This window comes from Hirundo rustica, chromosome 3, assembly GCF_015227805.2.
Source record: "Hirundo rustica isolate bHirRus1 chromosome 3, bHirRus1.pri.v3, whole genome shotgun sequence".
NCBI classification, from domain to species: domain Eukaryota; kingdom Metazoa; phylum Chordata; class Aves; order Passeriformes; family Hirundinidae; genus Hirundo; species Hirundo rustica.
Genome location: NC_053452.1, coordinates 17,061,268 through 17,205,446, shown reverse-complemented (window position 1 = coordinate 17,205,446; position 144,179 = coordinate 17,061,268). Strand labels below are relative to the sequence as shown.

Genomic DNA, 144,179 nt, shown 5'->3' with positions numbered 1-144,179 from the left:
AGGGAAGTGGTGGGGTCACCATCCCTGCAAGTATTTAAAAGGCAGGTGCAGTGGTGAGAATGGCATTGCAAGGGAAATGGAGCATATGCTGATGTGATGTGAGATTGTTTGGAGGGTTTTTTTGGGGTTTTTTTTGACAGGCCAATGAACAGGATTATCAAGGTGGGAAAATTCTGCTGCTTCTTGGTTGATCACTATGGGAAATGAATAGTCCATGTTTCTGATCACCTGTGCTTGGTGAAGTTATGGTGGCAGAACAAGCTCTTCCTCACCTTTTGTAGCTAAACAGAGAAAAGTCACTTTGGTTACTGACAGGCCAGGAAGAACAAGTCTGATCTTAGTTTATGCCCTGCCCTGGCTTGCTGCTGTGGTAGGGGACAGGGAGAAGGCACCTACCTCAATACTGGCCTTGGCTTTCCACACTGGAAAAGGGTCAGCCTGGCCCAAAGCAGCATCCAAGTAAACACTGAACAATGCAAGTAAGGATGTTGGGATTTTTTCCCTCAACAGCATGCACTGTCCTGTTTCTAGATCCTTGGTAATCTCCATGTCCAGTGCTTGATTTCCCTTTACCCTAAATATACTCAAGGCCTGGCTGGAATCCTTTGCTGGGGTGGGGGAGCATGATTCTATTTATTGGACTACTTTTCCATAATTGCATTTGCCTGTGGTTAGCCCTCTAATCTGCCTTTTCCCAGACCTCATGCAATCGTGCTGGAATCCATTTATGGCTGCATGTGCAGGGAGGGCCCTGAGGAGGCAGCTGGACACGTGTGTGTGTATGTGTGTGTGTGTGTCCATGCACGTGTCCAGGGGTGAAAGAACATGGCATGGCATGTCCTGGGCAGTAGTTGCCTCCAGCCCGCATTGGGCTGAGCTTTGCTTCCACATGACAGTGACTCCCATCCCAAGTAATTTTGTGGAGCTGCTGTGTGCCACAGTCATCTGTTCTTCAGAAAAAGGCTGAGCAAAGGGCTTTCTCCACTGTTCAGACTGACCTCACAGGGTGAGGTAGACCAACAGGAGAAGAGGCAAGGCCTGGTGATGGTTGTGACCTGGGTTGTTCTGTTCTGCTCCATCACAGCAGAGCCACTGTCACACTGACAGGACCCACCTCCAGGAGTTTGCTGCTCCAGGAAAAGATAGAGCCATTTGGCTTCATCACTTTCAGCAGGAAGATTTTGCAGCTGTGAAGCCCAGCTGTGGCTTGGGAATCTCTGCCTCTTGCCCTGCCCTCATGTGTGACAGCCTCCTGCCTCTGCCCCACATGCAGGGCCCAGGGATGCTCAGCTGTGTGAGCTGAGTGGCTGCTCCAGGCTGGTGGGCATCCCACTCCCAGATTAGCAGTGCTTCAGGCAGGGAAGTCAGCCCAGAAAAGTTCCTCAGGGGGTTCTTTTTTCCTGGGAGGTCTCTCATCTGTTCCTGGACTAACCCCAAAGACTTCTTGCACAAGAGCACACGGCCCTTGACCGTGCAGTTTTCCTTGGATTGTGATGATGTTGAGCGAAGATCAGTGCAGTGTCCCCTGCTCTGTGCCTCCCACAGGGACTGTTTCTTCCACCCTGAAGGGATCTGCTGCTGATCTCCCTCTCTATCTGCTGCCCCATCAGTCCAAGAGCAAACACACCAGAAAGCTTGATGTGAACTTGCTCGCAAGAACAATAACCTGCAGGGATGGGGCTTTGGCTGCTGGTACACTGTGTTTGGCTTCAGAGATATTTTTGTGGGATTTTGTTTTGTTTTGTTTTTTCCTGGAAAACCAGAGGAACTAGATGACATGGGAGAAGGGATCTCAGCATAAATTTTGTTAGAAGTATTACAGTAAGCAGCCCTCCAGCACTTGAGCTGGATCATGAATTTTGTTTAGGGGAAAAAAAAAACAAAGCACAGAAAAATATCAGTCAGTGAAGAAGGTCTAACAACCTGAAACACGCCGGAGTGTTTTTGAGCAGCATAATGAAAATCCTCCAAAGAGCAAGGCAGTGGAAGAGCCACAGTTATAGATGCTCTGAGACCCAGTTAGCTTAACTCATTTATTGATCTTCCCTGGAAATGAAGCACTACAGCAGAGAGGTTAAGGGAAACAGATAATAAACAGGAGAGACTTTGAACACATGAAAGCTGGGATGACAGTTTTAGGGAAGACATCTCAATGGAAGCACAGTGCCCAGCTCCCCAGGGTTTTAGCCAACAGGCATTGGTAACCAAACACTGAACCCTCTTTTCTGGCACTGAATCAGGAGGTCAAAGTCCAGCTCCTTGTCTCTGCAGGAAGGGGCGCATCAGCATCTGTGAAAGTGGGAGGGAGGAACTGCATGTGAGTGCCAGACAGTGAGGGCTGGACTTCAGTTCTTGGGAGTGTGGGTCCTCTACAAGGCACACCACACCCTCACATTAACTCTGGTCTATGCTGGACCAGACTACTTTCCTATCTAGCACCTGTTTCCAAATCCAAACTGTAAAATTCTAAAGGAAGTTTCTCACTGTGCTCTGCTGAGGTACCAGACTGTGCCAGTCCCAGGTCAGAGGTGTCTCCACTGCCCAGGGGAAGAAGGCAGGGAGAGACCCTAGCCTGGAGAATTCCCTGCTGCTGCTTGTCCTCTGCCTCTGGGCCCCCAAGGATTGCAGAGGGAAGCAGTGGCATCTCTTTGCTCCAGAAGAAGTCACACTGAGCTAACAGTGGCAGGAAAATGTGCTGCACCTCTTTTTGAATTGCACAGCTGCAGCTTTGCATTTTTGAAGGTTTAGCACCTAGGGAATAAGAAATGTCAATATTACCATATAGCTTTCCTTGGGTGATACAAAATCCTCCAGCTGTCAGGTTAATTTAAAACTAAAAAGGAAATCAAGTTTAATCACAATTTTGTGATAATTTTTGCCTCTCACAGGAAAAGTTTCCCCGGCTATGCTAAAAAGACGTTAAATGTTTCAAGGACATTGATTTGTTAGAGAAAATCTTGCATTCCTTGAGCTGAACATCCCCCTGAGCAAGGGAAGAGGGCATATCCCAGGATCAGGAACAAGGATCTGCTTGAAATAAATGTATTTCAAGTTTCTGTTTTAGATCAAGAAACTGCTCATGGCTTTCTGGTGGCCTTCAGACAAGCTGATGAGCACCTTTGGGAAATGCACCTTCTGAAATCACCTGGAAGCTGTCCTAGCTCCTACAGGCAGTCACCCAGCCTAGAGCAGCACCTGCCCTGAGGTGCTGGAAGCCCTCCAGAGGCACCATCACCCATCATTCCCACCATGACTTCTCCTTTGCAGCTGGTCTGGAACCCTTGGGAACCAGCTCCAGGAAAGGGCTTTCCATTCCCCATTCCAGTTTGAAGGGGAAGGAAGGTAGAAGAGCAGGGAGATTTGGAACAGGGAGATTGAAATGGAGGAGGGGGAGAAGATGCTTGCCAGGGGAAGAGCCAGAAGAAATTCCAAGGAGGTGTGAGATTTAGAGGGCCAAAGGGCCTGACCACCATTAGCAAGAGGAATCCAGCACACCACTGCTCAGGAGGGTGAGTCTGCAGGGTGGAGGGCAAGGGAATGGAAAGGACTGGAGAGGACATTGATTTTCTTAGAGGAAAAAGTGAGCAAGAATGACCTCAATGGAAAAATATTTTCTCTCTCTCTCCCTTTCTGTCTCACGGACAAATATAGCCCTACACGTTATGCAAAGGCAGTGTTCAAGCATGCTTGGAATGAGCAACTTGGGAGGCAAATTGCTACCACTTGTCCTCACTCTTGCTTTTCGGCTTTTATTTCTTTTTCTTGCTTTGTCTTCTCCCCTCCAGTGTGGTGCAGCCTTGACAGCTGCCACAAAGCCACCTCAGAGCAAGCCCCTGACTCAAGAGGACAGAGGGGTGTCCATGGGACAGCAGCCAGCAACCACAGTGACAACCACCACTGGTGTTCACAAAATGACCTGAGAGGAAAAATGGATTGAACCAGGGCTGTATGGGTTAAAGAAGGGAGAAATGGTCGGGTTGAATTAATGGATAGTCTTTCCAACAGTAATGAAATGCTGGATGGCGAGCAGGTCTTTCCAACAGTAAGGAATGCCTGGAGATCTTGCCAACACCCATCCCAGGCCATCCTCAGGAGCCAGTACAGCAATACCTGTCCAGAAAGCCACAGGCACGGGCAGTCATTCCCCATGACAGACTCACTGCTCAGCAGCAGCCCAGACCATTTCCTTAAGGTCCCTATTTCTGCATAATTTCTTTCTCTTTCACTGTGAACATTACAGAATGTTTCTGCTGGGAGTCAAAATGCTGCCAAGTGCCTTTAGCTGTTTCCATCACCTCCTGTTTTCCCAGCCCCAGCTGTGTTTTACCTGGAGGCTGCAGCTCCCATGGACCTACTGTGCTTCAATGGCTTCAGCAGTGCTTGTCCTTGGTTTGCTCCTCGACAGGAGCCAGCTCCGAGGGGCTGGAGGGGCCCTGTGACCCACTCTGCCCCACAGCTGGTGCCAGCCCCAGCTCACACCAACATTCCATGGGGAGAGCAGCACAGGAAACACCTGGGGCCTCCTCTGAACAAGGCTCCCATCCTGTGGTTACCCCTGCTTGTGTTTCACTTGTAGGGCTGAAAATCTCAGCCTTCTGGTGAAACACAGGATTGCTCAGCAAAAAAAAACCCAAATGCAGAGGTGAGTGGCTGCACACCCATGGCTGCTCCAGGGCAAGGAGAAGGAAGATCCAGGCTTGGGTGCAAAGCAGAAATCCTGCTTTACATTATCAGCAATAACTGAAACCTGCCCTATCCTTCTCTTCTAGGACAGATAGAAACAGCTCCTGAGCCTTGAATCCAGCTCTGCAGCCAGACCTTAGGCCGAGCAGATTAGGACAACATTTTTGCTACCCTCCCCTGCCCTGAAAGGCCCAGGACAGAGATGCCTTTTGCAGCCCAGGGTCTCCCAAGACAGGGAGGCAGGGCTGGGAAGATCCAGAAACAAGTTGCCAAGAAGCCCTACAAGAAAACTGGAGAGGGATTTTTTTACAAGGCTGTGTAGCCACAGGACAAGGAGGAATGCCTTTCAGCTGGAAGAGGGTAGGTTTAGGTTAGATATTAGGAAGAAATTCTTCACTCTGAGGAAGGTGAAGCACTGCAACAGGCTACCCACAGAAGCTGTGGATGCCCCATCCCTGGAGTTGTTCGAGCAGCAATACCAGTATCAATAATAAACAGCAATAGCAATGGCAGTGTGTCCCTTCCAAGTGCCAGAATAATCCCCATGTTGTATTTATGAGAAAAAAAAAAAAAAAATTCAAATGTCTTCTACAACCCCAAACTGTGAGATAGCTGGAAAGAGGCCCAGCCACTGTTGTGAAGGAGTCAGACAACATCTGCCGGGCTGTCTCTAGGATGTGCTGCCCTTCCCAAGAGGGAAATAGGAAGAAGTTCATCCAAGGAGCTGTAGTCACCCCCATGGGCAATGCTGTGTCCAGCACAGATGATGGGGGCTGGTGGCTTGTCAGTGCAGGGGTAAGAACAGCCTCTGCCTGCCATTATCCCAGGTCGCGTTCCCTCTTTTCTTGAACAAGCTTGATGACGAGAGGATGGAAGAAGTCTCCTCCACAAAGCTAGTTGTGTCTGATTTCCAGGAAATCAATCAAATGGGACAAAACTAAAGCAAACAGATCAATCTGCAAACAGAGAGACTTTTCTCAGGCTTTCATAAACAAAAAATAAAAGGAACCATTTTTTCCCTCCCTCAAAAAACCCCCTGCAAATGTCATCTGCCAGCACTGTTATTTCCACTCCCGGGAGGGAGGCAGACTGGTGCTGATCCCAGATTTTCTGTGAATGGGCTGGGAAGCAAAGCAATTAGGCAGAAGATAATAAACCATTCACCCAAACACAACAGCCAGCAGAAGGGGGGCTGTGAACAAGTCAAGTTTTCTCACCTCCTCTCGGTTTCCAGCGGTTTTTGTGATACATCCCCCAGGGCAGGTTTTATGCCTGGTAAGAAGCCTGAGGATGAGGTGGTATTTGCCCACCTAAGGAGTCCTTTGTGTTTGCAGAATATTAAAAATACTAAAATTCTCCAAGACTCATACAGAGTTTTTGTGCTTGTAGCCTGCAAGGACTGGCCCTATACTGGTGGCCGGCATCAAACCTGTTTGCAAACCAGTTCATGTTTCCAGCCCTCGCTGGGGCAATGCCTGCGCTACCTCGGCACTGTTAAGACAGAGGACAAGCTCTTCCCCCTGATGGTAAAACCGGCCTTCATCCCTGCTCTCACCACAGGTGTTCCCCAAACACTGTGGTTGTAGCAGGCCCATGGTGGGAGGCAGCGGAGAAGTCAAGGGGGACTGGCAGGACCCAAACCCTTCCTGGCGGCCTCAGGCTGGAGACCTGCTGGTGGCCAAGGCTGCATGGAAGCAAGGAAGACGGCAGGGGTAGACCTCCCACTGCCAGATGGATGCAGGTTTGGCCAGAGAGGTGCCATTCAGGCACCTCAAAGGGGTTCATAAGCATCGGTACAACTTCCCAGGGGATAACAGATCTATCATGTCCTCTACCACATTGCATCCAGGTGTTTGAGATATTTAATGAAAATGCTTCTTTTCTCACAGAAATGCCACCTCTTTAGCAACAAAAAAAGTCAGTTTTCAGCCAGAAATGTTGCAGTGGGGAGAAAATGCTCCCAATGTGAATAATCCAAGTATCCTGACCTGATCCATACAACCTCAGGCCTGGGGCAGCTGTGTGAGTGAAGCTGGAGGTACTGCTCCAGGTGTATCCCTTCAAAGAAATTACTTGACCAATGGGACAGGACAGGATGGGAAAGAAATAATAAATACAGTGTGCCCAATATCCAAAAGGAAAGGAGAACAAATTTTTTTTTAAAAGTGGGAAAGAGACTCTCCATCTATGAGTTTTTTGAAAGAGAGGTGATGAGTAAGGGACAAGAGGAGGAAGAACTGTGCTATCAAGGTCTATGACACTGAAGAGGCTTTCTAAAAGCCTGCCACAGCCTCTCCTAGGCACATGTCTTAAAAGACAACAGTAATTTTGTTTAGTTTGGCACTTCCACAGCACCTGACAAGCAGGCATCTAGAAAGGTTCTTCTGATTTTTGCTCCTGAAACACAGGCTTCACAGCAGGAAATCTCTGTCTGATGATAATCCCTGAAAAATATAAAAAACCCCCAGATTCCAGAAGGGGCTGCTTCAAGGTAAGGTTAACTCTTTGACCACTGGGGCTGCCTGTCTGGCCTCAGCCCCTGGGAGCTCACATCCGAGTGACCTGGGGAAAAGCACCTCCAATTTAGTATGCTCATTTTTCAGTTTCTGTACAATTTACTGGCAAATAAATAGTCTTTGCTGAAGCTTTTTTGTTTTTGTTTTTTTTTTTTCCCTTCTGTGAGCAAACAGTATAAAACATGGTTTTGAGTGAAAAGCCTGAAGCCAAACAGTGACTGATTCCTTTTTATTACCATTGATCATGTGGAAGAGCTGTTTGGAGACTGCCGTCTCTAAAAACACCCTGCATGTTTGAGAAGTGATCTACACAGCCATTCCATCTGTCTTTGGGATGATTAAAGCCTTCTGCTCAATCTCCTTACAGATTTCTTCGTCTGCATCTCCTGAGCCTGATGATGAGAAACCTGGGAAACAAATCTCTTCTGGCTGTTTTGAAACACTTCACTGCAGAACTGGCAGTGCCATATTGATGAACCCTGACAGCAATATTTTTAAATTTTTATTTATTATGTTATTTACTTATTTATTTATCATGATTGGTCCTTCTTAGATTTTGGAATAATTGGGACATGCAAGGATTTCCTAGCAGAGCCAGGGGACGTTTTCCCTTTATACTCCACCTCTCCCAAACCATTGAGGGCATTGTTTACTCATGAATGATGGCATGGATGGCATAATTTGCCGAGTGCCCACTCTTCTTATCCCGTAGAGAACAAGGAGATACAAGCACGAGTCCATAAGCAGGAAATCCTTATCTCCATCCTTCTCTCAGCAAGGGTGAGTGGCTGACTGAGGTGGTCCTGGCCTCCCCCAGGACTGCCCTCTCCCTCTCTGTTACCCTGGTAATGCAGATTCTGGCCCATTAAAGGCTTGCTGCCCCTTCCCTCTTCCAGGCTGGCTCTCAATGCTTCTCTCCTTGGGCTATATGGAGCATCACCAGAAGCAGTTCATCATTTGCATTGATCTATGTAGGACAAACAAAGGGCTAAGCAGGCAGAAATGGATGGTCCAGTAGACCTGGAAGGACTTGCTGAACGATGTCAATTCCCCAGCTGTAATTCAGGTTCCCCTACTTTGTACTGTTGCTCTTTATTCCCAAATGAGATTCCAGCTGATGCTCATCACAGGGATCCACATGACTGAGAACCCACCATAACCTTAGAGGAGATGCCAGAGGCAAAGCTCCCCATTTCAGCCAGGGATTCTTTCTCACCCTCACCAGGAAAATGGAGGAGTCTGAGGAGATCTGCTTTTCCTACAAGGCCTGTTCTGCCTAATTTGCAGATGTGCTGACTGGAGTAGGGCCCTTGGACACTCCTCTCCAAGCAGATTTCCCTGGTTGCTTTGTGCTGTGGCTCACAGGAACTGCCTCTCCGTGATCTGCAGCAGAGCAGAGCAGAGCTGTCCAAAAGTCCAAGCACTTTGTGCTAATTGAATTAACACCTTCCACTGAGGCCGCTGGCTATCAAAGTGCTAATTTGCTTCCCGAGGCTGAGGACCAGATTTTCCAAAGTGAGGAGAAGACTGATGCAACATGAGCTTCTAATGAGCTACCTCTTGCATCTTACCTGGGTCCTCACTGTCACTGAACTAAGACTCATTTAGCAGACGCCTCTGGCACCTGTAGATCCTGATCTGGCCATCAGCAGAGACTGAAGCCACACCCATTGCTGTAAAGATATTTTTCTGCTCCATATAAAGAAACACACCCTTAAGCCAGAAGGATGTTGCAGGCTTTTTGCCATTTCACGTTGTGTGCAGAGATTTAGTGTGACTGTGAACAAAGATTTCGTCTTGCTGTACCGCAGATGACCCATGAAACAGCTGATGGGTCAGTCAGCTCTGCAGGTACCTGGTCTGCACAAAAATCAGGCCTACAGCTTTCCCTTACAGCTCTGATGCGCTGTCATGCTGTGAAAAAATCAGACTTGTTTACAGCTGCTTCATGCCCCAAAATGCTGTACCTTTGACAAGATTAATGCAAAAATCAAGAGGGATGACTTGAGACAAAATCACTTAAAGGCACCTTTGTGTCTCCTCAAGTCTGTATCACACAAAGCAGTTACAGTAAGTACAAGATTAAGTACTATCAAGCCTCTAAAAACAATCTGTGCACATTAGTGCCCCCAAGCAAGACAGCGCTCGGGATGAGGGCTCTCAGAAGAGATAATCTCGATCCCTTCCCCTCTGTGCACACACAAAACAACATCCTCATCCTTCTGATGTCATGGCACGTCCAACCCATGAAAAATCTCAGCTAAAGCCGCCACAAATCTCTCAGACACATCGGAGGAGCGCAGCCAGCAGAGGAAGCCAGCGCACAGCTTACATCAGCCTGCATCAGGTTGCTACGCGACCAGGAAATCTGCACGTGTTGCCATGACGATGTCACTTCATCATCATTCAGGGCACAGTTCCGAGGAGCGCAGCCAGTCCTCCCTGCGCCCATTCTGGGACAGAAAACTGTGGGATCAAGCGGGAGCTCGGCGGCGCGGTGGGCGGGGGTGCTGCTCTCAGAGCCCCTCGCTCGGGCAAGGCGCGCAGGGCTGCCGGGAGAGGTCTTTAACCTTTTCCTCTTAATACTTCGTGGTTCAGCATTTTCCTCTGGCGTTTCTCAGATGATGCCGTGTCTGATATCTGTGACAGCCACGCACAGCATACAGATGGGGCAACCCACTCTGGGGGAGGTGGCAGCATCCCTCTACTCTCACCACTGCCAGGGAATGGCAGCAGCCAGGGGAAGCTTGTAAGGGAGGGTGAATACCTAAATGCCTCACCTGGGAAGGGAGAGAGGTGCTGGTGTATCACTGACAGCACATGCTGCTTCCCAGGCTCTCACAGCAATCGTATGACTACTACTGTGCATGATGCTCATGGTGAATAGCACCAAAAATAATATGGTGACAATGTTAAAGACAACGGGAATGCCACAGGATGCCTCACTTACCCAGGAAGGATGAGCAAGCAGGAGCTCCTGTAGGTAACCTCAGCTTGGTGTCACTGTCTAGATTTGGCTTGGGTTCTTTAGGGGCATTTCCAACCCAAACCATTCTATGATTCTACGATCCTGCGGTGTTGAGCTCCTCAGAAATGGGAAGAGAAGAAAAGGCTTTGAGGAGAAGAAAAGGAAAGCAGGCCCATTGTTAATCAGGCCTCAATATCGAGCCCACAGGTCAGCAAAAACCAACACCAACAACCACACTGCAGCAAGAGGAAAGGGACAGTGCTGAACACAGTCTGTGCCCCACTATGGAAAATAAGCACTGTGGCCATCAGTGACCTTTAATGGCACTGTGGCCATCAGTCACTGCCCCGCTCCACACTCACCAGGAACCACTGCTCCTTTGCAAAAACCAACATCAGCTGCCAGTGCCTCAAGCACTGTAGATTATGGAAAGGTTTTAGAGAGGAAAATCTTGCCAGGCAGGTGCAGTAGTCAGTTCTGGCCCCAAAAACACTGGAGGGATCACAACTGTTTTTTGACCACCAGGCAGATGAAATTACAGATGACTTCAAGCTGTCAGGTGAGTTATTCAGAGGTGACATGGGACCAGCTCTGACAGATAAAACATAACAAAAGAGAGGGAGAAGTCCTAGATAAAGACAGCTGGAAAGGAGGATCTGAAACAAGTCACTGATGAGTTGTTCAAGAAAAAGATTGCAGCCCAGTGTGGTGGAAGAAGGGGCAGCTGGTGTTGAACACTGCGAGAAGTGCTCCCTGAACCCTGGGGTACAAGGGAGAAGGTCAGCCCTGAGGAAGCTGGGCTGATGATTTCTCTCTGCAATGTTGATCACCTCACTAGGGCTGGTGGACTGATTTCAAGACTGACTTCTCTGGTTCAAGCAACAAGAAGACCTTTTTCTTTCCTCTTCTCAGACAAGACACAGATGACTCCAATGTAAACTTCGCCAGATTAAAAACCAGAAAGTGGACATGTAGGAGCTTCCTGTGAATTCAGGTGTGAAGGCTGCCTGGATGTCTCCAGAAGCCCTGCCAGCCTCCTGCCCGCCTGCCTGCTCTGGCTGCCTGTGCCCGAGACCAACTCATCAAAGTCAACAGGCATAAATACAGAAGATTTTCAGCCAGGTTTGGACAAAGCCAGGCACATTCCCTTCTCTGAATACCAAGTATCTGCTGCAGGGTTCAAGAGTTGAAGTGCTGAGAGCAGAAACAAAATACTGCTTCACACAGTCTGAATCCCAGTCCTGCTCATTGCTACTCTTATCCCACAGCAAAGTGTCCTGGCAATGAAATATCAAATCCAGCCCTTGCTCTGTCAATATGGGTTTTGCTTGGGTGCCCAGAAAAATGCTTGTTGTTTTCCTTTCCTTTTTTAAAAATTTAAGTTTGCCATGCCAGACTATGTAGTAAACATATCCATAGGAACAATATCAAGAAAATGGAAAAATTCAGATTATTTGCCAGTCTGTCCATGCTTGGAGCAGCATCCAGGGTTTGGGTTTGAAAATAACCTTTACATTTCATTTAATAACTGCTATCAAAATCGTATCTGAACCCTTATCAAAATCTTATCTGAACCCTAATGTAATTATTTTTTCTCCTTCCCATTTTCCACATCCATCTGAGGGAGGAATGAAAAAATATTGTCATTATGTGTCTTTCATGTCTCTGTACAACTCTTTGTAATTTAGCTGGTATTTGACTCAGCCATTTGAAAGAGCAGATTGTACGACCACACATTCAGGCAGCTCCTTTCTCAGTGAAGGGAAGGAAAATTGCTGGCACCACACAAAAACACATTTTGCTTTCCATGTATGTTTTCACCTTTGTGCTCTGCGGCTTTTCAAAATGACTGGACTCACCCAACAAACGCAAATCTATTTTCTTTCCATTTTCTCCTTCTTCTTCTCTCTCTCTTTTTTTTTTTTTTTTTTTTTTCCCCAAAGGGAGGTTGTGTTTGTATTTCCTTCGGATGCCCCCTGGGACTGTTTGTGAGGGGAGGCAAGAGTTTGTGCCTCATCTCTCCCCGAAATGTCGAGCTCTACCTTTGATCCTCTTGACAGAGTCACAGTTGTGGTGACACAGGTCACAGGCAGGTGACAATGTCCTTTTCCATAGGGAAAGGTAATGCTCTTCCTTCTTTGCAGTTCCTGTAAGGAAAGACATGGGGGAAAGTCCCTTTTGTTTCAAGCCTAACAGTTAGTTCAGAATTACCTTATAACAACACAGGCTTTGCCCAGGGGGATCTTGAGAGAGACTTTTTCTCATTTCTTGTTTCACAGTCACAACAGGAATGGAAAAAATAGTCAATGGACCTATGGGAAGGATTGTTTTATTCCCACACCGGGCCAGGTAGAAGCTGGTCAGAGCAAAGGTTTGCACAGCCCATTACCGGAAAAGGGGCTCTTGGGAGAAAAATAAAATTAGGGCAAAACCACAAGGGTTCTTACAAACCCTACAATCTCCAACAGGCTGGTGTTCAGGAGCTTGGCACTAGAGACATTTTCTGGGCCTCCAAAGGGTCTTCTTCTGGCAGTGTGCCTGCTTTTCCCTTGGACCCTGCTTTTTTTCTCACCACAGCTTCAAAGGCCCAGCTCATTGTTGCTGTGGCTCCACAACCACAAGCGATGCACAGAGCAGACCTCCTGGTGGAGGGACATGGGGAGAGCCCTGCCACACGTGACTGCTGCCACTGCCCCCTCCCCATCTCCTGCCAGCCCCCATCCTCACAGAACTCCTTCCTGGCCCCAAGGCAGCGCCAGAGCGAAGTGGTATCTTTCTGTTTCTTTGTCATTCAGGTCCCAAGTGCTCAAGCAGGCAATGAAATGGTGACTGTGGGATGACGGGCAAGGGCATGGAGAGGGAGCCACAGAAATGGCTTTCAACAGCTGGCAGGGAATAAAAATAGCTCTGCTGGTGCATGTCTATAAAAAGGTTTATATGCTGCACTTTGAAGGAGAAAATTGACTCGGTTACAGCCAAGTGGCTCAGCACCTTCAGATGGGTCTGGACACTTCTGACTCTCAAGGAAGTTGTTTTGATGCCTTTTGTCGAGCTCCTTTAGCAGAGCCATGCAGTCCATGTGCCCAGGCACCTGCTCTTCACACCACTGCCTTCTCTGTGCCCACTGGAACTGTGGGATGCAGGAATAACTGCATCCAGTCTTCAATCTTCCCTTGGTCCTACTAATGCTTTTGAGCCCATGGTCCCTTCTGTCATAGAATCTTCTCTGTCTCTGACAGCAGGAGTCTTTTGCATCTGCTGGGCTGGATTTCTGACTGCAGGTGCCCCTGGCAGCCAGCAAAGAGCGCTCCTACCAACCAGTGCTGGGTTTTGGCTCCATGTCCCCATTGGAGATCCTCCTCCTCACCTCCTTCCCACACTGTGGCCCAAGGAGTGCTATCTCCAACTCCTCAGAGGTTTGGGAGAAATGAGGGTCACGGCTCTTTGGGATTGTGCCCATGCTCCTAGCTGGGACCAGTGCACTATTTTTCTGTGGAAACTCTCACCTGGGCGAGGACCCTGGCATCAGCTGTGCTGCAGGGCTGTGAATTCCATGGTGCTTTTCCACAGTCTTGAATCATTTGCTTCTCTGATGAGCTATGGGGACATCAGCAAGTGCCACCTTTCTCCAGTGAGCCCACACACACCTATGGCAGCCCTGAGAGGGCACTGCTGTTGCTGGATTTGGACATCTGTGAAACAGGGGAAAAAAAAAAAAATCACAATTTGTCATATTGGACTTGGGATGGGGGTTCAGCTTCCAAGGACTTTGATTAGAGCTACATGGGTTAATTGCTGCCGAGAATTTAGCCAGGTGTTCAAGTCTCACATGAAAGCCCAGAGTTTAAAGCGATTTTTTGCTTTGAAATATCCTGTGTGTTGGCTGCTCCTGCTGCAGTAAATGAGTTGTTTTGTGACAGTCACATATGCTTTAGATGCACGGGCCTTTCTGGCACGCCCGTAATCCCTGTGGGGAACCCACATGCTGATGTTGCCCTGCATGGGCACAGCCTATCAAGCTGCTCACAGGGCACAGTGGTGATGGAGAATGAAGTTTTCATCTTCATTTCGGAGCAGCAGCCCCAGCCCCAGCCAAGCAGATGTAGCCAAGTGACGCTGACATTTAAAGCAACTCCCGAGATTACATTACGGAGATTATATTTAATATGGATGGCCAAATCTTTCAAACAGAATCAATGTTCTTTTACTTAATAATACCCATGCCACATCTTAATGAAGGCTCCTCCAGCCCAAGGCCCCATTTTTCTGCCGTCATTTGGTTGCGTGACATCGCTGACTGCATCAGATGGTACATAATGCTATTTTCATCCCTTTCTATTGGATTTTATGCGTTCCCATCCTTGATTTGTCAATTGCCGGATCAATTAATCAAGGGACTCTTAGGGGAGAAACATTTTTATTACTGAGAAGGAAGGGGAATTCATTTATATTCTGCATCTTCCTGCAGCATCCAACATCTATTATTAACTCTCCCCACCGGGCACGGAGAGGAGGACAAAGGGTCTACAGACAGATCTGTGGCCATCTGAGTTATTTGCAGAAACAAAAACCATGCTGGGCTGATCCTTGGTCTGCCCCTTGGTCTTCACACTGGGAGAGGCACCCAGGCATCACCTCTGAGCCAGGGAAGCCTGAGGGTCCTGCAGCAGGTCCAAACAGGCTGTGCTGGAGCCTGAGCTGGAGTTACAACATCTGCGCCTAAGAAGAGAGAGACACTTGTCCTCCCAATAAATTCAATTTAATTAGTTTATGCCTGAAGATATTTAGTCAAGACAGGAGCTGTACTAAAACTTTGTGCAATTACAGAGCCCAGCACCAGCCTTCGTGAAAGCTGGGGGGAAAACCCAGTTCATTTATGTGTCAGCTGGTGCCTGTCTCCAGGTGAAGTGAATGCCAACAGGGACTCCTGCGCATCCTTGTCAGGCTGTGAATTTGCTGCAGGCCCAGCTCTAGCCTGTTCCTGGCCCTAAACAACCACCAATGACCACATTTTCTCCTGTCACCTCTGTCAGGTGTGATTCCTGATTTCCCATCACTGGGTTCATCGGAATGTTTCACATCCAGTGGGGATGAAAGGGACTTCCTCTTTGCATGATCTCTCCCAAAATGCAACGTGGCCTGAGAGACACTGTAGCAAAGCTGGTGGCTAGAGAAACCAGCTGGGAGCTCGTCCCAACCAAAACACAAGCTTCACTCATCGGGTCCAAACACTTCTGAAAGTCTGGGCATTTAAGGAGGGATCAGGCTGAAGTTTGCCCTGGACAGAGAGCTGCATCCGTATCCCTGCGTGATTCATCCCTCCCTGCAAATCTTCTCTATCTGGGGGTCGGCTCGGCACCCAAATTTCCCAATGGACACCTACTTCTCACACTCAGCTGACCAATGGCTGGCAGTCCTCCTCCTCTGGCAACATCCTCCCTCAGGGTCTGTGCTACGGAGATTAAAAATAAATTAAGAAAAGGGATTATTTAAATTGTGTCTCAGAAAAGGAATATGGAATTGCGCAGGCCATAATCCAGTTTGACACTTTTCCATCCCAGTAACCCCCTGTGAAGAACCATTATTATTGTTTGTCTGTATAAATTCTAGTGGGGCTGGGATAAACTCAGTCCTTGCAGCTATCTGCCCCCACGTTGCAGTGGAAAGGCACAAGCTCACCATTCATTTGGGCTGCTGACAGCCCTCCTCTCCACCCCACAGGGAGCAGACCCCCATATTGTACAGCCACTGGGAGCTGGGACCAGCTGTGGGCACACCAAGCATCCGGATTTCCCTTGCTTTTGGGGCCTGTCAGATTCACTTGAAGATCAGTGGTTATTTAATGAGGACATGTGGAGCTGCTGGGACTGCAGGCAAATGATAAAGGTAGGGGTTTTGTGTCCCGGGGTTTAAAAATAAAAAGCAATTTCGGCAGCCACTGCATTAAAAGGCCTTGTGAGCCTATCCAGGAGATTTGGGGCCAGGGGAGGAGGAGCTGCTGTGGCAGCTGAGTTATCAGCAGAGAGGACTGATAGGAGCAGAAAAATGTACTCAAACATCTCTGCCAGGACCAACTCTTCCAAATAAATTACCTTGCTCAGGAAATATGCAGTGGGCAGACCAGCCCCACGACTATGTTTGAATCAGTCCTTTTCCTTGTTTGCTGTGGGACAGAGCCTGATCCCAGAGAGACCAGGGGTGCTGGCCAGCGCATCCCTGTGGTGGTGGGCTGGGTCTCTGAGCCTCAGCCAGTGACATTGCTGGGAACAGAGAGGAGGTGGCACTCACGTGCTTGACCAAGCGAGAGCCCAGAAGGACTGATCCGGTGGCATGGGTGGACTTTGCAGTGATCACAGAGAACCCACAGAGAAGAAATAAGAGTGTGATGGGGAAACATCCTCCTGTGGTTCAGTTTATGCTAAACGCACCAAAGTTCTACACCGAAGGTACGGCTGAGACTATGCAACAACACTGTTGTGTTGTGAATGCCTCACCAGTGCCCTGGGCCCACAGCAGAGGTGTGACCACTGGTGTTCACCTCCTGGTCCTTCTCCAGGGGCCTGTGCTCGTCATCAGGGCTGCCAGCATCTCCAGGCGTGGGGAACAGGATCAGCTTGTGCCTGACTGCAGAGCTCCACACGGAGCACTGACACAGCGACCGCACCTGCCTGCATTCCTGCGGTCCTGAACTCCTCTCTCTGACCTCTTCCTTACTGCCCCCAAGGCACTGCTGCTCCTCTGAGCTCAGAGGATCCTCCTCTCGAGGCTTGGTTTATCCCAGCTGGAGCAGTTGGGAAGCTGTACTGCTCTTGTAGGTAACCTTCACCCTGACTTCCATGGGGAAGAGCTGTTCTTCAGAATCTCACAAAAATACCAACAAGAAGGCGCTTTCTGACCAAGCTTTTCCAAACCATACCAAAACATGGAGGCTCCAGGTGGATCAGAGGGAGCCCCTGGGAGTGCAGCACTTGAATCCAGTACCATGGCTCTGCAAACCCCACTGAGAGGACATCAGCCCTGGCTGCAATGGGTCACTAAGTCAGCAGCTTTGATAAATCTAATCATATAAATGATACAGAGGGATAAATCCACCCCTCTAGAGTTTTAATGTCTGCCAGCTGGTAGGCAGGGCTCAGAGCTTGTCTGAATCACGAGAAGCCAAGGACCAAAACAATACTGGGGATGTGGCAGGAATGCACAGCCACTGGGGCCATGGCCAGCCTCAGGAGACAGGCTGAGTATCCAGGCTCTGCTCTCTGCCCTGGGCAGGCAGGTCCACTGACCTGTCTACAAGAAGGCAGAATTTTGTCCAGGGCACAGTATTCAGGATCTTAAAAAGGTAAATGACAGCAGGGACACTGCACAAACACAGCATGGGGTAAGGGCCACTGTTTGCCTACACTGCCCTGAGTAAACCAAGACACTGGGCTGAGCTCCCCGGCACCACAGGCAAACAAATTCACCTACAATAGCAGCAGAAACCCAGAAAACAAAGGCTATCTGTTATTTCTTTCCACCCTCTCCAGTTTCCTAAAAATAACTCTCTCTAACCATCTCTATCCATGCAAAGCAGCAGAAACACCCCTCCAGCTGCTGGCTCACCTCAGCGTCTCCAGTCTGACGTGGGGTGACTGTGGGTCACTGCTGATGTGCTGCAGCTTCCCCACTGCGATGACAGCTGGGGCACTGCGGGGTGGCACAGCTGCTCCTGAAGGCTGGGCACCGAGCAGGATGGAGGAGAGCCTGCCCCGAGTTTCCCCAGCACTGAGGAGCAGGCACAAAGCTCATGTCTGACCAACACCCATAGCAGGGCTCAGCGCAGGGAGCACAACCCAGCCTCCATGTCTGGAACCAGCCGAGGACTACCCTGACCCTGATGGAAATCAAGCATTTTTAGTGGTTCTATGCCCTAAAAAGGAGGATGGATCCCACGAGTGTTGAGGTTTCAGGCTCAGAGGGAAAATGATGCAAAAAGGAGGCCGACTTTACAATACAGTGGTTATGGCATGGGTCTGGGGTCTCCCTCCTCCTTTAGGCACAGCTCAACATCCAACACCACAGCCAGAGCTTGAAAGGCGTTTAGCACAGAGTGGATTTGGCCTTTTCTGAGGCAAGGACCATCTGAGCACAGCATCACTATGCCAGTCAGAGCTGGAAAGGCACCGGGGCCTCCTGACCTTGGCTCCCCGAGCCACCCCACGATGTCCTTCTGCAGCCGAGTCGTATTTTTAGGTCCTTCTGCCTGCTGATTCATTAGTGGAGCTAATGCTCTCCAAACTGCTAGGCTTCTGACCCTCGAGGTGTGTACGCCACGCTCTCCTGATAAATATAGACCACTTCAATTACATAACCTGTCTAATAAGCAGCACCCGTCCTCCCTGCGGGCAGGCGGGGACCGGGAAGAGAAATGCCTCTGCCAAGGGTGTGAATGGATGCCTCGATCTTCATTTTATTTCCATTGTCTTCTGTTTTCAATGACTTCCTGCTGCATCATCTTAATGAGTGACTCAGTGAGGATTGATGGCTCTGGAAGTACTCCAGGTTCAGGGCGACCTCTCCGCTCTGCCCATCATTGCTGGTGTGTGGGGCAAGGCCCCCCTTCCTAATTCCCCCCTCTGCTCGGGGAGACGTGGTAGAGTGGGAGGATTAGGATTTGGAGACACTGAGCTAAAAGTTGGCTTCATTTTCTAATTGGATGTGTCAGAGCATTTGGCAGACGAGGGGTAACCAGAGGACTTTATACCGATGGGTGCAATGGTCTGTCACTGGAAAAGGCACCCAGCTTAGCTAACAGAGCACAAAAGCACCTACCTGTGCTGTGTCAGGCTTGAAAAGTCCATGTGCTTGGCAATAAAGATGTCTTGTATCACGGAGTGAGACGTCAGTGGTGTTGGGCTGTGATCTTACAAGATGAACGTCTGATAACTTCAGGACTTAGATGTGACTGCAATGGCTGAGTGGCCAAATGCAGAGTAATCATTAAAAAGAGCATTCAAAGTACAGTGTGAAACACATTATTAATAGACTTGACAAATGCATGCACAAGTGGCATGATTTCTTTTTGTGCCATGGATTTTAAATCCCAGACTCTAGTTCCTTGTGGCACTTGCAGCGGGATCCCCACAGAGAGGACCCAGGTAAAGCAGGTCTGCCCCCACAGCGGGAGGTTTCTTCCCTCGAGGATGCAAGCCTTGTGTCATTTAGAGAGAGAAGGAGCTGTTCCCATCAGCTGCACCCATGGTTTGGCATCACTCAGGCTGGCTGCAAGCAGCGTCGTGACGGCAGAGGGCTGTCAAGACAGCTTGAGTGATATTTATGACAAGGACCACTCTACCTATATTTGTTGTTCCTGCTGTGCCAGCACCCAGCATGTCCTGTAATAACTTTAACAGCTTTTATGCAATGGCTAGGAATGATGAAGCTAATTCCAGATAAGGTGTTTAACCTCCCTGGTTTTATTCCTCTCTTTATCTGATCTCTTCCAGTTTCCCTCACTGTTGGATTCAAGCTGAAGCAGGGCAGAAGGCTCATCCCAAAGTGGTGGGACCTGCTCTGACCTTCACACAAGCAAATAGTTCTGCTTTTGCACCTAGACTGTGCCTCTCCTGACACGCTGTGGCTTCCACTGTGCGCCACCTGAGATGTGTCCAGTCCTGCTGAACCACCTGGGAAGCAGGAGGTGTGTGACACATGCCACTGGGCAGTGGCAGAGCCAACAGTAGAGCACAAGGTCTTTGCCCTAAGGTCCACAGTCCCCCTGTGGGGCCACAGATCTGGGGCCTGTCCTAGCCTGCAGCAAAGGACACTAAGCCCCGTCACTCCTTGCCTACATGCCCTCCTCTACCTCCCATCCTTAAATGATGCAGAAAGTCTGCTAAGGACTTTCCTGCTGGAAGGACTCAGCAGGAAGCAGCTAATGCAACCTCTCTTGTTCATCCACGGGACTGATGTCCAATGGGTAATAAAACCACAGGCTCCTTTCTCATTAATCCCTAATTATGCTCTCTCTCACTCACAAAGCATTTTTTGTCCTTGGCAGTGGAAAGCTGAGAGCCTGCCTTTAACCTTCACATGTTGTGAGGAGGCAGACCTGAACACCTTGCTGTGATTTTGCATAAAACATCTCCTTGGCCTCAGGGGCTCCCAGAAAAGAATCTCCTTTTCCCCAGTGCAGGCAGAAAGTGAAACCTCTAGAGGAGCACAGCATCTGTAGAGGGAGGCTGGAGATGTCCACTGGGTGTGACACTTGACCACGGAATGACCACAGGATCAGGCTTGCCCTTGTCCTGCTGCAAGAGCCCTGTGATGGACCACAGAGGCCTGAGCCAGCTGCCCTGCCCCTGGTCACTCATCCCAGTGTGGGAGTAGAGAAGGAGACCACACTATTCTGAGAGCTTCAACACCTTAATTTAAAGCCAGGCCGGGCCTGAAGGCTGAGGCATCCCACGTTCTGAGACCACGCAACATCCTTCACATGGTGCAGGAGCCGAAGCTGTGGGAGAGCAGAGTTCACAGCTGAACATCAGCCCCACTCCCAGTGGTGTTAAAGCCCCACCAATCAGTAGGATGAACTCCTGGGGGGTGGGTGTGCTGAGCACAGGGCAGGGACAGGCCCAGGCAGACAGCTGGGTTATCTGTGCCCGCCCTCACTGCTGCTGGCAATGCGGCGTTTGCTGCCATTATCCTGCTGCGTCCTGCGCTGTCCCTCCCACGATGGGGGCACTTACTCCCAGCCAAGGCCTCGGGGGCCAGGAATGGTACCTGTCCCAGATGGACATGCAGCATCAAACCCTCAGGTGAGTATTAGAGCCTGATGACTCTGGCTTGCAGTAAGGGTGCTCTGTCCCTACCCTTGGCCCACATCACTCACAGCATCTCTGGTAAGAGCACCAAGGCCACCTGAGGGCTGTTGGTCAGCAGGCCCTTTCCCAAGTGCTCCTCTCTGGCTTCCCAGCTGCTGGCTGAAGCTCTGGGATCCTGTGGGATGATGCTCCATGTCCCTTTGACCTTGTGTTGGCCATGAGGAGCTCACATTCTTTGCGCAGATGAACCAGCTGGCAGGTGCCCACACCTGAGCCCGGTGTGGGTGAGGAACTGGATCCGGTGCCGCTCCTTGTGTGTCTCCCCAGGGACAGACAAGTGCAAGGAGCCTGCAATGTCAAGCAGTCCTCAACTGCTTTGTGAACTTGGCCAGCACAGCCTGATCCACATAGCACAGTGGCTCCAGGATGATTGTTCTCCTGCTTCAAGCAACAGAGGGTGTCCCAAACCTTCTCATCCCTTGCTCCTGGGAGGGAGAGAGAAGGAAGACATAGAGCAATAAAGGAATCATAAAAAATCTGTTTGCTGCCAAAAGAGGTTGTTTAGAGCATTTCCTTTAAATGCTGGTTCCTCTGCAGGGATTGGTGTTAAGGCATGTGAGAAGCAGCACAAGTTCAGATCCTGATCTGCCCATGTTCAGGACTGTGCATGTTTGTCTGGTCCTCAAGTGCCAGAAGGTTTCCCTGCTGTGACCTTGAGACTGACCCACTGACTGATGATTTGTGCCCATCACAAAGCACCAAGGAAAGCCCTGGGAAAGTGGGGACCTGTGCTTAGGTAGCTATAAAAAGGGCACTTGAGTGAAGTGAGTTCAGAGCTGAGTTTCAGAGAGCTCTTTGAACAGCACTGGCAGGGGGTGCAAAGCTGTAGGAAGCCAACCTCAGGACCTACCAGCAGGGAGAACTCCACTTGAGTAATTTCAGTGGATAATCGGGAAGGGAAACTAACTGTGCCAGTGGGGAGGGGGATGATGAGGCAGCTCCTTGCCAGGAGGGTGGGGAAGCACCTGGCTACCAGGCAAATCATGGATTGCATAAAGCAGCACTGTTACAACTAATTTTGCAAGCTTACCTGGAAAGGTGGGAATCTTAATGACAGTGAGGGATTATTCTATCCTTAAAGAACTCAGGGTCTTGCCCAGCTGCCAGGAAAAGAAGCAGAAAGAGACATTTGCGTGTCTTTAACTACAGGATATCAAGTGAGAAATGTGAGCACAGAGAGGAGACAGCACCCTGAGTAGCTACAGGGACACACTGTTGTGTTGGCAATGCCAGCACAGGTGGGAAGCCCGTCAGCTAAGAACAGAGAGAGGCTCCTCCTGAGGCATTCCAGTGATCCTCCAGGGAACCACCCCACGGAGGATATTCTTTCTCTCCTCATTTTCTCAAAAGGCTTCTAAGTAAAGAAGCATTTTAACACAGACCTTTTCCTTCAGCCTCTAAGAGAGGATGACATGCTCCCAACAGCTGCACCCAGCACTGGCAGGAGCCAACACCTTCCCTAGCACCTCTATCCTGTTATCCCTAACATTTCCCTCCCCTTTGGGTTCAGCGTTAATCTGCATCCATTCCCCTGGCTCACTGCACATCCAGCAGTTCAAAGAACAGAGCGAGCCTTGAAGGAAGGGGAAGAAGTAGTGCAGGGGGGCAGAGGGCAAGATCCAGCAGCGATGTTCGTGCCAGGTTATGGCTCCACAGAAAGCACTGCCTCCTGCTCCTCCCACAGCATCTCCTCATGCTCTCACATCCTGCAGCAGCTTATCCTCTTCTATCTCTCCTGGGGATGCAGAAGCAATGCTGAGGCCTGAGCCCCTTGAGCTCTTCTCTGGTAAGGCTGAGGGTGCTTCTCTGCTCCCTGAAGCTGTGGGTGAAGGGGCCCTCGCCTCCTCCCCCAGACAAGCAAGATGGAGAGAGAGATGTAGGGAAGAGGCTGCCGACCACAAAAACCATTACACCGGCACATCTGCCTCTCTCATGCAGCCCAGCAAGAAGCATCTCATGCAGCAAATACTCTCTCCTATTCTATGGAAGGCAGCAATGCCCACCTGAGAAACAGTCCTCCCAGATGAAGACCTCCAGAAAAGGGGATGACAAACCATCCGGAGGCCCTACTGTAATAGAACAAACATCTACTCAAAATCTCAGGGCCCGATATCCACTCCTATAAAACTGCTTGCCCAGGAAGGACGGAGCAAACTCTCTCCCCCTCACATGCCTCAGCCTAAACCCTCTAGGGTGAGAGTCACCCAACCACGTTATAAGCACAGACATGCTCCCTGCTCCCAGGAGCATTTTCTGGTTGAGATTGCTTGCAGTGTGATTTCAAAGTTCTTATTTCCTCAGGAAATAAGACCACTTTTTCCCCATTGTATTGAATTGCAAAAGAGGAGTTTGGGGCAGCTGGAGGGTAAAAGCTTTGGCCTCCATTACTAAGGTCCTCTGTAAGGACAGGTAAGACAGAGAAATACATTTTTTCATTGCATATTTGTGAGGAAACCAAGAGGAAGATACAATCACTTTTAGAGAGTGACAAGCCATTCATTTTGACTCTGGGGAAAGGATTTGAATGCGCTGAGCATACACAGACATGGCCAATATAATTTCCAGCTGCAGAAACAGCTGCCAGGCTCTCTGTTTCTTCTTTCTGCCACAGGATACCTGCTGGAAACGTGGATATTTCCCTAGGGCCAGCACAGCAAGACTATTCTCACTGGGTAATGAGGAGCTGAGAAACACAGCCCTTTTGCCTCCACTCTGGATCATCCCTCAAGCAATGGAGAGAGAAATCAAGGGGCCTGCGATCTGAATTTACATTAAAGAAAGGTTCTGTAAGAATGTGAACCTTGACATGGATCGTTTCTTGTGTCAGTAATTACATGGGAGGTAACAGAATTCAGCTAAAGCAGACTTACCCACCTATCACTACCTAAGACAGGTTATTCTTCAGCAATCCTGGTTAAGCAGCACAGCAAGGCTAAAGCTGAGCTGTAGTTCTTGCACACTCAAAGGTTTCTGTGCCTCCTTACATGAAGAAGCTGGAAGGGAGAGTAGAGCCAGACACCCCTTTCCAGCCTCCCATGTAGAGATGTGGGGTTCTCCTCCCTCAACAGCCACAATCCATGAGTCAAGCATGGAAATAGATACCAGCCTGCTCGAGTCAGCCAGCAATACAATCGAAGACAAGGTTTGCTCCTTTCAGGTGCAGTAAAAAAAACACCAGCAAAATTAAACACATGCAATGCTTCAGGTCTTTATTGTTGCTGTAGAGTAACTGGTACATGGTTAAAACATTCTAATAATATCATCAGTGAAATCTGAAAACTAAGGCTTTCTGTAGGGTTGTAGTGTCCTGGTGTTTCCTTTCACACAGTGCACATATAAAATCAAGTTATAAAAACATCGATCTTTTTTAAACAACACTGATTGATGCAATGCACAAAACTAGGAACTACATTTCTTCTGATCAAGACAACACCTTACAGACCAGCTATGGGCCTTGCAGCTTTGAAGTCAAGAGAAAAATGTCTTGGTCTGACATCCTGCTACCCAGATGATGACACACACAGATTGCAGGATTTCAACCTTCTGTTCTGAGCAGAGGGAAAGAAACCCCCTGATGCCGATGAGGGAACATATGAGCAAAGGGGAGCAGCATCTGTAAAGCACAGCCTTGATCCCAAACAATGTATGCGAGACCCAGCAAGACCTGTAGGCTCTGCAGACAGAGCTGCTGGGACTACAAGAGAAGGTGAACTGGGACAAGCCTGCTCCTGAGTGAGACGAGTCCCAATGCCAATCCATGTACCATGGAAGTAGGCTGTGTGATTCTTGGAGTACTAGCACCTTTATCCCAACAACACTGAAAAAATTTCAAAGTGATTTATCCAGCACAGAATCACAGAATGATTTAGGTGAGAAAAGATCACTGAGTCTAACTGTAAACCCTGCACTGCCAAGTCCACAACGTCCCTAAATGCCATCTTAGTGATCTTTGAAAAGGGAGACAGGGTAGGAACGCAGTAGTCTCCAAGAAATCTGTATATCAGAACCTTTTGATTAAAAAGCTACATTTTCACCAAAGAGGGAAAAAAAAGCATTCACAGAAAAATCTTCCCCCAGTTCCTTAATCACTTTTTAAACATAGAAGCTTCTCTATCCACAAAAATTTTAGTTTTCATTCAATGTTTTTCCCATCTTGCATTTCCAATTGACGTTGGAAAACGATGCACATAATCTAAACATTTACATCAGACACAAAGCCAACACCCTTCCCCGTGAGAGGAGGATTCTTTACTTACCACTCTGCACCATGGAGCTGGGCATTACAAACATGACACTGCCTACTGACAAGCAGATTATCCTTTCTCTTTGATCAAAACACATGAGAGAGGAAGAGGAATTACAGATTTTGCAGGATGTTTTTATCACAATACAGTAGGTTACATGTTTGGCTCCAGCTGGAAGAAAATCCCTTGTAAGGGTCAACGATGGATTGCATTGACTTCATTTTCAGAGCCCAACTATAATTACACAGAGACATAAATCCTGTACTGTGCCATGACCAAGACTCACACTGGTGTTCCTGGTACATCTGATGACACCACAAAGTTCTCTGAGTGACTGAGAAAAGCGCAGCTGGTATTTTATGCCACCAACACATGGAACCTGTCCTCTGAAGTCATTGCTGAAGATGATGTTAAGGCTATTGGAGTAGGCTAGCTATGGTTACTCCTGGTATGAAAGCACAGCCGTGGCTTAGGACAGCCTGGAAGAAGCCTTTTCGGCCTCCTCTGCATTAACCACAAATAAGGTTTTTAGGTTTTCCCTTGCAGTGGGTTACCTGAATGTGCAGGGTATAAGCTGAAGAAAAACCAGGCTATGGAGACCTAAGCTGCAACCATGCTGTGATATCACAGAATCGCTTTAAAAACAGACCTCAGGGTGCAGAAATTACTTCCTTCCACTCATGACAATGCAACACCGGTTGTCAGGTACACAAATACAAACATGAAAAAATCATTAAGAAACATAACCCTAAATATAAACCTACTTTTATTTATTTTTAAGAAAAAAGGGATTAAAAAATTTGGAGTAAACCAGATGGCTTCAAGTACTTTCCGCATAATAAACAATTACTTATCATAAGCATAGATTAAAAAAGACTTGTCACCTTGCAAGGGACAGGTGAATAGAGGCTGGTGATTCGTTCAAAAAATGGTCTTTGAAACAAACACATAGACAACATGCTTAGTGTTGTGATTTAGAAGCACACAGGTTGTGTCCACCATGACGACCCAACACTTGAGATAACGCAGCACAGTACGAGAAACATTTTGCACTCTGGACTTTCACGGCAACGCCACTCAACAAATGAAGCCAGGCCATCTGGGTCCAGCTCAAACAAGCCCTCATGCAATAAAAAAAAATATTTCGTAAGTCAGGAAGGTTTTGCAGCAATACAATTATTACGTTGTCTAAAATTTTGGAAGTTGCAAAATAATTTAACCTGAAGACCTGAAGTGTCTCCAAAGTGCTGTTTTTGTCTTTTTCTACGTAAGCATGAACATTACTTTTATTAGATATGAAAAGGGATACACTTGAAAGTGCCTTGTCTGAGTTTAAGCCTTCAGGTTTTATGAATGTCATGAAAATAAGGGAAAGTACTGAAAGTTGTGAAGGAGGTTGATGTAATGATGTCATCAGGCCAACAAAGCCGGTATGCAAAGGGAAGATGCAGCTCTTCCCTGTGCTAAGTCTAAAACCCAAACCCACCTCTTGTTCCACCAAGAAGAGAACCTCTGCATTTCAACAGGTCTGTCTGACATGCATGGAACAAGCAGTCTTCCTGCTCATGTACATGGACATGTGAAATGCCAAAGGAAGCAATGTGAAAACCAAAATTAATACTTAAAAAAACTAAGGGAAAAAAAAAAGATATCTTGCCTACTCTGAAAACTAAATAAAATGTTTTTGACCAAAGAATGTCAACAAAGATACAAGGAAGCCTTTTTGAAAAACATTTTCCAGTTACTCAGAGACAAACAGCTATTTTTGGCTCTGTGAGAAAAAAATACCAATAAACCAATAAAAAACCCAGCTCCCCTATCCTGCAGCTCTGTATACTACAGTAGGAACAAGTCTCCCACAGCTAACAGGGAGACTAGAACAGTATGAAACAGTGGGAGATAAAAACTTAGCTGCACAGGCCTATTAAATAATCAGCAAACACTTAAATGGAGGCAGAGTGAGCACTGTACTACTTTCTGTACTATGAGACAAGACTGCAAGGCTTAAAAATCCTCCTGAGTGACCAAGCTAGAATAGCTGAATAGTTGGTAGGTTCAGTAGTGTTTGGAAAAGCTTATGCAAATATATCACTTCAAAATAAGTTTGAGTACTTGAAATAAAAAAAAAAAAAAGAAACAGAACAACTTCTCCTTCAACTTTCACCTACCATCAAAACTTACCAGTTTTCCAAATTTGGTGCTTACTTCACACCAACGTGACTCTAAAGAAATCATACATCTGCCTCTCTGCTGAACTGTTTGGGTTTCTACATGAAACTTCAGTGCATGTCACATGTATTAATGTCCTTATGATTGTTCAAACATCCAGCAATTTGTTTCTTAATGACAGCAGAATGCAGTTGCTAGCTGCTTGTGAGAGCAACGTCGAAATTACATTCAGAGATTAAAAACTACCATTTTCACGTGTAGCAATAACTAACATTTTTCTTCTCTTCACAGAATCATGTGCAAATGTCTAACAATGGCGATAGTAAAAGACAATTCTCATGCAAAAATTGTTCCCTGTGCATAAAATTTGCAGGGCTTCTCAAAACCACCCTTCCTCTACCCTGTAACTAATTGATTTTTACTTTCGTGTCACGAAACTTCTGTTGCTTTTTAAAATACTGATGGCAAGCGAGTTCAATGAGTTCCAGCCCACCAAATATCTTTTGCTGCACAACGAAAAAGACGACCATGGCCGCAAAGTACCACTGTGCAAAGCTGTACAGGTAGAGCAGCGCGAGCATTCCCAGCGGGAACACCGTCCAGTAGAGGAGCGAGGCGCACTTCACCGCCAGGACCCTGAGCTCGGATTTACAGGGCGGGACAACGCTTTGCCCTGCTGCACTGAAGCATTTTCCACCTTCATAGAAGCGTCGCAGTCTCTCCTCTTTCTCTTCCCAGCGCTGCCGGCACCAAAGCTGCAGCTCCTCCTTAGAAGTGGGCACTGTCTCTATGGGGTACCTCTGGACATGGAAGTGAATCTCCTTCGGGAAGTTTCCTTTCAAAAGGTGCTTCTCTGTCTGAGGAATGTTTTGGGGGTATGCCACAGTTATGTCATGGATGGCATCGAGATTGTTACCTAGAAGAAAGGTTTGGGGGAAAAAAGATCAGTACAGATCATGCAACAGCCAGAATATTAATCTGCTTCAAAAAATGATTGAAAACTGTCAAAATTATGGCAGAAATCCCAGAGATACATTAACTATGCAGACTGTGTTTCATCTGCTAGAATATCTAAAGACTGAAAGGTCAAACTTTTCCCCATCATTGCCTGTTCCGAGTCCGAACAAAAAGCTTTGGGAACAAGATTATACACAGCACAAACTAATGCAGAATTACAATAGTAAGAGAATTAAGTCAAATGTAAAGGAGAGAAGAGGCACATCTGGTCTTGGATAACGAACTCTGTATGTGAGAGTCTGATGTTCAGCTGTTTGGGTAAAGGGAGCATAGTTAACCATTCAAACAGCAATTTCAGATTAGAAATTCAAGGGGCTGCTGATGAAAACCCCCTACTCCTCATTAGCATGCCAAATGGAGCCAACAGTTTTGAAAGGATATCAGTACTGCCAAAGCAGGGCTGGCTAGAGCATCTTTGTACTAAGTGTTTTTACAGTTTGCACTTTCTAAATACCATCTTTATCCCCCAGCCTCTGAACAGACATTCTTTTTAGATTTCATAAAATAAATTCTGCTAGTGTAAAACTGATCTAAAAATAGGCATGTGGTGCACTGGACGTTGCATAACTGTTAAGTTCTGCCAGCAGTGATTTATGTTGCTGTTTTTATTTGGCTGGCTGGCTCAGGGCAAAATAGAATTGGAGACTAAAAGCTGTCTCCAGTTGCAGCAATTGAAGACTTTTGTTCTCACAGAAGATGCCACTTCTTGCAAAGATGATCAAAACCTACTCTTTAGCCCCACTCTTCATTTTCATTTCCTTTTCCTCCCTGGCATTTCAGTTTTCCTTTACAGCCCTAAAAATGACAGGGCCAGAATAGAAAGTTACTTTAAAAGGCCATGCTCAAAATGATATATCTAAAGTTCAACTCCAAATATCACAAGAGGGGAGAAAAACCCTATTTGGCTTTTCAGAGTATTTTATAATTGTGCTGTCTTGAAACAATCTCTCTCAGACAGTTTTGTGGCAGGTTTCTTGGGGTTTTAAAGAGATTTATATGGCTCCTTGGACATCTATCAGAGCAAAACTCAATATTCCATCTTTTATCTAGCTCTGGGATCACCTCTGAACTGAGCAGAGAATCCCTGTGTTCTGTACAGGTAAAACCTTCCAGATCTCTTTCCAAGAGAGGCCAAAATTGATCACACCCTAGAAAGTTAGCCTTACAAACAGAAATAATTGCCAGCCTGTTGCACCTTAGCATGGAACATTTTAGTTTTGAGAACAGCTTGCATTTTAACTCCCCTATTTCATATATTTCTGCCATCAGATTTACAGTCATCCTGCAGGACAGAAATCCCTTAGTTCCTGGCCTTACCAGGGGAAGGGCTGCTACATAAATCTCCAAGAGATTTCCAGCTCTTCCAATCTCCTGCCTCCTGATCTTCCATAGCTCCCCAGGTCTAGGAACATAAAACCTACACACTTTACTCCAAAAGGGAGGCTAGAAAAGCCCAGCTTTCCTGATAACCTTGCATCAAAAAATACTTTTATGAAAAGAGATTTTGGCCAGATGAAGTTTCTTGCACATCTTACTGTCATTCTTGTCTAGGTAGCTAAACTATCAGTCTGCCAACTACATGAACTACTTGAAAAATCAAGGCTTTACACTCAAGGGCCACTGACATACAGACCACAGGTCTGAATCAGATCTGAATAATCAGATCTGCTTAAGACACAGATTTTCTGATTCTGTGCAAGCAGGACTGGCAGGACTCTCTGCACTCACACAGCTGGTTTGATCTCTTTAGCATGCAGGTATATTTCTCCCCATGAATGTCTGATCAGAAACAGGAAAGCCTCTACTCCTTGCCAATGGATCCATAGCATCTCCAGACAAGATACCTTCCAGCACAGCTTCCCACCAGAGAGTAGAAGATCTAGACTACATTATGGCTTCTTAGTCACCCAGAACAAAGCTCAAAGAGCTGCAGAGAAGAGGGTGGACGTAACTGTTTTGACATTACACATTGGGAAATTGAGGCAAAGAATGATTACATGGCCTGCTCTGTGTGTCCAGTTGGAACCAGTATCTCCTAATTCCAGCTGCAAGGTTCACCTATGAAAGAGTATTTTACATGAGAAGAAAAGAAACTTCAAAGGTATATTTAGCATATCTGAAAGAGCAGAAATATCAGAAAGAGAAGAGACCAGAATACCAGGTTTCATATGCAAGAGGCCCCTTGCTTGGATCATCAATACTTAATAATTCCGCACAAATGGCAGCCTGAGGCTTTAATTCCCTGGCAAGGTAAGCTACAAGACAATCTGCTAAAAAGAAGAAAAGTCACCACAGCAGACAAAGGTAGACTATTCATGAGAGGGGATAAAATTCCCTCAGGCTAGGTTTAATCAGGGCAGCTCTGAGCCTGCATCCTTTGAGCATCTTTACTCTCTCTTTCCCTCTGAAGTTAGGCTGTTGTCTCTGCAATCTGGAAATATCTAACAACATGTGTTTTAGATCCATAGCAAAGTGCCAGTCAACCAGAAAATCAAGTCATCATAAGTGAAGACATAGGGCAGTCACTGACTTAAGGATGTTTTTTCCACCCAAAGTTAAAGACCTCTTCAGCAACCTGTTTCTGCTCATTTAAAAAAAAAAAAAATTCCCCATGGGAAACCACATCATTCTATGTCTCTAGTGGATCAAAAAAGAAATAAGCAAAGATATTGTTCACAGCTAAGAGAAGCTGAGGAGGACAAAACACTTCTTGCAATATTTTCAGTAACATCTGAGGGATCATCTTTGTCTTGTGAGTATCCACAACCCCTTGAGGAAAGAATGAAGGACAAAGAAAATAAAATAATGTTCAGAGACTTGCATCTGAAATCTAATTAAGCTAAGAAACTGCCATTTAGGTTAAAATGTCAGGCAGGTAGCCCAGCTCCTCAGCACAAATAGAAACACCAATTTCAGTAGCTTTACAGTCTCACAACTTTCTTCCTGCAGTAGTAGAACAATGTATCCTTCATACCCAAGAATAATATTTTGTCCTATGCTTTATAAGAGCACCTCAGAAAAGGAAAGCTTACTGCAGTGCTCAGGAGTGAATATAAAGTTTATTTCTAATTATTGTTAAGCGGCTGTAAACTGCATAACATGCAGAGGATGATTAATCCATGTGGCAGTCTCTATTTTGGGATGACAAAATGCCTCAAAAGCACTATTCTTTAACTTACTGAACTTTCTGTGCCCCAATCAAAGTTATTTATATTTCAGCTCCGTAGATACACGACATTACTTCAAGCGATTACAATGCACAGCTGGTTGCTTTGGGCACTGGACTCAAGAGGTGGCACAGGGAGAACTTGACCAGGCTCAGGACCAAAATATCAGCATCAGAGAAAGACATAGTTTTTCAAAAAAAACACTTCCAAGGAAAAATGAGGACATTTTCTTCCACTACACCAGTTGTTCCATCTGAATTTTTATCCTGCAGCATCTGGTAACCCTGTACAGCTCCGTTTCTGCAACCCCCTGCCCCAGCAAACCTGAGCACACATTCCCAATATGCTCACATAATACATGTGCAATATACATGGGCACAGCCAGCCAACATCTTTTATCTCATCGCCTATTATAAACTTTACAAGAGCCTCTTACTAGGTTCAAAATAAAAATGTTACAGGTAAACTGAAAATTACTTTTAATTGTGTGTTCAGTAATACCATGCCAGAACAGTATTTTAATTCTAGGGGGGAAACCCCAGCCTGAATGTAAAAGGCAGGATTAATTTATTTTCAGCTTCCTTCAAACACATCCACAAAGAGAATATTGCAGTGCAGCTATAACTGGGGACAAGTGCCAGAGGTGAAGCTCAGCCCTACAGCACAAGCCCAAGTAAGCGGGATGGACCCAGCCCCTGGTCCTGGATGGATGGGCCCATTCCCCGTGCTAAAGCCTTGCTTGGGAGCTCAAGCACAGCCTGTTCCTCGGTTCTGACTCACAACCACAAGGACACTTGTTTGCTCCTACCCAGCGATGCTGAACAAGCTCACTGTGAGACAAAGGGATCTGTACAAACAGGGCCAAAATAATGACTCAGAACAGGAGCTCTGAAAGCCAAAATGACCACCAGTGAGCTAAAAGAGAGGATGGCCCTGAGGCAAATTCATGCAATGAATTGCTCAGACTCTCAGCAGCCTCAAAGATGAATTCGAGTCTCCTTGGCATTAACAGTGAGATTACCCACTTCCATCCCTAGCAAGGATCTCAGCAGCCCTGACTTGTCCTACTTGGGTTATCACTGACATTCCTTTAAACCTCACATCGATTACACTGGCTCTTTCCCTGCTCTCATCCAACAGAGGGGATGCTATTCTTAACCAGGGTACATCACAGAACAGCAGCTGATGAGATGCTGAGCCACCACGGGGAGAAGCACATGGAGATGCTCCCACAACAGAATATTCATTCTTAAATTAAGCTGCTCTGTTGAAAGTGGGATCTGTATGTGAGGCCCTTGTCCACTTCACCTCCCAGCTCACTATAACTGCCTTTTGCTGCAAAGTGACATACCTGTCCCTTAATTGCACAGCTCCAGATATTTCATACATTTCCAGGCTTCCATTAAGCACTGGCTGTCACTTGCCCACCTATGCCTTAATATTCTCCACCCTATTCACATTTCCTTAGGAAACCCAATAGGAGGAGGCTTGGCACTTCTGTAAATAAACTGATCAGCAAGACGATGAAAGAAAAGATGGAAACAAGCAGAAGAAAACATGTCAGGTTATACAATATCTGAGTATTGTATGTTAGCCTTACACACAGAAACACTTTTGGACATTAAAACAAAAGCCATCTAAAACTGCTTATTGGGAAGTATTACTGTCTCAGATCATGAGATTTGAGTGATTTTTCTTTGAGAACACAGTATCAGGAGGGAGCAGCTTCAAGAATTTACAGCTCCTCCTGGGAAGCATCATGCTTGTGAGGATTTAAAACTTCAGGCAGTCCTCTTTAAAGCAGCAGTGTCAGCTGGGGTTAATCTAAATCACTTTCAACTCAGTAGTTATTGGAAATCTTTTTTAGGTAAGTGTAGCAATCAAATAAGCAAACAAAAAAAGACAGAATGATAATGCTGCTTTGATTAACAGAGAAGAGTGATCCTGCATACCAATTCTTTCTACAGCGATCTGATTTTTCACCAGCATTGTGATACAAGGAGAGAGGGAGACCTTCCATCTGCTGCCAAAAAGGAGCTAAGGACACTGCACCTCTGAGGTCCCTGAGGGTGGAAGCCAGGGGAAATGACAGCTCTGTCTGCTTTCTGCTGCCCAGCAGGAAGGCAATGTGCTCTGGGTGCTGCATACAGCAGTAGAGGACTACTGGGATCCCATACCAGGAACCTCCAGCCCAGAGAGTACAAAGATCAAGTGATCTAATGACATCCTCACAGCTATCAGCAACATGTGGTTAATTTTGCTAAATACATTTAAATCACATAGTTTTGCAGTTTGATGCTAGATCTCATTAATATGTAAACAGTACCACGAACTGAAGCTGCTGAGAGGGTGATGGTGGGGAGGGAGATCCGGTCTGACTTTGAAATCTCTGTAAATACCTCATTTAATTATTTTAAGACCAGAGGAATGTTATCATCATCTAATCTGATCTCCCGAATGACACAGGAGCTTATGCAGAATGCTTTCAGTTTTGCCATGGGATGTGGTGAGACAGACACCCTGCACTGCCCTGAAGCTTTTACCATGAGATAAGCAATTCCCCTAATTAATCAGGGGGTGTGTATGTGTCTGTGAGCATTACTTTTGTACTTCTACTTCCTGACCACGTAACTTGGCTAAATTAAAGAGCTGTCTGCTCACAGTGGTAAGTGGTGGTATGATCTGTCAACCTCGTTAGTTGCTCCTGAACAAACAAAACCTACCTAGTTTCTGAAATCTCAGTATGAAACATGGCTTTTAAAGCTCAAATCCCTTTAGTAGCTGTCTGAATTTCTTCTAATATTTCAATATACTTTTCAAAGCATGGGGGCTGGAACCAGCAGAATTTTCCAAAATGGCCTCATAAAGTCCAAACACAGACATCTAGTACTAACATTACTACTTGCAACTCGTTTTTCCACTCTTGCCTGTGACAGACCCTGAGATTCTCACACCCCAGGCTGGTTTCTGCTCATTGGCTCCACCAACTGCATCCTGGGCTGCAACCAAAGCAGCGTGGCCAGCAGGTCCAGGGAAGGGAATCTGCCCCTCTACTCTGCTCTAGTGAGACCCCACCTGGAGTGCTGCAACCAGCTCTGGGAACCCCAGCATTAGAAGGACATGGACCTATTGGAATAAGGGCAGAGGAGGCCATGAAGATGCTCAAAGTGCTGGAGCATCTCTGCTACAGATTGGCTGAGAGTTGGGGGTGTCCAGCCCAGAGAAGAACCCTGTGGAGGCCTTAGAGCACCTTCCAGTAGCTGACGGGGGCCACAAGAGACCTGGTGAGGAACTTTTTACAAGGCATGTAGTGACAGAACAAACAGCAATGGCTTTAAAGTGAAGGAGGGTAGGGTTAGACTAGACACTAAGAAGAAATTCCTTACTGTGGGGATGAAAAGGCACTGGCACACATGGGCTCAAAGAAGCTGTGGATACCCCATCACTTGAAGTGTTCAAGGCCAGGTTGGATGGGGATTGGAGAAACCTGATTTGGTGGAAGGTGTCCCTGCCCATGGCAGGGGCTCGGAACTGAACATTCTTTAAGGTCTCTTCCAACCCAAAGCATTCTATGATTTTATGATTCACATCCATTGCTTGAACACATTTCTCCCCTTGACCTCTCCATTGGTCAGTTAATAAGGAGGACTGCAGTTTAGTTTGCCAGCTCCCTTCCGCCCTTCTAGGCCAAATCAGATGGTTTAATATGGAGTAGTCCGCTTATGCTATGAGAAGTCAGTACTCTGGGTCATCTAAGAGCAGATCAAGAAGTATACTGATCTGCAAGTTAAGACATATCAAGTGCTGAACCAATCCTTAGTTTGTGGATTAAACTAAACAAAAATGCTGGGCATGGAAGTTGAAGCAAAACACAAAAGATTTAGCTCAGAATTATTGCAAGCATTATTTACACAGCTGTGCTTTACAGGGTAAATACAAGTACGGGTTGTGGTGGTGGATTCCATGTGTTTCAGGACAGCTTACAACCTCCAGTAAGGTTTCACAGATAAAACTCAGCCTTGCCACCTCTCCAGACTTGGGGCCTCTGACCCTGCTACTGTCAAAGTCACAGCCAGCTGGTCTGAAACATCTCACATGGCTCCTGTCAACACAAACCCATTAATGCCTTCAGGAACCAAGGCTGCCTGTTTAAAAGAGGAATCTGTGCAGATGAGGGAAGGATGTGCACGGGAAAGGGGGGATCCAGCCACAGCAACAGGGAATGATCCTGTGGCTCCATCCACAAGACTGCCCAGGAGCTGCTGCTCCTCAGTCTTCCCGACTCTGAAGGGTTATTTTACAAACTGCAAAGGAAAAGCTAGTCGAGCTATAAATAAAACACAAAAATATGTGGAGAGAAAGGAATGAAGGGATAAAAGGGTTGGAATAACAAGTTATTTCAGTCACTAGAGATGACCAGGCAAAACTGACTCACCACTCTTTACTCTATCATTCCCAAACTATATTTATCAAATCCAGATAACAAAAATGCCATGTTTATTCCTTTGCCTGTATATCTACTTTCTCCCAGCCTCCCCTGCTACAAGTCTTTACACACATATATGGGATTTGGTTTTCACAGGTATGTTACAAGTTAGGTAGAAGAAAACATTGCTGTTTCTAGGCTTATAGGACATCACTGGTTTTTCAAACAGAAAAATGATGTTTCATTTTTTCATTAACAGAGAGACACTGACACACTGGTTTGCAACTTTCCAACTCCTCTGAGCTCAAACATGCATTTCCTGGCAAACAGCCAACCAGCTCAGACTAGAATCACCATTATGCTTGAATTGAAGATAATTTGCTACACTTCAGTGAAATCTTTTCAAAAAACATCATGTGTACTCTACCTTGTCACGATAAGATGTCTTGCTAGGGAGGCAAATGAACCTAAATTAGGAAAAGGCTGAGTTATTTTTATTTAAAAAAAAAATGCTAAACAAGTCATCCAGGTATTTCTGGAAAGCCAAATACCATTACAATTAAGCAAAAATAAAACACCAGATACCCTTCAAATAAATCATACAGAGACATACAGAGCTTATTCTTATCTTTAAATTAACAGACTATCCACCTAATTTTTCTGTACTTGTTGGGTATTTAAAATCCCTGGGAAATCTGGGAAAGAAATAATCCACCCCTGTACATTTCTTTGCTGTCTACTTGAATGAACAATCGCACTCCAACGCAGATGAAATTAAGCATCAATCTCTACAATCGAAAACATACTCCTATTTGAGGCAATCCAGTTCTACCAGAATCCAACAGCTGTTGTATCTGCAATTTCTGTTGCCATTTCTGACTGGTCTCACTGAGTTAACAGTAAAGCAAAGCACTCTGGAACAGTTTACATACACAACTGTCATACCAATGATGTTCCACATTGCAGGATGTTACTGCTAGGTAAACAATGGAGCTGGATTAAACCCTGGAATTTTTGGAGAAGAAAAGTGGTACATTTTAAAAGATGCAAGCAGTAGCAGTATTTATGAACTGCCATGTTGTAGTACAACAGCATACTTTCGGGATTCCAATTAAAATACAAGACTTATAGAGGTTGTACTTCCCAGTCTCCCTGGCCTTCTTATTAGATGTTATTTAATTCCCTCAATTCTTCCAAAATCTTTGCTCATACTCTTTTCAAACACTTCTATCACTTTTCTGTACTTCTAGGATTTGTCAGCATGCAAGGTAGGAATTTTCTCATAATTTTCTCATAATTTTCCATCACTTTCACATTGCCTTAAATAAACATTTTGCCAAACCTGCAGACTGAGCATGCGACTTATTTTGAGTCTTTGGTGAAGTCACTACAAAATTAGCATGAGTCACTGTGTGAGTAGAGGAAACGAATTCACCACAGATACTCAGAAGGAAGCAGCTGTGGCAGTTCTTGCTTGGTAATCAACAGATCAAAGTGCACCCCATCTCCTCGGAAATGCCATGGATTCTTGTTGTTCATCAGCCCTCACTTGAGGCCAGTGGAAGGATGGTGCTATGAATAGCAGGACAGCATCCACTGCTGTATTGCAACAGTAGCAATAAGTAAATAAATGATGGCTATTAGAGAAAAGACATTTTATTCTTGGCTTCTAGCACATTACAACTATTCTTTTTTAGAGTTCAGCTATAAAGGTCAGCTTCCTTTCCTCACCTTACACTGTGTTTCTCCTTTTTTCCAGTCGCTACAGATGAGTACCCTTTCCTTAGTTCAGTGCACTTTGCTATCTGTCCTCACTACCCACAACCAACCGCTAGAGAGAACTCTTCAGCTGTGCACTGACCTGACACCGTCTCCAACCCTGCCCCTTCAGACTACCCCAGGCATCACTCTCAAGCCTTCAGCAGCCCCAGGAACAGCAATCTGGAATCAGGGTGCGACTCTGATCCCACGCAATACGACAGATTGGCTAGACATACCCAGTACCATTACATTTGGGATACACAACACTGAAAACGCATTTTGAGATATTTGATATTACAAATATGGCCCATCCCAAACCAAAACACTAGATGAAAACATACCCTGCACCAAAAATAGAGTATGAACTGGATATTGAAAAAAACACCTGCTAGCTGCCACCTCAAATATTTGGATGGAGTGCTTCTGCAGATGTCCTGAGCCGATCTCTTGCACGCCTCACCGATTTATGCTATTGCCATTCTTGGTCACAGTGGTTTGTTTTCATTTCTGTGTACAAAGCAGGAGGAATGCAGAACAGCACCAGCAGCCCCACAAGAAGGCACACTTTCATCACACAGAAAACAGTGACGCTTATAAGCCCTCTCCAATGGATATATACACTAAAGCCATATCACACTTTGGTTTAACCTTGATTTTGAAACCCAGGACAAGGATTTTTTTCTGAAAATATTTCATTCTCTGCTGTTAGAAAAACTTTTGTCAGGAGCATCTGTTTCATTATCTGAATTTTCAGCTGAGGGATATTTACATAGGAATGAGCTCATCTATACATCTCAGGGAGAGCAAACGGTTTGGAGTAGAAAAGCACTCAAGTTTCAACTCAGCAGCAAAGCCCTAGTCATGAAAGAGTCAAGAAAACAGAGCCTCTAACATACTTTAATCTTCCCTTCTTTATTGTAACCCTCTAGATGTAACTTAGACCTTTGAAATTCAACTCTAACACTGCTAATTCAATTTCCATGGTTTTTTTCCACTGGTGGCTGACCACACAAACCATAGCGCCCCCGAAACAAGAATGTACAGCACTGTGCAAAACAGGCATTTAGACCCATGGCTGCCTGCACCAAGATATGAACTTAGAGTTCCCAATCTCCTGGTGCTAAAACAGTTTCCACCAGACCATGATACACACAAGTGAACAAATCTTATTAAATTTAATCAGCCCAGTACTTGGGGGAGCCATCTTAATCAGAAAGGGATTTAATGAAAAGCTGCAACGCCAATGAATACTCTTTAATTACGACTGACTAATATTTATCCACAAAGAGGAATTTGTTTCAGGATTAGTCTGAGACCTGGAAGAAGCCAAAGACATCAATTTAATAATGGAATGCCTAATTAAAGTATAATGGAAACCTAATTGTGATATACTGCTTTGTAGCGCACATGATTTATTTAGAACAATTGCTTTTCACTGGGCTCATTAGGGAAAGTTAAACAAAACACGATAGTAAAAAAAGAAGAGGGAAAAACAGACACACTGGAACTTCCAAGATGATTATAATCAACTGATGAAAGACAGTGACATATTTGTCAGATAAAACACTGCCATCCCTCTGCAGGCTGTGATTAAACTTTCTAAAAAGGATAATGATTGTATAGCTTCTTTCCTCCCTAATGACACAGGATCAGACCCAAACCCTATTGCAGCTACTTAGTGCAGCTCCTATGATGGAAATGAGCCATAACTTTGTAGGGTCTGATGGCCTTTGGATCCTCCTCATGCAGAGAAACCTCACATAACACAAGCATCCTCCCAGCTACTACAGATGGAGAAGTGAAAAGCAGTGCAGACCCCTCCAGCCCTTCCTACCTATAGGAACTGACCGCAAGACTGACTGTTCCTGAACAGGATGCACTTCTTTAAGAAGGAATGGCCCTACAGGTACCCATGGCACATAACTGAATGTCTCTCTCTCTCTCCTTTTTTTTTTTTTTTTTTTTTTTTCCTTTGAAAAAAAATACAAAGCTGCCCAATCCATTCTTCTTGCAAAACCAAACATCCTCCTGATGGCATCCTGGTGGCACTTGGCATGGTTGTCCCTACAAAATACTGGGCTAGCTGCTACTCCTCCCTTCACTCAAGCTAAGGAGAAGAACATGCCCTGTTTATCCTGCAGCACATTTCTACAGTGTCAGAGCAAACAGCACTTCTTCCCTTCACTGGTAAAATGGTAGGAAAACTGAAGGAAGTGCTCCTCTACCCAGCAGTGCCCCGCAGAAAACAGATATAGGGAGGTCCAGGAGCAGATGAGCTTCCTCTGACAGTGACTGCTGGAAGCACCACACAATTCTCTCAGCTCCAGCCCAGTTACGGTGACGCAGGAATGGCTGTACTAACAGCAGCTGTCATGACAATGCCACGGAAAAGAGAAAAGGATGCTACATACCATGGGCTGTGTGAAAAGAGAGTACCATGGCCTTACAGATGCATGAGGGATCGCAGCAATTTTAAATGCACAGCAACAAAACGATCTGTCTCCAGTGATAAAACAATTTACTAATGTTTTTTCCCAACTACTGCTATTCATAGAGATGCTTAGAAAAAATTACACTAAAGTCAATCCCTTGAATGAAAATGAGCGAATACTGCCAGGAGTGCCTGGACAGTCATTCCTGTGCCCAGATGGAAGCTGAATTTTGGGCACCCATCTTGTACTTCCACATGTGTGATGCTGTCAGTCTGTCAGCCAGAGAAATAAAACCTGAATTCCTTTTGCAAGAACAGCGAAAAAGTCAGATACAAGCCAGTGGTTAATCTTCAGACCTGGTTTCAGTGTTGCAAGAACAGGGCTGAGAGAGACCATTTACTCCAGCATGCAATGGCCCAACACTGGGCCAATGTGCTTCTCTGCTTAAGGCAAAGACAGCCAGGCTTAGGGTCATCCTCTATGCCTTGTACCTTCATATTAAAGATGTGCAGCTGTGGTCTGCTGGTTTTTATACCGATCAGAAGAAAAACCAATGCTGGCAGCTGAAGTCACAGATGAGAAATGTTGTAAATCCTTCTTGTAGAGGCATCTTTGAACAGAAGTCTAAAATTGGTTTCCTGAAAACATCTGCTATAAACTTCCATTTCTGACTCCAGTGGAACATTTAACTCCATTGGCACTGCATGCTAGAAAGCTCTGAAAGCTCTCATCACTGATGTTTTTAACATTGCTTTTTAACACAAATATGAGTATGTACATAACTAAACCACAATGAATAGAATCAACTTAGGCAGTTGAATTTACTTCATAAGAATTACAGAAACAAATGGCCTGCAATTTAAAAAGCCCATTGTTGTCAGTACACAATTGTTTTCCCTAAATATTTTAACTCAAGGAAAAATGTAGTCCTCTAAATTTCACACAGTACATGGAGAGGACAATGCTTAACTAAGGGAAGAAACTATGTGTCACAACTGAAAATTTTTCTGAGCAGTCTTTTCCACAAATACACTTTGCTATCCCTAACACATTTGAGTTCAGAAACATTTTCCCTCAAAACTACCTGAACAATCAATCTATCTGCATCTATCGGCATCTATCTTGCTCCGCTAAGGCTTACCACTGAAAGCACAAAAGGCATCATGAAAATCCTGATTCCACAGCCTCCTCTACTGGGAGATCCCAAAGTGTACAGGAATAGCAACCAGATGGGAAACACACTGGGAGGACATCCCAGAAAACTCCATGTTCCTCAGCAGAATGTTGCTATTTTCCTTCAAGTGCTCCTGAACATAGCCCTGTTCACTGCAAACAACATTTAGCCCTGCTAAATTCTGCCTCAGTGCCCAAGGACAAGCTACACACCATCTGCACAGCCTTCAGGGGAAGACTTCTATTCCCACTCATATCTGGCCTATGGACACAAACAGCTGTGGAGGGCTCCAGGTAGGAGGGAAAGGACAAGAGACCTGAACACCACTAGACACACCAACACCTCTGCTCTGGAGGAATGAGAGCCAAGGAAGAGACCCAGCCCAGGGCTGATGTAAAACTCTCAACTGCCTGCAGGAAGGCTCTGCTGTGGTACAGTGTGATGTCTTCATCAGCCAGGTGCAAATGGATGTCTCCCATGTTCCATCCCATCTTCCAGTGGGAAGGGAAAAGGCCATCCTTACAAACAGGAAGAAAGAAGTTGCCACTGGGTCACACGGCAGGTCAACAAAGGTGGTGAGAGAGATGAAGTTTATCTGAAAAGAGTAATCTCTCTCCAGAGAAAAGTCAGGCTTTGCAAGAGCTGCTGAATGATGAACCGCCAGTTAGCCTTCCAAAAATAAACAATGGGGTGGGTGATGAAAAATCCAGTGTAGCTTGGCTGAGCAAAGATAGTTTAGCTGTAAGAGGTAATTCTGGTCAAAACCTTTCTCTTTTTGGGCAAACACAAGTCAAGGAGAACTTCAGTAGCTCTGATATACTTTTTGAAACATGGAATGCATAGAATGCTGAAACCTACAGTCCACCACTCATTATATTTGCTGCCTAAGCAATGGTGACACAAACTACCTCCCACCAACTCTTCTATCTGCCGGGCTTCCAAGAGCACTAAAACAAATAAACACACCAAACAATAAGCAATTATAGTATAAATATCTCTGCAACTACACACACTTAGTGACTGAGACAAAAGAAATGCAAACCAAACAGTAAGACCTGTTATTTTTATTCTCCCAAGGCTGTGTCAATCCACAGTCACGAGTTCATTAAGTGATGACAGCAATATTAACTATGTTGCTCTATCATAGAAACAGCCTTTCAAATATCCAGGCTACAACAAAATTCATTTGACCATGTGATGACAACTGTCCGAGCCCCTGCAGTAACTCAGGTTTAAGTGGCCTGCACACCAAAGTGATAAATTCTTTGATTAGCTTATAAGACATTTTGTAAGACAAATCAAAACACAGTGTTAGAAGAGTGAGTATGCTGCTGCAGTAACAGCTAATGTCTCAGGTTACAAATGGAATATTTTTCTAGATCAGTCTGTGATCTGAGAAGTTGTCATAGTATCACTCCACTCACCAGCTGCAGACATGAATGAATAATTCTATCCATAGAGTAAAACCCTGGCACATTTTGGCATTTTAAATTGACTACTACACTGAGTTATGGTACTGCCTGTGATGAAATAACATTGTAGGCAAGAGACCCAAGATGGAAATGATTTGGCTACTGTCCATCTGTCTTCACTAACTTTCAAAAAACTTCTCCCTTGACACTAAGAGTGAAAAATTAGGTACCAACATGTTTTTAGACTCACTGGTAAATTATCTTACTTAATCTGAAATAGGAAACTTATAGAAGGCTGGAACACTAGCTTTATTAACACCCTTTAAGCTACTTTGGCTACTTTTCAGTTACAATCACGGCACATTTCTATATTGCTCCCTGTACTACATATCTTCAGAGAAGTAGCAGAGATGTACACAGTAGTAGACTGATAAAGCTACATCTCCACTGCTCTCCTGGCAGGCAGGAGGCCAAATTAACTACCTGTTCCTAGTTACTTATGAGGAGCACCATCCTGGGGCAAGCTGCAGGGAAATTCCACTGAGACTCTCAGAGGGAAAACTTCAGATGTGTCCAGTGCTTAGGAAGGAAGCCCTCCTTAATTTGCTGGATTGGGACCTGGTGGTCTTTGTCCTCTCCAGCTAGGTTAACAAAGGGCAGACCCTACACATTGTCCAAGGTCCTGCTCAGAAGGGCCTTGGCACCACAAGCCAGCAGGGCCTCAGTGGGATTTGTACAGCACCTAAAGTGACAGGATCTGCCAGGGGAGAGCAGGAGGACCATGCTGCTGAGTGTCGTCACCAGCGCAGACCCAAGTGTGCCACCAGAGCCCTCCGGCTGAGCACGGCACCCCTGAACCAGGCAGCTCCACCAGCGATGGGTCCTGAAAAGCCCAGGCCCTGAGGTTTGGATTCTCCGTCTGCAACAGGAGCAAACAGCTCATCCATCTATAGATGCCACAGGCACACTAAAACACGATAATCATTTACACAGCACTTTGAAAAATACCCAAGAGCGCTTGTACTCTTAAAAAAGAACTGCATGCAATAAAGGGAAAAGACCAGATGAACAATTACCTTCTCTTGTTTTCCTGCACTGAAGACACACCTCTACTGCCAACAGTTGAACTCAAACTATGATGTACAAATTTGAAGTACACAACCAGAAATTCATCCCCTAAAGCAAGATGAAGATGACTAAATGCTGAGGAAATACATGTTATCAAGGAAGGATTCCAAAATCGAGAAGACTGTTATTTTGTTCTGTCATAAGCAGGACCTCAACTAAAAATGTTGATGCTATAGCTGATCTACGTAGCTGCTTCAGATTTATCACACATTGCTTTTCCTTCATGATCCACGGTCTGAAAATGTTAGCCAGTAACAATACCTGTCTCATTTTTAAATACTGAAAAAGGGAACAGCAGAGCAAAATACCAGTAAATGCATGATGCCCTGAATTCCTGACTCTGAAGTATACATTCTCAAAGGGCTGTTTTAAGAAAATATTTACTTTTTGGTTGTTATGGTGATCATCTTTTCACAGCAGTTTATAAAAATAGGGATGGCTAAAAATAAAAATCCAAAGGAACCTAAGGCACTAAAAAGGAATATGGCATGCAGATTTGTCTGCTTCAGAATAAATCTGCATACAGTGTCCTGCAGCAGCACGTTTTACAAAGGGAATTAAAGCCATGAAATTAACATTTTAATGAAGTAGAGAGACCATTGACGTCAGGACTACTCACTGATTGTTGCTTCCAGGTGGCCTAATGAGATGAAAATGAAGTTTATATCTTCAGCTAGTCTAAGCCAGCCTTGTTTTGTGACTGTGATTGAATTTAAATGAGAAGATACTGCTGTGTGCAAACATGTCTAGGCTGGTAAGTAGCCTTATCAAATCTAGGCATAATAAATGCTTGATTTTAAATATTTTATATTAAGAAAAGGGATTTCAGTCTTCCTTTCACAATGCAACACAAATGCAAAGCCCAGGTCTTATCATTAATTGTATAGCACGCCACAGCATTTGTGCTGATTGCTCCAGGAATTCCCATATAAATTTTTTACTGCAAGATGTGCTCGTTTATCTATCCAGGCACAGAAAACATTCTGCTTACAAAGGTGAAATAGGAAATTGTAAATCCAGCATAGCCTGTGGGTAACCCACAGTGAGACATTTTGGCACCAGAGGCATGTCAGGCATTAAGGCACACTGATGGAAATGTGAGACCACCATATATTGTGAAACACAATAAACAAGGAACTGCAGCACATCATAAATTCCATGTTCCTAAATGCCACTGAGAGTGCTGCGTTTCATTTTCTTTCTTCACTACCCACAGTGAATAGATGTGTATAAATATTTTTCATTATTTTTCATTAGAGGAATGAATTGACACGGGTTTTGCTTTAAATACTGTATTTCTACCTAGGGAGCAAGTCAATCATCATGCTGGGGACATACCCTCGCAATTTCTGTGAAAACCTGTGAATAGTTTAGTACTGTTTCACTTTTAACCCCTTGACACCATATCAAAAAATAAATAAAATACCTAACCCAAAGCCATTTCTTAAGACTACACATTTGATTTAGGTCTAATTCTCACTTAATTCCTGGGTTGACACATCTGTGAAGTAGTTTTCAACAGATCCAATTTCTCACTTCCAAAGATGTCCTGACATGCAATCTGCTACTGCTGTTATAATTGATCAGCAGTAGAGACTGAAGCAGGGCTAGAGAAACACAAAAAATAAATTGACTGGCCTTCCAACTCAGCTCTTTTGTGTAATCTAGAGCTAAAGAAGAACTATGAGGAGATTTATTTCAGATAGTCGCTATTTTGTCCATTACAACATACACAGTTCTAGGTTCATAGTGAGAATAAAGGTAGCCCATCAACAGCTCCTTGCTCTTTTTAAAACCTAAAAGCTTCACATGAAAGCACCTTGTTCCTCTCTATGATGGGACCACTAATATTTACTACTTTTAGTAGACTGCCTGTAAGCCTTTTATAGACATCAGCTTTCCAGGAAAGATGGATCTCTGGATACAATATGTATATTTACATTCCTAATTTCCTTTTTTTTTTTTTTTCCTTCTCTTTTTCTTCTTTTTGTTCCCCTCTTCCCCACAAGAACAAGGACTGTTGCACATGTATTACATTTAAGGACTCTGTAACTAGGTTTAAAAAATGGCCCCACTGGTAATTTAAGAGTCATACCATGCCTAAGCTATCCCTAACCCCTACAGAGCATGGAGAAACAATCTTCCTGCCTGTGAAGGTGGAAATTTCTTCCTGTTTGAGATCTCCAAGAAAGCTGGTGAGGGCCTTTTTATAAAGTCATGTAGTGACACAAGGAAGAATGGTTTAAATTGAAAGAGGGTAGGTTAAGTTAGGTACTAGGAAGAAATTCTTTACTGTGAGGGTGGTGAGGCCCTGGCACAGGTTGCCCAGGGAAGCTGTGGATACCCCATCCCTGGAAGTGTTCAAGGCCAGGTTGGATGGGGCTCAGAGCAGCCTGCTCTAGTGGGAGGTGTCCCTGTCCCTGGCAGGGGGTTGGAACAAGATGATCTTTAAGGTCTCTTCCAACTCAAACCACTCTGTGATTCTGTGATCGTAGGTGTGAGGCACAGAGATTGTTTGGAAGGACTTCATGGAATGTGCTCCATGCCCCACAGCACATCATCAGCACAATGCCCCATGTTCTAACAGGCAAATAAACACAGCTGAGCTCAGGACTGTTCTTTGCCCCCTGGGAGCACCTTGAACACAGATCTTCTGATCCGCTGCTTGCGCTCCTTTAATTGTTGAGACAAGTGTCCTAGACAGAGGGCTAGAGAACAACATGAATGCTCCATATCCTACCAAACCAGAAGTGTTCCCTGTTCAGTCTGACAGCAAACACCTTTCCCTCCAAAAGGATGTTTTAAGTCACTTTTATTCTTGGGATGCAGGTGATAACCAACGCAGTAATATCCCATCTCTGAAAGGAACTATCTTGCTGTCCCCTGCCGCACACTGGATGCTGCCTTTGCTTCACCAGATCTTGCACTGAGTCCTTTCAGCACGTGGAGTCAACAGAAGCCAGACCTGCCAAAGTGCTGTACTAGGGCTGCTGAGGAATCTGAACCCCTGACAATGGATAGAAGTGGGGCAGAGGTATTCCTACTGCTAGCCTGTGGAGCCAGGGAAGTTCATCAGGCTGGATGCTATAGGAACAGTATGTTTTCCTATTAGAAACCTCTTCCTTCATCTACCAAAAAGGGTAAGTGCTGTTTCCCCCACCCATCCAAGATGTGGGTCCAGGCTTGTCTTCTCATGGAAGACCCAACCTGCAGCTAACATCTGTTGTGCTGGTAAGATGCAAAAACAAGATTACACAGAACACAGCGTCCTCCTGCAGTTCATATGAATCCTGGGCCAAGGGTTGGGACATTTTTTCTTCATTATTTTCCCATTGCCTAGAGAAGCATTTTCCTCTATTAGTTGCTATTGCCTAGAACAGCATCTGGAACAAGTTAGGTAGCCAGAGGAGAGTAACAGACATGAGCTCAGTGTGTTCCCAAGACCTGATTTTCAGAGATACAACACACCTGCAGCTTTCAGCAAATTCATCGCAGAGCTAAAGGGCTCAAAGGTATCTCAAAAAATCAAGCCCATGCTGATTAAACCCTCTTGGGAAGTTTGCCACCGATTTGTACACACCAGCTAAATGCTCGGGAGGCTTAGGAACATTTGCTCCAAGTATGGATTGCAGTATTTCAGCCTGGGAGGTGACAAAGACATGAATAACCTCAGCAAGATCCTCATCCGAGAAGGATGTTCACAAATTCCTGGCTAGCAACAGATGGAAAAAAAAAGGCATGGAACCACAGCTGTTCCTTTTCTGAAATGGTGAAGGGCCCAAGAGGACCTCTGAGCTACAAACTCCAGCAGAAGTGAGGGGCACACCCTCCCTCCTCCCTCCAGAGGTGTAGGCACTCACTCTATTCCTGTAAACACGCACATCACTGCTGCTCAGAACCCAATCTCTTCACCACTGAAAAAACACTAGAGAGACTGGATTACAGAACAGGTACCTGCCTCATGTGCTTTATCACAAACATCCCCAAACTAGGTGAGAAGAAAACAGCAATGATGGACTCAAGCTGTCAAGAAACTGTGGGATTGAGCACTTTTTAATCCCTCCCCCAGTATCCTTATGCATTCATTTATCTAGAACAACAAAAGCTGCCGCATCTTGCTGAAGTTAAAAACTTTCAGGGAGGAAGAAATCCATAATTAATAACACCCTGTGCCAATAGTCAGTGCTCAGCTCTGACACATTCACACTAATAAAAAGGTTCCTGCTGTCAATAGGAGATACTCAAAACAGCAGTGCCTCAAGAGAACAGTGGAATGAAGACTGGGCTATGCCACTGCCTCCAGATGCATAGCCCTGAACTCCTGGATATTGGAATTTTACAGATTCCATCTTAAAAGCAAAATAAAAGTGCAAACAGGAAAACAAGTGGAATAGTTTCTTAACTTTTTGGGTTTTTTTCCTTCTCCTCCACCAGCAGAAAAAAAAGCCAGAACCGAATTCAATTCCTAATTTTAGGTTTGGGGATTGTTTCCTTTCTTTTCCAAACTGAGGGTCTGTGTTTCAATACAGCAATGTTTACAAGATGCTTCCAGCCTCCCATCTGTCACCCAGCTCTTGATCTTAACTGATGGGGAACTGACAAGACACATATATTCCTTATTACACTGCAAGATACTTAAAGCTCCCTCTACGACATATTGAGCTGATATTGTCTTAGTAAACAGTGCATTTCTGCCTTTCAGTGCTTTTCAGTTTCAACATAAGAATTCCTACTGAAGGCTTAATACATACACTTGTAAACACACAGCTCAAACAGTGCTAACGCTTGATGCAACATAATTACTTCTGCTACAGAAAGCACTCTTGAAAATGAGTAACCATTAAAAAAACCAAACAAACAAACAAAAAAAACAACCCATGCCTAGTCCTTCAAGTCTTGCTTCCCTGAGTTTATATTGCTTTCAAAATGGCAAAGTGCTTGACCAAAATATTAACTGCAGAGACAGAAAACAGTAACCAAATCCCACCTAGGGTTGTTTATAAGAAACCATGTGAGGCATGAACGCACCTATACACTAAAAAACCTCTGAGTAAATGTCTGCAAAAAAACTGGTTCAGAGCAGGAAAAGATATTTCCCAGAGAAAAAGAGATTTGCCATCAAACAGGCATGGAAAAGACAAGCCTGTACTAGACACAGACGTTCTCCACCATGACTTTTGTTACAGCTATGAAAAAGTAGCTATAAAATGATGGTTAATGCATTTTCTCAAAACCAGGTTGTAGTCTGCACGCCTAACACTTGGAATTTACAATGCCTTAGGAGACAGGAGTATTTTTTCCACGCACAATGCCGACAAGAAACATGCATGCTTAAACCTGTCTAATTTTATTTTCTGCCTTTATGAAACGCATCTCGAATTTCCATCCTCAATTACACCTAGAATTCTTTATTGCAAATGATGTGACTCACCCCTGTATTGGTAATCAGCCAAAAACTGCATGGCAAGCACAGTACTGGCACCCCTGTACATGGATGACCTCAGTCCCTGCTCTCCCACCCACCAAAAAGTGATCTCCAAAGTGTTGAAGTTCAAAGATGCTTCATGCTGCTTTTTGGGAATGCTCCCACCATGTGCAAAATGACCAAAGTTCTGTATGGAAACAATTTTATTCCAGGGAGGATCCGTATCTTTTTGTCTGTTTATCGTGTGTTCTCTGTACTTGGCAGATATGAATCAAAATTTTGGGTCCTGGTTGGAACCTGCAGAACATTATTAAAATGCAATTCATTACAACAACTTTCAGCTTTATGGATGAATTTCAAAACAATCCTGTGGGCTCCAGGGAGGCTCTTACTGGGACAGAAGACATAATTTATCTTTAAAATTACCCAGACTGGTTGCTGAAAAGGTTGGTTCAGATTTTTAAATGGTTTCTATGATGTTTCACTGCTTGTTTCTGAAAATTAGTTTCTAAGTGTAGTAGATTTACTTTCTCCTGTTGCTTAACTGAAGTACCCGACAGTTGAAGGATGCCTCACTCAAACAGAACTTGAGTTTGTACTTTTCCATTTCTCAAGTGGAAACAAGATCACACAACTAAATGCCGTGTTCACTTCTTGCTTCATGCACAGAATTGCAATTAACTGTTAACCTCATACATTCAAAGGAGATCAACCAAGGTTTCAGAAAAGATATTTTTATATTCCACTCCAAAATAGAAAGGAAAGGGCCTATTTGGAAAAAATATTGCAGCCATTCTGAACTGAGGATGATTGCATTGGATTTGTTGAGATAAAAATCTGCATTCCTTAACCACTTTATAGCACTGGATATCCTGTGTTTGAAAACGACCCCAGCCCAGGTCCTACACAAAAAGATGGCCGATTTTGATTCTGAGAGAAATGCAAAGACAATTGTAACCACTTTAGCATTCTGTAAATATATTTTCATATACCAAACCCTACTGAATTAACCTAAAAAGGAATGCAACTAGAGTTTTTAAAATGTACTATTAAAAAGTATCAACTGCTCATCTGGAAAAAGCCCCATATATATGCAGCTCTATCTGTTTATCTACATGTCTTTAAAAAGCAAGCTGAAGGTTTTTATTCCTGTGGTTTTAGAGTAAAAAATTATTCAAATTGGACAGAAAGTGACTACTGACAGCATTTAACAAAATGTGCAAAATACATCTGGAGGAAAAACAAAATAAAACAGAAATCAGGCCCGATTTTTTTTAGTTGACAGGGTAACTAATGAAAATATATTGTGTTTCAACATGTTTGAAAGAAAGAAGATGCCTGCAGAAGATGAATTACATAGAGAACGCTGTTGGTGTTTCATATAAATTGCTTTATTTTTATTTTCAGAAACCTAATGCACTAATAGTCCTGAAATCAGATGTGCATACCTTGCCCTGTGTATTTGTGCAGTCCCTTGACCACAAATGATATTCCTAGATCAGGGCCTAAAATTTAAAGAACCCCCTTTCACCTCTTGTACCTGTTTATTCATATGCACGGCCACCAGTGCCTTGAACAGTTTACGACCCCTCTGTGTTCACTTATTAATTTTCCCAGTGCCAGCTCTTTAATTTCTCCTTATTTCCTGCAATCCACAAACCACATTCCGTGCAGGCAGAGGAAGCCATGAAATAGCCAAATGCGCTTGCTTAGGTAGTGAGTAAGAGAAGCAGAGCATTATAGAACATGTGACTCTCTCCTCACATACATTATTCGATTTTCTCGGACTCACAGAGGAACATCAAAATGAAGAACACCGACCCCATGCCACTCTCTGTTTGCACACTCTCTGTTTGCAGTTGCTGTAACAGGACACAGGGTAGGTGAGGGCACACACAGCCATTCTGGAAAGTACATCTGCATATCCCGACCTACAGAGTTTGCTGTAAGCCCACCCATCTTTAGTGCTGTAATTTTTCAAACCAGCACTAAAGGTTATTTTCATAGATTTGACTTAGCCCATGATTAAAAGTATTACGTCTAACATTTACCAAAAAAGACTCCTAAATCTTTGTTTTTTAAAATCTGCCAGTGAAGCTAGGAAAACCTTGGCTTTTCTACAGTTCTGAATCGAAAAGATTTAAAGAAAGATAATACCTTTTAAGTTGCATCTCACAGATCCTTAGTCCTCACTGGAAAATGTTTATATAACATTTCGAAGTTATTCTATGTTGATATATAGACCCTGAATTTTATTAACAGAATTTAGTGTGATCAAAAATCCCAGTAGGGTATGCTGACATTGTTCTCCCTCCAGCTGCTCTTCTCCATCTGAAATGTTCTCCAGTCCATAAACAGGAAAAACTACTAAGAAGCCGACAGTATCATACGCTGCAGACACATGTGTCCCTGCAAATGTGCAGTTTACAATATCAACAGCTGTATGGAAAAAACCACCCAGAAAACAAAAAGGAACATTTCATAACAAGATTAAACAAACAAAAAACCCCCCTCTTATTTTTAAGCAGTTTTTCATTGAAGAGCTGAAGTTTATTACAAATACTCTGTCTAAAAGTATCAGATTGTCCAGATGCAGAAACAAAGATAATATACAAAGACAGATGTCACCCTGAAGATGTTGCTGTATGCAAAAATGTCCATTTTCACATCTACTAAAATACAACAGAGGGTGTGCAGGAAGTGGAATCCTTCTGCCAAATCGACGGAGGAAAAAAAAGAATTTCAATATGGGATCTGTCCAGAGAAAGAGGTCAGAGAGAAGAGAAAGGAGAAAAGGTCACATTCAAGCTTTTAATAGGCAATAACATTTTCTGGAGGATATAATTCCAAAACTATTTGGCAGAACTTCAGGACATCCATCAGCACAAGCAAAATGAGGGTCAGTTGGCTATTCTGTGAGATATTGTGCATTTTATGAGTAATGAATTTAATAAAATGTGGATGTGCTAAATTTACTCCACTCCCAAGTCACACCCTTTTTTGGTAACCTCTGTCCATGATATTCTTCAATGCATCAATAACTGGAACACTCCAAAAAAACTAAACTCAAAGGAATTAAGACTGAATAAAACCAGACAATACATGAAAACTTAAGTCCCATTTAAGGTTACAAAACAATGGGGCAAAAACTACAGACACACACACAAAAGAACAGATAGGTCATTTTTGCTACAGGGTTGTAATTAGTGATGGAAGAACCAACATTTCACAAGACTCCCATAGTTGAAGGAGCAGAATCTCATTAATAGTTTTGCTAGTGTCTCATAGATGTTTTGCACCTATTTTACTGAAAACCTCAAATTTTAAGCTAAGCCATTTCTTTACACACCTGGTACATGGCACTACAGAGCTGCTGAATGTGTCTCTTCAGTCTGTCTGCCCACTGACAATTTTGCTAGACACAGATTTATAACATGTACAAACCCACGTTCCTCTCTGTAGTAAACCAGCAAAGATCTAGGTGGCAGACTCAGAGCATGTACATCTTTAGGTGATTCCTAGATAGCTGGTTATTACACAATTTCTTTGTTTCTTGTTCTCTTCCCAAGGCAGCTGCTCAAGGAGTTTGGATACAAGTTATTTTTCTTTCCTTTAAAAGATCTTTGCCACTGCACTACAATGTCTTTTCAAACCCCATCTTCTCAACTACAACTTCAGTGAACAGGCTCCGTCTTCTGAATTCTTCTAAGGGAGCACAGGAGACTTGCTGCTAACGCCACCCCTTCACAGTGTTCTGCCTGATATTCTTTTTATTCTGACTATGAGTTTCTTGGTTCAGCATTTAAAATTACAGTGGAATGAAGAAAGAACTATTGCTACATTAAAAAAACCAAAAAAACCCCCAAAAAACCAAACCAAACCAAACCAAATCAAACCAAACCAAACCAAAACCAAAACCAAAACCAAAACCAAAACAAAAACAAAACAAAACAAAAAAAACCCACAAAAACCAACAACACCAAAAAAAAAACCCCAAGAAACCAACCAGAGCAATGTGCCCCAAACAAGCCAGACTTTACGTGAGTTACTAAGAGGTGGCGACTCAGGCACAATTTGCAGAGGGCCTCATAGATATGCTCCGTTACAGTTTTAAATAATTTCTGGAAGAAATTCAGCAGTGGCAAAGGGACAATCCATAGATCCTAATACTTTTACTACCTACAAATTAGCGTGAGTCATGAAGAAAATGCTGGGTGGAGTGGGAGAGCAGGGTAAGCAAGGCCTAATTCAAGAAACCACCAAATGGAACCTTTAACTCAACCGACACTTATATCACAGAATGAGAGAATCACTGTGTTGGAAGAGACCTTCAAGATCATCGAGCCCAACCCAGCCCCAACACCTCAACAGACCGAATGCCACATCCAATCTTTTTTTAAACACATCCAGGGATGGTGACTCCACCACCTCCCAAGGCAGATCATTCCAGTACTTTATCCCCCTTTCTGTAAAAAACTTTTTCCTAATATCCAACCTAAATTTCCCTTTTCAGGAAAACAAGAGCAAGAAAAGAGGACAGGAGGCTAAATAGAACTGAAACTGGTAAAAAGTCAGGTTCCCAAACAAATCTTTATGTAAAACACTGTATCAAAACCACTGATAGTTAATGGACCTTTAAAGACACTCTTAAGGAACCCCTTTTGTGGCTGAGGCTTTAAATTTCAAGTTCCAGCCAAGAACGAAAAACAAGGAAAGTATCTCATTCTTGGAAATTCAGAGGAAAAAATAGGTTATCACTGTTTTACAAGCATGACTTAGCCGGTATTTTGGCATCTTTCAAATAACACATTTGTTTTTATATTCACTTATTACAACTGACTGCATATTTCTTTAGGAGTTTCAATTCATCGCATGTTCTCAGAGAAGCTAAAGCAGTCAGCACAAAATGAATGATTTCTTAAAATTGCCAGAACAGTCACCACAGGTGACAGATTTTGTCTTAGATACACGTAATTACTCTTCAAATCTCTAAAACAATCTTCTGAAAATACACCTGCTTAGTTTAAACTCTTAGGATGGTCAAGAAGAGAGGCATTTGCTCCTAAGGCTGTGCTTGCAGATAGGTTGCTCTCATTAATACCCTAAAGTTGGCTAAAGTGCTCACATGTTAAATTTAAATTATGCAATTTCTTGCAAGACCACTAAAACTGCAACTGCTGGTAAGGCTACCAAACATGCTTATTAAAGTACAAAAAGTTGTTTTGTTCTAAGGGTTTTTGTTTGTCTGAAGTGAGGAGGATATTTGCCCATTTTAGAATGATCCTGTCTCATATGAAGTATAGCAGGCCATGTCATGATTTTATCAAAACCATTTTTTATTATGGTCATTACAACACACAAGCCACTGCTGGCTTATAATTTCAAGTTAAGTAGCTTTAAATAGAGGATAATAGCCACATTTAGTAGAACATTTCTTTTGCTATGACTTCTGTTGCTTAAAAAGCAAAACAGGAATTAAATCAAACAATACCTGTAGTATTTGTATAAGAAAGAGCATATATTAAACAAAAACAAGTGACAAAGCTCTATAAATTCCAGTAAATATCTTTATCTTTTGGTATTTCTAACACATTCATTTTCAAAGGGAGATTAATCTGAATAGATAATTATTAGTATTACCAGTATTTTACTGAATTATTTTATACTAAGCATAGTGGTTTTTTTAAGCTTTAAAAAACCCCAAAACTAAAATATCAAAAGAATCCCACAACCTAAAAGGTATTTTAGAAAAGAAAAATGTTTAAGTGTTCCTTGTTAAATATTTGTAATGAATTGCTTTGCCAGGTTGCATGGGGCTTTGAACAAGCTGGTCTAGTGGAAAGTGGCCCTGCCTATAGCAGGGAGTGGAAAAGATGATATTCAAGGTCCCTTCCAACCCAAACCTTCCTATGTGTCTGAGATTTGCTGTTTTTTGGAACCCAACATGGGGCTCAAAGAGCTTGAGATAATAACAGGTTGCCCAGAGAGTATTGGAAGGCATTTATACTTGTTAATAGCTGCGGGTTATGTTTTTGATTCATCTGTATTAACAAGACACGAGCAATTTAAAAACAGCAACGTCAACACCTAATATCAAGCTGACTTCTAATGAATCCATGTTTTTTCCTTAATCAATAGAAATAAAGCATTGAATTCTCAGCAACCTCTGCTCATACACAAGAGGGGACAGTAAATACTAAATTTCAGGAGATGACAGTCAACTGGAGAAAAAAAGAATAGTATCCCAGAAAATGGCCAATTAACAGATTTACCAATTTATTCTGTAGTCCAGCAAACACATGAGTATGAAGAGACGGTTTTGCAGAGATCTGGACTCATCATGTGCCCAACCCCATGAAAGTAAAACAGTTCAATACCCCGTGGTCTTTTCAGATGTATCAAACTGAGTCATGTGCCTATTCACACATGCAAGAATCAGTGATTTTCTTTTGCCACCTGGTCTGATTGCCCTGCTGCTTTAGATGAAGCTGCAGCACTTGAGGTGGCATTCTCCGCTGTCATCAAAATGAAACAGCTTCATCCACCTCCCTTGCTTTCTGGCTGTGGCATTGTAGGTTTGCTCCCTCCTTCTACAACCACTGCTATGACATCAGGATTTGCAGGCCAGATGGTGAATCATATAAGAAAAATTCTCCTGCTGTAAAACAATCCTTTTCCTGTATTTTTCCCCAGTGGCAGTCGCTGGTTTACATGCACATAAAACTACACAGTTGGTTACAAAGCTTTTGGGTGGACTAATAATCCCCCCATCCCCTCCACCCCAGTTGTTTAACTTCTGGAGAACCAAAGCGACTTACGAATGGCTTCCTGGTTTACCTTTACTAAATTTTAGCTGGGAAATAAAAACCTGAGCTTCCAAACGCAAATCCATACATTCTAGCTATAAGAAGTGCAAACACTTGACTGGATGTATGGCAACAAATTCGTCTGTATTTCAAGAGAACTGAACTAATTCACCCCAGACTTGCAAGAGTAAGACAGAAAAGCGGCAAGAGCTGGATTCAACTTGAAAGGCAGCAAAATAACTTTATCCATAAAGGGCAAGATGCAATTAGTAACAAAATTCTTCACATTCTTGTCACAAAAAGATGTTTCCTATTGCAAGATGATATCCTAACAAACCAGCCTTAGATGGCTGGACCAAGTCTACTCAGTGGCAATGCCAACACAGCACATGTTCTCCTGACCAAGCAAAAATTTAGGTAAGACAGACTGTCCAGTCCGGATTGGACTAGTTAATCTAAAAATAAAAGCTCCTGAACACAAATTTTCTGCTAGTATGTAACAACTCAGATGACAACAGCCAATTTCTTTTACTATAAAGCAGGCTTATTACCTCCACATTACAATTTCCTAACTCTTTCATTGCAAGAATATACTGTAATTGCTGTGTGCAACAACAAGTTTAAACCTCTCAGACAAGTAGTTTAAATTTCCAGGCTCTTTCAGACTCAGATTCTTTCTTTTTTTTTTTTTTTTTTTTTTGAAGGGAAGAAGGAGCACCACAACCTCAGTTAAAGCAATTCAGCTATATCAAAGACTTAGGCTATGGAAAAAATGTTTTTGTTACTTAAAAAGTCACAAAGAATTTCAGATGGTTTGTTCTTTGGAAAGGAATAACATCCCCAAGCCTTGGAACTGGGACTTGAAGTTTGGCAGGAGATGGTATTTGTGTCAGTAATATGCTTTTTGCCAACTTTCAAGAAAACATCCCAAATTTGGCCAACAGCTACGAGCCTTTGAAGAATCTTATTTTTGCACATGCTCAGCAAACATTTTGTAGAGTTCACAGCTGGAATTTAAAAAGAATCTGTCCTTACTGAGTATTCCCAACTTCTGGTCCTTAATTCATGCACCATTCTCTCTGAGTAAAGGACCACACTATGTCCCCATCCCCTTGTAGCTCCTGCATATGACCACCCATGCAGCTCAGGGAAGGAAACCATCTGATTCAAATGTAAAGGGGACAACTAACAACTCTTGAAGGGAATTTGGCAACCAAAGCAGACACCCAGCCTGTGGAGGGATGGTGACAGTATCTGTTGTGTGATCGGCAGCTGACTTAGTGTTTGAAAACATCAGTAGTGAAGAACATTAGGTTGTAAAGTTCATTTCTCAGATCTAGGGAAATGCCAGATCTAAGGTCGCCTCTGCCTATACAATGGAATATTATCTTAGTTCTGTGATGATATACTACTTCGCCCCAGGAGCTGAACCTGCAGTGAATCAGGGCTGTCTGAAAGCTGAATACAGGAGCTTTGCTTCCTTGGCTGCATAAAGGTCCGCAACAAACAACGAGGGAGTGGAGAGCAAACAGGACAAGTTCAACTTTAGGCAGCAGTCTCAAACCAATCTTCATGCTAAATAAAACTCAAGAGAACTGCATGCTATTTCTGCTTTTTTCATAAACAGACTTGAATTTCTCATCTTCTGGCTGGGCTGAGTGGACGTTTCTGGGGTCAGATTTGCAGCGCTGCTGAGCAGGCTGAGGTGCAAGGGGCACGGAAAGCACCACAGCTGGAAAACAAGCCCACGGGTGCCTGAAACCACGCAGCAGACCCAACCTTAACCTTGCTGCACACTTCCATTTCCCACACACATGAGAAATACAGGCATTGAGAAAACAAATTCTTTCAAAATCAGGAAGCACTCTAGTACTAGAGCAGCAAGCAGCAGAGATGCTTATATAGAAAATCTGTTTTCAGAGAAGAGTTTGAATAATGCAGCACACAAGCCCCAGGGCCACACACTTAAGAGGAGAGGAAAACAAAATATTTAAAAGTTGCTCCTTCAGCGAGTGCTCAATGAGGCAGCGGATGTGTGTGTGGAGAGAATGGCATGCAAGCATTTAGCTGAAGACAAAATCATCTCCTATATACATGTAAGAAAGCCAAATTAAGATTATACAAAGAGCTTTATGATGTTTGTCAACTTCTGAGTGCCAAATTTTCCAAATGTATGTTTTTTTCTCTTTCTCTCTCTTTTTAATTTTGTTTTCATTGTTGGTTTCATCCAATTAAAATTAGCAGTTCTGCAACTAATGGAATAAAATAATCTTGTAAGATTTAATGATGATGGATGCAGAAATGTGTTAAAGAAATCTGGCCTCAGTCCTAAAGAATATGTTAGACCTTCAAATATTCAGTCTTGCACCAGCTTTTAAATTCAAAGCCCAAACCTGATCTGTGAAGGAAGACTCAAATTTTATAATGTCAATGATCGATTCTTAGCACTTTCCATGTATAAAACCAGTGCTCATTAGCAACTATAAAGCCAATTCATTATGATTTTTCTGATTATGTTTCTCAGACATTTATAAATAAAATTATTCATTTATTTTAGACTTCGAATCCACATGGAAGTTGTAGATTTGGAAACAAGCTAAGGAAAAAAAATAGAACTTTTTCATTTTGATTTCAGCTCAATTGTTAAAGCCTCATCCACAAACTTTGCACATGTAAACTGTCTGCAATAAGAGCCTATTTTTATTTTGGCCATTATAATATGGAGTCAGAGAATGCTGTTAATTTTTGTTAATTTTCCTAATACAAACACTTGTCCTCAGCTCTTCCGAAGCTATTCAAACCTTTGTAATACACAGCACTGCATAACAGGTAAAACACTGTGCCCTGCATGCCTCTGGCAGTTTATTTGCTGATGAAGGACTCCTGTCTTACAGGAAGCTCAACTAATCAAATTTACAGTCGATTAGAAAGAGGGAATAGCACCAAATTTGCAGTTTCAAGCTGAACTCTCTATCATGACAAACTATTTGACAGTCACTGATCTAAATGCCTTGGGATTTGTACTGCAAACTTGAATAGCCATATGCTTACCACTGAAACGTGCCAAAGGCAGCTGTTCTTTCACAGGGCTTGAAGTTTGCTTATTAATTACAATACATTTAATAATGGCTTTAATACCTTCCTCCCTGACCCTCAAAGACTAACACCTCCAAGAGAGTTTTAAAAGGTATGTACATCGACATCTGAACTTTTTGTGTATCCATGGAAAACTCTGAGATGAAGCAATATAAGCAGCATAAAGAAACCATGCATAAAGTCATTATAAACATTGCCATCTATCAAGCAATCTGCAGTAGAAGGCTGGAGACAAATGCACCTTCTTTTTTAACTTTTTCCTCCTCCTCAGTGCTCCTCAGCTTTTATCCTTCACTCAGTCACCACAGGTGAGTTTTCTTGCTCTCAGATAACAGGCTTGAGCTGAATTTGTGCTGGAGCTGTTCCCCAAGGAAGCAGCGTGGTACAGCTGAGCCCATCCTCAGAGCATCTCCACCTCTGCCAGACCATTCTACACACAACACACTTCCTCGGGAGGGAGCACCCCGTTTCATTACTTCCACAAAGTTTTGGAAATAAGCTAATCCTTACAGAATTTTGACATTAACTGTGCTTTCTTATCACAGTGATTGAAGACAAACCCCTTTAATTATTATAAGAGAGAACGCAAACATGAAACCCACCAAAGAATTAAATTAGCTTTTAAAAGCCCAAATTGTCTGATTTTTCTTCTGGACAAGATATTACCTATGAGGACCACGTTTTTTACTGTGAATAAAGCAGACATTAAGATACCCAGGAAAAAACAGTTTAAGAAGAAAGGCTCTATTTCAAGTGCGAATTTGCTGCTTTGTTCTATTCAAATGCAAAACAGTGTTGTTGCTTATTATATTGCCACTTTCAATATTGCTTAATTTACATAAAAATTAACTAGACTCTTCTTTTGCATGCATCAAGTATTCATGATTAGCTGTCTATGTATATTTCATATGTTTCCATGTCATCATCTATTGCTAGGTAATTAGTTCCTGGAACTCTTACTGTGTTTCAAACGGTGAAACGTAAGAAGATCTTACTTAACATCAAGTTTCCATTCAACAGATGAATAGCAATTTCCCACTCATCTCCACCTCTTCTGTGTTTTGATTCTTTTTTTCTGATGTTTTACACTTAAAGGAGATGTGCATTTCAGTTTCACTCAACTGAGCTCAAACACACATCTAAAGCTCTCCCCTCCTTTGTATTGCCCCTTCTCAAAGTCATTCTACCTATCCTAACATACTGAAGTACGAGACACGCAGAGAAAGCCCCACTGAAATTTAGAATAAACACATCAATACCTGTTCGACAAACTGGGACTTTAAAAATTGCTGTACATAGACATGATACTTTTTTTGTCACATGCAAGAACACATGTGACCACCTTTCAGGTATTGTCAGTATGAAATTTTCTATTAACTTCACCAAGGGAGGGATTCTGCAAAGATCTGGTGGCCGAAACAGACACTTAAAATTATCTTAATGCAATCATGCACTAAAAGCCACTGAAATTTCTAGAAAGGAATTCCCAGATTATGACTAGATAAGACAGAACTGGTATATTGAAAAAAAGCTACGAAACATTAAAAATGTTTGTATTTTGACAGTACATTAAGACTGAACAATACCGAGGTACTGCAATAGCTGGGGCACAGGCTTGACAGAAACAACTTTGCCATTTCCCTCTCTCCTAAAATACTTAAACCAGTTTCCAGTTCTGGGATTAGGTTCCACTCACATCTACTATTCCTGGGCTAGACATTTTGCACTGAATTTTATCTACACTTATCAAGGTGACTACCTGCTGTTTGCTTGCTAGGAGGCTTAATCTCTTTTCCTTTCCCAACTTGGTGTTCCAGGCACTTATTTTTCAAGCCCAGTCAAAAATTTATGGCAAATCTACAGCTGGACAGCGACCTCCCTGCCAAGTCTCTGCCTTCTGCCCAGAGCATCATTGAGATTCTGGTACAAACCTTCCTGTCCCTGGCTGAGCTTTACTCATACATCCTCTGGGAGACTTTCTCAGCATGGATCTGCCTTCCAATCTGATAGATAAGATCATTCAAGCACATCACCCACTAGAAGCAAATTCCTTTGAGAGTGACCAGCTGGCTAGCTGTCATCTAAAACACAAGTTTGCGGGACTCTACTGTTCATGACTCTTCATAAAAGAGAGCTAATTGAATTTCACTCAGAATGTCATCTATGGGGTGCATTATTTACACCGATCAAAAAAAAAAAAGGAACCAAATGTATCTCAGCAGTGTTGAGTTGGAAAGTTTACTATCACGAGTGTCTGTTGTGTGGCAAGAAATTCTATCCATTGTATGCTGGATTAAAGCATTATTGTACTGGGCAACTTCAAGGCACCAGCACAACCAGGGCTGCCTTGGATCAAGGTATGCAGAGCAGAAGTCTCACAGAGGCTACAGAAGGAAGGGTCCTTCTGACAAACATCTGATCTGGAGTGACTTTCTTGTAGGAAATTAGCAAAACATGTTTTTCATGCTTGAGAGAGGGGCTTATCCAAATTATGGCTTCTTTCAAGAGAACAAGCTGAGCATAACACATAGAAATTACCAGAAATCAATTTCACTGTAGTCAGTTCCAGAGCAAGAATACAGTGGTGGGTACAAAGAGAAGAAAGAAGAAATGTCCAATAGCCAAAATCAGGAATGCTTAAGATTTCTTAATTCTCTTGAACTTGAGAGTTTCCTCCCTCTGCTCTCATATGAAGACAGAAAAAAACCAGGTGGTGTAAGAGGGAAGGAACACTGAAGAATGAACTGTCTTCTGCAGAACTGTGATGCTACTTCAGACACTCCTGCAGGCCTATCTGAGGCAGTGGCATCAGGACATGCAGAGGACAGACGGACAATGACTTAAAAGTATTACATGGAAGTGTATGTGGAGTGTTTAGAGCAAGGAAGTGTAGGAAGAGAGCCTTCCTAAAAATCCTGCTAGTATTCTAACCAAGTATGTGGAAAAGACTGAGAATCTGGATGACCCTGAGGTACTGTGTAATAGCACACATTGTAATTCACCTAAAAGACCTTACTAGCTGATAAAAAGGTAGCTGGCCATCAGGCTAAAATCTAAGCATGCCACTACTCAGGATGGGGTACACTGGCAAAGGCACCAAATTCCAAAGCTGTTGTAGGCTGCCAGAAGGTCAGCTCCATTCTAGCAGAACTGCACACTACGGTATTAAGTCTGGACTAATTTGACCATTGTGACAAACACAAGAGCCCTGTGGTGACAACAGTTACAAAAAGGCACTCTGCTTCCTCTTCTACCCCTTCCTTGTCAGCAACTTGCATCAGATAGCTTCCAATTAATCTATTTTAGCGCCAAGGTTCTGCTGATAAGAATCTGCTGCTCCGGACTGGATTGCTTCAATCTCATTTTACCTTGGTTGATAAATCAGAATGTGTGTTATCTTCAAGTAATTTGAACCAGAAATATGCAAATATATCAGTTAGTGCTCTTTGGTTTTGACCAAAGTAGAGTATTATGGAAAAACAACAGAAAGAGTAATTAATCTCATCTATGTCAGCATTTTGTCTCTCTTGTAACTTTAAGTAACTCCTTTGGTTTATTTCTAGTTAACCAGGCTCCCTAGTATATTTATCTGGCTCTAAACATTCTTTTGTATAATAAACACTGCTGAAAATAATATCTTATGAATTACAATAACAGCCTGGGAAAGACACTTTAACCTTACACTTTCTAAAATAATTTTCTGATAATACTCACATTTAGATACGCTCCAAAATTCATCCAACATTTTCAAACACAAAATTTGTTTCCCCAAACCTTATTTCCTGTGCGTAAGAATACCTGGCTCTTGGAGTTCATTGTAATGCTAATGAAAACCTTTTTTCATACTTAGTTGAAGGATATCCTGTCCTTCTGCTGCATTATTAATACTGCCAAACCACTGGAAAACTAATTGCAAATGCCAATTCACTTAGTGCTATCATTCGGCTCTACAGAATTTTCCATTTTAGCTACAGTGTGTGCAAAGTAGCAGACAAAATATATTTTACATGCAGGTCTCAGAGGTCTTTGTTTATTTTGTGACAAAAGCCTGACCAGCATACTGTATGTTCCTATTCATTTATAATCGGTTTCTTAGTGTGTTTAATATTTTTTCAGAGAACGATTATTGTGAACTGGGATTAAAACTATGCTGGTGCTCCTTTTCAATATAGCTCTTGATTTTTTTCCACATCAGGTACACATAGCAAATTCCAGGGAAGAAAAAGCAACATGACACTTCTGTTCCATAAAGCAGAAATAAAATTTTGTAATGAAAGTTAACAAAGAAATATATCACTTTGTTATGGGTTAGTACAGTCTGGTTTTTTAGTTATAAAAGAATGCAAAATAATTCTCCAGGTCAGGATCTGGGAATTGCTTTAGAAGAGAAAGAGACCTATCAGAGGGTTAGTTGGAATTTTGACATCTATTCTGACCACTGAAATTGTTAGCTGCGACTTTGGGAAGTACTATATAAAACCCCTTGATTTCCGGTAGGTGGGTTCTTTTTTCTTCTTCCTTCGGCCAGAAAGAGACAGGTAACATCGAGCTGGGCCTGCTGCTCCCCTCTTTTGGGGGGGAGCTGGCCTGAGGCCTGGCCGGATTCCATCGGCTCCCGGGTGAAAGGGGCGGGAAGGAGAGGTTGCTGTTTTGTAACAGCTACTTTCTTCAGACTTCTCTGGAGCAGGGAGAGATCTCTGCTATGCCCTGATAAGAGCTATAGGCACCATTTGGGCCGAGGCCACCCCGATTTACACCGAGGGGTGGGCTGAGAAGGCATTTATGGTCCTGCCTGGTTTTTTGTGATTCCAGACTGCCTGAGTGCTCCAATCTCTGATGTTTCTGTGAGTTCTTCCTCCCTCATCAGCTCGGCCTTGAACATCTAACACCATGAGCCACAGAGGGAAAAACAAAGACTCCAAGCAGATTTAACTCTTTCTTAGCAGCATGAAGCTTCCAGAGCTCAGCCCTTCTCTGAGAGAGTAAGGAAAGACAGAGCGAACATAAAGAACAGCAGCATGAAGTCAGTAGAGCAAGAGTGAAAAGACTATTGAGACAAAGGGTTGAAGAGTTGGTTGTTCTATTCTTACTTGAGCCATGGAAATGAACTCTATATTTAGGTCATTCCTTTAAATCATGGGAAAGATATGCATTTGGGGAGATGATTGTTTTGCGTGTAGATTTAAGCAAAAGTGTTTGTGATGAACTAAGTAATATCCTGTAAGATGCTTGAACAGAGATAAAGATGAGAAGCCCCCTGTGCCGGTAAAGAAGTGAGAAGATATCTCTGTACCTTGAAGTGAAGAATCCTTTGCCTTTAGAGTTATGCATCTTTAAAAAGTGACACCCCAGTATGCAAAAGTCTAAGACCCATGACCCATAAGCAGCTTGGGAAACTGCTCCTGGGAGGGTCACAAAGGCAGGTTTCCCGGGGCGGTTGTTTTTGTGACAGTTAAAAACCCACAGGAGAACTGTTCTAAGTTGTCAGTGGGATCCATGACTCAAAAGGATACTCTTCCCCTAATGAATTGATGAAAGACTATTATCAGATAGTGAAACTGACTGAAAATTACAAGTTTTGTCTCTTTATGTTGTTTTGTAAGAAAGTGAACAGTTTGTAAGGAGAGGGAAAAGTGTTTTTAAAGTTTCATTCCATTTTAGTTTTTTCCAACTTTCTTTTTTCTATTCTTTTAGTGTATGTTAATAAACTATTTGTTAATTTTAAGGTTGAGCCTGCTTTGTTTTTCTCCTAGTCTCTCTCTCACAAAAAGAGTAAGTACCAAGACCAAAATTTAGTGAACGTGAAACCACTACATTAATTGGTGTTTCCGTCCGGTTTGAAATTAAAACTATGACACACTTGAAAATTAGAAAAACTTTTACATGGTCTTTTATTTCTTTGCTTGTTTGGGGCAGTTTTGTCTTTTTTTTTTTTTTTTTTTTTTTAAGAGAACAAAATCTGAGAGCTAGATGCGCATTATGTAATCATGTGCAAGTATCTCTTGTATTTCCCAAAGTGTAGTCTGGATTACTCATGGACATAAACCCCATTACTGTATTTACAAGATGTGGATGTATGTGCTGCTGTGAAAGTATGAATCTTCAAGCCTCTAATTTCTTTCATCTATCTCCACTATTTCCATCCTTTTGTATTTGCCACAACTCTTCTACTAAAATAATGAAAATATCTTAGGAATGTGTTTCTAGATAGCAAAATATTTTGAGAAAACAATGCTGAAATAACAGCTGTAAAAGAATTACTATAGAATATTTGAAAATGAAGGCAACATTTCTGGGTTACAACCAGATACTCCCAAATTCCACCTTTCTCCTAGGAAGAAACTGCATTTCCTCAGGTTCACAGCTCTTGGGCTCTTCCAGAGAACATTATCGATTATTTAATTTGCTTTACTCTTCCACAGCTTCTCACAGAGCAGATCAACTTCAAAGCCCTGCCAGCAAAAGCTCTCCATTCTTTTTTTTACTGTTGTTTGAAAGGAAAAAGCACAAAATACATTGTTAGAAGCTTGTCATTCTAAGCAAAGAAAATACCAAACCGGCAAAACATGTTTGTTCTCTTGTTCCAAATTGAACACCACAAGAGGGCTGCATTCAATCTCCCTTTCTGAAATTCCCTTTTCTCAGTATTTAGTTACACAATCTGAATGCTTGACACTTTCCTCCTGTGTTACTTTGAAAAGAAGCAGTGCTCTGTGAGGCCATTTCACTTGTAGATCAGGACAGGGCAGCCTGATAGCAGATGCTTGAACTGTTTCCAAGCAATGTGTACCTACAATTGAGTTCCTCCCCTCACCCAGCTCAGAGGCAGCAAAGGGCCTCCAACAAGAGGCCAGTGAAACTCATTCTGAACAACAATCTCTTCAGTTTGGGTGTAAAGCAGCCCTAGTCTGCTCACAGTCTTTCAGTCAGCTGAGAAGGAATGGCAAAGTAAAACCATTTTGCTTGTGAAAAATCACGAGGCATATATCCCTATGCATAAATTCACAAAGGCTAAGTAAGATTTGTTTTCTGTAATTGTGTTAATGGGATTTTTTCAATATGATCCTTGTCCTAGACAGTTTGCCAAGAAAGATGGAAATCAGCCCCTGAAACTCCTCTATATACATATACACAGCTCTGTATGTACACAACATACCACACCTTAAAGGAAGAAACCCCACCATTTAAGTCACATTATATTCTATCAGCATTTTGGCTGTTCAGTTTTAATGAATTCTGTGCTGCCCACTTCTGTTTAAACAAGAAGACATGAAGAAGAATATGCTGCTGGGTTGATTACATGGGCCAGAATACAGAGAGTCACAAGACCCAAAGTCAAGTGAATTTATCCCTTCAAGGAAGAGCATAATCCTTTGAAAATGTTCTATCCTAATATACAACACTGTTATTAAAAATCAGAAATTATGTATAAATTTTAACATTGAGCGCATGCTTATGTGTGTGTCTCGGTGTGTAATGTCAACTGAATTTGTCAGCACCACAGGGAGCATAAATCTTGATGAATCTCCACAGCCTCTATGGTTTGGAATGTATTATTAACAGGTTTATTAAATATTTGCAATGCTGTGGGCATGCAGAGTGCACCGTTTGAGACAGCTGTGGCTGAACTGATACCTGCTTCAACAAAGCTTATACACCAGTGAGATGGGTGTTTCAGCCATACCAAAACAAAACACCTGCCTCAAAAATACACAGGCCTCACAGGCAGGGTGTGAGCAAGGGGGAGGAAAGAAGAGTCACAGAGTTGCTGAGCATATATTTCATTTAATTCTCTGATACCAGCTACAAGAGCAGGCATGCAAAGGGCTGATGAAGAATGGCAGGGAGCTTTCGGGTCTGTTGGTAGGAATGCTTTTTGGATAAGTGAAGGCAGAAGTCGACTGGTTAAATCACAGTGGTGCTGCTGACAGGATGAACTTGCAGAGCACTTCGACAAAGAATCCTTTTGAGGGATGATTTTTCAAAAGCATCCAAGCAAATTTAAAAGAACACTAATTCTTAAAGGATCTTAAATGGGACTTATGTCCCTAAGATTTGCCCTCTCCGTTTGGCTTTTAAACGTCAGTACCCATAGCAACGTCCAGGCAACGCAAACGTGTCACTACTCACAAATTCCAAAGTCTCTGAAGCATTTTGAAAATGCCTCTCTTCTTTTTATTTATTGTGCATGCTCTTCTTTTCTCCTAATAGATGTCCTTACTGTCTGCCATGCCAGAATCCATCAGGTCAGGAAGGCTCCTTTCAGAGCAGTGCAGTGAAGGACCAGGAGAAGCCCTGTTCAGGTCCCTGCTTCTGGAATTATTTTTCAATCATCAAGAGCATTTATTTTTTATTGTTAGACTGCAAGGGCAACAATGACTATTATGCAAACAAAAATGACAGTTTTGCATAAGTCTAAATATAGATGATAGGCATTTCAGAGACGCTTACTTTTAAGATATTACTTATTTTTAATGGTATGAAATAGAGTTAGAGAAGAGACACTGCGGACTTGAATGTATATTAAAAGAGTTCTCCAGATGTTAACTGGTCACCATTCTACAAATAAATGAATTTATGGGAAAATATATTCAAACCCTATAGCTGTAGCTATAGCTTCATTACAAAACTTAATGGATGTTGCACTTCAAATTACTGGCACAGCACACAGGTAATAAGGGGAAACCCTTCCTATATCCCACCAGCATTTACTGAGAACACAGAGAGCCAAGACCTTATTTCCTGCCCTCCAAAATCCTGCAGTTCAGAAAAAGGTTGACAAAATAAGTCCCAAAGAGAGGAATATTTCAGATTACATATAAAGTGATGAATGAGGTGTAGAGTTGAATTTATGCTGAATTTATGTTTTGATAAAAATCTATTTTAAAAAGCATTTATGCTCTACTACAATTTTTCCCAAGCTCCTCTGCCCTCTGATGTTTTTCGTTTTTCAGTATCAGTCCCATAGCAACATCCAGGATTCATGGTTGTGGCACTGCTCACAACATCTCTGGAGCAGAGCCTTGCAAACAATTGCTAAACTCAGGGCTCTTAGTCAGCTTGGAAAAGTCTGATGCTGGGCTCATTTTTTATATCCTGAAAATAGTGGCAGGGGACTGGGAGGAGGGCAAAGGGAAGGGAGCTGAAGCTGCAACAGCAGAAAGGAATGAAAGAAACAAACTACTTAAGGTTTAATGATACTTAAGCAGCATATTTTGCAAGTAGATGAGATTCAAAGTTTTATTACTTTCTTACAGATTTGGAGGCTATATCTGAACAGTTTGAGGATTCCAGCATTTCCAGTAACTGAAATGATACTCCATGGACCTTTTCCCCTGCCAGTAATTACTCATACAGAAAAGTGGTTATCAGGAATACACAAAACACATTTGCAGCAACCTTAACACAGCTGGAAGTAAAAACAGCTAGCATCTGCAAAAAGTGGAAGAGTGGAGAATCCAAAAAATATGCCTGAGAATCTCCTGTACAATAGGAGTCTTGATCTGGGATTAGTCTATTCAACCTGTAAATGCTGCTATTTTTCTAATAAAACACATCAAGAAACATCATCTCCTAACAGAAACTAAAGCAGTTAAAAAAAAAAAAATAGAGTATGGAAAAAATATGTTTAGGTCCCTCTCTACTCAAGACTGCTTGAAGCAATTATCTGCCTTACTAATAAACAACTGAGAAACGGATAAGCTGTGTGAAGCATCTGGTAATAGCATGTGAAACAAATTGATGCCAATACTATTCCTCTGTTTATAGGAATTAATTTCAACTTCAGCAATAATTAAAAATGCTACCAACCCAAGCAACATCACCTGCAAATTCTTGGATCATTAGCTGACAAGAATAAGCAGTAATTAATGAACTTGTACTTTACCTCAGGCTCACCTATTGTCTGTAGTAAGTCCTTAAAAACAACCAGAAAGCTCAGTATTTGGAACACTCAAATTGATGAGCGACCTTTCAAAACACCCAGAGAGATGCTGACCCAGTCTAGACCAGCAGATACACCTTGTTACTCACATTCCTGGTCCACTACCTAGTCAAAGCACATTAACAACTAGTAAAACCGTTCTTAAAAAAATCTTCAAGAGGGGTTAAACATTAGATTAAAATCAAAGGGCAGGAACATTTTCATAATTCTGAAAAAAATAATTCTAGTTTTTCCTGAAAAATCATTTTTCCTGAACTCATCTGTGGCCACGCTTCATTTTTACATATGCAATCTGATGAGCTAACATTGTTCCAGGCCTCCAGTTGAAGCAATTAAAAAAGTCCACACTCAAACATTACGCCAAACATTACCACATCGTTACCACAGATACTGTGTATTCTGAGTCAAGGGAAAACAGTGGAAAGCTCTAATACCACTGTGGGGTAACTGCTGGCAAACGATAACTTTTTCGTATGGTTACCACTGCAACTATTAATAACCTGTGAGGAGGTGAATGGAAAATGACCCACTGCATGGTGTATCTGCTTGTCACAAGCCATGACACACACGTGAGAGCCTGCAAGGGAATTACTGCAGTAGGTGGACGTTGAGAGGCTTGAGAATGTAAAAACTGAAATATTTCCGATGAATACCACAGATGTGTGGTGACACAAACAGCTACATGTCACCCTGCAAACATTAAATGGGCAGTGGTTCTTACACCATAAACCCTCCAGGGAAAGGCTGTGCACCCATCTCAATAGCAGTGGGGGTAGAAAGAGGAAAGGATGGGGGATGACAGAAAAGAGTGGTTAGAAAAAAGCAAATCCTTCCCAGGAGGACTGAAACAATGGACTGTTTTCCACAGAGGTGGGGTGAGCAGTATAAAATGTTGCTCCAGTAAGACATGAAAGAAGAGAAACAGAAACTTCAACATGTACCAAAGGCCAGAAAATATCTAACAGAAAGCCGGTGCTCGTTCTGAGAAGTACATCACAGCCAATACACGCAGATGTCTGCAAAACATGGTAATCATCAGCGGTTAACATGATTCTGGAAAAAGTCGAGCTGCCCTTTCCCATGTTCCAGAGTCAACTGTCAGCGTCTGCAATAAAGCACAACAGCCTGCATCCGATTTTCTGCTTTGCTGAATTTCACAGACATGCCCAGTGATAAAAGCGTGCTTTTGTACAAGGTCTCTGCTTTTTTATTTTATTTTTTTTTTATAACTAATGTTATGAATTTTTTACTGACACACAAAATGCATAAAAAGCATGCAAGCTTCAATTTACATACTGATATTTCTGTATCAAAGGCTATGCTATTTAATGCACAGGATCCAATTCTCATAAAAGGACAAGATCAATTACAGCAGTCAGTGAAGCTCTAATACTGCATTTTCAGCTAAAAACTTGCTCAAAGCTCTTTCACAATAGCTCAGTAATTTCAGAGTATCAGTCTACTTAGTAACATGACTCTGCGAGGAACACATGCACAGAGGAAAAAGAAATCGTGAAGAAAGAATTTCCTTGCATTAAGGAATGATGGTTTAGAGCTGCTGTTTAATCTCTGCAAATCCGATGGACATACGGGTGAAATGAGTTGATTGAGGACCCAAAGCTAAGGCTGGTGTGGACACTTATGCTTTCCTATTTCAAAGCCAGACTGGTTTTAGTTTACACAACGGAGCAACCAGCACAAACAGGCAAGAGCTGCTCTGAGAGATGGCAGTGCTGGTCAGCATGCAAGCTCTGGCCTCGCCAAAACCCACAGAAATTTTGGCAGTGGGCCCGACATATAATTCTAGGAGTCAGAAATTTGTTCAGTTGCAAAGAGGGAGGCTAAATTTCGTTAGAACAACAAATCTAACCTTCTCTGTCATTTGATGTGGGGCCTTTCTACGTCCTGTACCTTTGTTACACACAAGAAAAATTATGCACAAACCTGGAAACTGCTGCAGTCCTGCTATAGTTCTGTTTGAGCACATAAAACCTCTGCAGGTAATTCAGCAGGCACTTCTGTGATGGAGACCCACATGCCTCACCCAATATATATGTGAAGAGGAAAGAAACTAAGTAATCAAAATAAAAAGCAGTTTATTTAATATGTACATTAATTAATTCATACATCCCACTTAACACAGCCTGAACATTTCAGTCAATGAATAGACCTGAATTTCACACTTGCATCAATTTTCGCTTTAAAAAACATAACACACTTAGGAATTGGTATTATTTTGACTGATGTTTGAAAGAATGAATGGTACCAGTCTTGTAAGCTGTAGGTGCTTTGGACATAACTGTCACCAACACCAGAAGACAAGCCCTTGGCAGCCTCCTGGTAAGTATTTCTCACTGACATTGTATCAACTCATACAAGCACCCTCCTGCTGCTCTTTCAAAGTCGGAGTAAGAAAAAAGCTCTGGGAGCTCATCAACTCTGGCTACCTCAAGCTGAAGGGTTTCATTAATAAATATTCCTGGTGCTCAGCAAGGATGTCTAGGCACTGCTCACAAAGACCTGCTGCCTAACCGTGGTTACTTCACACCACAGCGAGGGAGACACAAACCATGCGTCAGCTTTCAGGAACTTTGATTCACCATCTCCAACTGGCTGTCTACTACATAGATCTGCAAATCACAAACTGTCTCCCTACGTTATTAGCTCAAAAGTGCCGTGTAAGCAAATTGCACCACAACCCAAGTAAATGCCATGAAGAGTTCAGTACATAAATGTTCATATCTGGATACTCTAACTCCCAGAAAATCTGAATCTACGCCACTAATGAATCTATGTAACAGTCAATAAGCATCCCAGGATTAAAACATTTTACATCATTTTATAGAGAGATAACCAGGACTGAACACCTAAAGAAAACCTTCCTGCCCTAGCAATGAATCAGGCTGGAATAGCTACATGTAATTACTGAAGCAACTGTAAAACCGAGGTATGAACATTAGAAGATACAGACTAGTTTCAACTGTGTGTGTATAAACATTAATTTTACGGCAAAACTATCAACTCTGAACCAACCATGGAAAAAGGATGAGAATCAGTTTCTTTCCATCAGTAAGGATGTGCAATGAAGGCAAGCATGTTAAATTTGTATCTTTGTTTATTTTGGGATGCTGCAGTTGGCAGATGTTATATGCACTATTTTTTTCAGTTGGCTAATTATGAACCAGAAATAAATTCAAAGCTGAAACACTATATAATATAATAAGACAACTAATTCTGACTAGTCATTATACTATACAACCAGTAAAATATAAACTCCATAATGAGAACATCAGTCCAATGTACTCAGCTATTAAAGACTGTTGGTGGCTGTAGAGGAAGAGTCAAAAAGAGGTCAGTTTAAATTTAATGTTGGCAGAAATGTTTGCCTACAAAAGCATGAATAATTTTCTAATGATGCTTTAAAGCATTAGCTCTGTCTTAACACTTACGGTTTATTTAGTCCTGACAAAATGCTTACAAGCCATGAAGCAATTTTAAGAAAACATTCGTAAACAGCTATTTTCTCTTGACAGACTATTTGTCTACAATTACAGATATTATGCCAAGATAATATATGTAATTCAATGAAACCAGACAATATTGAATCAAATCAAACCAGAATTATTTTCCATCTCTTTGAAACTAAGCAGTCAAGTCAGCTGAACTTTCAATGTCATTTGGCACTTCGGAAAAAAACTTTAGAAAATACAAACAGGTCTGAAAACCTATACATCATTTCTGAGTAACCTTCTGACCTCTTATAGAAGGATCTTACAAACTGGATCTTCAAGAACATTACATAAATCACAAAAATTTTCAATTAACACTGTTAAAGGCATGATTTTATAGAAGTCTTATTTAAATTCCTTCGCATTTCTGCCCTTTTCAAAGTCCCACATTTTGTAAAAGGAGATGAACTACCTTGACCCAAGTTCTGCCAAAAATTACTCCATACATAGCACCCACTCAAAATTTCACACTTAAAAAAAAGTGTTAGATATTATTTTAGGAGATGGTGAATTTAAAAAAGTAATGACCAATCCTCATTTTAGAGCCTGAAGTTCGCTTTCTGTTGCTCACTCACATGTTCTTACTCTGTCTTTCAAAAAAATGCTCACCTTTGTTCCTCAAAGAAATACAGCAAAATTCTCTAGTAGTTTTTTTTACCAGGTAGTAATTGAAATCAGGATTCCTTACAGCTCAGACAAGACAAATGATTCACCTGATCAAGTGAACAGAGTCAGAAAGAAGCAAATCACCTATTTTATTTCTCTTAGCTTTCCATCAATAGTCAACCAACCCGGTATCTTTTGCTTGGAAACTAGCAACAGCTGCCGTCCTTATTCTCCTGAGTATATATATTATTAATTATATATCTAAAGCATGTTCATAGTCTGTGTTTACTCTTGGGTGTTTCTAAGGTTTCAATGAATGAGAACACAATAATGTGATCATTTAAAAATAAAGTAATATTTTCAGTGTTTTGGCACCTGAGCACAATGAAAGGGAAAACCAGTCAGCTTCTACGTGGGTTTCTGTTTAGAAGAGTCAGCTTAGGGGGGAGGAGCTACCACTCAGAAGAACTAGAATGGGCAAAGAAAAAGTATGACTCAAAAGCCAAGGAGATGCGTTACCTAAACAACCTTTATTGCTTTTGGTGGATATCATATAGATCTTTTTTTCTTAGCTCCCAAAATCTCAGCAGTGACTCAGAAACCATCATAGAAGCATCTATGGGGCAAAGAGACCAAGTAGTTGAAATAATGATCATAAAAGAGGAAGAAGCCAGCCAGGGGAGTTTGAGTGCTTTTTGCCACCTATGGAAAGCAAAGAACAGATAACTGCTCGGTTTATGCTCGCAGGGTGAAGACAGTGATTCCTCCAGGAATAAACTCCTTTGTGCAGATACAGGCAAAGTTTTATTGAAGGTTATTTTCACCTGACTCTTCACTTCCTATTTAAAAGGGTCGCTAATAGTTATTTTTATATAATAACAGGTAATTCTTTCATGCTACGGCTTGTGGTGCATATTAATCAGGCCTCTTGCCAAATTAAATTAGTTTCTTCAACGTTTGAAAAGCAGTTAAACTTCTAATGACATTTTCCCCCTCTTTTCATCAACCTATTTTTGGAGCAAAATAATGCACTCAGGCCTGAAGAAAAGACACTTGAGCCTCAGGAATGGAAAACAGCCACGAGCCAAAATGTATTCAAAGGAGAACTATAGGGCAATAAGGTTGTCATCTATGTACAAAAATACTTTCCAAGGCGTAAACACAATGTAAAAATCTCCACCACTCCCTCTTGCATGCTAACGTCTCACACACGCTGCTTGTCTGCAGTTATGAGGAGTAAAAGAAGAAAATAAATCTGTTTTTATGATTATTACTATGACTGTAGCATTAAGACAGTTCAGAAATAGGGACTCAGGTTAACCCTATATCCCTTGACAGTCCTGCTATTTATTTATTACTATTTATTTATTTATTTAGTATCAGAAATTAGGATGGTAAAAAAGGCATTCTATCAGTTTAAGTTATAATTCAAACCAGAGCTGCATAATAACACCAGGTACCAACTGGGCCCACTGCATCTGAATATCAAACTTGATATCTATATTGTACAGATGAAAAGATAGAGATAGATATAGATTTGCACACCTATATAATATACTGAAATATTTAAGTCCAGTAACCACAGTTGGGTTGTATATATCCATAAAAAAACCCGACACTCTTCAACACAAACGGTCCCCATTTCGCACACTTGGAAGCAGCTGAAAACTAATTCTTAAATTAACAAGCAATAGCAAAGTACTTTAAAATGCTACTTGAACTACCTTCTCACACATAATTTACTACATAATAGCATACAGATATAATATATATAGCTTACGATGCCTATCAAAGTACCTAATATCTAGTAAATTCAACACGAAAGGGACATTAATATTTCACACAGTATTTGCCTGCCTTAAATAAAAAGGAGATGTAAAACCACTTCAAAGGCTGGACTATTATTGTTTTTTCCCCCAGCTTTCTACTGCATAAAATCAGTTAATTGGCCTCAAATATTTTCCTTTTTTATAACCCAACAGCCTAATTTGCAAAGATTGCTCATAGAGCAATGGAAGAGAAAAGCATTTTTATAAAATTAGAAAATTACTGTAAACCACAAAGCTTGTTCCTGCAGCAAATACAGACATTTTTTAAAGTTATTAATATTTCAAGTGGAAAACATTTCTTTAACTGAAAATTTATTCCAGGTTTGAAATACTGTTATGCACTAGGTTAACTTAATGCTGTGAAGTTTTAAGTAAAGCAAGCTTTTGAAATTGTGTATGTGGCTATTTTTTTTTACTACAGCAAACTGAGCAATACACATTCAAGAGAGTTGAAAATCTATGGTGTCCAGCTCTGAATGTGCAATACTAATAGGGTCAAACAGATACACAGGATTGTCCATCTGGACAAAATTCTGAAGCGCTTGCAGTGATTTTAGGTATCTGCTTAGGAGGAAGCAGGTAAAATGCAAGCCAGGTCTGCTTCGAAAATCCAAGCAAAGATTCCAGCTAGCAAAAAAACCACACCAGCAGGCCCCTATTCTTTTTAATAATCTCATTCTTCTTTTGGCAGTCAAAATAACCAGCATGTGTTAAAGATCTAGAACTGCTTTTCCCTGAAGAACCAGCCTATAAAAAAGTCACTTCGTATCTACTGTACATGTTTATTTTCTTCAACCATATATCCTGCAAATATTCAGTCATCTGTACCTGAATCCCTGCCACATCTGTACCATTTAAAGATCACATCCTGATGGCCTCAAACCTCATCAAAACGCCCATTCCCAAAACAGCTCCGAGACTCAATGTATCAATCACATCTTCATACTCTCAAGGACTCAACCCTGACCCCTAGATTAATACTGGGATGGATTAATACTGGACCACTTCTGGATAAAAAGCAAGTATCACACGTTCTCTTGCCCACCATCCTGCCAAGCAGCACAATTTGTATTTCATACAACTTCCCCGAGTCACCATCACCCAAAACATCTGGCAGCACTGGGCAGGTGACTTGCTGCATTTCCATGCTGCTGTGCATTCCCCTTGTGCATTTAACATAACAAATAGTCTACTCAGCTTGCAGACTTAAACCCAGAAGCCTTTTCAGAGAGGGCAGTGACATACATGCCTGTGCGTTCAGTGTCAAGCACCCACTTGGGGTTGAGGACGGTACAGGCTGAACTTCCTTGGGATTTTTTCCATTAGTTTTCTGAGGTAATACCGTTGGACAAGCTAAAATATTCAAAACAAAACAACACAAAAGTTGCTTTCATTCACTACATACCTCCTCACGATACTGGTGTCTGTTACCAACTCTCTCAAATCTGTCCACGTTACAATCATTCTAAAGGAAAAACAAGGACAGAGCAGGATTACCTTCCCTTAGACGCTCAACCACAAAGGTGAATCCAGTCGTTCGCGGGTGTAAGACGTACTCGTACTTTTTAAGTCCGTTCTTCTCAGCAAATTCATTACTGCGGGCTTTGGTATTGGCTGAGGAGAGAAGGAGAAGCACCACTTTGTTATTGTGCAAGCAGACCATGGATGAAATGGAATGATTACACGACAGGAACGGTACAACAGCAGCTCACACAGTACGGATGTGAAGGCAGACACAGGTGTGCTTTCAGTCGGCCATACCAGGGTATGAGGAAGAGCCACGTGGATTGCAAGAAAAGCCTTTTTACCCTCTCATTTAATTTTAGCAAATCATCAGCAGATCTTTCATACTTATCAAATGCAATCTGACATTTATAAATTAATAGTGTGGTAATAGTTCTCTGTACACTTCAATACCCATTCTACAGTAAAATATATTAATTGGCTCAATTGTGTTTTGGGATTATTTTAGCTCAAAAGGCACAACATACAGTAATGTAGATTTGATATTATGAACAGAAATGCCTTGAAATCAGTGTTTAACCACATTAAACTTATTTCAGAAAGAAAACATTAAAAAGAAGAAAGCAGTTAACCTAATACCTTAAAAAGGTATTTTACATCTTCATTCTCAACTCGCCACGTTTTATTCATCAACCTGTGCTGCACATACCTACCCCATTTTGACTTTTTGACCAAGCATCTCAGTGCCACAGCACGTGCCTGCCGCTGTACACAGAGTACACGCAAGGCAGCTGGAAAGCACCATGCCTAAACCCCATGACAAATGTGTTTCAAACCTCTGGTAATCAAAAACTTCTCATGAGAAAACCAAAGGCTTTCCAGGGCTGTTGCTAAGAGAGGCCACTAAGCAAGGAAGACATGGACACAAAGCAAAAACTTCTGGAGACAGGTGGAGAGGAGGCAGTTCGTTCTCCTGTGATGTGCACGAGGCTCTTCCAAGCGGCCTCAGTCAACAGTCAAATGGACTTTGCTGGCTACAGTCAGTTAGTTCTTTACTGTGGGTCCTGCTGTGCCTCCCCTGGGGCCAAAAGCCAATGGACATATGCAGTGTTTCCTGGGCAACACAGCAAAAATCAATTTAATCAAATAACTTATTTAATAACTCATATTTATGAAGTTTTACAGGCGCTTAAAAGACAAAATCCTAACAACAGATCTATGGAAAAAAATCACTACTTAAGGAATCTTTTTTTTTTTTTTAAAGCAGGAAAAAATCTTTTTTAAGAGTCCACAGTTAAGCTTAACAGAGATGGGACATAAAGTAATGGAAAACATATCGCTGTTTAATCATTTAACAGAAGTGATGCTTAGAGATAAATCCTTCCTTTTACAATCCTTATAATTTTTTCCTGTAAAGACACAATAGCATAAGTGAACAAAGCAACAGCAGTGAGAGATTTCCTTTTTGCTGTAGTGCAACATTCTCCCATCTTTTTCCCCCCTAAATTATATGACCTCTTTATTTATCAAAATGCTGGTGCTTCTCCTAAAGGTTTGTCTGCCAATTAATAAATGGTATAACATATTACCATACTAAATATTTTTTCCCTGTGACCTACTGTTTCCATGCCTAAGAGTCTGCTTTTCATACGTGCAAGCCTTAAGATTCACTGCACAGATTTCCTGACCATGTGATTTGTTGGAAAGGAAAGCTGTTGCACAGTGGCCAAGCAACTGATTCAGCAAAGAGGATCCAAAGATTTAATTCTTGCCAAATTGCCAAAATGTACATATACTTCAAAAACATTACAACTTCAAAGAGCACTGCTAAAATTATAGAATGTGTGAAATACTAAAATTACACTTGGCTATGTAACTTTAATTTATCTTCCCTTGGACAGATACATTACGTCTTTAACCACATGGTCAGAGTATCTGTTTTTGTCTGCTCAATTACTACTCCATTCAACAGTGCAAATGACTATTCTGAATCAGCAAAGGTAGTCTTGCCTTGCAGACTCTCACTGCAATGGCAAAATTTGCAAAGTGAGCCATGAGCCAGACTTGGAACGGTTGAAGAGGCAACAGTAATCTGGTAATTATTAAATGCTCCTCAAAAAACCCCCACATTCTACCTCTTAGGTGCACCAGTATTAGCTCAAGAACTATCTTCTAAGAAATTACAACAATGACCAAGTGTGTTCTGACAAAAAATACCCAAATCAAGAGTTCCTTTCCAGGTTCTGGGATGATGCAAGTAAAATGTTTTAAATTAATTTATCACAAAAGTTCTTAAAATAATGTATTATTGTTTCCAAAGGACAGAAGTATGATCATCTTCATTTTCTACATATCCAAGTCTGGGTTTCACTTCAGAAAATTTGCAATCCGAAAATCAAGTCAATCAGAGCTTTGAGACACAAGTGCCATATAAATATACATAATGTTAAGCAGTCTGACAATAAAAATTCTAAGTTTTAAGCATCTCAAACTGCACACAGTTAATGAGCACTCAGAAAAACTATCTCTGTGTGTCTGCTCACTAGCACTTTACTTCAGAGGGAGCATGAAAATGAACTCCTTGGTGTTTGCAAAATACTCCTACTTGCACCAAAGGATAACCAAGGAGTGAAAGGGTACTGAAGTTCTCTGAGTAAAACCTAAATGATGCTGCAAGAAAAATCTAAGACCTCCAGTGCCCATCTCCTTGAAGTAATCATCTTCAAACTTCCTCTTAGTACTTGGAAAGAACTCGCTGTAAACATCTGCAAAACATCTTCCAAATTTCCCTTTACTACACTGCCTTTCTGAAATGTGTGAACAGCTGGACATCAGCTCACTGGCCAACACTGTTCAGCTATTTCCTGACATTTGTATGCCTGCCTTGCCTCTGGACTGTAAGTTTTATATAACAGAGACTGTTCCCCTCCCCTTTTGCATGACCCTAGTGTAATGGGATTTTACAACTACAATAATGCTCCCAGCTAATACAACGATCATTGTCATCTGGAAAAATCACCTCTCTCTCCCTTTCCTAACAACTATAAAGCTACAGGTCTTTGTGCATTAAACATTATTTTTTACAGTAAGTCAGGCAGGTCAATGTGCTGTGATGAAATACTGAAAGCAAGGGTAGGATAACCCTCCACTCTACAAAAAATGTAGGAATGATGCCCTTCCTCCCCCTCCTGTAATCTTGGCATTGGAAGAAACTCCAGTTTCTTACTCTTTTATTACTTATGATTAAATGCTCTGACTGCCATCTCATCCAATGTAAGGACCTTAGTGCCCACTGCTGTTTCCTTGTGCCAGACACCAGTGCCCAAACTTCTGGGGAGAGATTCAGAGCAAATCCTCTTGCTCAGAACCAGAGCAAACAAAAGGCAGAACATGCAATGCTCCCCATTCTATGAAACCTAGAGGTTAGAAAACTGATCCAGGAAATTAGAAGCCCATTTTTATATCCTCTGCAACTTGAGGAAATTTACACAACAAACACCTCTTTAAAATCCCTTAATCAATACCCCAGGCTGCACTGTCAGTGCTGCAAAACTTATGCAGATGTCTTACTGTTCCACTGGCTCGTTTATAACAGTCTTAGGTGGAATAATATAAAAATGTGAAAGATGCCTAAAAACTTCCTTAAAAAGAGGAAACATATGTCCTCTTCTTCCAAACTACCAACACAAATACCATCAAGCAACTCTTGAAAAGGGGCCTAGAAATGCACTCAGTTTGCTTCAGCCTCAAAAGGCCACTCGCATAATTTGGTTGGCCACAGGTAATGTTCCCTGTCACCAAGCCCTCTGAAAAGTTGAGCAAATGTTTCTTTCTAGGAACAAATATTTTCTTTCTTATACTGTATTTAAATCAAAGCAAATTTATTCCTCAAGTTTTTGCTCATCATTCCTATTAGGAGTATTTTAACCCACTGCTTCTATTTGCTGTAAAAAATGAATAAGGAGAAAAAGTTATTTTTAGGGAAAGCTGCCAGTTTATGAATTGAGGAAGATGTGGGACATTTCCAGAGCTGCTTCGTGCTCTGTCTCCTCAGGTCTCACACTAACCTGCCTCTCTTCCCCCATCTCCTTCAGCTAACTGCATGCAGCCTCTCAGAGCATGTCCTTTGGGGTGATGACAGGTACAGTTGACAGTTTATTTTAGTCTTTTACTTCTGTAGAGCAATTATCAAACTGCATAAAAATACAAGAATTTAAGGATTCTGGCCTAATTTTTTGTTTTGTTTTGTTTGTTTGTTTGTTTTTCCCTGTGCCACCTTGGGTAAATAATTTGATTACATTTTTCCCATTTTTCTCCAAATCCCATTTGCCTCACTCTAAAATAACTGGAAAAGCTCAAAGTCAGCACTTTCTAGATGCACCATGATTCAAAATTTCATTTGAAGTAGCTGAAGAAAGAAACTATGCTAAGACTTCTCCTCAATTTTTGAGTTACATATTTTAAAGAAGTTAAATTGCTTTTGCTCTTGAAAAGCTATGCATAAAATGAATTAATTCAATTTTTTTTAGTAAAATAATATTTTTAGTTTGTGGGCTGAAAGTTGATATTAAGTACTTACTTTTCCTTTAATTTCACTTGTGATAAAAGCACGCTGATAAAAACATGCATGTTCTTCTATGACTTCAAGTACTCTCAAATTAAGTTAGTGCCAGACAATAATAAATGAATACTCCAAAAGTCTCTCATATTAAATAAATAAATTCTTCATTTATCTATTAGAGGTTTGCATAGAAATGATAAAGCTTTATTGGCTCACAGTTAATATTTTGAGAAAAAATGAAGCAATTTTTCTTACTTGCGCTACTTTCAACCTATTCCATGTTAGAGCAACCCCTACCAGTGCTTCTGATCAGTATTTTCTTTGTACTTCCAAAGCACATCACATTTACTAGCAAAGTGAAAGATCCAACTGGAGTTCATCGTTCATTGTTACCTTCTGTCATCCACATCACATCATTCCTGCCAAAATCTGAACTTCAGCAAGCTTTCCTACTTGATTTTCAGTTGTTCTTCAAGGAAAAAAGCTCTGTGCAATCACACTCCACTGACCGGTTTGTTCCCCTGAATTTTTGAAGCTATTGTCCCCTGCAAATAAATTTTATCAGGGACAAGAGATTCAAAGATAGTCCAGCCCAGCAGAAGCTTTAAAATAACTGGGTAAAGGGAAGCTTCTGAGAGTCAAGATGTGAATGAGGGAGAATCCAGGGCAGGGTCCATGGCTGTTTGTGCGCCAGGGCTCTCAGCACGGCATGCAGAGTCCGTCGGGTGACACAGGCACTGGCCAGGGGCAGCCACAGCAACGCCGCCTCTTGCCAAGGCAGCGGCAAGAGCTTTGTGGAGGAAATGTCACACAGAAGGGAACACACGGAAAAAGGAGCAGTTGGCGTGAAGAAAGGACCACGTACAGGGATGCGCACACAAATCCAGAGCAAATGAGGCTTTACCAGGCACAGAGCAACACAGCAACTTTTGGGTTTTTTCTGTCATTGCTTTCTGAAGAATTACTACAAACGATCTTGTAAGGAACGCTAAGAGAAACAAAAGAACAGGCAATATGGCGGGTTGTATTTCAGCTTTACAGAAACATGAGACTCATTCATGGTTGTTTTGTTTTCTGCAGGGCTTCAGAAAGTCTGGCCACATGTTTACCTGCTGAGGGCTTCTTTTTAAGCAATTACAATAAAATACCTTTGAGCTTTAACCTTCAAGTACTCCAGAGTGAAAAGATGGCCAACCTATCAGAAATAAGTATACAATTATATAATTATTACCTCAGACCCTATAAAATCCAGTCTGCAAATACAATGTTCAGGGTTCATGACATTACTATTTCTAAAATTTATTTATGTAGCATCTTCCACAGCAAAGTACTTCACCACCTTAAAGTCAGGCAGTAGCCCATACATAAATACAATCTTACATTTCTTTGAAATCACATTCTCGAATACCTGAAAATATAAAGAGGAGTTAATCTATCATTGTCATAGGGCCACTGAGAGGGTAAAAAAATGACAGCAGCATAGAGCTGTGCAGCAATTCTGCTATTCAGTGACGTAGAATGTTACTCTTCATTTTAAGCACCAGAGGAATTTTGTTTTCAGAAGTAATTAGCAGTTTTGCCATTTGGTCAGAAAACAAGAGTCACTGTCTATTTTTGCAAAATGTTCCCTAGAATTTTGAGCAACTGTTCAGGAAAAAAACACAGTTTATTCTAAATAGTTTATTCTAAAGGAATAAACATAGTTTATTCTAATGGATGGAACGTGAGGTTGCAACAGGTCCTACTATGTCAACAACGCAACAGTTTTCTAAAAATAATTTCTTCAAAGTGGTACATATATTATGTTCTAGCATTCTCATATGGCATAAATTTACTGTTTGGTCAGGGTTAGCTTGTCAAGGGATTTTTTCCTGTCTCCTACAGTATTTTAAAATATACATTAAGCAATATTTCCTGTGAAGGCAATCAAAGAGGGAGAGCTATTTACTTCCCCAGAAAAATTCCCAGGGTTCTGTCCATCTCTATTCATCCTTTTATGCACAAATGTAATGTCCAAGTGGCATTCAATACTCGATGACAATTTAAGAGTGGTAAACACAGGACAGTTTAACGTGTCAGAAGCCAGCACAGCAGTGGCCTATGGTCTTCCCTACCCATCACTCCATCCTTCCCACTGTTCTGCATCCTCCTGGGCCGCTCACACCAGCCTGTGGTGGCCTCAGGAGAACAGCACAGTTAGTGCATCTCCACCGGGCATCGAAGTTAAAGAGAACACGTTACACAGGTATAAAGAAGGGAAATCAGAACAGCAGAATTATCTTACCAAAGGAAAAAAACAATCTGTCGATAACCCGTGCTCAAAAATTCAATTAGATTATTTTTTAAAATTAATTAAATAAATAAACTTGTTCCCATGAGTTTCTCAGTGGATGGTATCAAGAGCATATGCCCAAGTTTAGCCTAAGTCATTTATATCAGTAACTACAGCACAGAGAAAAACCTTTTTCATTAAGCAGCTTTACATTCAGGTGGGAGCAACTTCACCACTGTCTTTTGAACTCTGCAGCGCAAATGTTAACACACCTGTGGCTGTCTCAGTCCTCAGCCAAATCATCTTAAAGCTGCAGTACAAAGCTTCCTCAATTCTTTAAAAATCTGTTGTCTCTCAGGAATATTAGATTCCTCTATAGATTAGAAGACATACATAATTTATGGAATAAATTACAAACAATCCAATTCTTTCAGACATCTTGAGACGGAAACACCTGTTCAGAGACTGAGTGCTCAAAGGAGGTGTTTCTTGAATCCATGAGTAAGATAAAGATTGTACCTCATAATTTAGAGCTAGGAGGAGACAGTCCCTCATGAATTCAAAGAAAAAAAAAGTTGAAGTGAGATAATTTCATAGAATCATAAAATGGTTTGGGTTGGAAGGGACTTCAAAAATCATCTTGTTCCAACTCCTTGCCATGAGCAGGGACACCTTTCACTAGACCAGGTTGTTCAGAGCCCCATCCAGCCTGGCCTTGGACACTTCCAGGGATGGGGCATCCACAGCTTCTCTGGGCAACCTGTGCCAGTGCTTCACTACTCTTTTAGTGAAGAAAATTCCATCCTTCTTCCTAACTTCAGATACAAGAGGTATCATGTGAAGCAGTCCAAGAATGTTCAAGGCATTTATCTTCTTTAAGGAAGGTTGATTAAGTGATGACAATTCCCTACAATGTGATAGCACCTGAATACTACATACATACCCATTTTAAGGATATTTCGAATGCAGAAGAAAAAATAGCACCACATGCTAGTTATTTTTATACCATGTCTAGTACATACTGATGTGGCATATGATTTGAGAGTACCTGCAATGGAAAGTATAGCAAAAATCTTTTAAATAAGCTAAAAATTAGAAGCTTAATTCAATTGATTTTCTATTTAAAGAAAAAGCTTATCAAATCAGGCATCATGCTAGAGGCACAAACCACTACAGAACATTCATACAATATTTTCTTTTATAGGTACTTGAGTTGTCTTTAACATTGATTAACAGCTTCTTAATGATGCCATAAGATACCAGAATTAAGGCAGATATTTGATTAAAAATTAATACTACAGTGTCAAACTCATTACATTTACTGCCATGATAATCTCAGCATGTTTTACAGAGATATTTCACTTATAGAGGAAAATACAGACTGCTTACAATGCTTACATGGCCCAAGGAACAAATATCCCCATGCTGCCTTCTTAAAACATTAGGCAAGAAGTCAAATAGAACCATTAGTTCTTTTCAATCACTCTTTCATAGGTATGAAATGATATTGTCCCAGTAATTCAGGGCCTTGACACCTGCTTTTGCTAATGCAGTGTATGTACCGTACTGACCAATAAAAAGCAGTGTCAATCATAAGATGCTTTGCAACACAAGTTATTTCAGGAAGACTGGCAAAGTCTCCCAGTGGAACTATCTTTGTGCCTCTCACATGAATCATCACATTGTTTGATCACATACTATCATTTCTACTACCCAAGAGAGCCAAGTCTTGCTCCTGCCTTGGACTTTCTTAAACTCTTTCTATAAACAACAAAGAATTTCCATGTTGAAACATTCCCTGAGAAGACGACAAATGCAACCTACCTGTGAGATCAGTTCCCTCCGGAAAGATGAGGAGTTGTAGTGGTTCACGAATGTCACAGAAATAATCCAGCATTTTTTCAAAGTGATTCTTGTCATCTTCCCACTTTCTCTGAATAAAAATAAAGGCTGCAACCTGCATCGCCCAGCCTAAAGTTTAAAAAAATACACCTTTAGCAACATTTCACTCTGATACTTCCACAGTGTCTGTTATTCCAAAGAATTTTATAACTCAGGTTAGTCCCAATCTGCTGCCAGTCTTGTCCTCAACTCTGAGAGGACTTGGTTACCTTGTAAAGAGTTTTGGATTGGTAAAAAAAAGAAGACATAAATACATTCAAAACTCAGAACTCAAGTTACCAGACCAAGAATAGGGTCAATGCTGCCCTGAAACAAGGTTGTAGCGAGGTGAGGATTGATCTCTTCTCCCAGGTCACATGCACCAGGACAAGAGAAAATGGCTTTAACTTGCACCAGGTTTAGACTGGATATTAGGAAAAATTTCTTCACCAAGAGAGTTGTCACACTAGCCCTGGGAACAAGCTACCCAGAGAAGTGTTTGAGTCACCCTCCCTGGGAGTATTTAAAAGCTGTGTAGATGTGCTGCTTAGGGATGCAGTGCTTAGGGATGGGCTCAGCCTTGATAATCCTAAAGGTCTTTTCCAACCTAGACAATGCCATAATTCTCTGAGGTGCTCTGAAGCATTTAAATGCTCTGAAGCATTTAAAACTGGAAAGCATCTGTTCCTTGGAGGGCTTTATTACACATACTTCCTCATAATTTTCATTACTCATAGAAGAAAATATGAAGCTTTTCTTTACACTTGATTATAGAACAAAAAAACCAAACTATATATATATTTGTTTGTTATAGTACACACAGATTTGAAATCTGCCATCAAACTGACAGTGTAATGCAGTGAAGTAACTGCAACTGCTGCTGAGCCTGCAGTTTAGGGATCACACCCCATTACCTTATGTAAGTATTCTTGGCTCTTTTTGGTACAAGTATATAGTGTACAGCATATCACATAATATTACAAGTTCTGTCCATTAGCTCAGACAGCAGGATGAAAAACCAGGGCTCCAGCTCCACCACATGCCTAAGATGCTCCCTTCCTAAACAAGGCTCAGAAGAGCATGACATTCGCTTGCTCATACTTGGCAAGCTTGTACCTCATCAGAAAACCTGCACATCAAAGAGAAAACATCACAGCTGCCTGTGTTCCTCTTTGCTCACCACCATTCTCAAAGCCTGTTTTTCCTTTGCTGTTGACCTACAGTATGTTATTCTTGCCCTTCATTTCAGCTCCTCTTTACAGGATTCCTTTATATTCTGTTCATAGCAGTATCTCATAAGGACCATATGCTAGAAAACTACTTACTAAAGCCACTCATTTTTCAATCAACTTTGTAAGTCAGTCAGCCTGGACAACACATTTAACCTACTGCATTATCTCTTCTGTATTGGTTAGAAATATTAACTGTATAGTTAAAGATTTTTGACCTATGTCATAGAGTAAATACTTGTAATTTTTAAATCAGTTAAACAGATGGAACATGAATAACTAACATGCTGTCTACAATCTGGACCTAGTGCATGTCAAATATCCAGATAATCAATGATATTCAGATAACTGAATACTGGAAGTGGTTATATGACTTAAGAAAAGAAATGCCTAGAATGCAGTCTCATCAAATCTTTTCATATTTGCACACTTTATTTGTGAAAAACCTTGTAAAGGAAACTCAAATTTGACCACAACATTTTATGTGCATTTATGCACCTATCGCATTCCCACATCTGCAGTATTAAGAAGTGTCAGTACAGCTTTATTAAGAGAGGCTATCCATGTTTAAGCAGATTGTTCACAGGAAAAAAAATAAAGGTACATTTTACAGTAACTTTAAAATAACGGATGTAATTTAACTATGCTATCTTTTGGTACGTAATCATCTCCTTCTGTTACAATACACGGCACAAAAATGGTGCCACACTAGTATTTGAAATTGAACTAATCAGGGCTTCATTCTCACACTAGTGTTATATAAAAAGGACATCTTTTCATACCGAATGATGCCCAAGCATTTGGTTCCTCTAGAAGACAGGTGGAGACTGAGCAAAGCTGCATTGGGGAAGTTCAGATTTCATATTAGGAAAAGGTTCTTCACTGAAAGGGTGGTCAGGCACCAGGGAAGTCACCACAGCATCTCACCTGGCAGAGTTCAAAGAGCGCCTGACTGATGCTTCTGATCATGGTTTGGCTTTAGGCAGGCCTGTGAGGAGCAGGGAGTTGGACTTGATGGTCCTTATGGACCCCTCCCAACTTGAGATATTCTGTGACACTTCATCTGGTATCAAATTCATAAAAATGGGCAATGCAAAGGACAAAATACCTCTGAACAGAAACAGAGATGCCTTGAACTATGCCATTTACAACTGTGAGAATGCAGATGCTCCACAGGACAGAGTGGAAACAGACACAGAGATTAGGAAAGTTCTGCTGTGGTTTCAGTGTTTTCCAATTGTTCTTAGCCCTCAGCCCAGACCTTTTGTACGTTTTATGTACACAAGACACTACACTTAAGTTAGTATATGGAAACCTGTATTGTGCTAAGCCATTTTATTGTGTGGTATCACACATCAGGTCTAAATTATTCAGTCTCGTGTTCTCATTGCAGCATAGTCTGTAGGCTGAAAGAATGGAAGCAAAAAAAAAGCAAAATACACTCTCACTTAAGACAGCCTGCTGATACTTTCCCAGGTCAGCAGCTCCTTAGGAGTGATTCTAGTCCATAACAAAGGGAATATGGAAAAAGTTATCAGATCCCATCTTCTCTGCTACCTTTCTTCATGCAGCACAAGGCTTTAAATTATATCAAAATTTGCACATAAACTCATTCTAGCTATCATTCTTCAACAGCACTGTGAGCATCATATTATAAACACCTTTAGCTACTAACAAAAGATGCTGCTCAGGTGACTTGACTTTACCTGACAAAACTGCATAAAGCACAGAATAGAGTGCAGTAGTTTCCCATTCCTGCTCTAAGTGGTGGTGTTATATATGGGCTATGAATAATTAAACAGAAGCAGTAATGTAATGACAGAACGATATCAGGGAGAAGGAGTGGGAAAGGAATTGGGAGGCATCCAGTTTTTAAGATAAACAACAGGTTTGATTTTCTAACCTTTCCAATAAATAACATCCAGTGTTCTGGAAGAATGTGTCTATCTTTAAGTGTATATCTAATTAGATAAAACAGTCCTGACTGTTCAAATAAGAAGAGATTATCAAACAAATAGTTGACTAAGAGTAAAGGACCCAGGTTTCCTCCCAACTTACCCCAGCACAGCACGCTGGGCAAAGCTATTTTACCATCTATGCCAGTGGAAAAATTTCCACATTTGCTCAAGCTTTAAGGCCTCCAGGAAACAAAACCATGAATTCCTGATTTCTATAAAGCCCTGGTTCATGCACCAGTGGGGATAGGGCCTGCTGTTCACATGTCTCACCACCCCACCAGTGTCAAGTGGGAAAGGAAACCCCACTTCTGTCTGCCTTTGGGCAAAGCAAAAGCCACTCTTGCTTTGATTTCCATTGCAGTGTGTCTACATTGTACTGCTGCAGAAGCGGTTAAAAGTTCAGGACATGATGTAGGAGCCAAATGGGAATGCATGGGAAAATGGGAGGAATTCAGTAAATCAGTGGGCAGAATGAATGGTTTTGCTAATTAGTAATATTTATGAAAAAGCAGCAGAAGGCAGTCCATTCTAATGTGCAGCCTGCAGTAAGACTTGCTATTCAGTTTAGGTCAACATATTGTTTAACAAAATTAAATCTATTTTGCTTTCTTTGCATGGCTTTTTCTGGTTGTCTAAAAGCTCCTGGACAACAGGAATTTTCCTAGCAAAGGCAGCACTTACATGACTGGGGAAAAATGGTTGCCTTTGGATTTGCAGATTCTTAAGAAATTATTGATGACAAGAACACAGCAGAGAAACAGCAAAGCTAAAGAAACCATAACAATGCACATCCATTTCTTTGCTAAAATAATCTTATCAGAGCCGACATTTTGGATGACTAACATTGCTTGGAAAGGCATACAGAAAGCATCACACTGCACAGCTCTTGTTCCAAATTGCCAAACAGCAGTGCAAAAACCCACCAGAAAGAACAGCTAGCCACATTGACCTTTAAATCAACTTTTCAGAGCTGAAAAAATAAACAAGCAGCTTAAAATCTCTAGGAACACAGACACGGTAATGATATGTATCCTATTAGGATGTAATTCTGCACAGAAAAGAAAAAAAGCACTTGCACAAAAAGAAAAGCATGGTATTGAAATAGAGAGATGTGCTGTACATCAGAATTTCCTTACTGCCTTGGGGATAAAGCGAACTACAGCTTATGCAGGTCAAGAATTTGCAGCATTGTATTAAAAATTCTAGCTCCAAGTCTAAAGCTTTTTAAATTTTAAGACCCTGCACTTCTATTTTCCATACCCCAAAATCCTTTAGAAGAAAACAACACTCAAAGCTGAAATTTCTTTAGTGTGTTTTCTTTGCAGAGGTAATTTGGAAGTAAGCAGATACCAAAGATGGATGTGACAATGAACAAAAGAGAGAAAGAGCTGAGTTGTGCAAAAAAAAAGATCTTTGTTTTGATTTTCTATCACAATTTTATGTACATAACCTCATAAATCAGATATCCCCCAAAATGTCACATCTCAAAGAGGGATATTACAGCTGATACTGAAAGCAAACATACACACACCCCCCTCAAGAAAATGGTATCTATATATGTTACCTGTAGCCACGTAACAGAATAATTAATAATACTAACCCCCCTGCAAACAAATTCAAAAAATGATTCAAAATTACAGAAACAAGTAGGAAGGTAAAAGGCTTAACTATGGCTTTGCTATTATATTCATTCATCTTCTCTCTTTTCTACAACTGGATTATTCACTGTTTTTTCATAGGACTATCTTGGTCAAGAATAAAACCTTATTCAGTGTGCCTGTATTCAGCGGGGGTCTGGTCCTGATCAGGGCTTTTGAGGCATCAGGGAACCAGACATCCAGGCTCAATAAGAGAAATCACTCGGAAGTTCATGATCCCACTGTACACAACTAATTGGGCGCATTAACAGTTTGTTACTCTGAGTGCCTTACTGCATAAAATTACCACAAGGCAACAAGTGTGCAGGTCTGACTGTTCCTTGTTTCAAAGATCTGTGGGTACTGAAAAGATGCTGGCACATAGAAAATCACACAGGAAGCCAGGGCATAAAGTTACTGTGCATACACACTGCTGAGTTTTAATCAGTATAGGCTCACAAGCACATTTCTGCAAATTCAATTTGAATTGGGCATTTTGCTGTTGTTCCTATTTCCTAGATAGTTTTATGTCTAAAAGCCCAAAACAAATTAATTTTTTTTTAATATATATACATTTAATGTAATGGTTTGAGAGCAGAAACTAGGAAAATAAAAGAAAAAAATGCTTCTTGAAACAATCTTGTAAAGTACAATCTCCGCTCCTGGCAAGTTTTCTTTACTTAGCTTGTTTCCAACAATTTCGTTAATAGGAGTATAATGAATTGAATGATTACTATCTGATTGGGTGAAGTCTTTAAGCTAATTATAGACTAAGAGATAAAATTCACAAATACAAATTCACAGTAGTGCTCCTGGTTTTACAGTGAATCATCTGATTCAGTCTATTTGTCAATTTGATTCAATCTGTGAGGTGTCCATTTAAAAACCACCATGCTTTTGCTATTGCCTTGGCCTAACAGACGCTGAATATTAATCTGCATCTGTTTTAAAAATTTTTTTACGGTCGAGTCCAGTTAATGTTCAGATTATGTATTTCATATATATACGTATCTCTATGTATTACACCATGTATTCTACAGAATATAATCTCTGTCAATGTATGTGGAACCTAACCAATGGGTTTTTTCCTTACTAAAACAATAAACAAACACCAATGTTAGAAACACATATTTTCAAGGTAAATTAAAAAACCCAAAAATATTCTGGTCTTGCTCTGATTAGTCAGTTTTATCTTTGGCTTCTCCATAGTCCTCATGCAATTACTTCAGTACCAAATTATTCTAAATTTTATGTTCATTTAAGTCACATTGAAGTATTAAGACTTTCTGCTTTTCCTTTGCTCTTCTTCATTCTCTTGTAGAAGAATGTATGGTGTGCCAGTACAAACCCCTGCTTTGGCTTACTGTTTACTTAGAACACAATTAGAAGCTTCTTCAAACAAGATTTCCTTGTCAGGGCAAGAACAATGTTGTCAACAAGCTACTCAGATACAGTGGCCTGTGTCTCACCTGTGAGAATATAACTGTGGAACCTTCTAGAAAGAATATTCCATTGAAGAATTGGTATCTCTCAGCCAAGGAGCACACACAGAGCATGTGAAAGCATGTGGGAAACACTCATTACAGCAGCAGCAAGATATGTAAATAAAGCATCCGGAGATACACCATCTTCTTGGAAAACATTCTTTCAATACTCAGTGCCTTAATCGTGGTTCAGAAGGATGCTATTTGGACACTTCATATTTGAAAATTCATTTCATTTCCTAAATTATGCCACTTCTGTAGAATATGGACAATTAGATGATTAACTCTACCATTATATTAGTGCCACTTACAAAATGCTATAAACATCATTATGGACTATTAAACCTCTTCGGTTACAGTATGCATCTTAAATTTTATTTTGAATTTTATTTGATTTGATGCACTGCATAAAATCAGAATAACATAACAGAACATAACATCACTCAAAAGTAAAGCAAACTAAAGCAAAGGCTCTGGGATGGCTGGAAAGTAGCTTTGTCTGATGCATTTTAAAAATACATCAATACAGTGAAACAGGACATGAACACCTAAATATTAAAGAAGATGAGTCTTGCCCAATACGTATCTGGAGAAAAGCCCCATGTCACTCCAAAATCTCCAAAGACATGAAGGAAAAAACCTCTAGCTGTGAGACTGTGAGGAAAAACAAGCAGGCTCTACCAAACAGTGTGAGACTTTCCCACGGATGTGTCATCTGAAATGCCAGTCAGGAATGGAGAGAGATTCTATAAAATATACCTCTTCCAAAGGCCTGCATCCTTTTCAGATGCTTCATCTCCTCCATGGAGGCCCATGAAAGGAACCCAGCCTGAAGAGCTGAGCTGTACAGATGCTGCATAACCCACAGATAACAGCAAAGGAATGCAAGTTAGGAAAACGTGCCAACCTAATTCTGCTCTTATTTGTTCTGTGAGCTTGGACAAAACAACCTCTCCCTCCATCACTTACTGTCTGTATAATGGGGAGAATGAAAGAAGTTAGCATCTGATCTCACACTTTTGATGTGCATTTTGGACAGGGAAAGGAGCCATTATATAGAAAGAATAAGGAAAGTTTAATGGAACGCAGGCTTGTTGGCTTTGGTTGTGGGATTTTTTTTTTCCCTGACAGAGGTGGGAGAAACCTATTATGCCTTTCCTGGAGAAGACAAGCTGGGAAACAGGCCCCTAAACTTTTCTTCACTACAAAAAACCCCAAAAAAAACACAACTAAAAAAACCAAGGCATATAAGGTATAGCAAACCTAAGCTGCATTTCTGCTGGAAAGTAATAATCCTTCATTCACAATTAAAACTTCAAAGGAGTCTTCAGCAGGAATGACTGCTGGAATAACAATTACAATTGCCATTGGAGAGCATGCTTTTCAGCTTCTACTTTCAAAATCACGTAGGATAACAACTCCATGGTAATTAAGTCTAGCAGCTCATAATTGCATTGCTATAAGACAAAACATCACAGCTCCTCAAAACTCTCAGCCTATTTTAATGTAAGATACCCGATACAGGAACTATACTAGAAAGATCAGTAGGCTACAGTTCTAATTTTTTAAACTAATATGCTCTGTTGGTAGGAATTCTAACGGAAATCCAGCTATAGATTTGCTTTTGCCTGAGCAAAGCAGCTTCATACTGAAGCATTTCCATGCCTACCTATGGAAGCAGCTGTGGCAGCATGAACACTTCCATGCCAATATAAATGTGTACAGATCCTCCACAGAATGCTGCTTTAGCTATACTCCAATCAAGTTAAGTGTTAAAATTTTCTAGGCTTAGTGACAACAGTATTTTACTTCATGGTAGCTGATCCATCATAGCTGTCGGTGTGCATGCTCTTAGCCTGTGGCAAAGACAGGATAATTTGAGTTGTTTTGCCCTGCTTCATTGAAAACCAAGATGACTCAAATTACTTTGAGCTTGCTTCAGGCGGGGCTCACACACTTGGACAGCTATAATGGATCAACTGACGTGTAGTAGAAGATTGGTGGGGCTAAGCCCACTGCTGAAATAGAGCAAACCTCCTTTTTTTTTTTTTTTTTTTTTCCTGGCATTTAACTTGAGCCTTTGAGAGCTACAACATGTTGAGTGAACAGACAAGTGAAAAACAGCAACTAAAAAGCTCCTTATCTTGCAACCTTCTCTGAGAACAATGTTAGCCACAGAAAAACTTGAATCCAGAGATGAAGATCTGGACAAAGTTACTCAGTTATCTCTGCTCCTAACTACTCCAGGTTTGTCAGCTTTGTTTATTCTCCTCTCTCCTTCGTCATCTTATCCTTTCCTCACCTGCCCCTGTCCCAGTCTGCTTCAACTGTAATTCCCTTCTTTAGCAGCCTTAGTGAGCCTTTTCAAAACAGGGAAGTCTTCAAGATAGGTCCATCAATGGTGCCTGCAACACCTGCATACTTTACATTTGTACACTGAATTATGATGGTATTTATCTTTTCCATCTGCACTAAGCAAAACTACAATTAATGTTATCTCATGTGGCAGCCATGCACTGACATTAGTCTCTCTGGTTACCCTCTCTCACTTTTCCATAAATCTATCTGATAGCGCTCAAATTAACCCCAAATTTCAATTTATTTTTCACATACATGTTGAGGCACATTTAAGCATTAGTATTCAAATATTACTGTAGGCTCATCCAACACATTCAAATTGTCCATCATTAAAACACATACCTATTCCCAGTGAAATCTTACCGGTTATCACAAGAACACTTTCACAAATGAAACTATTAAGAAAAAAAATTAAAACCATCTCCTAGTCATTATCTGGTCATCTGACACTACCCTGTATGTTCCTTGGTACCTACTGGAACAGTATGTGTTCCATAGCACATTCTGAACATGACTGCACCATAATCTGTATCACTTCCCAAACTACTCCTAATTAATTGAGAATAGATGAGAATATTAATTGCTCCTATCTATTACAAGTACCGTAGAGAAGTCCTATCATGTCAGACCATGCAGGAAACTGTCAATGCCATTAGAAATTCTCCTTGAAAACTGATACTGCAGAATGTGTCAGTAGCTTCTGATGATGTCAGATGAGAAACTGCAGCAACAGCCAAGAGCAGAGTAGTGCTCCCTGGAGACGCCAGCTTTTGGCAAGATGTACTGAAATGCTGCAAGAATGTTTCTGAAATTGAGATTACTGAAACGTAATATCTCTTTTTGAAAACTTTACTGCACACAATTCATCAAGCTAAGGCTACAGTTCCAGGAAGAAAAGGACCATCTGTTTTTCTTTGGACTTCTTTTTTTAAAGCTCACCTTTAATCAATTTTAAGGTTTTTTTCATACACTGAAATGCAAAGAATTAATAACTTAACAACTAGATAAATGACTCAATGTTTCTCCTTGAAAAAGTGAATCCTCTGATTTTAATTATATTAACTAGAAAATAGCTGCCTCGTTGTAATACAGACTCATTAAATCTGATACCTTTACACTTTTAACCTACAAAGGGGGCCACAAGAACTGTGGCTCTATTTCCATTCCCAGCTTTGCCCTTCACCTATCATATGTACCACTGGAAAGAGCATAATCTCTCACAGACCTATTTTTACACCCAAATGGGAAATTACTTATGACAACAAAAGTCCTACACTGAATTCAGCAAGGCTTTCAGAAAAATGGATATGGAACGTTTGCATTACAGACCTTATCTTAAACAAAATTTTAAATTTAATGCTTGTTAGAAAAAAAAGAAAAGCCTTCAAAAGATCATAAAAAAACTGCACTGAAAGAAATATGGTATATTCACTCAAATATTTCTGAAACTCAAAGCATGATTACCATTAAGTTAAGATTTATTAGAAGTTGCACTTAGCCCGTGTATCAAACCTCCTTAATCCTATACATCTGACTATATACAACTAATCAATATAAATATATGAAAATACAAAACTGAAAGACATGATGAAAGTAGCTCACTGAATTATCACAAATATTATATTCTAAATGACCAACATCTAAAGTATCAATTACAGATGCGGTGCACTGAAATTGTCTGGTTGATTTCCAAGGGATCTTCTGGCTTTTACAAACTCATAAAATAAAACATTTAGTTTAAAACCGCAGGACACAACTTAAAAATCAAACCCAAAACCTGGATAAACACTTACTATGGGTCTATCATGTAACAGAGCATGGCTGAGAGCAATAAGTGGGAGAAATTCTACTGTCACTGATGAGATTTTGTCCTTTTTAGACACCACTCTCTGCATTGATACTGCCACAACAAACTTCATACAGATTTATCTTTTTCCATCAATCTTCAATTAATCCAAGAGTCTAACTTTCCAACAATCCCCTAATTACACAGATACACAGAATACTTTTATTTTGCAAGAAAATGCCACCCAAAACACAGCCTGACTGAACACAGAGACATGCATTTCTAAGGCCTCTTTTTAGATACACTATGTTAAAACAGAAGCTTATCTTTCAGAATTTTAGGACATCCAATCATGCTTCAGTGAAGGATGCAGTTTAGGTCAACTCGCCTTCTGTGATTAATAACCCAACATTAACAATTTACTGAAAAATAAGCTATAATTCACAAAATTGCAACCAAAGTCCTCAAAGCCCACGTATTGTGGAGAATTCTTGGGGATCTGGCATAAAAATAGTGGTTTATAACACTACAGACCCAGGTGTCAGCTCTACCACCAGAAATTGTCATCCTGTAACGAAAAGAACAGGGGCAAATGTCTGCATATGTCACCTCTACATCAGAAAGTGGAGGATGAGCACAGAATTTTGTTAGTGGCTTAAGCTGCTACATCAGAACAAAGATGGCATCATGGTCTGCTAATATTGACCTGACATGGATACATCTGCTTGAGCCCACTGATCAAATCTATTGGATGTGCTCAGTTTATGCAGAAAGCTGAGAATTGAATTTTTAAAAAAAATTTTAAAAAGAATCAATCTCTCAATGACTCCTAACAGCCTTTCAGGAAGCAAATTTTACCAAGCATAGCTTAACATCCAAGCTCCTGGAGCTGACCTTCCCATTTTATTAATGGCATTAATAAGCACCCATATAAATGTTTTTCTTTTAATAACAAGACATATGTTACTTTTGAAGACAGAAATCTACAAATCTTCCACACGATACTCGTGATTTAATCTTCTATCATTGCTATAAAAAGTCGCATACACTGCTGATCCCAAGATTTCAAAACATTTCTGCTGTATAATGAAGATTCCTAATATGCATTTTCTCGTTTCCTGTTGCATTAAAAGAGATCTGTCTTTTGTAAAGTAAAATTGACCTTAATATGTGGCTGTTAGGGAAAAAAAAAAAGCACATTACCCTGTTGCTGCTATTACTTAAAGAGCACTGAATGCAACACAATGCAACAGTGAATGCAATCCAATGCAACAGTAGGAGGCCTCCTCAGGATGGAATCCTGCCAAAATTATCTGTTCAGATAAATGCCCTGACAAAAGGCAACCATAAATAAGGTTACTCTTTCGACATCATAAAGTTGACGCATATCCTGCCCAAGCTAGTTTTGTATAAAACAGCAAATAAATCTAAGAGATAAATAAAATGCAGAGATGCTTTTATTTCAGATAAGTCTCCCTATTTATTCAGAAACCATTTGTGCAACAATTTTTGGACTATATGAAACAATTTCTCTGACTACGTGCAACTCAGATCACTTTACAGCCGACATCATTATAAATCCTGATGATTTCATATCCTGCACAGAATGTTTTGTACAGCCAAGTTAAATTTAAAATTAGTTATTAAAAAGAATCATTAACTTTGCAATTGCCTACAGAGCTTTTTTAATCTTCACAATAGTATACATTGGATAATGAAGAAAGAAGCTTGATGAGACCATTTGCATGTGGGGTGAAATAGCACCCAAATGCTGAAAGAGACCTTGAAAAACTGAAAATCGTTTCTCATCATCCTGAAAAATGCTTTCGATATGTAAAGCAAAAATATATTTACCTACAAGCAACAGCAGTACATGTAGTATCTCAAAAAAGAAATGCTTAGGCATGTGATCCAGGTGACCTCTGGAGATTTAGGGTTTAATCGCTCCACATGCCACAGATTTTACACAAGTTTTTTTTTAAATACTGAAACAGAATTTAAACCTATGTCATTTAGCAGGTTATGAACTGTGCTGGACATAATTTAAACATACTTTCCTTTCAAATTAAAGGGTTTAGTAACATACCAAATCCCGGAATGCTTTTGAGACTGGATTTGAGACAGATTTTTTCAAGTCTGAGGTAGCTGTATCGCAGCAGGCAGTTCCACAGGAACATCCAGTCCATTCGTGTGCGATGGTTCATGATAATGACACTCCTTTCTCCAGGAACAAATCCATCTCCAGTGACAACCACCTTGGCACCACACACCATTTCCAGCAAGGCCTAGAAATAGTATCTCAGTATTATGGCTTTACTCCCAGAAGAAAAATATCACCTCATTAGCAATAAAAATTAATTTGACTTATATAATTCCATTTATTTACTCCCATTACAACTGGTAAACAAACTTCTTATTTCTAATAAAGCAGCCACCTTTTCTGCAGCAATAGCTGTTTAATGGAAGAGGAAACAACAATTAAGCAGCACTTCTTAAAAAGTACTTTATTCCCATCACTGCAATAAACTTACCTTTCCCTGGTTTTCCAGGAATACTATCATGTAGGAATATAAGTGAGTCAGTACAGATTATAACTTGGTAGGTAATCTAAGGAAAGACTGGCTGCACAAATATCTATTGACCCTAAGGTCAGGCTCACTAGCAGCACACTGTTCAACCCAGTCAGCGTAGAAAAAGAAACCAGCAAAATACCTTAGGACCTCTACAGGTCTTAATATAAAAAAGCCTTCACATTACCTCCTTACCCTCTCTTCCCCATTCTTCCTCGAAAAGAAAAAAACCCAAACAAAAAAACCCAAGCAAAATAAAATAAAACCCCAAACAAATAAACAAAAACCAAAACCAAACAAAAACCCAAAAACCAAACAAAAAAACCACCCCACAAAACACAAAAAACAAAAAAACCCCCCAAAACTCAAAAAACCATCAAACACTGGGGATTTAAATAGAGCTCTGAAAAGTAAACCAACTTTTGTTCATATTTCTGCCAACTGTGTGCGTGCCTAGTATAAGCCAAACTAAACTGAAACAGTTAAGACCCACCTCACTGTCACATCCTGACTCTCCTAGAAAGGAAGTAAAATGTTTTAACAGAGTAAGGAAGGTGAAAATTTCTTACATCACAGAGGTCAGGGTCAGAGTTTCCCTGTTGGAGCCCAGCTGGTACAAGAGCACTTTATTGTTTGGACACACAACCCAAGAATCTGCCCCTCCTGACTAAGAATGCACTGAGTGCAAGGATAGAAAACTAAGGCAGACAAGGTCTGAGCCTCAAAATGGCTGGATGCAAAAATCTTTTTGAGACTCCTTTCCTGAATCTAAATCCCCAAGATTCTCAAAAGACAGAATCATTTTCACAAAGATACTAAAATTATTTTGGTCTAGCTCTAGTGTGGGTTAAAAATCATACTTCTAGATTGCAAAAGTTATCATAAAACAGTAGTAGTAACCCAGAATTATAAAGCTCAGACAACTAATGGAAGAAAAGAACCATATTAGATTTTGGGGAGTTTGAAATTAAAGAAAAATTTGAAGATAAGCAGAGAAAGAATTATTTTGTGACAGTATCAGTACTCAGTTAAATTTCATCATGACAAGAAATAATTTCCTTTATTGGTGATTATCTCAGCCCTCCTAATTTCACTACATTTAGTAATGATAAAAATAACAAAAGTTTTAGAATAAGAAAGAGCCAAGGCCCCTTTAAAACACACAAGGCAGAAACAGCAAAAGCAGAAACAATTTGGTATACAATAAGGACAAAACTTCTTTATGCCACAAGATACGTCCTACTGCACCAATATGACATTTTACTTCAGAAAAAGTTAAATAAATCTCTAATGGCCTAGAAGAACAAAGTCCCTCAGCTTTTAGAGAACATAAGAAGAGACAGATCCCATTCACATTGCCTTTCCTTTGGAACAATTCAGGGAAGAGCTTTGTTATTGATTTCCAGACTCATATAGTTGTAAAGTTGATGCAGTATAAGTGAGGAATATCTCCTTTCTAGGGGAAGCTCTTATTTTTCACCTGAAAACATCTCTAATTCAAGTACAGGAACTAAATTCTAGAAGGATTAAGTAACAGAACGGTGAAGGTTGACAACAATGTACCAGACAGTGGAAAATTTTCCTAATACAGTAGTTGGAGCACAGTCCAAAGAAAGAGTCTAGAAGACAACTCATTTCAGAAGTTTACAGTAAACAGTTTCTGTTTACTAGAGTTTCACCTATTCTCCTCTGCATCTGACTGACACTGGATGAAGACGTCACAGAAAGGCCTTTTCAAGCATAAAACGAACACACAGCATTAGCTGATACATAAATTAAACTGTGAAAGAAGAGCGGGACCGTAAATAGGCACACAGTTTACAACACTGAGGTAAACACTAAGTCTCCACAGACTCCACAGTAAGTGTGTTAGGGCCTGTTTAGACAGAAGCATAAATAGCTTTAAAAACCCTAAAATAAAGTCCAAAGTGCTAGTGAGTAAGCTAAATTGTGGGATTATGGACAGTTGCCCAGACCTGGATTATGTTCCACTTACCACAGGGAGTGTGAGCCAAGTGGCCACAATGCAGTCGGTGATCCAGCGATACCAGGCTGGTGAGATAAACATCAAAGGCAGAAAAGGGCCCAACATGAATATACTTCCAAAGAAGCTTCCCAAGAATAGTGCAAGTGCAAAGTACATCCCCTTCCATGACACCATGGCTCTGAAAAACAGGGTTGGCATTACGTTAGAGAGACAAACTGAAAGTAATTACGTAATTCTTCAAGTCCGCAAGCTCAGTCTGAGGTAATAGTCCTTTTTTCCACGTTTCCTTTCCTTTTTCCCACAGCTAACACAGGACAAGAGTAAACACAACTAAAATGTTCTTCTTCCCCAGCAGCAAGAAGAGAAGGACTTTATAAAACACAGTGATTTGTAAGGTGAATTGGGATATTAAAAGGGCCATAAAAGTATCGGCTACATCATAATTTCCTCCTATTACTACAATATGTGGTTCCACTCAAAAACCTTCAGCAAGCTATTTTTATTATCCAAGGGTACAAAAAGGCTATATAAGAGAACACCAGCTACATTAAACTTTTTGGCCATTATCTTTGTCTGTGGTGAAATACTACTGTTACCATTTTCTAAAGACAGGAAACTTCACTCTTCTATTTCTCTATCCCATTTCTTCTTGCTAAACATGGCGTTGCAGAAACTCAACCTCCCCATCTAACAAGGCTCTGTGTGTGACCTCCCTCACAAACCACCCAAACCTGGCAAGACTGACCAGCCCTTTCAAACACCAGCTCCCTTTTCACCTCAAAAAGGCAGACAAGCAGCGGCTGAACCCTCCCAACCCACCCTGGCTTAGAGAACTCATCATTTTTTGAAGTCTGCTGTACTTCAACCGCCCTTATCAGTTATTTTCCAACTTGCTGCACCAAAAAGCCTGTGTTTTATAAGGCATAGTCTAGACTTGAAATATTTCAGTGTCTGTGCTATCAGCTACATTGTCTTATTATAAATTGAAATGTACAGTACACTGAGCTTCTTAGTGCATTATGGCAGAACACTCAGCAATCCTCCAAGCATTTGTAATAGCTACAAGCTTTCACAATTTAGCAACTACTACCAGCTATGACAAAGCAAATGTGGAAATATCAATTCTCTAAATTAGGGCCTAAAAATAGTTTTCATCTATTTAGGACTCAGCCAATTATTTATAAAATCAAAGGTTAAGCAGAAGTCACTTTTTAGTCACTTTACTGAATTCCTTCTTATGACAGGCTATTTTAGAAATTATAAGAGCTCAGATAGACAGGACTTCAAGACAAGAAAAACAGGAAGCTGGTGGGTTTAATTTTAAAATGAGCAATGGAAAAGCAATCCATTAAGCCTTGTGTATCGTAACATACATGATTTATCTCAAGCATGTTTTGTACAATGTCCATAGCAATGATGTTTGCACAGCAAAGTATTTGACAATCAAGAAATGGCAACACTAGGGTTGCTAGCAGATGAAATTTTCTTCTGCTGCTTCATGTTGACAAGTAACACGAAAGTAGCTCTACTCTGAGATACTTCTAGGTTTAAACAATTTCCTAAACTGTATGGTATTTGGAGAAAGGCCGAGACAAGAGGCCATGCAAATTTTTAATGCAAGAAGGATATAGGAAGCTGTATTTAACTCTATTTCTGCAGCATAGTAAAACAAACAACACTAAATAAAAATGTTTGCTGATAGCTGCTAAGTGAAAAATTCAGCTGAATTCAAACAAATATATATTATTTATACCCTGGAGTACAGAGCTTTCTCTCGTCTGCCAAAAGCAGGAACTAAATAACCACGTCTGCACATATGCACACACTAAGCGGGATCAATTCTGACACATTAAGAGATCCTTGAAGAGTAAGGCCCTGGAGGAAATGTGCCTGACTTTTTCTATTTGTTATTGCAAACCTCTGTGAGGAAAGTCCAAGATAAAGGCAGAAGAAGAGAAAAAAACACCCAAAATAAAAAACCCAGAAAAAACCAGGAACCAACAGAAAGGGTGGTAGGGGGGGAATTATCAGTTGCAACAAGACCAGAAGAAAAAAACTGCTCCTGGCATCAAGATTTGAGACCTACTGCAAAAGGCAGCAGACAGAATTAAAATTCTATGTGCTCGATCGAAACTGGCATTTTTTGAGGAACAAATGTATCTAAACAACTGGAAGCGGCTTTAAGACAGTAAAACCCACTAGCAAACACAGAACAGGAGTTAGTTAGGCTTTAGGCAGACGCTCTGGTCCTCTGTGAGGCTCTCAGAGCCATCAGTCAGACGCAGTGACATTTGCCTGACAGACACCGTGGCTCCAAAGGGCTGCCAGACAACAGGGATGGAGCACATGCCCAGCTCTAAACACCCGGCTGCTGCACACAGGTACCCACAGAGAGCGGAATAATGAGAGGAGACATTGCTCTGTCGTCCTTCTAGACTCTTAGAAAAGCAATGTGGGTCACTTATTTAGAGGCTGTCTTTTTCACTGTTTACACTGGTCCTTCCCTCAAATTATGACACACAACCAAAGATTTAAGGAAAAAAATCTTGTTGTATGTTCTGCGAAAGACTGTCTCATAAACACTTTTTTTTGTTTGTTTGTTTTTGATGAAAGTATCTGAGCTATGGAAAAGACCTGAGGAAGTTCTGAATTTTATCTTCTTCAATCAGCACCAAGCAGTAATTTCTTTTACATTCCAGTGTATACATTATAAGTTATAGTGCATTCCAGTGGGTTAAACACTGTGGTGTTTATTTCTAGACATAAAAGATACCATGGGTGTTTCTAATCTATGCCATGTATCATTCTTAAAGCCACATTTTTAGTGTGATAAATACTGCATTTTGCTTATTGCTTCTATATAACACATCATGCATCTTTACACATGCCTTTATCTTGAGTAACAGACAGACTTTAACTTTGTCTCTGAATTACCTCCACCACAATGAAGGAGAGAAAGAGAGAAAGTTTCAGCAGATCCAACTGGGAGTGTGGTGCACAAGTTTGTAAGGGTTGAAGATGCAGGGCTGGCACACAGCTTGGCCGGGCCAGGCTCTGCACACCCAGGCTGTTGTACCCAGTTTACCATTCCACATACCTACCACCAAAGACAAGAGGGAACTGACTATTTTCATCCTTTCACATTCCTCAGCCCTTAAATATCTACCTTCGAAACAACCTGCCCCTAAGATACGCCAGCCAGCCCAAATCCAACACCAGCATTCAACAAGTAACAGCTACAAATCAATGCAAAATACATGCCCGCAACCTCAAAACGTGATTAAAAACCAGCCAAAGAAGGACTACTTAATGAAAACTTGGAAAATGATCTAAAACAAATGCAAAAAATCTCAAAACAAAGAAAAGAGGAGCTGACTCATGTCAGAGATTAGACACCTAAGAAACGAATTACAGGATTGGATGGGATGCCTGAATAGGACGCAAGCATTTTCAAAGTATAGAAGTACTCTCCTACTGCTGCTGACAACTCCCTTTCTAATGCAGCAACCTCCCTCAACACTGACTTTAACATGTAGGATGGTCTTTATGTATCTTAAAGCCACTTTCCATTAGCTGTGTGGGTCAGAACTGTGGGGAGACAGTCAAAATTATTTGACAATTCAGGTGGAAAGCTGCAAACCGTGATAAAGACAGCACCCTCATACTGGGCTTGTAATTCTTCATCTATTTCATGGCAGAACTCCAAGTTATCGGGGTACTGTACTTCACATGTTCTTGTTGCCATAGCAGAAGGAAAACATGCTCTGTCTCCAGGTAACTGGAAACAATAATTCTTTAAATACAATTTTTGCTTTCTATTTCAGTTAATTTGAAAAATTCTTGGCTACAAGGGGAGAAAATACTTTCCCAAACAGATTTTGTAAACTTCATTTTTATTAGAACATTTACTTGAAATTATTTTGATATTCTATGCAAACAAAATGTTTGCATAGTAACATAAAGCAAAAGTACCCCCCTGTGATCGGATTTTGGCTTCTTTTGTTTAACATCTAAATGCTTTTATTGAAGGTACAGCTGAAATGTAAATCATCACAATAAACAATAAAGCTTATTGTGATGATTTAAAAAGGTTTTAAACACCCTGTTCTCTACAACAAAACTTTTCTTCTCAACTGCTTCCGTGGCTCATAAGTGGGCAAAGGATGCAAAGTAAGTCTATCTGATAAGAAACAGAAAAGTTCTAAACTTTAAGTTCTAGAAGTTTCAGCATAGTCAAGACTCACCACAACTGATGTTTCCTTAACAGCTCCCAGCTAATTCGAAGTCCTTGTACAAACAGGTTAATAAATCTTCCAGGTTCAATGTAAAACAAAATTTTAGCCTCAGCATAGCATTGAGCAATACTACCTGACAAACAGAGCCGGCTGCCTGATAACAAGAGAAATTTTCAAGCACTTAGTATTATGAAGTGAGCAAATCAGGTTTTATTACACCATTGAAAAAAATAAAGGAACACTCTTCAGTGCCAATAAAACAACAGTCTATGATTACTGGTCAGCACGTTTCCATTCAATCAGCACGGGCAATAAACCTGTTCATTAGTCTTCAAACCTGAATGGGAAATACTAGGCACTGGATTTAGTGCTTCTTCCAGCCAATTACCAATAGAAAAGGTAAACACCTTCAATTATAATCAAGCAGAAACTCACACAGCCAGCCAGTGATGCCTCTTCTCTAACAGTGCTGCAAAGAAAGCCAGCACTTAACTACAAACTGACTTAACTTCTGCATTTCCTCCAAGCACAGCCAATGAAACAGGTCAGCTGCTAATTCCAGCTCCCATGTTCAATTTTCCATTTAGAAACATAATTTCCAAATCAGAAGATACAATTTTCACAATCATTTTTAAAGCCTTTGATCTGGGAATTGCAGTTCCAGGAGGTGGGAAAGAGGGGATCAAAGTCTGCCAACTACTTAGGTGTCCATTAGACAAATCAGCAAATGAATGACCCAGACCTTCACTAATTCATTGTTTTTTTAGGTTACAAAACAAAATCATCTAAACCAGAGGGCAGGCAGATTGACAACCCTTCCCAGCTTTAGTGATGCAAATGAGAGCTCTGAGCAGGTGCCCAAGGGATAAAACATCAGCCAAGGAAATAAAGTTTCAGTGGAAATGACACATCCCAGCAGAAAGTTTCAAGTCCAACAAAATCACACGCTTTTTTATTAGAGCATTTTATATGGTTTTCTTCCATAACAGAATTTCAAAGGAAAATCTTATCAATTCTTGCACCCAGAGCAGGAAACCAGTTTCTACGTAGCACCGTATTTAAAAAGAAACTTGCTCACAGCAAGTTTGTGTAGACTGACTCAGTTGTACTTCCCAATCTACAACTCACCCCCATCTCTTTGATCACGTAACTTCTCACTTGCACCTCAGTTAAAAGAACTGCAGAAACAGAAGAGGTTCTAGGGGAAACAGTGGCAGGAGGAAGCTGAGTTATTAATTACAGAGATAGTCACGTGTCCTAGGGTGACCGCTCTAATCAGAAATCCATGCAAAACATCCATCTCCATCAGTCTCCACAGAACTCTTTATGAACTGTATTTTACTTCTGATCCTTCTCTTGGGCACTTCACATATTTCAAGGAACACAAAAATATGACACAGATCACTATCACTGAAAAAATATGTGAAGAAACAGGTACTTGACCACTAAAATTACTTCCTTTTTATACAAGTCTTGCATTTAAAAAACTAAAGAGATACATGCATTGTAAAACAATATAGGATAGGGCAACAAAAGGTAATTATCATCACAAGCCACACCCCTGACAGTATAGCAGATATTAGCTTACACATGCACAAAATAAAAAGTACAAAACTTAATGAGCAATTTCTGTAAATATTACAAATAAAATATGATTATTAGTGCGTCTTACAATTTATTATCTCTTTTATTTGCCAAGACTTAATCTGACTACTATAATTCAATTAAATATTTAACAGAAGACTGAATTTGCTCTTCCAAGTAATTGTGTCTTCCCAAATGCAAAAATGCTGGCTGAGATTCTTTGCAGTACAGCCTTTAGACACTGTAACCAGGTAATTCAGTCAGGGCACACACATCAAATCAGTTTGATGCTTCTTCACCCTTGTTTACCTGTTTTCTTTCCACTATTTCCAGACAACCATTAGACCAATAAAACTTGAATGAAAGCATGAGCTAAGGTATTTGACATCATTTGTAGGAGGGTATCATGCAATAGCTACAGCTGCTTCCAGGGAAAAAAAAAAAACCACACAAACAAAAAACCCACAATGATTTATGGAAAAGCAGCTTGCTTTTATTTCTTACTGTAATCAGAAAATCTAGACGAATTGACAAATTTGCGGTAGGAAGAACTGCACAAGAGATTCTACTCCCAAAAGCTACCTCTTTTTTTTTTTTTGTTATGCATATTGCACAGATACAAATAATTCTGAATTACTTCTTCATGGCTTTCCATGCATAGAGTTTTGCTCTGCACTATCCATCAAGCTGCTGGAGCCCCACAAGCCTGTATTAAACAACAACCAATATAAATAAAGTGCCCTGGCTGACAAGTCATCAAGAGTAAGTTTGGCAGATGAAAAACAACTGCTGTATTCCACCCATCCCATCTTTAAATAAAAGAAACAAACAAAAAATCAACATAAACTCACAATAAACATGGAGCAGTGTCAGTTTTAGGGGTTTATTAAGTATTTTATATAAAACCTGCAGGTCAGCTTGAGGCCCAGTCTATTTTTCCAAAAAAGTTACTTGTGGTCAACAGCTGGCAAATCCAATTCCTTTGGTTTTCAAAGTCTACAGCTGCCCAAAAAGCTGACCAACATGGAAGGATAACAAATCCAAATGAAATTCATGAAAAACAGATAAAATATTCCACTTTGTAATTGGAGATGTTACAAACAAACCAATAAATCAATCTCTTTTCCCCTGCATAAGAGCACCCCAATACTTTAGTTCAGAGCTATTCTTGGTGGGAAGGGGTGACATTTATAATTTCAGAAGTATCTATTTCACAACAAAATCCTCAGTGGGGAAAGAGAAATAAAGGACTTCATGCTGAAGAACAGTTGCTCAAATTTTCAGAGGAGTATCTTTAAATCTCTGCCACTGGTACTGAACTAAAAATCACTCTCAAGAGATGGAGACATCCATGAAGAGACATCCATGAAACTTTTAATGTCTTTTTTGCCCTCATCAAGATGGAATTTTCTCATCAAGTTAACAACTCAGAATACAGGAAAGGCATACGAACAAAATTCATGTAGCCTAGGAAAACCAGTGACTATCACCAGAACACTAACAGCATCACAGCTTATGATAACTCATATTATTCAGAGAGTGCAACTATGAAAATAAAGAGGAGGGATGTACCCCTCTTTATTTTCATAATTGCAAGGTACCCAACTTGGAAAAAGTTTCATTGAGAGCTCTGTATCTGTGACCATCTTCTATAAAAAAGTGTCTGTTTTGAAACAGAATATATTAACCCAAATAATTCTTCCTTTTGCTGCAAATGAATTTGATTCTGAATGGATAATACTGCAGTGTGGTTTATTTTTCTTACTCATTGAAGTTTTGTTCTTTTTTAGCATCTTTTATACTGTGACAATCATCACCTACAGAGCAACAATTGCTAAACAACAATTGCTACTTTATTTTTTCTCAGTAGCACATTATATGCTGCAAAAGTTCAGCAGGCCCCATGCTAAAAATCCCAACAGCAAACTTACTGAAGCCAGTGAGTTTCCACCTAAAATCAGTTGCAAGATCAGATTATGGATTTTATCTACTCTCAGAATCATGAAATGACTGAAGAGAAAGACTAGACACTTATTTTCATTTGCCCTCCATGTAAGTGATTCCAGCTCAACACTACTTAGATGAGAGATGGAAAAGAGCACCTACAGACAAATTTATGTCACTATTTTTTTTTTTTAGTAATAATAAAGATAAATTGTTATTATCAATGGAATATAATTCTGCCAAGTCTCTGAGTCTCTGCAACCGCCTCAGGCTTTTAAAAATGTGTTTCCAAGACAAATATCAAAGAAAAAAACCATTTGCAAATAACATTAAAAATGTTCTAGCCGTTTAATTGGAAAATTCCATTTGAGAACTTGAAATTTTGCAGGGCTGCCTTTGTGTCAGGAGTACACAGCACTCTGAAGCATACGTACTCATCAGCAAGTATCACAAGTTTGTAACAACTTTAAAAGTCACATAAATTGTCGTTTTCTGGTGAGCTGTGCTTACAGGCTGGCTGCTTTCCAAGATAAGCATAGAACAAACAATAGATGGGTTACCTGGCAGGCTCCGAAGCAAAAGAAAAATGCAGCAGTTCTGCAGAAAACTTAAAAATGTTTCATTCCCACTAGAAGCAGCAGAAATGAGTTTATTTGCATTTGCTCCATTTCTGGACATGAAATCCTGTTTTCAGTCTATCACGTTTTGGTGTCGATCAATATCCGATCAAAACCCACATGTTGTCAAATTACCACCCCGCTATTAACTAACAGTATTTCTGCTTCAGGACCTTGCAGTCAGAGATGAAGATCTGCTGTGCTTTTCAGTCTTCCAGACAACAGCATGCACATCTCATTTGCACAGCTCACCAGCAGGATCAGCCAACAGCATATCTGGCTGTTTCTAAGATTACATTACAAACCTCTGCTAAGAAGGATAGCTTTAACCCCATCTTCAGCTCTGTAATTTCCTCTTTCCATCAGCCACAACAGGAAGCTTTTCTCTTTTGACCGAACTCTGAAGGGATGTCCCCAGGGCTTCAAGTGGATTGAGGTCTTCAAAGCCATTTCTAGCAGAACATTTCAGGGTGTAAACCATCGGTACTGTGCTGTGCACGGATGCAGGCTGTGCCTGGGAAGACTCACAACTGAGCTGGTCCATCCGTACTTGCACTAATAAAACCCTGTGGCTCAACAGGGATTCTCACGGCAGCAGCCTGATACAGACATGTCATCTCTGCTTCCAGAGCTACTGGATCTATCAAACATTATTCTTCAGACTTAAATGCTCCCAAAGCCAGAAAATCTCTCATCAGTACAGTACATGAAAGCAACTCATGTTTCTTGTTAAAGCTGAATGGCTTTGGTCCCTCAAACACCTACTAGATATGAGCGACCATTCGATTCTTACTTGTAAATTTTTTGGCATTTAGATGCAAAGTATCCAGGGCTAGATGAGTAACAAAATATTTTGCACGAACATTTACCAAGGTCATTTTAGCCTAAAACAAATTACCAGCATAAGAAGTTAAATAAAGTCATTCAATGCTGAGACAACCAGGGAAGTTTATCTGCCAGTGCTTATGCAGTACTTTACTAAGCTGCCAGAAGACAAACAGGGGGAAAAAAAAAAAAAAAAAAAAAAAAAAAAAAAAAAAAAACAAAAAAAACCCCACAAACAAACAAACAAACAAACAAAAAACCCCCAACAAAACGCAACATCTAAGACTACGATTTTTAGCTTTTTATTACATAAAATAGTTGCTCATTTGAAACAGAAACTCAGTTCCTAATAAAGTTTGCCAGAACTGAAAGGAGCTTACAAAAATAATTAGAAGTGGTTTAATAGGTGCTGCATTTCCCATCACAAAGACCAAGTCCGTGTACAGTAAGAACGAGCTTCAAGTCAGCTGCAAACACATTTGGCAGTTGCTGATGCTTTAGACAGACATGCTGTGGCAGGCACACAGCCGCTAGTCAATCCAAGAACAAAGTATCCATGAAATAATTACAGAACAGCAAGTGACCTAGTCAGGGAAATAACCTATTACAGCTACTCAGGGACTGCTGGAGTGCACATGTGAGCAATGCTCTGGCTTAACAAGAGCTATTAGGAAAAACAGGGAGAAGGAGGAAAGACTGCAAGAGCTACAGATAAAGCCCCCCTACAACATCTGGGGCATTGTTACAGACCAAGTGACCCCCCCCCCCCCCCCACCTCCAGTCTCTGACTGCGTACCACGGATGTTGCTACAAGAGTGCCTTAAAAGCTCAAAAGTGATAGGGGAAAGAAACAAAAAGAACAACTTTTGAAAAGCCACTGAAGCAAAAAAAAACCAACAAAAATTGTTTGGATCAGTCAGAAAACTACACTGCTCATACCTAGAGAATGAGAGGCCAAAAGATAAGTAATACCCTGACCTACACCAAAACTATCATGTGGAAGATAAAGGAAATAGGTGACAAGATAAAAATAATCTAGAGAAGGTTATTTATTGGTAACCCCTCTCCCCCTTAAAATAAATAACAATAAAAAAGGACTCAAAAGAGGAAATGCAATGAGTCAATCTTTGCACTAGGTAAACCTTATCCAGAAAAGGAAGATACTGTCCCAATCTGGCTGTGCAGGTCATGCTACCAGAAATACCTAAATCAAGAATCTTTTCACAGCAGTTTTGATAGTCAAGAATTTAACATTAGCTATATCTAAGACTCTTCTTTAGGGCACTGAGATTTAGTTTTAAGGATTTTTTTTTTTCCTTTTGTTTCCCCTTTTCTCCTTTGCTACCAGAATCTCTTCCAAGAAGACCTAGTATTATCTCAGTTATTTCCAAGTGGGAACACACCCTGGTGTGTGCTTCCGCATTTACCAAGGGCCCTAACCTTTCAGGAAAAAGATTACACAAAACCACAGAATTCCTGGAAAGAATTTGCTCTGATTAGCACAGTAATATCACAGAAACAGAAGAAAGAACTTACCTCTGAGGTATTAAACATGCTCATTAGTAAGTAACTGGGCAGCTAACTAAGGATATATATGAGAAAGCACGCACATCTTTCTAGCTGTCTTTGTAGAAGGATTCTCAATTGTAATCACAGCCCTTGAAATACTTTTAATGAGTTCTTTGCAATGGGCATTGAGGAAGTGATATTTTTATTAGGGAAACTGTAAATTCTGGACTTCTCAAAAATAGTTGCTTACGACATTCCACTTCCCTCTCTTCCTCTCCAGATTCAGGCTTCTCTCCCTGTCTTGTCTGAAAGCAAACACGATGCTGAAACTCTCAGAGTAGTTTCTATTAATCAAAGGACAGTATGCTTTTATTTACTGGGACATTTTGCATTCAAATACTACAGCCTCAAGAAAATTACTCCACCTTCGGTATGACTGCAAGGCATGCTCAAGTTAAGAAAAAACATCACAAACACAGGTACAAAGTTAAACACAGAAATGCCAACATTAAAAATAAGAGCATTGACTGTGAAATATTCTTATGTTCCAGAGTTAAGTAATATTTTTTGTCTGGGCAGGGAAGAGACAATGATATTCTCCTATATAAAGATGTTCAGTTCTGAAATATTTTTGTTGCCAGCAAGACCATCAAAAACAGTTTGATAAACAAGAGCAAGAGTAGTGATAGCAAATGATGCAACACAGAGATCAAAGACCTGAAATTACACAGGATCACTTGGAGCCTATTAAAGCCATTCATTTATGCTAACATAACTAAATACATGGAAACTATTTAGAGAAACTGTAGTTACATAATCTTCATCAAACAAGGCCCAGGAAAATTGTTCCAACCATTTACTAAAATGTTATGAATTAATTAACTGGCAGCTGGGTCAACTTGCTGTCTTTCCCAGAGGCATAAAACCAAGACAACATGCCACTTTCCAAGCTCATGGGCAGAATGAATATTATGGGAATTTCTGTTCTAGTGGAGGCACCAAACAGAGATAACTCACTCCTATGTCTTAACTCCCACTAAGCAGATTTTTTCACCTAATTCTCCACAATGGCACTGAAATAAGAGCCCCAGTGACAAGCAAGGTCTTGCTCTTCACAGTTCTGACTTCTCCCCTCAGCAGGCCTACTTTGAACAGTGACTGAGGCAGTGGCATCTCTGAAAAAGTTAGCTGTGATTGTTAAGCAAAAAAATCCAACTTCCACAGGAGAATATATGTGGACACTTCTGAGTGCTTCCACTCCTAACACTAAATATGAATTCTTGTATATACTTTGATCTGAATTTATACAGGAGCACAGGAGCTTCCATGAGGGTAGCTCTTAATATGTAGATGGCCTAAAAGCTCTCCTTAGAAATGCACAAAGCATTGTATTGTTCTATTTAAAGATAAAGAATGGATTTTTCATAGTTTAAATAGAAAATAAAGTTTGCAGCTTCTACTGGTATCTACAAATACGCTTTGAGAAAAATCCCTGGCAGTTACAGTATCAGTTGTATACTTGGACTAACACAAATAACTTAGAAAAAAGAAGGCCGTAATTTCTCAAGGCTAAAACATATGAATATTAATTTTATGTGAAGCTGCTTAACATTCAAAACTTTCTTCTCACACAAATCATTTTCACCTGCTCCCGCTGTTGCTGCAGATGAACAGCCGGGGAGAGAGGACAGAAAGAACCAAAACAATAGAGCGTTGGGAAAAAAGGAACACACTGTGTCAAAGCGGAAGCCCAGAGCTATTGGAAAGCCCTGGACTCCAGTTAAGCAAGGCAATACAACATGACTTCTAACAAAGACAATTTGAAACCAATTACAACCCAGATGATTAATGTATTGACTCAGGCATAGATGAACCTGAGTTTTCCACCACCCATATTTCCCAAGAATCCTTGTCTAACTCATGGAAAGAGGGGCAGCGCTGCTAGAATTTTGAAAATGCAGTAAGGAGAAAATTTGAAAACAACTTGAGGAAACATAGATTCCTGCTGAGCACAGAGTTTGCAACAACAGCTAAGATTTATTATACTGAAATTTTTTTCCAACATAGATACAAGCTACAACAGCATGGGTTTCCTTTCCAATTCAGCCACAGTTGAACATTTCATTGAACCATTACAGTAAGGAAAGAAGCTTTCACAACAGCTTTAAGAAGCTCTCTTCTTTTTGGATCAAACAGATATATTATTAAAGCAATACCCGTAAGAGGAATCAATCATTGGACTAAGTGATGTCAAGGATTGCTGGGCAATTAAATCCAATTATTAATATCAACATATTGATGAGAATTTCAGAACAGAATATTGAGAAAAATAAATTGAAGACAAATGCTCATGAAACTATTCTTTGAGTTCTTACTTTCCCTCTGCCTGGGATCTGAATATTAAGAAATGCAAACAATCCTCTTCATCAATATTTAGAAAAGTTTTATGGGCAATGCATACAGTAAATTCAGTTTTAAATAATGATATTATTAGCATACTTACTAAGCAATCAAAGTTTTATTTTGTTTGTTTAGGTGTTTTTGCTACAGACAAACAGACAAAAAAGTGACACCTCTGAGAATTTCTGCTATAGAAGTTAAACTAGCAATACTCATCAAACCCAGCACTTTTTGGTCTTTCCGCCACCTTCACTAGTTTAATGATATGACAATTTAACACCCCTTTCAGAGAAAAATATATATAACCAATGTAGTACAAACCCAGAGAAATAACACAGCCATACGAACTCTGGAAGCAGCTGACTGGTCAAACAGCACCTGGGTAGCTCTCATTAGTCTCGGTGTGTGCTGCTCTTTGATTTGTTCCCATCAGGCAAAGGATGTCAAGGTAAAGGTACAGCTGGTTCTTTGAAAGGAATATCATTAAGGGATAAAAATAAAAAACTCAAAGTATCAAGGTTTTATTATAGAACAACCTATTTTCTAACAACATTGGATGAACATTCTCCATCTTTTCCTGGAAGAAAGGATAACACTTTTTGTAGAATACTACAGCATTTATGATCAAATAATCTTTATTATTTACATAAGTCGCTTTTAAAACCTCTCTTGTAAATCACATCTAATTCTATTATTTGGTGGTGGGTTTGTTTTTTTTTGTTTTTTTTTTTAATTAAGCTTTACTACACAGAAACATCAGCAATTATGCTTGGTAGAACGGGGTAAGAAGTTCACACAAAGCTCTCTCACTGCACAGGCAGTGATGACAGGTTCTGTTAAATACGCATTTTCTCACCTTAAAGGTATTTCACTGGAAGAGCCTGAGCAGCAGAAGAAACAGTAATGATCTCTTGGCAAGCACATATAAGCTGCCATTATTGTGATGAAACATTAAACCACAAGCAGCTTCCACAGCCAGACCTGCTTATGCAAAGGAGCACATTTCTTCAAGTGTTTTAGTTTAAAAAGATATTAAAGTACTTTTAAGAATTGTCTTCTAACTCAGGTTTCAACTCTTTTGTATGTATAATACAATACATTACTGTGTTTTTGAAGTAAGGGTTTGGTTGTTTTTATTTTTAAAAAATCTTTGAGAAAAGATTAAATTGAAACGAAATGAGCTGCCTTCTGCTTCCTACCAGCAAAGTAGTACAGACTTTTTAAAATCCTGGATCAAAACTACCTTATGCAATTTTGAATCTGCCAAGCCTAGTACCAATCCATCAAAGATGGATTTCCTTCATTTCATTTTGGGCATTTACATAAGTACCTTAAGTTGGGTCACTGGAATTATTTTTCCTCATTCCCCACCCCATCCCACTCCATTCAGAAGGCTGATCCTATAACCTAATTTCACAAAAGAAAACTGCATTTTCTCTCCCTGTGAAGTAGCAAATACAACTTATTTTCACGGAGGTTTGATCTACAGGGTGTTAATATTTTAGAACTAGGTAAAATTTGCAATCACAGTAGGGAAAGCTAAAGAGACACTTAACCTCAGGAACACATCTTTGTGACATTAGGACCCTCCAAATGCAAATTACTGTGCAGGCAATGTTTTTTCAGGTTTTTCTTCTGAGAAGACGGGGTGAAGAAAAAATGTACAAGATACTCTAGAAGTTATTCCTGTTGGGAATAAAAGAGTTTTTTTACAAGAACATGCTTATCGCTGTAGACCCACAGCTTGGATTTCTACACTGAATTTCAGAATGTAATGAAATTTAGCCCTTGCAAGCTGTTTTGGAGAGCAGTTCAAGAGCCAGGTCACCAGATTCACTGAGATATGTAAAGGATAAAGTGACAATAAAATCGCCATTTTTCTCTTGACATATAAGAAATTACTAAATGTGCAGAATCCTAAGAAACTTCAGTAACAACAACAACATAAAACTGCTTGCAAAATTAATTGCTTCTGCAAAATAGCTCCCTCTTCAGTTTTCTTTCCGTTTGATCCTGCTGATTTGAACATATAAAAGATCCTTCAATCAATGCCACCAGTTTGGAAAAACTGTGTTAGATTGAGGTGGTGTTAATTATCATGGACTTGTCCTCCTCAAAGTTAAAAGCCAGAAGATACCATAAAATCCCTTAACCAAATGTTTATGGAATGCTATTCCACAGTATTCAACAATAGTTGGTCTGCAAAAAGGTTTCCCCATATTTTGATATAGTAATTTTCTCTATAAAGAGAATTGTAAGTTAACCACAAAACTTCAGTCCTCATTTAGACAAACTGGCCAAAAGTAATAATATACCCAGTGTCCAGTCAAATTATTTGTAATCCAAAAGAATAAACAGTGACCAAGCTCAGAAATTTAGTTTTCTTAGTTTAACAAGGGATTTTCTGAGCATGTATACAATTTTGAAGAACTTGGCCTTTCAACAACTACTCCTTACATTTATTTGCATGTTCAGAGACAAGAACATAAAAATGAGATTGCAAAGCTTTTGTTCAGGGTTCCTATCTAGTTGAACAAACAGAGAGCATCTCTCAATATTTAGATGTATTGATACCCCAAAACAAGCTAAGAATTCACACTTTACACATGGAAATGCAGAATTGAAATTGAGCTGCAACACAGCTATTTATTCCTGGATGGAAAACTCCATTTTAGAAAGGGGAACTAAGATAGTATTGCCACAGCTGAGAAAAATGCCACTTTCTCTCAGTATTTGCGAGATCCTACCAGCTAACAGCTGTAAGTAAATAGAGAGATATTTTTATTGTTATACTGGGATAAGAAGATGTGTGTGGATAGTTTTATATCTTTTATTTACTTACTTTAATCTTATTCTGGATTTCAGTTTCCTGTTTGCTCTTGAGACCTCTTTTTGAGTATCCTGAACTTGTTTCAGACGTAGCAATTTGTCCAGCTAGAAGAAATTATGCTATTAATGATGTAGAAAGGGCCTAGATAAGAAGTCATTAATTTTCTCTACAAGATAAGCTCTTTTTTCATAAAGGATGGGGATGCTAAACCATGACATTTTCAACATTTAGGAGGACCTAAGAGCAGAGCAGGTATTTCTAATTAAAGAATAAGTGACATTCTTCTTTCAAGGTTCTCCATTTGGTTGCTTACGTTTTAAAAAAGGGAACAGTTAGTTATAGAAGTAATATATGTTTATGTAAATCAAAGATATCTCTACCAATGTAGAGATCAAAATCTAATTAACCTCTGCAGGGAGTTTTACTTCTAGTATTTATGCTTTATTTTCCAGTAAATTAATGATTGGGAATTGAAATAATTTTGCTTCACTAGAGGGATCACATGATTTTTTAAAATACTCACACTGATCTATCTGAGCCCTGGATGAAGGTAGGGAGAGGAGCAGCCTGAACTCACTGAGGAGCACTCAGATAGTTTGGTGATCTGATCACACAAGCTTCTGTGTAATCAGATATTCCAAGAAACACCGCCAAGATCCTCAAGAGTTTACAATTCTTCAGATGCACAGAATTGCTTTACTAAACACTAACTGCACAAGAACGCATTTTTGTGTGTGTTTCCACAAAAGAAGTCTTATCTTAGCAGTACAAGGAGAACCCTGAGAGCATTGATTTTTTTTCCCCTGCAAGAGAAGTCAGATTGTAGAGCTTTAAGCATATACAAGAGTTGGGTCAGACTAGATGGATTCACAGTAAATACAAGTATTTTTGGGTTCCAATTTTGAGTAGCAATGATATGTCTTGGTGAAAGACTGGCATTCTGTCAAGCTTTTGCACCTCCCACACTGGACAAGGAAAAGGAGTTAATTATACAAGTTTTCAACCCAGAAAAGAGCTGCCTTTATTACTTAGAAGATGGCAGGTCACATTTCAGGGAATGAGTTCTAGAAAATTCTATATCCAGCAGGGAGTGTACATCAGCATGAATGGAAAATTGCAAATCAGAAGCTATGAAACCATTACAAACCCCCTCAATGACCTTCTTTCAGCACAGGACTTTTGCAAGCACCAATCCACATCTGTTAAAATGAAAACTACTTCCCACCACCTCTTCCCTCACACAATACAAGTGATTAATATCCATTTTCTTTGGAAGTGTATTCCTTGCTTCCTGTCTTTGCTGTGCAGTGAAATTAGAGACAAGAGGACAACTGCCCATATGGAGAATAGACTGCAATGTCCATATACAAAATATACACCATTACAAAATCAACATCACACTGGGCCGGAAAAAGCTACCAACCTGTCTTTGGAAAAGAAAAAAAAAGAAAAAAGAAAGAAAGAAAAAAAAAAAATTAAAAAGCCCAAACTACGGACTTGAAAAGGAATAAAAAGGAAATGAGTCATGGGGAAAATTTCAGGGAAATTTCACATGAAAAGGAAACCCATAAGCAATTTCATAAAGTTTTCCATGCTGTTGTCTTCCCCCTCTGTCCCCTGCCCCTTCTTTTTTCTTTCCCAGAAGTTTGATGGAAGAGGACAGACCTCAAAATACTTTTATTTATCCTGCTACTAGAGGGAGAACAAAAACAGAGAATAGACCATAGTGTGCTCTGACACTCTGAAGATTTGTCTGCTGCATTTTTTATTCATGGAATAAAAAAATGCATTGCATCAAGAACTGGCAACTACAAGCATTCAAAAACTATGAATCAGATTGCCTAAACCCAAACACATTAAATAACCATTCCATCTCCAGTTTTCAGACATGCTGTCAGGAAATGAATGGTTTCTTTCTTCTCCTACGTCAAATGGGCAGGTGGAAAATTCCCAAGCACGTTCTTCTCGTGGCTATGTTCTCAATCAGCTGGAAAACAAATGTGTCAAAGTCCCAATAAGGTCATTTGGATTTATATCTTAAGTCCCTCCCTGACACTCAGAGGCAGCCTTCTGTCTTTGCTCCTGCACTAAAGAAACCAGAAACTTGGGAATGTTCAGATGTAGAAGGGGAAAAAAGATTTCAAGAGATAAAGATGGGTCCTCGACATCCCTATTATAAATTGGCTTTACTTAAGCAAATTATCTTCTTTCCTCTGTAAATATCTTAAGTCATCACCTAATTAAATAAAGAAAAGCAAGCTGCTTTGCTGTTCCAGGCCAACATACTTATCTTATGGAGAGCACAGCAGATGGAAACACCTGCTGGAAGCTCTGAAGAACACTGATCTTCCCAGCTGCTCAGAAGACTGAAGGATACCTCTTTGCTTGATACACTTACCTGCTCACAAGTTTACAGCCTTTGCAGCTTCTAAACATCATTTAGTCAGCCTCGACTCCAAGCGGACCAAGAAAAGGCTTTCTCCAAAAAAACATTTACCACAAATACAGTCTGCAGGGTAATTTGTTTGAATTAATTCAAAACAAGAAAAATTGAGTCCTCATGCAAACCATTTGTTTCCAGGAGGCTCACAAAGGGATTCTGCTACTGAAATGACATCATGTTTGTCTTGAACAAGTGTGGTTTTTACAGGAGTCTTTCAATGAGACATCGCCTGGACTCAGTGAATCAAATTTTCTAGCGTTAGCACTTTCCAAAATAAATAAAAAAGAAACTATATTAGCAATCAAAATAGAAGCAAAAGCACAGAAATCGAGAAGCTCTTTTCTTACACAGACATGGTACCCAGATTCCAGGCTATGTCTCCATCAAAGGCTGTTCCCTTTGATTTGGAATTCTACTTTGACAGTCATTGACCTGGAAATACTTTATAGATACTTAACCCTTGGGGAATGGCCACAATTAGGATCCTGAAAAAAACCAAAATATTTTAGGGAGGTCACAAGTACCACCATGACTCACACACATAAAGATGGTTTCAAGGAATCAATTATTAATTGTTTGAATGTGTCATCGCACAGTTCACACACAGCCATTTCATTATACAGATCAATTGTGCAGATCCGACACATCAAAAGGCAGCAATCTCAACAGCCTGAATGTATACATTCAAACAGAATTTTTTTCTAGTAAAGCCACTGATGAAAAGAAATTATTCTTTCTTATCACACATATGAACTTATTTAAGTTCAATGGTTTGTTGACAAAAAACACCTCCAGGGGAAAAGCCTCTTAAAACTCTCATAATAATGAATTCATTGTAACTGCAAGATTTTCAATCAAAATAAGAACAACCTGTAGAAAAAGCAGCACATGTGACTCAAGACAAAAGCTGCAGCCAGCCACCAGCCTAACACAAGCCAAAGGACTGACCTTGTCAACACCATCAATGGAAGTTGTCACACACTCCTGGTACAGAAGAAACCCAAACAGGGTTTATTCTGTAGCTACAGATAACATCTTGATTATTGCCCTAAGAACCTGCATCCTGTCCCTCTTGCTGCCCTTTGGTCTTAGGTTCTGATCCAGCAGTGCTCTTTGCCCCCTCAGTTGTATTAACTCATTCTGCCAGCACAGCCTTGGTTTCTAATCCCACCTCTAGTCTGCTTAACACTAATTCCTGGACCTCACTGCCTACCATGCCCCCTCCTCTTCCCTGCTATTTCTAATCATTTCACTGACACTGGAGGAAGAACAAGAAAGCAGGAGAAAACCCCCAGCCCAGAATCACTCTCTGGAGCTTGTACCCCCTGGTTTTCAACAACTTTGTACAGTATTTCACTCCTGCCTGCCCTAAACCACAGATCTATCCACACATGCCCCAGTTGAGATTCCTTGCAACTAAGTAAAAGAAAAGCAATTGGCACCAAACCAATTGATACCCTAGAATCAAGAATAACACCTGAGCATCAAGGGCCTACCAGTTGCATTTTCTGCAACCTTAACTGATGAGAAATAAAACCTTAACAGTCAGATAAACCATATACCCTTTACAACAGTTGTTCTCTAGCATTTTCCTTACGGCATTTATTCTGAATTAGAGCAGAGGCTGAAAAAGAGTCTGGTTTATTTTGTGGATTTTTTGGGAAGTTTTGCTATTACGCTGGGACAGGGAAGGAGAGAAACATTTACAAAACAACTTGGCAAGAAGTAGCAACTCCCACTTTTCTTTTGTTATTTTGGGCCCCATTGCCAATATTTTTGGATTTTCATTCTGGAAAAAGGAGAAAGATGAGGAATTGTCTGAGGGAGTGTTTGCTGGGCTGCTTGCCCACAGAAAACTGGAAAATTGCAGAACTGAAGAAAGAAAGCATTCTATAAACTCAGATCTGACTTGCGTTGAACAGAACAACATTTATGGAGAATTAATATTTCCAGTATCTTGACCTAGGAAACTTTGTTATCTTGTATGATGTTCAAAGAAATGACCAGTGGAAAAAACCACAGAAATGGCCAAAAAATCAGCAGTAGTGCAGGCAGTTGCCCCACCTGACAGTGTCTTGTCAGACACCTCGATAAGAAGGTGCAGGAAGAAAGCCTGCAAGAGAAAGATGCTGAGTTTATTCTTAGCCTCTGTTAACATTTATCTATGCCATAAAATACTCAGGCTTACATTCTTCTCACTATTACTCATTCATTCGCAGACTGATCTTGTTTTCTATAAAAAAAGACCTAATCCTTTTGTTCTGCAAGCAATCTTTAAGCCTTCTTCACTCTTGCTGGGTACCCAAATTCATGAAGGAAAAGGACTGACAGCAGCCAGACAACCTGCCCATTAAAGCAACAAAGGGACAAATCACACCTTTGGGTTCACTCAGCTACCAGTAGCAGGTAATCAGTCAGAAGCCCCACACTTAAAATTCTGTGACTTTAAAGTCTAAATGCTGTATCTTGCTCTAAGGAAAAGTTCCTATTTTATGGAATATCTTACTAGGAGGCCTTGTTAGCTGTGAATGGTAGCTCAGAGGGTGTAAAACAGCTTCAAGGCTTCAGAGAGCACAGTAATGAAGAGGAAGAAAATAGTAAGGAGAAGATAAAGTCTTACACGTGGGATTTGTTCAGTTGTTACAGAGCAAGGGACGCTCTTGAGAAGCTGCCTCTCCAAGCCAGGGAGGGCTGGTTGGGCTGGTCAGATGTCCAAGGTGCCAACTACTAAAAATTAATCAACCTTTAACTGTCGGAGGAAGTTCTTATTCTCCTGCAGCAACTCCAGGAGAGGAACTGGGCAAAGGAAAGATACAACCATACTAACAGGCACCCCTGGCACAGCCTTTGAGGAACAGCTGGGAGCCACCAGCTCAGACTGCAGAACCAGCACAGTCATGTAAAAAGACCAAGTCTGCAGTGACACCTTGTAAAACAAGTATTTAGTGTCTTATCCAGCCTACATGGCTAAAACCACAGGGGGTAAAGAGAAGGAAAGGTGCCAGCTGGAGAAGGCTAGTCTAAGAAAACAAAAATATGAATTCCTGTTGTCTGCCTTATTTAGAGTACAATTTATCCATCACCACCCCAGACTGAAATGTCTGAGCAACTTCCAGAGTGCTGAGAAGTTATTTTTGTCCTCCAAAATATAAGGAGTATAAGAAAGACAACCAACAATCACTGTTTAATACAATAGTAATGCAATACTATTATTCACTTGCATTGTCTGACTAAATATGTCATTATCTTTAAATAGAAATGGCAACTAATAATTTTAACACTAAAAATAGAAGGATATGTGATGTGAATCCTATGCGATTTACTCCTAACATGAATATATTATGCTGTCTTTCAAATGTTTTCCTAGGTGCTTTCAGCTTCGGTGGGGTTTTTTGGGTTTTGTTTTGTTTTTTTTTTTCCCCCAACTCAGTTTTGCTTTATATTTCTTTTGTGTACAAAGATACTATCTAGTCACAGAAATGCATTTTAGAATTTTGTATAAAAAAGGAGTACATTACTCCACTGCTACAGAAACCATGCTGATATGATGTGTAGATGGCATTGTAACTAAAGAAAATCAAATGGCAGAGAAGATGACAATGAAATATGCGGGAGCAAATACACAAATAAACCCTTTATAATGAAAGGAATACTAAAAGTCTTCTAAAAATGTCAGCTAGGGGAACTCAATAAAGGTCAAGACACTTTGAAAAGGAGAAGTTAATCAAAGACTTTGTGTATTTACTGTCTTTTGTTCCATAACATAGTACAATGTACTCTAGCTTATTTTAAAGCTGTGACCTTTCTTGCCAGCATTCACTGTTCACTAACACAAAAGTCCCAAGTTTTGAAGAAGCCAAACCTGTTGATGTATAAATTGTGAGTCTCCAAAAGCACTACTTAAATGACAGAGCTTCACCAACATGATGACTTTTGACTGTTCTTGCATAAACCAAAATAAACAACAGGTGGGGAATGACCCCAGAACTCCCTTCATATATTTTAAATAGCTTCTAATGTTACCATTCCCACCACTAGCAAATGAAAATAGGTGCGGCAAATATCTTTGTGCCAATAAAAATGTTTCATTTAACAACAAAGCATGTGTTAAGAAGGCAAATTAAAATGTACAGGCACGTTTTGAAGTCACTGAATTTAGAGTTGTGAAAATAAACCAGCATTTTCAAAATGGAAGCATTACAAAAACGACATGCAGATTTCCATCACCTGAAGGAAAACCGTGGTTTTCAAAGAATTTTCTTTAAACTGTCACTATCAAAATGAAAAATCAAGAATGAGAGAGATTGCGAATAGTATCAAAACCACCCCTGAAACTTTTCTGTGGCTCAACAACTACATTTTCCTGTGTTTTTAAGTGCTTCTTTCCTTTTTTACAGGGCAAGACCATTAACACGAGAGGAGAAACAGCCTATAGCAAGACTGCACAGCAAGTGCTCCTGTCCTTCCCCCTCTCAGGAAAGAGTATTATTTTCCTAGGGTGGTTTAGTTACAATAAGCAACATTTAAGTTGCTCTAACAGTAGCTAAAACTACAGCTTCCCTTTTCAATTCCCATGATTCCCAAGACTTAAAAGCAGAAAGGAAATTTGTTTCCCAAATAACCCCCCTTATTCTGCAGCTTACGTAAAGCTAAGTAGTTAATTCCTATGAGAATTTTACAGGAGTTAGTAAGACATCTTTTTCTTTTAAAGAGAATCATCTGTGAGTCACCTCAAACCAATACAGACACAATACCACTACAGACAGCAGATCCACACAGAATGGCTGAGGTTGGAAGGGACTCTGGAGATCTTCTGGTCCTATCCTGCTCAAGCAGGACCAACTGCAGCCAGAGAGATTATGAATATCTGAGGTAGACTCCATAATCACCTCAGGCAACCTGTGCTGGTGCTCACTGACCCTCCCAACCAAAACCAAAAAAAGGTGTTTCCTGATGTGTCCCAGTGCGTGTCCATGGCCTCCGGTCCTGTCACTGGGCATCACCAAGAAGAGCCTTGTTCCATCCTCTCTGCACCCTCCCTTCAGGCACTTGCACACACTGGTATCATTTCCCTCCCCAAACCTTTTCTCCTGCAGGCTGGACAGCCCCAGCTCCCACCCTCCCTCACATGTCAGAGATGCTCCAGTCTCCTCACCATCTTTGTGGCCCTTCACTGAACTCTCTCCAGTATATCCAGTATGTGTTTGTGCAGAGACTCAACCCTAAAAATTTCTGGAGGAACCTAGGGTATCCTGATTAGCTGAGAAGTTAAGTCTGATGGGTTAAAAATTTCACCTAAGCTGCTGCACAAGGTTTTACAAGAAGCCAAAGAGATCTCATTGCCCTTCAAATTCACCATGAGGGGGTTTCCTCTTTAGCCACTACAATAGCTTTGGTCCTGGTCCTAACTCAGAGAAGAACAATTAAGGCCAACTTTCAGGAAACTGAATTCTGTCTGAAAATATCTCCATGCTAGCTAAAAAACTAAGGAGACTATAAAGTCACTTAAAAATTCACGAGTCCTCAGCTTCATTTCAAACCGTTTAAGCTTAATGAAGCAAATAATAAAGCTGATAATGTTGTTGTGAAATATTGCCAAGCTGAGAGAAGAAAATAGCAGCTCTGTGTCAGAGCATGACCTATCAAAATAGTTCAAATTACCTTAGGAAACCATAAATATATTAAAAAAAAGTTCACAGATCTTCCAAGTTTTCTCCCCCCACATTTTGGTAAGAGGACCAAATACCTAGACAGACTAGAAGACATGAGCAACAACTGCAGTTTCCTTTACACTTATTTATATTAAGTCATTATTCTTTCATAGTGCTTCCAGAGCAATTTACGGTAATCTGCAGTATGAAAAAGGGATATAACAGACAAAGAATATGAGAAGTTATATGATTAGCATTTCTTAGGATGTCAGAATTTTTAATAACTAATACTGTAGCAGAGAAGAAAGAGATTAATGGCAACAGAGCAAGCAAGAAATGGGATTTTAGGTATATTACAGCAAATTAAAAATTGAAAGTGATCTAAATCCTCTGACAACATATTTATAAGTCTTTTTTACTGGTAACAGATTCCAAGCTTCAAATCAAGTTTGACTGCATTAGTCAGTAAGGAAAAATGTAATAATTTCCTGCTACTTCACTGAAATTCTTAGACCAAACTACAACAAAAATAAATAATAATCCCTTTTAGAAGCAATATTAGAAAAGGATTCTCCTCCAATTGTTCAGGAACTTTTAGGGATTTAAAGTATTTCAAAATGTCTGGCTGCAATTCAATACAACATGGCAAGTGGGACTCAGTATGAACTCTCCCATAACACTTTATCTAGTCAAATAATTTCTGTTTATAACTTTCTATCTCTAGCCTCCATACTGTCAGATAGAGATATCAAGCTATCAAGATATAAATGGGAAACTACATTAAAGATATCATAACTGACTCTTTTAAGCTGAAAGTAGGTTTTTCTATACATTAAGAACCATCTCAAGTCAGCTGCAAAATACCCTATAAAATAACATCTAGAACCTGCAATTTCTGTAAAGCTGTTACACATTTTGATAGTATAATTTATCTATCATAATTTCTATTATGAAGAACACATAACAGAAATATACTTTGAAATGGTAACACTTTTGCCCAAAGTTTACTTGGTGCACAGAGGAATTTTTTTTTTTCACTACTAGCAGGGAATTCAAGGCATTAATTGCAATTTGTTATCAGATGGACCAATAAAGGTGATCACTGTGTCCTCCATCAAAAGCTGAAAAAGATTTAACTGATCACCAAATAAGGTAAACTATGATAAATCTAAAGCTCCAAGCTTCACACCTCATTTAAAATGCATCTCTCCAAGTTATTAACTGCAAAGATGTACGCCAGTTCATCAAGTCAGCTTTGTCTCATTCTAAATTTAAAAGACTAAGGTACATTTACATCAAGTAACTTCAAGTACATTTTTAGGAGGCTGAAATTCACTGTGAAAGCCAACAGAGATTGGGGAAAGCTGTCTAGTCCCAATTAAACAGTAAAAGTCAAAGCACAGAGGTTCAGTATGAATTCCTTGGGAGAAAGGCATCCCAATCAAGACCCTTCACCTTGACTGCAGAGGTATCAGCCTGAAACTGGAAGAAGCGGTCCTGGATGGCCAATACAATTTTCACAAGTTACTGTGAGGAAAATTTCAGAATGTGATTTGAGAAATTAGAACAGGATCTTTTCCTCTTACTTCTTGGAACAATAACCACGTGCTCAATCATGCATATGTAAATAGACAAGGAACAATTTCACTCTGGACCAAACCAAGATTTAAGTGAGAGGCATAGAGCAGAATTTAGTCAAACTGCAGAACCATTTACGATTGTAAATAGCTTTGTAGAAATAACTTGGAATACTGACAGATTTCTTTTTCTGTTGCTCTTGATCCTATATTCAGGAACTCAATCCTGTGACCTCTCTTTGGAGTCAGCATTGATCTCAGGTATCTACCATTTGCCTACAATAAAACAGACTGCCATGAAATCACGGTCTCAGACTACAGATGAAGTGATTCGGTGGAAATCTAACACATAATGATTGGTTTGGCCTGAAAAGCATTTTGGTCAGATACATCAACATCGGAATTTACAGAAGGGAGAACATCATATTTAGCTAGGTGTCAACCTCAGCCTAAGTACAGTTTGCTACATTCACAGCAGAGATCACGGGATTCAGCACCACTCAAAAAAAAATCTGGGATACTGAAGCTGCACAGTGAAACACAGAGAAACTACAAAGCACCAGGTTTAAGGCTTTTGCTCCCTGGCAGGTTTGTTTTTTCATACAGGAGCCCCATCTTATCTAATGCAGAGGCCTTGACAGTGGGATGAAGAAGGAGAAATTACTTTGCATTTCTTTTACCCCTTCCCATAGTAGAGTCCTCAGATATTAAAATTCTAGGACAAAACCCTTTTTCCTCCATCTTAAGTTTATTATACTGCTATCTGAAAGTGTTGTATTTCGGTAATTTATTTTCACAAAAGATCCCATTTATATTTTTATAACTCAAGGCCTACAGCACACAGCATATGAATTGTGTCTGTTTAATCTGGAATGTTTCCAGACTAATTTCTTTTTCAGAATATTTGTCACTGTGCAGTCCATCACAAGTACAATTCACAGTTGTTATCAGCTCCAGTTGCAGCTGTAGAAGCTTTGCATTCTTTATTTTATAGATGTCCAATTTGGAACATTTCTATTCAAATACAAGGATCACAAGTAGTTACTGCTAATAATGTTACATATCTTGCTTTTTAAGCAAAAAGTAAAATCCAGGTCTTCAGTGGCATTTAACTAGAGAAACCTTCAGATCATCACCTCCAATCCTGTATTCAGTTCAGGATACAACATCAAGCATATGCAACAAGTAAAATGGGTTCTACAGACCACATTCTTTAAATCTTTAAGGTGCTTCTAAAATACAAGCCATGGTAAACAGCAAGTTTTTTATTGGGGGCGGGGGGGGGGGGGTGGGGAGAATACATTAATGGAAATATATCCTGTCAATTCAAATATGGAGATGTGGGTGACATAAAACAATTTAGCCCATATATCACTTGTCACTTATGTTTCTGTTGGTATTTTAATGGAGTCTAAGATCAAAAGCCTACTGTGAGGAGAATCTGGAAGAATAACAGCTGCTCATCTCTAATAGCAGTCATGTAACTTAAGAAATGTCATTTTAATATTTTCAAGGAACAAAGGAAAGGAAAACACTCCATTGACAATGTAGGATATCTTAAACAGAGGAAGACCTAACATTCCCGAGTACAATATGCATGCCTTCCCAAAAATCAAAACCACATCATTTAAGCTGGCCAAAACCTGTACCTTCCAAGTATTCCTTTCAAATTCTTTAAAATTTGGGGAAAAAAAAAAACCAAAAAAACCCACACCACCAAATAATTGGAGCATTACCTAGAAAATGTAGAAATTGATCAGACATAACTGTTTCTGTATTTGCTACATTTCAGGGTAGGTTTGATAGCACCAACAGGTTAATGGATGAAAGAGCAAAGTGCTAATTAAAGCAAAAGCTTTTATTTCAAGCCATTAGAGTAAATCTGTATGTTCAGTGTAGAGCTCTTTAAGCCAGCAGGCTCATTAGGAGAGTTAAAGAAAGAGCAAATCTTATCATATTTAATGTTTCTCATGCCTGATCTAGGTACCTTTTTATGAGTACTTCACTATTTTCCTCTATAGAAGCAAAATAACATCTTCTGGTGCTACAAAATGCTCATAAAAGAACTGATTTTCAAATAAAAACATTAATATGAAAAGCCTAAAATGTAACTAATTTTCCTTTTGAAATAAATTCTATCCATCAAGAAAAAACAATGAAAGCAGGCCTATAGAATTTGAAAGTAATAAAGTAATGATTCCAAGACTTTTCTGCTCTTTTTCTTTTTTTCTTACTAGTTACACTGTAGTCAGAAAATTTCTTTATTCTACAGTAAGGAACAACTTATCCAAGCTAACTTCCTTCTGAAAAAATTAATTGAGCTTTTATTAGGATTGCATTTAGAATGCTTATATAGAAATATCCTAAGCTTTTTCCAGAGCAAAAACAGTTAAAATGTTTTTAATTAAACCACATTTCCTTGAGAAGTATTTCCTTTACAATGTTTTTAATATAACTCAACATTGGCTGCATCTTTCTTAACAGATGGTATTTCCTTAACAGAGAATGTCTCAAATGGTTTATGTATAACATTCTTTGTAAAATTCATTTCCTTTCTGTGTAAGAAGTTAATACACCAAGAAAAAAAAAAACAAAAAAACCAGGAATGTTTCATGCCATGTGGGATATAACAGTTCTAGAGTTTTGCTTTAAATTAGCCGAGTAATATTTTTGTAGAAATATTATTAACGTGGTTGAAGCTTAACATTTGGAAAACGGAAAAATACTTGCCCACAACACTGCTTCTCTCCAGATCCCACTCCAACATTAACTTCTCTTTTATGTTCTATTCCTTAGTCCCAAGCCTGGTGAAAATCTGACAGATCTTAGTACAGTTCAGCTTAGGAGAGAGATGTTAGCTGGGTGACTGTTTTCAAGAACAACAGACTGGTAGTTCTGTAACAAATAGCTCCGAAACCAGAAAGAAAAGTTCTTATAACTTCCCTCCAAAATCATTCAAAACACTGAAATCAGCAGAAAAGCACACCATAATCTTTCTCAGGAGGAGGACAGACACTGAGGTCTCTCAGAAGTAGATGCAGCTCCCAAGGGCAGGCCACTCCTCCATATTAGACCAAAACACAAGTTCTTAAGAGGGAGAATTGTACCAGCTGGCTGTAGAAGAACCAAGGTTTCACAAGCAAAAGTCCTGGGGAAATGGAATCATTGCAGGATATTAAGGCCAAAGGTATTGGGTTTGCAGATTATAGTATACATTCCCTATAATGGTCGTAAACCTTTGGCTAAATGGCTGGATAACGGCAGTAAGAGCAGTCTTTACGTGATAAAGAAATGTCTGTGGATAATTTCTTTTTCTTCTTGTTATGCTATAAGCACTCATTAAAAGATTACTTTTCTAACAGATCAAATATGTACAGCCAAAAATTTTTATTCTAAAATATTCTGCAGCCTATGGAACTATATTTACAACATTTTGCAACTACTACTTTCCATTTTTGGGCAACTCTTAGCTAATATGCCATTCTATGATACTTCTAGTAAACATTATCATCTGTGTTAATACTGCGTGCATAGAGAACATCTTGCACTGAAATCCAAAGCTACCACACAGTTTCCCTAAATTTAAAGGTTTGCCTTTATAATTATGAAGAAATGCTGTATTTCTAAACTTCAGCAAAAGCCTGTCTTAAATATGATTTTTCCAGCTACTTTTGTACTTCAAGACACAGTGAGAGATCATGGAGACTGGGAACATAATCTTTCTTTCTCATATGCAAACTCATTTTAGTTTTCTGCTCACAGCAATGCTACCTTCAGTTCTGATGGCAAGCTGAATGCCCAGAGCTCATGATAACAAAGCTTTGGGCAATACGTGCAATGCCAGTTTGCCTAAAGGATTTTTATGCCTTACATAAAGTTAAAAAAGAAAAAACAGTTGTATTTGCATCTCCCTTTGCCACTGATGACATGTAAAATGAACAAGGACCTGAAGGAACTGGGGGGTCACAGACAACATGGGAATAACTTACAGCTTCGCTTTAAAAAGGGGAAGGATTTCCTACAGCCACTTCAGGGGCCTGGGGCTGTTGCAGGAGGGTGAAGGTCTGCCAAGCTGCAAAGGCACAGAGAAGGCAGACCATCAGAAAACCCAGCTAAAGTGTGACTAAAAGAACAAAACTTTACTAAATCATCTAAATTTTTCATAAGGTTCTTTCTTCAAATAAAAAATATTTGCTATTAGTATGTTTTCAAAGAGAACAACTGCACAGGGGTGCTGTGTAACACGTCGTATTTGTTCTTCAGCAGACCAGCCTCCCGTAATTATTTCAACAAAATCCACATAATTTCAGCTATTTTTCCTTTAGATAGAAGATAATATGTATTCCTGTGCTATCAACAAACCATTTCAGCAATATCCCTGTTGTGACCACTCCAGCCACATTTGCTTCTTCCTAAACCTAATTTCCATACTTCCATAACTACAGAGCCATTGTCTCAATTTTGCAGGTGTCATCTCTCAAGGCCCTTTGATGACCTCCTGTAATTAGAACACACACCAAAAAATAGCTGTTTGACAACTTTGTAGGCCTTTGTCTTTCAAAAACTATTTAGGTGGCAGACAAGATAAACATGCAGCTTTTTTACCCACTCTCATAATCTAAATCAGATGTGCTGTTCAATTCAAGCATTGCTTTAAAGTGTGGGGGTTTTCCATTGCTTAGTGGAGTTGACACTGTGCAACATCTAACACTGTATCCAACCAAGGGAGGTGCAAAACGAAATGCTTCTCAATATTTACCAAAAAGATCAGGATTCTTTTTTCATAGTAGGACTGAGATACAATACATACAATGCCCGTCTTTATTGCAACACAAGTAAAAATATCCTATGAGATATATTTTTATAGAAATTATTATTCTAAGTAAATTCTGGAAATTGGCATCTCAAGATAGAATAATTTATGACAAAATAATGAAGTGTTCATTCTGTAATGAATGGTAGACCCATGCAAGCACTCAAAATAGTGTATAACTGTAAGGATTTCATTTAAAACTTGGTATTCAAGAGAAAATTTAAACCTTATGTTCCTAATAAAAGAAGACACTTCTCTGAGCAAAGCCATAATTTTGGGAGAGACACACCCTTTGTCACTTCCAATGGTTAGAAATAGATGAGTCTGCAAAACATTTATTGTGAATCATATTGAGACACGAGTATTTTTTTAAGGAAACTCTAGTGCAAAATCTATCCATCTCATGGAGGCAGCACAAAATGCAGCAAGACCAATCCTTTCCTCAGTCTATCACCAAAGTTTAGAAAGATCAAACATAAACAGAACACCACATTCCATCTTCCTAGACAGTCTGTATTTAAGAGAGATTCAACAAATCAAACACCTCCTTTCCAAATAGGAAATGCATAACAATTCCCAAGACATTAACTGGGAATTCCACTATCTGATGATGAATTACACATAAATAGCTCACTGGCAGGCCATTATTTTTACTTTGTCCTCGTGGACAAATCTACTGACATGGGCAAGAGATCCTAAAAGAAATTGCTGTAACTGTTTACTTTTCAAAGAAATTCACTAGGTAAATTGACAGATTAGTGGTGTTTTCACACTGAGGAGGAAGGACCAGAAGAAAGCTAGTGTCTGTTCAGGAGACTGAGAGGAAATGATCAGCCTTACCTTATCAGACTATAGGTTGTCTCAGTAACCTTGGCATGAGTGTATTACCTCACACTTTCAAAAATGTTGGACTCAAGAAAAGAAGATTTCCATGAGTGAAAAGTTAGGAAAAAAAAAAAAAAAAGGACTGGTTCCCAACAGAGACTTTACAGGTAAGTATTTCTTTTACTTGTTTTACTCTTTGGGAAATCTTTTGCAGTTTTCCTTAGCCTTGTTAAAGAACCAAGCAATGACTCCCCTGGAGCACACAGCCCCCAGCACCAGCTGATACACAATCTCAAAAATACACCCAGCAGAACCAGAAACAAGCTCCAAGTTCTGACCGCAGCCTTAAAGCCCATTTGCAGCTTGGCTCACTTTGAAAAGCTTCCATGGATGATCATATGGTCACCACTGTCTCCTGGCTTATCATACCAGAAGACTTAAAAGTTGTTTTTCAGTGAGGACAAAACATGTAACTGCTATTCAGTGAGCAGAATGCTCAAGACATTCTTACTGTACCACAAGAATTCTGAGCAAGAGTTAGTTGAGTTTATGAGGAAAAAATCGTTGAGTGAAATTAAAAGTGCTTCATCATATAAGTTTCTTAAAAGTAACAGCAAAAGCTGTAGTAATTAGAAGAAAAAAGGAAAGCTTTACCAGTCGTAATTAAACATATTATTGTTTATTCTTGCTAAAGTATTACCAGCTTTTTCAAAACCAATGCTCTTTACACTCAAGCAGATCACAAACATGATCTTGATAGCAAATGGAATTGATCAGCTGAACAAATGCATGATGACTGTAGTTATTAAAAACCAGAAAGATCTAGTCCTTCTGGCATCTGAATAATAAAATAAAGCATCTTAAAAACTGAACGAGCTTTCTCACAATTCCATGTCCAAACTATGACAGAATTTTTTTGACCCTATTTTCACCAGAGAAACAGTTTACTAAAGCTAACCAGCACATCTCATATAAAAACACACAACGGAAATCCACAGAACTCACAATTTTCTTACAATTGTCTCACATTTAGGGAAAGGAATCCACTCTACCTGTGATCAGAAGAAATGGCCTATCTGAAGAGAAATCTGCTGACCGATTGACTCCCTTGATCTCTGAACACTCTGCCAACGGGAAAGCTTTCTCGGTAATAGCCAAGACCATTTTTTCTGCATTTGGGTAAAAACCAGTCATATAAGAGTGGTAACAGGTTTTGGGGTCTTTTTAATTGAGGGATTTTTTTAGTACTTTTCTGGAAACTGAAACTACCAAATGTTTAGCAGTAACTTCGAGGGCTGTAATAGTCACCTGATAGATGCAATTCAAATTCCTTCCCACTTCTGTGTGGGAATATATAAAATGCTGAATATCCTCCACCCAGAGCTTTACACTTGCTATACATCTGTTTACATCTTTAACTCACCAACTGAACATGGTAGCTGTACCCTGCCCAAGGACATACAAGACACCCAATGAAAACTACAGTAATCTCCAAAACTTCATACACTGCTTGCAGAGAAGTCTGGAAAAAGAGAGGCATTTTACTTTGTTTTGATGTTGTAATTTAGCTGCTTGATGAGTGGAATTTACAGTTTCTTTCTAAACAGCTACCTTTCAAATTTTAAAAATACAGCAAGAAGTGCTTTCAGTGGTATCTATTACAAAGAGACTACTAGTATCCCATTTGAGGCTGTCTATAAACAAATTCTAAAAACAATTCAAAAGCATTAATCAACTTAAAAACATTAATTTCTGCATACATTTTTCTACATAAGTGAAATCACATTAGGAGAACATACTTTTTAAAAATATGGCTTGAGCTAATTTTAAAGATGGTTGGAAAAGTTTGGTCTACACTGATTAAAATCTATACTTAAATGAAAGGAAAATTTAACCACAAAAACTGTGCTCATTTTAGAAAAACAAGCATATCACTGCCAAAGTGCTGTCCTAAGTTTAGATTGCTGTCTGACTAAAACATTATAATTATGAGAAACTGAAATGGATTTCTAAATGTTTCAATATGAAACAGCCATTGGGTAATTTGCAAGATATGCAATTATCTTCTGTATGCAAACACATTATACTAATACTCGATCTGAACAAATGCAGGCAGTTTGTGTGAAGACTGAGGAAATCAATGTTAAACATCAATACCAACACTAGACAGGAGTAACCATAATAAAATCTAAGAGCAGAATTACCAAGTGATGTGGAATTAATTACTTCAAGAATTTTCTTCGAGGAGGAAAAAAAAAAAAAAAAAAAAAGGCCTGGAATCTCTCTCTGTTGCTTCTGTCTCTCCAAGATCTGCTCAAGCTGAACAGAGGATCCTCAGCTCTTTTATCCCCATTAAAACTGCATTAGAAGGCATTTCACCCAAGCTCTCATGCATAGCAAGACAGCAACATTTTTAACTTCAGACACTAGAGAAGGTCTTCAAATAGATTTGAAGGGTCGTAGAACATATGTTCTGCTACTTCACAATTAGCATTCATATCTGCATGAGATCATTATCATACTGACCATGCAAACGTAAAAAGGAAACAAAAATTAAACATAATCACATGCTCATGCCAGATCTGTTTGTCCATTTCATGTATAACCATTGTAAATTCCAGTCATTTTGAAAATAACTTAAATCTTGATCTGCAACAATCATTAACGGTTTGATGCAATTAGCAGGATTGCAAGAAATTCAAAGTAACTCCACTCTTGTTTCAAAATCATGATTGCATGTACTTGTCAGTACCTGCACTGCCTTTTGTCTGCCTTTGATTTAGGATGAAAAATTAATAACTTGGTTGTATTCTACTTCTTAGTCTCTTTTGAAAGTCTGAGTGCTCAGTTGTCTTTTGATTCTTCTGACGACAGCCCAGTCTGTTGTTTCACTGATTTGGTGAAAGGAAATTATATATGAAAACACATAGGAATTGTGAGCGTGTCTCGGGGCACAGCAGTTCACAGGATGACCATCATTCAAACAGTAATTTTATAAAGGACCAGAGAAACTTTTCAGAAAAAAATAATTCTCTTTCTACCAGCAGTGTGAGGTGATCCACATGGCTGCTTCATATAGACTCAGGAGGCCTCCACAGCACCTCTGGAGATGCCATCAAAGAAGAAGAGCAAATAGAGATCAATTTCTCTCAATGGTAAGAGATCCTGGATGCCTTCAAAATAATAAAACCATTATAAGCTCAATGAAAAAGCACCTGAGATTAAGAAATATCTTTCAAAAACACTGGAATGAAAGCAATACCTGCTCCTTTGATACCTAAAATAGCATCAACAGTAGGTTTATACCAAAGGATGCCTGAAACAAGCTCCTCAAGAGTCAGGGGAGCTTTAGTATCACACATGCAAAATCTGGGAAAAGCAAGGTGAAAAAAAGCAGTTCTGTTCTCAAAGAGAAACCACCTTAAGCCTATTATCAGATTAAAGGCAAATTAATTTTCTCAAATTCATGAAAGGATTGCGTGTGAACCCAGTGAAGCTACTACTTTTGCACTAGCAAGTAAAGACTCTCCCAGTTTTTAACCCCTAAGCATACAAGTACTCTAATACAAACAAATGTAACTAGGTAAATTAAATTTATTGAAACAAAACAAGGTCAAGTTCACAAATAAACTAGCTCAGCTAAGAGAAAGAAGTAGGAAAATGAAGAGACATTTTGGGTATGTTTGAAGAATTCTGCTAACATAGCTCTATCACATCTCATTGGTGACCTGCTACAGCAAAAATCTGGACAATTCACAATGCTGAATTGTCTTTCAGGAGCAATTTACTTGTTAGGCCAAGGCAACAAATAGTAAAATCAAACTGTGAGCCTTTGCCCATAGCCAGTAGGGACCCATTCCAAAAATTCAGTTCTCCAAAGGTTCCATCTCCCCCTCTCTTAGCCCTAAGTGCTGACCAAGCACCACACACACGACACAAACAAACCAGCTCTCCTTAGGCCAGTGCCAATAAAACATTGAACCAGACTACGGAGCTCAGTGCCTCATGTCCATGTGTTCCCAGCACCATGACCTGAAGAAACAAGGGAACAAAGAAGGGATGGCCTTGAACAAGACTGTAAGTGGAGGAGAGTGAAATAAGGAAAGAAGGACAGAGGAAAACACAGATTATTTGTAAATAATGACGAGGTAGGAACAAAGCATAAATTGAGACAAAGACTCTGCACATCCCAAGAAGCTGGAAGAAGCAGTCGGCAAAAGTAAAAAACAAAAAGTGCTTTGGCAAAGCAAAGTTGGGAGGAGTAAGGGATAGCAGCACACTGAAGGATGGGAAAAGTGACAGGAAAGAAAAGACATACATGAGACTGTCCAAACAAAAATTAAGAGAGGGAAACTCTATGGGGAAAAGTCTTGGGCAGAAGCAGATAGAAATCCATCAGAAGGACAAGAGGATTTGCAGTTCAGATTAACAATCTGAGAATTAAAAATCTGGCTTTACTAAAAATAGCTGCTGAAGGAGTAGAGATTCTGCAGGAATAGATGAAACATGTGACAGCCTCCCACATGAGCAACTGGAGAAAGGGTTACCTGATCCAGCAAATCCTAACACCGCTAAAACCCCAGGTGGGTGTGAAGATGACATCTCATTCCACTTTCAATCTTCTTTCCAGATTGCTTCTGTGGGCAAGGCTGGCAACTCCATGAAAGCAAAACTCACTGAGACTGAGGAGCAGGACCACACCAGAAACAAGGTCTCCCTGCAGAATCTCAGTCTGGCTTCCACAGTAGGGTACAAAATTATCTTTCCTTCAAGATTCTGCCTCGTTGAGTACACATGGTGGACCAGCCCTTGAAGGAGGGTTTGTAAGTGACTTTACTCTTTCAGCACAGAAATACTTTGGCAAGTGGTAAATAGAGAAAAAACCCTGAAAAGATGAGAAAGTTCCTTCACAGGCTTACACTCTCTTCACTCTTACCACACGTATTCCCTACACACGGCTGACTTATCTTTTTTCTAAATAGAAACTTTTCAGAAGTTTGAGGTGTAGTTCTGATTTTCTGAATGACCAATTTGAGAACTGGTTTCTCGAGGTTCAGTTTCACATTATGGTTGACCCACAGCTGGGTTACATTAGCACAGAAGGGGAAACAGCTTTCATTCATATCAGAGCAAGCACTCACTGGAATAACTTCCATCCCCATAAAACTGTTAGATCAACTGTCCCTGAAATCATCCAACCACTAGATCCACTACAAAGAGAGTAACAAGAACCCATGGCCAGCAATGGAAAGGAGTGAGACCACACTCTTCAGCTGCAGCCCACACACTGACCAAACCATGAATTCATACTGGTAAAGCGTTCCTTGATTTGCTGAGGTACAGCTTCCACTGCAGCTTTGCACTTCAGGCTATTAGACAGTACAGTAAGACATGATTGCAAAGTCAACAAACTCATTTTAGATTTCTGTGTTCAATTTAAGACGTACTTTGTCTTTTTTTTGTAATCCTAGTTTCCCTGTTTGTTAAGTAAGAAGCAGGATGGAGGGGGACCCATCTATTAATCCCTGTTTTACAGTGGAATAAAATCATGCTTAAACATTAAAATGTTACCATGCTGTCTACAACTAAAAAGTCCAATGGTCCAAAAGCAGAGGCTGGGTCATGTCTTGAACAGAACACACAGCTGCTATGAAAGAAGTGAAATATGGCGATGCTTTCAATCAATAAGCAAAATACGCTACCCATTAGTGTAGTCCGCGCCACACGCTAACAAAAGTAGGGACTGAAGAAGTCCAGTGACCAAGGACTGTATTGCAATGAATAAACACAAGCACCAGTGTGAAGCTGCACGCCCAGTTTAACTCCAGCATTTATTTTTAGCGTGCAACTTCTTGCAGCCACAGCTATGTGCTGAACAGCCCGGCTGTGCAAAGCGACGAGCCTGGTTGCAGCACTCACCCTGCTCTTACTGCACAAGAGACCATTCAGGTCAAAGTTTAGCTTTGCCAGAGGGCACATCCAGCCCAGACAGCAGCACACACGCCAATACTAACGGGAAAAGTGACAACAGAAACAATAGCCAAGGAAAACCACCCAGTTACAGCTGGAAAAAGACTGACTGGCTTCTGTGTACGTACAAGTCAAAACAAGACACTGTTTTTTCCCCAAAAGGAAAGATACTAAGGATGAGATTTTAACAACAGGCCTCTGGTTATTTATTCCTCCAGGTGCATCAAAACCAGCAGGACTGAAACCGAGGTTTCGGGTACCGTACACGTCTCACACACGCGGAACGCCTCCGCAGACAAGCTCAAGCGCTCTCCTCCATCGCCGCGGCTCCCGGCCCTCCTACGGCGCGGCGACCATGCCTGCGGAGAAACGGGAGGCGGGTGAGAGCCCGGCGGGCGAGAACGAACCGGTGAGGCCAGGGGAGCTGCGGAGCCCCGGCGCCGCTGCCCCCGCCAGCGCCGCGGCCCGCCCCCTCTCCGTCCGGCCCTCCCTCACCTGGCCCGGGGCAGCGCCGCGGCGGGAGGAGCTCAGGGAGCCGCCGCGCCGCCGCCGCCGCCCGTGGGCGCCAGGAACGCCGCCATGTTCCCGCGACCTCTGACCCCGCTCACTTCCGGTCACGGCTGTCACGCCGTTGCCATGGCAGCGCTGAGGGCCGGGCCCCTTAAAGGGACCGCGCGGGAGAGGGGCTCGGGGGGGCCGTGGGCGGCTCCTGAGGGGGGCCAAGCGCGCGTCTGAACTGGGGATCAGCCGAAGAGGGACAGTGATTCATCCGCCCCACAGCGCTGCGCCGTAGGGGAAAACCCTAACAGCGTTTAGCTGCGGAATTCGTCATAAAATAGCTTGTGGGGTGGGAGAGTAGTGGAAAACGACCGTGGCATGGTTTCCACTGCTGTGAGGAGATGGTTTCTCTTAACTTTCCCCGAAACGGGCTGTATTTTCAGTTTTTATTGCACCGCCTTTGCCGCCACTCACTGTTGATGGAGTTAACCTCTTTATACTCTTTCCACATGTATGTTTTTATAAGGTAAACAAACCTGGCGAAACCCCCAGTCCAAAAAGGGAAACTCCTGGAGGTGTTTAAATAAAAGTTTTACGTTGGTGTGAAACCAAAGTGAGTCCATGCCCGGCTGAAAAGAGCTGCTGGATGAGGACCAAAGCAACCTGGGCTCTCTTTCTGATTCCACATCAATTCCATGTGCATAGACGAACATCTTCCTCTGGAAAACTCCTGCAAAGTACAAATAAAGGGCAAAATCTGGCCCCTTACCCACTTAGGGATATATCCCTCTGTAGCCACTCCCCCTCTGGGACCCTTCTTTCCTGCTGCAGCTAGTTTTGAGGAGAACATTGTCTCTTCTGATATGCCTACGATGATCCAGGGAGAATTTCTTGCCTTAGAGAGTACCTTTGCAGGCCTGAGAATCAGTCATCAATTTGGTCAACAGTTGAAATTAAAAAAGGAATAAATCAATAGGGAATGAACCCTTGGGGACTTTCATCCTGAAAGTCATAGAAACGTCAGAAAATCCACTCATCACTTTTAGAGAGCTCTCAGTTCATTCAGCCTGGAGAAGCAGGAGCTAAGGGGGAACTTAGCTGTTGTCTACAACTGGTGGAAGGTAATTGAGAAAGTGGAGCCAGACTCTTCTCCGAGGGGCACAGCAAGCAGATGAGAGGCATTGGTCCCATGTTGCAGGCGGAGAAATTCCAATTAGTTAATAGGAAAGAATTCTTCAAAATTAGAGCAGGCAAGCACTGGAACGGGCTTCCCAAAGACCTTGTGCAATCTCCCAGAAGGGACCGGGTCTTATGTAAAAGTACCAATAGCATCCCAAATCCTTCAAAATGACTTAGCTGGAGAGATAAAGGCAACTCCACGTTGGAGCGCTCTGCGTCTTGTGTAGAGAGGCTCTTTGTTTCATGATTCACCTCAGCTGACTTGTGCTAACCAGGAAACAGGCATTTAGTCAGACTTAGTCACCAAGATTCCCTCCTCTAGGCAGCTCCAAAAAGTGACCCATTCCATCCCAAAATGGATGTCTAAAAGAGCTCAGCACATGGAGAGCTGAAATGGCTAACCTTGAGATCACTCTGGCTGATGACATGGTTAAAGCCAGGTGAAATGAATCCTCACTGATGCCTCCTGAAAATAAGGACAAGAGCAAGGCAAACTGCTGAATTTTAAACAGCAATAACTTAGCATGAAAGACATAGCATCAGCAGAATGTCCCCAAGGGTAACATGTGCCCTGGGCTGTCAGCCATAGACTTGTGGCCAGGCTCCTGGGCAGCCTCAATACTTTGAATAGAAACAGGGCAGTGATGGCATCTGCAATATCTGCAAAATTCCTGGTGCAACCCTGCAATGCTAAATGGAAAGCTGTCCCCAAATTATTATACTGCTGTTGTCTAGGAAGGCAGGGGGAGTGAAACTGCAGTCACATCTACGTGTGGCTTTTGGTATTTGTACCGTAAGGCAGTCATGGCTCTTCGATTAGATTGAGAAACTGGGCAAAAATGCACATGGCTAATTGCCTCTTGGACTGAAACTCTCTGCATGGAAGAAATACGTGCTAAAATGGGTTAATAAAATACTGAGAAAGACTTTGTAAGTAGCTAAGAGCTTCGGCACTTTGTGCACCAACACGTAGGCCAGAATCTTACTGCAGCCCACTCTCTGCCACTTCCAGGGTGACCCTGGATAAATCATCTCACTTTCCTATCAGCGTAGTAAGAATAATGGCATTTTCTTCTTGCTGAGAGTGCACTGCCAGGAGATAATAATCAAAGTTTTTCATTTGATTAGGACGTGTGAAACACTATACAGCACTCCTTACAATGCCAACACCTCACTATATAAACTTTCACTTAAGATATTTTACTTAAAACTGTGGAGAAAACAGATTGGTAAGACAAGCAATAATGAGTATTTGTGTTCCTATTTTCCTTAAGAGTCACAGAGCAATTTTGTACCATTTGGAGATAAATCTCTTTGTCTACCACATTGACATGCAGGCAGCTGAAGAAGGACATGACGTCTTTTCAAGCATTCACCATAGCACTCTAGTAGAAAATACAAAGGCAAATTTAATTTTCAGTTGCAACTACATAGGCAAAGTAGATAAGCACCTTGTGCTTTACACACATACACTGAAAGCTGAACTTGTGTGAAGTGAGTTAGTGTACGCATTTTGTTAGAAAGCAAAAAGTCTGCTCAAGAAAAATACAGGCATTCATAATGCCCCTACAGTTTTTGTGAAAGTGGAAAGTACAATTTCTACAGCCAAAGACAACAGTGAGGGGAAGAAAAGAATGTTCAGTATTCAGCAAAAAGGAAGAATCCGGCTGACTGGAAATGTATGTGCATTTCAGAAGGCTTTGTTAAAACAATATTAAGGTGCTGGCTTTACGTCCACAAAAATAATGCCATTTGATGCCAAAGTCAAACTTTCCACGTGTTTGAAATAAAACAATATAGATTTAATTTAGCCACAAAACAATTCCTGTGGGGAGAGCTGGAAGCAGCAAGGCCTGATTCCCAACAGACTCGCTCCCTGTGCCCGTCAACCCATCTCCATCCCCACTGCATTAATTTTGTTTCCTTCCTACTCCATGGACAGCATCCTTGCAAAGCAAGAATTAGTAGGTGCAGGTGGGCCAGCGAGTACCAACTGCCAAGAGAAACAATAATGTTTGCTCAGTCAGGGCATGAATTTAGCTCTCACTCCTCTATCATAATGTCTGTATTAACAGATCTTGTAAGAGTATGATTGTTTCTGAGAATTCTGCCTTTCTGCCCTACCATCAGATTTGGGCAAAATTCACTAAGAAGGTTCACAAGCTCTTGGAGAGAGACTTGCAGCCAGAATGAAAAGCAGCGTGGCCACATAAGCAAAGTTCATGTGAAAAAAACAGATTGAAAAACTAAAAAGTTGCCCACAGTGGGGGCAAAAAACCCTCAAAACTATTAAAATCGTTTTGCAAGGGGATGAAATTGAAAATGATTTGAGTCTTTCAAGTTGTGTTACCACCTGAGAAATATAAAGTGAAAACAGAAAATTATACAAGCTACTATTCATCCAGACAGGACATGGAAATACATGGCATGAAGAATTTAAGATCTTCATAGGAACACAAGAGAAAGGAATTTTTTTATTATAGCTGGGGTTAGATTTACAAAACGTTTTTTGGCTATATGATTTGTAGTGGGACCCCTCCATTCATCATGTGTTGGTATAGCTCAGCTGGATGGCAAGTGGCATCATGGAGCTCATAACAAGTCTGCAAGAGGAGACACAGAGAGGAGGGAAATCATTTGAAACCAGTGTTACTAACAACAGCAGTATGTCTAAAACATTTTGGGTTTTAATCACTATTGCTTAGCTCTGTGTTTTATTTGTAGACTGAGTCCCCTTGAGGCCTATATCTGAGCTGAGGGAATGATAGACCATGTGGCACTCAAAGGGAAGAAAAGATAAACAATATGGAAAATATCATTAGGCAGCCAGTCACGCCTCTCTATAACTGCCAAAGAACAGCAGAAAGATAACTCGTGTTCCTTGGAAAAGCCTCAGTCACTTGAATAAAGAGACTTTCTAGGAGCTCTTGTCGAGAAATAGCCTGGGCTGTGCTTGCATCAAATGGTTTTCAAATTGAGATGCACAAGCTACTTATGGATCTGCTGTTTATATGGCTATTTCCACTTCCTAAATATCATCAGGATGTGTTAATTACTTTCCTAATGGTCCTATATCATGTAAACAGTTGCAGAACTAGCCCCAGAGATGGTATTAAATGGTAAATTCAAGGAGAAGCAGAAGAGGAAGAAGAAAGGATTGCATGACAGGGAAAGATGAGAAGGGGTCATTAAATGCCCAAGGTGGGAGCTCATGAGGTGCATTCCCCGAAGCCCTCTGCCCCAGAGAGCAGTGTGATGTGATCCTCAGGGCCCTAATCCTCCAGTCCCCAAACACTTTGGGATGGATCTGCCCTCGTGCCCGTGCTCTCCCCTACCAGCCCTCGTGTAGCTCATTTGCTGAAACTGCCATACTCCAAACACACCTGGGTTTTTCCTCTCTCCTGGGTTTTCTAAGCAAATTTCACTGCCCTTGAGAAGAGCTAAGTTACTTGATGTCTGGATAATTTACTGTCTCACCTCCATTTGCCTACTTTTCTGGAGGGTTTGAGATAAGGATATGACAAGCCCACATAAGGATTTTCACCTCTCCATCTGCTTGCAAAGAAAATCAGATATCTGAGCCCACATACCCTCCTAGGTGTGGAAATTTGCTAACTGTTCATAACATGCCTAAGCTACACTTGTTAATTTTTCTTCCAGAAACGGCAGAAGTAGAGAAGGGGCCTTGACTTGAAGGGCATCAGCACAGCAGTGAATAGAGATTACTGCCACCAAATCAAAACAGGGGAGGCAGTGACAGCATGGAAAGCTTGCACTGATTTAAGCTGGTATAATATTTCTGGTGCCTGCAAGGTAGTAGTATATCTCTGGAGACAGACTAAGCTCATTCTTATGCACAGCCCCATGAACAGCTAACAATAAAGGCCACTGTTTACTGCCCTACAAATATAGTAACTGGCACAGGTGATATAATGGATTTAGCTGATTTGGGAAACATTATGAGTTTAAATGTTTTTACTATCAAATTCAAAAGACATCTGTAGGTACAACCATAAAAGGTGATTTGATAAATTACAGGGTTTTTTAAACCCTCCAAAGCTGAAGAGAAGATAGAGTTGATTCAGAAATGTTTATTTGATTTAGTTGCTGTTTGGTTCACAGGAGACTCCCCACAGGGGCAATAAAAACCAAGGCTGCCTTTTTTATAGTGCAAAGATTTTACACTGCAGTCCTCTCCAGTCTGTTTAAACATGCCCCTCTCTTTCTTCAAATACTAAGAAATTCCATTCATCACGACTCAGAAATTTCAGAGATGGAAATGATCTATTAAGCCCTATGATCCATCTCCTGAAAAATGCAGGATTTCTCCCTGTAGCGCATTTGTATTTTTAATGTTTTGTCCATCAGGTTTATAAGGTCACATTAGTGAAGTGTACATTTCATTACATTTCATGTTTCTGTCAACAACTAATATGCTTAATTTCAGTGCAATTGGTCTTACAGATGTAAGCAGGGAAAAGAAGCAAGCAGTAGCCAGCATAAATGGCAGATGCCAGAATCAGGAGGGATTGTTTTGCTAAATGTGATCTGTGCTGTGCACAGTGGGCTTTCTACTATTCCTCTTTGGAGAATGGTCGTTCTAATGTCAGTCATTAGCAATTTGCTGCTGGTCACTTGGGAACAGCATGTTTCCTACAAATTGCTTCTATTAGTCACCAGTTCTTGTCCAAATAATTGACTATGAGAGAGAGACAGCCTGTGTGAGATAGGCATTAGCAGGGTGGCAGAGTGTATGGACACGTTACAGGACACACACTTTATGTTTTCTGAATGCCAAAAATTAGTGTAATGGGCTCAGATCTCTTTTATGCTGGGGTCAGGCTGGAGCTGCACCACTGAAGTCCAATGGAGCCCTTTGAAAAGCCAAGGCTAACACACATGAGGTCACTATCTGGCAA

General features: G+C 40.8%; 1 protein-coding gene across 4 annotated transcripts; it reads right to left on the bottom strand.

Moving 5' to 3' along the window:
- Positions 1–24,221: 24,221 nt before the first annotated feature.
- On the bottom strand, positions 24,222–138,127 carry LCLAT1 (lysocardiolipin acyltransferase 1). Of its 4 annotated transcripts, XM_040059787.2 has the most exons (8): positions 138,079–138,118; positions 137,849–137,942; positions 129,965–130,047; positions 100,370–100,538; positions 97,890–98,088; positions 85,295–85,441; positions 76,671–76,787; positions 24,222–28,358 (listed from the first exon to the last, which is right to left on the bottom strand). In XM_040059787.2, exons 4-8 carry the CDS (start codon positions 100,532–100,534, stop codon positions 27,850–27,852), a joined length of 1,137 nt encoding a protein of 378 aa, XP_039915721.1. In that variant the 5' UTR covers positions 100,535–100,538; positions 129,965–130,047; positions 137,849–137,942; positions 138,079–138,118; the 3' UTR covers positions 24,222–27,849. The 4 variants fall into 4 exon arrangements, with proteins under 4 accessions (XP_039915721.1, XP_039915720.1, XP_039915723.1 ...); XM_040059786.2 differs by lacking the exon at positions 129,965–130,047 and having other exon boundaries at positions 138,079–138,127; XM_040059789.2 differs by lacking the exon at positions 129,965–130,047 and having other exon boundaries at positions 137,844–137,942.
- Positions 138,128–144,179: the final 6,052 nt, after the last annotated feature.

What these genes read in the sequence shown, in the direction of transcription:
- LCLAT1 (XM_040059786.2), bottom strand. Translation starts at nt 100,534, where the DNA reads ATGGTGTCATGGAAGGGGATGTACTTTGCACTTGCACTATTCTTGGGA. An exon ending in CTTGGCTCACACTCCCTGTG is followed by an intron (nt 98,089 to 100,369) that starts GTAAGTGGAACA and finishes TACTATTTCTAG; the next exon opens with GCCTTGCTGGAAATGGTGTG. An exon ending in GGAGGGAACTGATCTCACAG is followed by an intron (nt 76,788 to 85,294) that starts GTAGGTTGCATT and finishes TTCTCTCCTCAG; the next exon opens with CCAATACCAAAGCCCGCAGT.